Here is a 119,435-nt window from a genome sequence, read left to right as displayed (position 1 = left end):
TTTTCTTTCTAATCGAGGTGTGAAAAAGTTCTAGGTTCAGTTGAAGTTCCTGATGAAGAAACACAATTGAGATTTTTTCAGTGATAAAATCTGCATATTTGTATTTCAAACAATGTAGCTAAAACTTGATGTAAATTCCTCCTTTTTTCCTTTTTTGGCTTAATGAATATCATTTATTCAGTATGAAATCTTTATACTATATGTTCCACGTGTTAAGAATAAATGTACATTAAATCTTGGTAAGACGTTTGTAAGGCTCTTTATTGTTTTCAAACTATTTAAAAGCTTGACCTTTTGGGGATGTTGGGGAACTGGTCCTGTTCTTGCAAATCTCCCTTGACATGCTCTCTCCCTAAATGGTAGCTTCCTGGATCCTGTCATTTCTGCAGTGTATTCCACTTGACTTTCCACAGTATAAGTCTAAATTTAAGAAAACCTCTGAGATGATTTCACCTGCAAGAGGAAGTTCTAGGCATAAAAAGCTTGTTAGGCTCTTGAAATAAAGTGGGTTTAAATAGCCAAAGAAATTGGTGATACTCTAGAAATTGTTGGCAAAGGGAGGGTCTTTTTCTTAGAAATGTTTAAGAGTAAGACAACCATTTATCTGGAGGCAGCCTCCAACTAAACTGTCTATTTCTCCAGACTGGCTCTCTCCCCTGATTCCAGATTAGAGCATCAGCTGCTTCCTTGACATCTTTGCTTGGAAGTTTAGTTTGAACATTCCCAGGCTAAAATGCCCTGTCCTCCTCTAGAAACCCCCTTCTCTGTAGATTTCTCAGTATGGGGCAACTTACTTGTTGCTTTGGCTTGGCCAAAAACATCCTGGACTCCTTTCATTTCTGCATCTAGAAGTGTTATCACTCTTCAAAACATAATCTTCAGTTCAACTACTGCCACTGTAGTTCAAGATGCTTACTTTATCCTATCTTTCTTGAACTCTTGAAATACTCTCCAAATTGGCCTCCCTGCTGCTGCTTTGCCTGGTTGAACCTGTTCTCAACATAGCAACAAGAATGCTCCCTTTAAAACCTAAAATCAAAATCCTTCAGTGCTTTTCACTCGAAGTAAATGTCCAGATCCTTCTAATGAACTGTGAGGCCCTCAGTTATCTTGCTGTTCTCCCCTTTTCTCTCTTCCCCATTGCTCATTCCACCATACAGGACCGTTTCCACCTTGGGACCTTTGCACTTACTGTCCCTTCTGTTCAGAATACTCTTTCACCAGATAATTGCATGGCTCAAGTCCTCATCTCTTTCAGGTTTTTGTTCAAATATCATCTCTGTAAATCTTTCCCTGGCTATCTTATTTAAAATAGCAATCTGCCTTAGATCCCTTATTTCCCCTGCCTTATTTTCCTTTATAGCACTTGTTACCATCTGACTTACTGTATATTGTACTTACCTATTGTCTTCCACTGTAATTAATGTAAGTTCTCTGAGGTCGGGTGTTTATTTTGTTCATTGCTATATCCCTGGCCTACAGCACAGCCAGGCACATAGTAGCCACTGACTAAGCAGTTGTTGGATGAAATGGTAGTTGTTAGCCAGATGCAGTTACTTTTATAAGGCTAATGTTGCAAAATAACTTCTGTTCATCTCCTTCCTTAGTAAACAATGGGAAAACCAGAAGCAGTAACAGAAAATACTATTATTGTGGACACTTAAAAGTGAAACTTGAAATAGCAGCTTTCTATTGAGTACCTACTTGTGTACCTGACACGGTACATCAAACAATCCCACAATAGTCCTGTGCCTGTGAGGTCAGTATTCTGGCTCCCATTTTATAGTTGAGGGAAGCATCTTGTTTGAGGTCACACACAAAGCAAGGCCCCCCTGGCTCCAAAGTCCATGCTCTTCCTAATGCCACACTGCACTTCCTTCCAGGATTGGAGGACAATCAGGAATAATGATCTAGCTGTGGAGCACAGCAGACAAGATTTGTTTCTGTCGTATTTAGCATGAGGTAAAATTGTCCCAAGAACTTCAAGTATTCATCAAACTAATTGTGCTTGTTAATATTTGGGTGAAGGACAGGAATTAATAATTTGTATTTCTCCATTGAGAGAGGGAGAAATAGAAACAACTGTCTAACCTTTGTCAACTAAGATGCATAGCTAGGACTCTTGTGGAAAAAATTACATGGCAAGCTCTTCATATCTATATTTTGGTAATTTTACTAATGGCTATTTTTGCTCTGGGCCTCTTAAGTCTAGAAAGTGCATTTCTGGGCTGTGTGTGGAGCATTACCTAGGAGTTTGGTTTCCTGGGTTCCTTTCATCTGCTCTCCTGCAATGCAGGGGGAGCTTAGCCTGGTCTCCAGTTTATGACTGGAGTTACCACAGGCAGAAAGAACTGCTAGCCACTGAGCTGTGAGTAATTTGCTTTTGAGAAGTAAATAGAACATAGCCAGTAGAGAACCCAGGGGTGTGGCCAGTAGTTCTTTTCCCAGGCTCCTCCCTCCCCACCCCTCAAATGACCTTAACCTTCTTTCATAGCTGGAGAGCCGCCAAGTCCAGCCTAAACAATACTCTCAACCTCATTGGTTCTTTTGCCTTCCAGCCACTACCACCCCCAAGTGGCTAAGACCCTCCCCACTAGGCCTCTCAGTGGGGTCAAGGTTTTCTAACTACTGAAAGGCAAACACCAGAGAAAAGGTGAGAAATATCTAGTATCAATGGCTTTTAAAGGATCAACATTTGGCTCCTGCAACTGCGAGGCTAGGTGGGGTCTTTGTCCTAGAATGGATGGGCATCCTCAAGATATACGTATGGTGGAGGCCAAAAAGGATGCTTCTGGTAAATGTCCAAGATCTGACTGGTGCCACCCCTAGTTTCAAGATGGATGTAAATGTCATTCAGCATCCTCAGAAACTGCCAACAAATACCCTTTTATCTTCAGGAAAGGAAGTGCAAAGTTTTGGTAAGGCAGAGCTGCCTGGCCTTAGCATCACAGGGATTAGCCCTGCCTGCTAAAAGCTGGCAGTGTGACAGAACCAGAGGTTAGTGTGGTCACTTTTGTCCCATAATAGCATGGCCTCAAAGCCAAGATCAGGATCAGCTACACCATCATTCCCATAGGATTAGGGCCATGAAAAGTTTAGCATCTGGAAACTGAGTTACTCAGAGGAAATATCCTGGGCCGCTCCTCTGCCAGTAAAGGGCCAAGATCATCTCCAGAGAGGTGAGTTGTCAGATTGCTCCAGGGGAGTGAGAGCTCCATGAGAACTACCAAACTTCCTTCACATCTTCAGTGGGAAATTGCTCGCTTCCCTTTTTGTTCAGGGAGTTATAACAGCCCATCTTTATTAAGCACTTTGTGCTGAGCACTATAGAATCCATGAGGTAGATATTATCATCTCCATGAGGACAAGGACTGTCTATCTTGCTCAGTGTTGCATCCTCATCTCTGTCACATAGTAGGCACTCCTATTTTGTTGAATAAATCAAAAATATTAGATCAGAATTTAGTAGAGGAAAGAGTAGGTAGGAGCTCTTAAGACTTGGTGTGCCCTATGTAGAATTCTTGGCATAGCCCATAAAGACTCTTAGTTGTGTGGGAAAAAAGGAAGAGAAAGAGGTAAACCTGAGGAAGATTAATAGTGTGGACTGGTAGGGGAAAAAATCATCCAGCGAGGCTGGGGACCTGAATTCAAGTCCCACCTCTGCCTCTAGCTGTGTAACAACAGGCCAGTCACCTCCCCTTTCTGAACCTTAGTTCCCTCATCTATAAAATACAGGTATCAGGTTAAACAAATGAATTTATTCACTAGATCCTACTGAGTACACACAATGTGCAAGGCACTATTCTAAGTGTTGGTAATACTTTGGTGAACAAGGCCCCCACTCTCACAGAGCTTACGTTCCATAAGAGAAAAACAGACAATGAAATGAGTAAAATTCATGGACAGGACAACCAGGTGATACTAAGTGCTATGAAGAAAACATAATAGGACGATGGGATAGTACAGGATGGTGGTTGTGACTGGGTAGACAGAGAAAGCTTCTCTGAGGAGGTGGCATTTCAGCTGAGACCTGAATGTAGTGGATAGGCAACAAAGCATTTCAAGTAGGGGAAACAGAGGAGAGCCAGGCAAGTTCAAGAAACAGAAATGCTTTAACTCTCTTACATTCCAGGATTCTAGAAACAGTGATGCAGTGCTTCATTGTTTAGTCAGGGATTTGTATTATGAAGTTGTTTCTTGGTGGTGTGAGATATTTGCTCCCCAACAGAAGCGGCTGGGTGGTACAGAATCTTTCGGAAGCCCTGGGATACCTCTCTGTCTCCCTGGCTCTCCCACTGTGCTGGCCGCTCAGCTGGCTCCCTGTGTAGATGCAGGCTCCATTTTAGCTGCAGACTCTAAAAGCAGACCGGAGAGAGCTGCCTCCTCCACTACTTACTCACAGCCTTGGAGGCCCAGAACCCCCTCCCATCCCACCTAGTCTCCTTCCATTCTGACAAGCCAGAGCTTTGAGAGCACAAGATTCCGCTTCCTTGTTTTCCAGTCAAAGCAGGAGCCAGAAAATGAAACAGGAAACAGAGCGGAAGAGGAGGGGGGTGGGTAGTAGAGAAGGAAAGGAAGGAGAAATAGCAAGAAAGTAGAGCTGAAGATCTGGACAAAGTTCTACCTCTAAAGGGTGACAGTTGAGCTTTGAGCTTTTAAAAAAAAATTCTGACTTGTTACAGGAGACCCCTGTCCTTTTTACAAATAGATTTTTGAGGGAATTTGTTGTGGACAGAGGGAAACTTTAGAATGCATGTCTTCTTCTCTCGTGAATTCACAAAGGAAGAATAGTTCGTTTCTCAGTTTTGTCTTTGCAAACAGAGTGCTACTTGGAGTCTCACAGACTTCTAGAGATTCAAGGCACAACCTCAGGCCCCAGTCACGAGTGTGCCCCACAGCTCTGCCGATTCACTCACTTGCCTCTGGAGCTGAGAACAAGTGTGTGTTACTGAAAAACCTGGGGGAAGACCTTCCAAGCTCCATTTTCCCCCTTCTCCTCCAACAAACCACGACTAAAATGTGATTTATCCGCCTTACACACAACAAATATCCGAGGGCAGTTTAGGTATCAGTGCCTGAAATGAGCTGGAAAGAATCAAAAGATACAGTCCCTGGCCCCCATAGAACTGATGTGGGCTAGTTGTCTTTGCCCGAAGAGATAGCAACCATCCCTTTTGTTCCCACCCACATTAGTAGCTGTTGCGGAAGATAAACCCCTCCCTCAGGCAGGGCTGTGGCCAGAGGCTAACCCAGACCCTAGCTTCGTTTGGAGGGCGGATAACTGAAACCACAGAGGGCTTTGGAATCCTGAGAAACGAGAAATGCACCAACGGAGAAGGATTTATTATCTATTTCCTTTAGGGAGGGTGCAAAGTTGTTACAAGTTTCCGTTACAGAGGTACCAACTGGCCGCTCCTCCCTTAACAGTTTTGTCGAGTTAGCTTCTTTTTTTCCTTCTTTTTTGGCCCCACTTCCTCCGAGAGAAACTGCTTGAATGAGGAAGGAGAAAGGAGTCCCGGGGGGCGTTCTCTGAAGTTTCCCTTACCACCCTCATTAGCCACCTGAGGTGCAGCTGAGGACTGAAGCAGGGTAGAAGGTCCCCAGCAGCTGGAGGAGGGGAAAGTCAGGGGGAACCCCCCACTTTCTTCACACCCAGGACGCAGTGTGCCGCTACTGGCCACAGAAACCCCAAGAAGGCTTTTCTTTCTATTTAGAGAATAGCTATTGTGTGCCAGGCCCTGTGCCGAGCTGTTGCTGTCCGACAGCAGGGCAAGCGGGGCTCTGGCTTCTGGGACGAGGCCGCGGGGCAGCCCCCAGAACTCCGAAAGCCTCGGCCCACTGGGGAACTCAGTGGATGGTTGCGGGATGGAACTGGGGCAAGAGCACCGACTCTGAAACAGCGGCCTCGGCTACTGAAGGAGGCGGGAGGGGCTTGAGAAGCAGGTACTCTTCAGGTGTCACCAAGGCGGGAAGGTGCCAAGACGGTGGGGCGCCAAGGCCCAGGACTACACGACCCCCAACCCCCGCTCGCCCGGAGTCAACATGGCCGCCGCGGAGGGGGGCGGGGCAGCTCCGACTCCAGAGCAGGAGCGGGGCGGGGCCGCCATAGGCAGAGCCAGTGCGCAGGCGCGGCTGTACGGGGCCCCGGATGGAGGAGCTAAGGTTTGGGCCCCGCCTGGGAGGTTGAGACCCGCAGGCCCTGGAGACCCAGCGCCAGTTGGGGAGCGTGGAGTTTTGAGGGAAGGGGAGTTGTCAAACGGAGGCCGAGGGTAATAAGGCGGACGCCGCGGAGAAGCGAGGGGCCCCGCCCCTCCGCCATAGCGGCCTCCCGGCTCCGCCTCTTCCTTTACAGCCTCCCGCCCTCCCCTGTCTTCCGGCCCTGGATCGGGCCGGGCCGTACGGGCCCCTTCGGGAGTAACTCTGAGCCGTGGCCTCAGGGGAGAGGAGATGCCCAATCCCCTCTTGGCACTGTGTCCGAAAGAAAAGGGCTAGAACCGGCTTCGGAGCCGGCTGGACTGGGCAGAAGGCGGCCCCTGCTTCGCGGCAGCCAGCAAAACCTCTCATCTGAGGACCGTGGATCAGAGCGACTTTCCCGCACCACAGGGAATGTTATTCTTAGCCAGAAAGTCCAGGGCTTCTGTTCAAAAGGTTTTCCTATGTACTCAGATAGGGTCCTCGCTGCTTTAAGCATATCAAGCAAGAGCAAGTCCTGGGCTCGGAGTTGGGAGACCCGGGTTTTTAATCCTGGCTCTGAAAGACCACATCCTCTTTTTTTTTTTTTTTTTTAAGGTGGGGAAGGTAATTAGATTTATTTATTTATTGAGGAAGTACTGGGGATTGAGCCCAGGACCTTGTGCATGCTCGCATCCCCTTTGGCAGGAGTGAGAGCTGGTGGAAAGACTGTGAGGTTACCGACGCGGGGTGGGTGCGGTGGGGGGACGACATTCTCCTTAAATACAGCTTTGGGTGTGCCACTCAACCCCAGTGAGCCTCAGTTTCCACATCCATAAAATGGCGATGGTAATTACACAGGCCTCCCAGGGTCTAATGAGATCTCTGGTGTAAAAACTCTGGAAATTTTTATTACTCACCTCTCTAGGGCGTATTTATCTCATGGGAAACTAGAGTAAGACTAGTATCCTGCCAGTTCAGAGTCCGTGATTTCTCGTAAAGGGGTTGTTGAAAAGTGAGGCCCGCAATTAGCTGAGAGGGAGAGCTCACTGGTTTTATTTTGTTTTCACTTGGTTTACCTGTAAACTAAGTGTAGGCTACACGTCTGTGGTCGCTGGGGCTAGAGCTTGACTCTGGAGAGAGGAAAGGAAGAATGGAAGCCTGGTGAAGAGGCAGAGGTGGGTTACGAGCTTTTCTGTTCCCAACTCTCTTCTGCATGTGGGTGGGAAGTGAAGGAAGGGGGAAAGTGAATTCACCGTAGAATAGAGAACCAGCGGCCATGTGAGGTTGGTTGTGCCTGTTTCTACTATGCCTCTCGATTCAGCGAGTCAGATATTGGGAATTGGGTAGATTAACAAACTATCGCTGTTCTCTGGGGATTTCAAAAGCGTGCCTTTGAACTGAATTTTGATGAGCAAACCGGTGTGGCGTTGGCGGCCTCTCCCTTACTTCAGGCCACCTGGTGTTGGAGTAAGCAACAGGCGCCCCCTTGTGCTGAGGAAAGAGAACTGTTGCTTAAGGCCAGTTTTCTGGAGAAATATTTTTTTGTGGCTTCTATGACTTTGTTGTTTTTGCTCTCAAAGATATGGTGGGAGGTATACTTGGAGCAGTGATTTCATATCTAGAGCCCATGAACTGGTGAAGCCATATCCATCCAGTTCCTGCTGCTTCCACTCAATCAGAACACAGGCTTAAAATCCCTATAATACTAGGCCCTGAGGGTATAGTTGGGAGCAAGCTAAACAAAGTCTGTGCCCTCACAAACAACTTTTCAAATAAGGCAGAGTGTAATGAGAGCATATCACATAGTCTAGTGAGGGTCAGAGAAGTATTCCAGAAACAAGTGATACCTAAAGGCTAGATAGGTGTTAGTCAGATAAGAAAGAAAAGTCTTCCAGCCCTGCCTATTAATTTCTCAGTTTAAATATTTTTTCTTTTAGGGATAGCTCTTCACCCCAAATTGATAAGCTGCCTCTGATGCTCTTGCACTCCCTTCTGATTTTCGATTGGTTAGGAGCCATTGCTACTTCTTTGAGCCCAAGGGATTATTTTCAAAAAAAAAAAAAAAAAAAAAAAGCCTTAAAGTACATTCTTTTCCTCCAGAAGGCTTTGCAATTGTTTATACATTGCTGCCATTCCAACAAAGAGATGGGAAATAACAATTTTCTCCATCCCTAGTAGTCGATTCTATCTTCCCCTTAAGTTTGTTTTAGCAATGTGAGTGGTGAAGAAGTCCTGCTGAGTGGTGGTTTTCTTTTTCTTCTCCACTTAATTTAACAGACCAGCTGAACACACATCAGAGAGCTTAACTAGAGTGTGTAGTCATTATGGTCTTCCAGTTCAGTTCTATGCCCCACTTTTGGGACTCTGGTTTGGGACCTAGTTTATTATTCTGGGCAAAAGGAAAAGGGTGCACATCAAATAATAGCAAGCACAGTATGGATTTGGTAGCACTTCTTCACACTTTAGTCCATCTCACCATCATGACAGTTTTGAGACAGGCAAAATAGTCTGATCCCATTGTATATATAAAGAACTGAGGCTCAGAAGGACCAAATGACAACTTGCAGGACTTGAACCCAGGTCTTTAGTTCCTGCACAGGGGCACTAAACAAGCTTTAAAAGGTTTTCTGTGAGGTTAGCTTTCCAGCTTCATCCCTATCTGTGTGAGACTTTCCCCATAAGAATCTAGTGCTTTAGAATGACACCAAGTGGTCCCATCTATCTTCAAGATACTTTTCTCTCATCTGGGCAGTTAGGTGTTTAAGTTTGCTGTAATAATGCTGAAGAGGGTGTGGGATTCTATGAAGAATGCTTTCAGGAGTTTACTTTCTGCCTGTGTATGACATTTCCTCCTTGGGTTTTGGAATTTAGAAGCCTGAGGGAGCTCAGTCCTGGTAGCGGCACCCCTGAATTCCTGGTGGTGAGAGTATGTGGCCCTTGGACCCATCCCGGAAAGAGGTGCTGGGGTTTGCAGTCAGCTGCCGTGTCCTGACTCTGGTACTGCAGGTCAGTCTCTGATCTTTTATCCTGAACACGCCATTGCCACCTGACTGCTCAGAATAGGCCTCACTTCTTCCCACTTCCCAGATGTGCCCCTCCATGTGGTTGGAGCCATAGAGTTCTAGGCCTGAAAAGTGGATAGGACTCATAGAAGTGATCTGTTAGTCCCTTATTTTGCACATGAAGCAGCTGAGGCCCCAAAACATTAAATGGTTTCCTTAAAGTCACGAGGCAAGTTAGAGAAGAGCCAGGATCAGACCCCAGGTTTCCTTACTCCTGGTCTAGAGGTCTTTCCAACAGACCATGATGTTCTGTAACCAGAGATGCCTTTAGGGTATGACAGCTCAAAGCATTGCCCTGGTCCCTTGACCAAGAGACAGAGCACTGTTGTCGGTGACTTGAGTGGGAGAAAGGTGGCCTGTCCTGAGACCGTCTGTGTGTATTCACTTAGTCAGCAGTGTCTCCTACGTTTCCCTCAGCTGTCTCCCTTTCTGTCTTACCCTACACAAGCCCCAGAATGCATTTGCCCTTTGCAACTCCCTTTACCCTGCAAGGCTGCCCTTGATACATATTTTAATCAAATTTCACATATATATGAATTATATACAATGCCAACACAGGGCCCAGTTCTTAGTAGGTCCTCAATGTGTGTTATTGTTGACTGTATGTCAACACTCTAGGCATGTTCTATTAGTGTATTATGTGTGCCTTTTATCACAGGCACGTTCTCTCTCAGGCTCGTAGCTAGTTCCTTTGTGGAAAACTCTTTTCCTCTCTCCTCTCCAGCTACATGAGGCATAACAGGCTCTGCTAGGTCCCAGGTTTAGTTCAAAGTGTCTTCAGCTTGGAGACCAGGGCTGTTATCTGTCTGTCCCACTTGTTTTCACTGTTCAAAGTGGCCTGATAAAGAAACTGACCAAAAAGAGAAACAGCCTTAAAAATGAGGTTATATTCCTGTTGCCAGGCTATGAAAACTGACTTGATGATGGCTTTGAACCAGTATCAGCTGAGTGATTGGCAGAACTAACAGAACAGTATTCTGATTTGGCATCTGGGATAGGGTACCAGGACAGCTGGGTTCTAATTCAGATGGTGATTTGGAAACAGGTATGTTTCCTCTATATTTCACTCAGCCACCAAATTTATTAAGTTCTCTGTCTACTCTACTAAGTCTACTCTGTTCAAAGAACTAAGCTAGGTGGGAGTATAAAAAGTCACGATCTCTTTTCCCTTAAGGAGTTGACAATCTAATGGGACAAAAAGACATTTAATAATAATGCTGTTTTGTTACCCTTCCCTCCCCTTCTTGCAGCTTTAAAGCTCGTGCCATCAGGTTATATCCCCAGTTACCCTTCACTGTTGCTGTCATCTCTGTTAGTGACAGCTCATTCCTTCAAGTTTTAGCTCCTGATTCACTGTTGCTTTTTCCAGCACTACTGTTTATTTCTTGGTGGTTTCAATATTAATAAAGCTGATACATCTGACACTGTCTCCTGTCTTTCCAGCTCACTCCCTCTAGCACCCCAGTTCTGACGATTCTTCCCCTCCCTCAGGACTTATAATCCATTGACTCTACCATCATTTCACTGTCCCTCACCCACTCATGGCTTCAGCTCCCCTTCTTACCCAGCTTAGATTCCATGGTCAAGTACAGCTCACTTGCTCCCTTCTCCCTATGTCTCATTCACAAGATAAAAGCCCAACCTTGGTCAAATTCAATTCTTTGTCTACTCCACACCTGCATCTGCCCAGAGAAAAGCACACAACTGTGCTAACTAGTCTCTTTCTATTCAATATCATTAACCCAAGTGAGTCCTTAGTGCTACCTGGCTATCTTAGTGTTTTTCCCTGGTCCAGGTACCCTCCCATTCTCTCAAATTTTTCTGCGCATCAGAATCACCTGGGAGAGCTTAAAAACAATCTAAATGCCCAGGCTGTACCCCAAAGTGGTTAAATCATTAATGCCTGAGGGTGGAGGGGACCCAGGCATCAGTATTTTTGAAAGTCCTTGGGTGATTCCAGTGCACAGCCTATTTTGAGAACTAGACTCATAGATGACTTATTTGACACGTTTTCCTTTTTGCTCAAGTCTCTAACACCTTTTCCCCAACTTGTTTTCCTGAGTGAAAATTCAGAAAAATAGAAGTAATCAGAAGCAACCTTCCTCATACTCCCGCCACATCTATCAGCATACCTACATCTGCATCTCTGTGCCTTCACTGCTGAAGGTTAGATGCATTGTCTGTCTCCTCTAAGGACAGCTCCTCCTTTGCAGCAGATTCCTCCCCTTTTGCCTGCTCCAGAAATTCTCCCCCTTTTCTCCCACATTCTCAGTGGTTTCCTTTCCACTGTATTATTTTCACTGGCAAGCAAATACTTACCTTTCACTTAAAAAAAAAAACAAAAGATTTCTCTTGGTCCCACAATGTCATTCACCTGCTACCCCATTTCTCTGTTCCCCCTTACAGCAAAACTCCAAATAGTTGTTTGTATGTACTGTTTCTCTTCTCTGTTGAACCCAGTCCAGGCAGTCGTCTCTCTCCTCCACTCCACTGAAATAGCTCTTGTCAAAGCCACCACTGACCTTCACATTGAAATAGCTCTTGTCAAAGCCACCACTGACCTTCACATTGCTAAATCCAGTGGTCAGTTTTCAGTCACCATCTGACTTGACCTATCAGCAGCATTTAACAAAGCCAATCACTCCCTTGCTTCACTTGGTTCTGACACACCATGCTTTCCTGGTTTTCTTCCTACCTCACCAGCTCTTCCTTCTTTACCTTTATTGCTAGATCCTCACTCTCTTTTGAGCCTCTAAATGTTGGCACATCCAGGGCCCAGTCCTCAGATCTCTTCTCTATCTGTATTTCCTCCCTAGGTGATCTCATTCAGTCTCACAGCTTTTAATATCACCCATGCACTTATGACTCCCAAACTTTTATCTCCAGCCCTGATTGCTCTTCTGACCCTCAGACTCCTATGTCTCACTGCTTCAGTGACCTCTGCACTGGAACATCCAACTCAACTGAACTCATGATTCTTCCCCAAAAAGTCTGTTCTTCCTCACTTTATTAAATGGTAATTCTTCCACTTGCTCAACAAAAATCCTAGTTCTCCTTCATCCCACAGGCTCTCTTCAATGCTGTCATCCCAGACCATCGTGCAGAAGCCTTTTCTCCTCCTCGCCTTGCCCCCTCGGGCTCTGTGGACCAACTTGTGGAAGGTCTCCTGGGTGGCCTATCTCACTGGGATGCTGAACACTTCCTGTTCATTGCCGAGCATGGCTACCTGTATGAACACAACTTTGCCTTCTTCCCTGGTTTCCCCCTGGCCCTGTTGGTGGGGACTGAATTACTGAGACCCCTCTGGGGGTTACTGAACCTACGGAGTTGCCTGCTAATCTCAGTAGCATTGCTTAATTCCTTGTTCTCCGTGCTGGCCACACTTGCACTTCACGACCTGGGCTGTCTGGTTTTGCACTGTCCCCGCCAGGCTTTTTACGGAGCAGTGCTCTTCTGCCTCAGCCCCGCCAATGTCTTCCTGGCAGCTGGTTACTCAGAAGCTTTGTTTGCCCTCCTGACATTCAGCGCCATGGGGCAGCTGGAAAGGGGCCGAAGCTGGACTAGTGGACTCCTCTTTGCCCTTGCCACTGGTGTACGCTCCAACGGGCTGGTCAGCATTGGCTTCCTTGTGCATTCTCAGTGCCGAGACTTTTTCTCTTCTCTCATGATGCGGAATCCTCTAAGACAGCTCTTGAAGCTAATGGGCTCTGTGTTCCTGTCAGTGCTCACACTTGGCCTTCCCTTTGCCCTTTTTCAATATTACGCCTATACCCAGTTCTGTCTCCCGGGCTCAGCCCACCGCATCCCTAAGCCCTTGCTGCAATTAGCTGTGGACAAGGGCTACCGGATCGCAGAGGGAAATGAGCCACCTTGGTGCTCCTGGAAGCTTCCCCTAATATACAGCTACATCCAGGATACCTACTGGAATGTTGGCTTTTTGAGATACTATGAACTCAAGCAAGTGCCCAATTTTCTACTGGCTGCACCAATGGCTATACTGGTTGCCTGGGCAACTTGGACATATGTGACCACCCACCCTTGGCTCTGCCTTACTCTTGGGATGCGAAGGAGCAAAAATAATAAGAACCTAGAGAAGCCTGATCCTGGATTCCTCAGTCCTCGGGTGTTTGTGTACCTGGTCCACGCCGCAGCACTGCTGCTGTTTGGCAGTGTGTGCATGCATGTTCAGGTGAGGTGGACTCCTCGCTGGGAAAAGGTGTACGTATAGGTAAATCCTTTGGTCAGGGACAGAGAAGACAGCCAGTTTCTCCTGTTTGAGTGACCTGTACCTAATTTATTCATTCAACAACTATTTGGGGGATTTTTTGGTGTCAGACACTGGGTTAGATCACTGAGGATAGAACATGAGTAAGATAAGATTGCTGCCCTCATGGTTCTAGTGGTCAGAATGGATAGACAGAGATTTAACGGCTAAAATTATAGTATAGTGGGGTGGGAGAGGGGTTGCTGTTTTGAAATAAGTATTGGGAAAGCATAGAGGAAAAAGTAGCTAACTGGCTGAAGGAGGCGAGGAGGGCATCATATTTAGGCTGGATCTTGAAGAGTAAGAAGGAATTCCATTTAAGAAGCAGAGGAAGAACATTCTGGGCAAATGGAGGGGCTTGTGCGAAGACATGAGAGTTGTGAAAAGACCTGATTTGACTGAATTATAGGAATAAATACAGAAGATAACTCAGACCTTTCCCTCGTGTACAACTATACCCGGAATGTCTGCTTGACTGTTGACTTTCTGAGGTACTCTGAGCTCTGGTAGGTGCTCCATTTTCAGATGAGGTATCTTGTGCAAGTTCGGTTGGTGTGGGGATAGAGACCCCATCTAGGAAGGGTTTGATCAGACATTCCTGGCTGTGGCCCCATTTTCAACATAACCCAGAGGAAGTCCTTTTGTCTCCATGCTGGCCACTCCTCAGCACTTTCTGCCTCTTGGAGGCGCACTTTGACTGTAAAGATCCCTGAGCTATGTGGTAAGAGGCACAGGGGAAATAGAACGTAGCATTCCATGTTCATAGCTGGATTAGCTAGCAGAGTAAGTGCCAGCAAAGCTTAGAGTTTCCAGGATGGATGAGGGAGGCCACTTGGAGACTTGGCTATGAACCCCTAGAGGAGGGACAGTGTTGAGCCACAGGACCCCTGCCCCTTTGCCCTCTGCTTTGCCATCCTCATGGAATGAGGGAACCACTTCAAGTTCCCAAAGTCCCATGTTGCAGCATAAAGTTAGAGTCCAGGCCCTGGGCTAAAAGTATACCCTACAGAATTTTTAGTATTGATTGGTCTATCATGGTAATCAGTCTGTAGCTATGTTTCTTTCTAACATTGCAGCCACCTGGCTGGTGTCACACACAGCTTTAGAAGGCGGATCCTAAGCTCTGCTCAGTTTCTTTTCCAGTGTAATACATTTCTAGTCATGGAGGCATAGTTCACTGAGCAGCAGGGAAGCCCCAGGCTTGTCCAATTTGAGGCAGTGACATTCTAATAAATGTGTAAATTTCCCCCTCTTACGATCTCCAGGTTCTCACCAGGTTTTTATGCTCCTCTACTCCTATCGTGTACTGGTTTTCAGCTCACTTGCTTCAGGATCAAGAACCGCTGCTGAGATCACTAGAGACTGTGCCTTGGAAGCCTCTTGCAGGGGACTCCCCACCAGGATGCCAGGTCCCCAGAAATTCTATCCTGGGACTCTTGTACAACTGGAAAACTTGTTCTCTGGTCACGCGATGCATTCTAGGCTACTTCCTGACTTACTGGCTCCTGGGACTGCTCCTGCACTGCAACTTCCTGCCTTGGACATGACCTGGAGTCTTAGGGGACAGGCTTGAAGCAGGTTTAACCAGGTGCTGAAAGTACAGATACACACTGGGACTGCCTGTGCTGCCCTGGAATCCTTACTGTGGCAGTTAGAACCTCTCTCTCAGAAGGTTGGTTAGGCATGGGAGAAGTGTGAGCTTCTAGAGAGCCCTTCTGGTCCTGGCTATGGCAAATTAATTTAGAGTAGTAATTATTTTCTCTGTAAATGAAGAAATCTTATTCCAAGTCTAAAGTACACCTGAATCTGCCTTGTCAGTCAATCATAGAAGAGATATTCTTAAACTTACCACTGACCCACACATAAATCTAAATGTAGATTATTTAAGTGTAAATTTCATCAAAGGCTCTAGCTGACAAACTGGTGATAGTCCACACATGATGGTGGAGGCCTGAACAGTGCAGCAGCAGTAGTAGGTCAAATGGGACCATCTTTTCTAAATGGGATGTTGTTTCTGATGATTTTTTTTTTTTGGTGACTGTTACTTATTTGAAAAATCTTACAAAGATATGCAAATTAAACAACTTCTGGTTGTATGTGCAATGAATTACCTTTTTAAAAATAATACAAATTAAGGGCTGAGACCCCACCGCATCCACATTTCATTTGGACATTAAAGGCCAATTGATGCAAATAATAATAATACAAATCACCTGGAGAAAAGAGTCATGGTAAAAACAAATTTGCATGAGGAGGCAGGAGACCTGGATTCTGGTCCTCTCAGTAAAACCTCACCTACAGCCACGTAACTTTGGGAGTTTTCAGAGTCTTAGTTACCTCATCTGAAATTAGGGGGAAATTATATTATCCTAGTGGAGAAAATATCCAGCTCTCCTGTTTTCAGCACTTAGAAGAAAGTCTCCCCATCCTCAGGTGCAACTCTGGAATAACTTAAAGTGACCTTTCCTTTGAATGAGGGGAAGCAGTGGCACGTGGCAAATAAGTCTTCTTGTCTTATGTAAGCAACCCTACACTGGCAACTAATGGTCAGTTCAGTGACTGGTTTTCCTGCTCTGCCAAGTGCCTGTGCTTACTTGATTGGTAGGCAAGGGTCAGAAAGCCAACACAGCAGCATGAATTGATAAATTGTAGGTAAGTCGAATGAATGAATGAAATGATATCTGCCTGGCCCCCATTTGGTTATAGGCCCATCTCTATAATAGTAGTAAGATCTTGACCCCAGCTGAGCTATTTTTTCTCATTCTTTGAGCCAGGTAAGAAGCTCTGCATCATCACCACTCATTCCTTATTTGAGCCAAAAATTCCAAAAAGCAGAAACTTCAAAATAGATGAGTAATCATAAGCAGCTTCTGGAGAGCCCTGAGAATTGGAATTTTGACATGCTCCCTCTGACCGTGACAGAAAGCTAAACTTGCCAGCTGAAGGGAAGCTCCTGGCTGAGCCCCAGCACCCTCCGTTGGAGCTCCTAGTCAGCCTGGCCAATAAGCATTTCCCATCCATCGCCCCAGCTTAAGCACAGCTGAGAGAATTTGGTCCGGAGTCAAATGCTTCTGAAAATGTACACACAGATCGGGACAGCCCTCTGCCTTCTGCCAAGACACCAAGTGCCCTTCTTGGCAAAAGATGATCACCCCTGCCCTAGTGTCCCTCCAGTTGGCAGAAACTGTTCCCTCCCTCCTCACCAACAGCTGCAAATCCTGGGACTTCCACCCTGTGTGCAGAAAGAGCTGAGTTCCTGATTCAGCTCTTTATTGCAGAGGTAAGAGTGCTAGATTGTTTGCTTTCATGGATTCTCCTCTTTGCCTCTTTTTGGGGGATAATCAGGACTGATTGTTTCCCTACTGGAAGAGGTGACTCAAACGCCACAGGGTAGGGGGTGATTTCGCTGCTCCAGCAGTCTCAGCTTAACCTTCACACTGGATCACATCATGCCAGAAACAAGTGATTTCAAGGACCAGAAACCCTATAAATGGGAATCCCTCCTTCTCCACTAATACCAAGGAACTAAATCACTCTGGTATTCTGCAAAGTCCATTATGGTCACAGCTGATAACAGAGCAGATAACTGAGGACCCCAGCCAGGTGGACACACCTGGTGTGACCTGCAGAGAGACAGTTTTCTCTCTGACCTTGGAGGAATCTAGTTGCTGTTCTCTAAGGATCTAAGGAACGGGATGACTTTATGGCCAGCAGCTGTCCTTTTACTATCCTATTAACAGTCTTTAATAGTCTGGGAGAGGGACACGAAGGGCCCAAGGCAGGAAGCTTCCTGTTTACCCTGAGGTCTAACAATGCTGCAGCTGGGTTGGGCGCCTACAATTTCAGAGAAAAGTCATTTCCTTCTGAGACCCAGCTAAAGCAGAAACCAGACGCTACATGTACCTAGAAGTAGATTCTTTTTGTTCTTTAATGGAGGTGGGAGGAGAGGGAGTGTTTGACATGTCTTTACCAGGCCCCCTGGAAAAAAAAAATCACTTATTTTCTTGAACAGACCCTCTCACCTTCATCTAAAAATGTATTGTGTGCAGGCTCAAGGGATTTGAAATTGGTTTTTTCAGCAATTGTTTATTAATGCCTAGTTTAGGGGAATAAAGATGACTCGCCATGACTCCTGTCGTCAAATAGCTGTCTAATAAGAGTTTTTATAAGAAACAAAGGAACATTAATCAAGAAAAAAACCTTGATAAATTCTGGGGAATGAAGAGATACTTGAACTTCTTGCTCTATATCTCTACTTGGACTTTTTGTGATGAGGATGAATGAAAGTTTTACTTGTATGCTTAGGAAAAGTGTGGTACAGAATGAGTACTTTGTAAATTCACATAAGGTGGAGATCCCTTCTCCAGCTTGGAATATTTGAAAAAAAGTTCGTACCTTGAAGGACAGGTAGGATTTGAAAGTTAAGGGCGGGGAATGAGTATAGGAGGCAGGAAACGGAACAGGACAGGGAGAGCTCAGTTTGAGTGGAAGTGAGGTATTATCATTATTGAGACCTAAGCAAGCCTTGAAATCAGCCCCAGGCCCAGCTCCCCTTGTACTAACTGTGTAAAGGTGAGCTAGATACTGAATCTCTAAGCCTCCCATTTACTCATCTGTAAAATGTGGATAATGCTGTCTACCTCACAGATACGAATAATAACATTATCTATCTCATAGGGTTGTGCAAATTAAACGAAAAGTGTTTAGAGTAGTACTGACAAAGGCACAACGGGATTTTGGACATGTTGAGTTTACAGTGCCATCAGCACGTTCACATGCCAGGATATGTGGCGCTGGAGATAAGGAGAGCGGCCAGGGAGCCATCCACACAGACATGATCATTACAGCAGCCATGATATTGGGTGTGATTATCAAAAGGAAAAGTGCAGAGAGACAAGGAAGGCCTGTAAGACCTTGGGCAAGTGAGTCAACTTCTCTAAACCTGTTTTCTCATCTCTAAAATGGGGGTGATAGCACCTACTACACAGAGTAGTTATGGGGATTAAATGAGACACTAGATAAACCACTAGCATAGTACCTGGCACATAGTAAAAACTTCATAAATGATAGCTATTTACCATCATCATCATCATCATCATCATCACCATCATCATCATCATCATCATTGTCATTAAGGGACCATAAACAGTATTGGGGGAAAAGAGAGTTTCAAGAAGAAGAAATGGTTACCAGGGTCATATGCTGTTAAGGTTAAGGAAAGGATGATAAAAGCTATTGAATTTAGGGAGTATGGGTATCATTTAGGGGAGATTAACTGCTATAACGGACAACTCTCAAAACTCTGTGGCTTAATAATAAATGTTTCTTTCTTGCTTACATCATACTGTAGTGCAGGACTGGGGAGGGATGCCTGTTCCACCCAGTCATTTGGGACCCTGGCTTCTTCCATTTTGTGACTCTGCCCTCCTCTGGATACTCAGAGTCCTCTGCTTTCAGAGAGGTTTTAAGGGGCCAGACCTGGAAGAATTGTACATTACTTTCACTTTCATACCATTGGCTAGAACTCAGTCATATGGTCACATCTAACTGCAAGAGAGGTTGAGAACCAGAGTTGTCAGATAAAACACAGGATGCTCAGTTAAGTTAGAATTTTAGGTAAATGACAGATATTTTTCAGTATAGTTATGTTACAAATATTGCATGGAACATGACTTATACTAAGAAATTCTTCATTGTTTATCTGAAATTCAAATTTAATTGGGCACCTGTATTTTTATTTGCTAAATTGGCAACCCTAGTGAGAAGGGAAGTCTGGCTATAGGTTTAGGAATAGGAGAGCACAAATATTTGTGTGTCACAGTCTGCCTCAATCTCTGTCTGAGTCAAATATCTGTTCCTGTCCTTCTCACAGAGAGAACACACTCACTCCATCCCAAGGGAGATAACCCCAAATCCCATGTAGTCATTATATTCAGCTCCAAGGATCTCAAGTCAGTTTCAAATTTGGTTCCTCATGGTGATTATGAAATAAAAAGCCAAGCTATCCATACCCCACAAACAAAATATATAATGATAACAGCAAGAATAGGGTAACCTCGATACAAACTCCCATTTAGAAAAGGAAAACATGGAAGATGTATAAAAGTAACTTGTTCCAAAGCCTTTCTGAATCCCTAATGGTCAGACATGTCAAAGCCCTCTTCCTGGCAGGAGAAATTTCCTTGATTTACTTTGATTTATTCTAGGAGGGACTCCTTTGTTCATTGTTCTCCATTGTTCTCACAGCTCCTGGTTATGCTCCCTGGCTTGTTTATCCTTCACAGGCACATATTAGATGGGCTTTGGGGAGTATGACCTCTTTGGAGAATGCTTAGCTCTCATAGCCCACTCACTGCTGGTGCAGTAAAAGTTATTTTAAATCTTGGCCAGCCAAAGGTCTGTGTATGTGTGTAGTGGGTGAGGGGGTAAGACATACATAACATTAAATGTATCATTGTCACCATTTTTAAGTGTAAAGTTTTGTGGTATTAACTATGTCCACATTGTTGTGCAACAGTCATCACTTCAGGGTTCATCTATATTGTAGCATGTGTCAGAATTTCCTTTCCTTTTTAATGTTGAATAATACTCCGTTGTATGTATACACCACATTTTGTTTATCCATTTATCAGTTGATTGGATATACTTGGATAACTTATACCTTTTCACTATTATGAATAATACTGCTATGAATATTGGTATACAAATATCTGTTAAGTCCATGTTTTCAGTTCTTTTGGGTATATGCCCAGAATTATATATTGCTAGATCATATGTTAATTCTATGTTTTTTTTTTAAGAAACTGCCATACTATTTTCCACAGCAGTTGCACCACTTTATATTCCCACTAGCAAAGCACAAGGGTCCAGATTTTTCCACATCTTCACCAACACTTGTTATTTTCCTTTTCTCTCTCTCTCTTTTTTTTTTTAATACAAGCCATCCTAGTGGGTGTGAAGTGGTATCTCACTGCGGTTTTGATTTGCATTTCCCTAATGATTAGTGATGTTGAGGATTTTTTTCATGTGCTTATTGGTCATTGCCCTTTTTTTTTTTTTCCAGAGGGGGGAGGTAATTAGGTTTTACTTATTTATTTAATTTTTAGAGGAGGTACTGGGGATTGAACCCAGGACCTCGTGCATGCTAGGCATACACTCTACCACTTGAACTATAACCTTCCCCTCACCCCTGCATTGCCCATTTTCAAATTGGGCTGTTTGTTTGTTGTTGCGTTGTTGGAGTTCTTTGTATATTTTGGATATTAATCAGATATATGATTTACAAATATTTTCTCACATTCCATGTATTGCTTTTTCACACTGTTGATAGTACCCTTTGATGCACAGAAGTTTTTAATTTTGATGAAGTCCAAGTTATCTTTTTTTCTCTTGTTGCCTATGCTTTTGGTGTCATATGCAAGAAATCATCACCAAATCCAATATTGTGCAAATTTTGCCTTATGTTTTCTTCTAAGAATTTTATAGTTTTAGCTGTTATGTTTAGATCTTTTATCCATTTGGGGTTAATTTTTGTATGTGGTTTAAGGTAAAGGTCTAACTTCATTCTTATACATGTGAATATCCAGTTTTTCCAGCACCATTTATTGAAAAGACTGTCCTTTCCCCATTGAAAGGTCTTGGAGTCCTCGTCAAAATCATTTGACTATATATGCAAGGGTTTATTTCTATTCTATTCCATTGGTCTATATATCTGTCTTTATGCCAGTACCACACTGCTTTGATTACTGTAGCTTTTTAGTAAGTTTTGAAATCAGGAAATATGAGACCTTTCCAACTTTCTTCTTCTTCTTCTTCTTCTTTTTCTTTTTGCAGGAGGGGGAGGTAATTAGGTTGATTGATTGATTGATTGATTTTAATGGAGGTATAGGGGATTGAACCCAGGACCTCCTGCATGCTAAGTATATACTGTACCACTGAGCTATACCCTCCCCCCTTGCTTTATTGTTCTTATTCAAAAGTATTTTGGCTATTCAGGGTTCCTTGACATTTCATATGAGATTTAGGTAATCAAAGGCTTTTTTCGTTTGGGCTCAGTTTCTTTGGCAGTACAATTACCCTCAAAATATTTTTGGTGTATAAGTCAGAATTCTCCAGAGAAATACAACCAGTAGGCTATGTGTGTCTGTGTGTTTAGAGAAAGAAAGAAAAAGATTTTAATGAACTGGCTCATATGATTGTGGAGGCTGGCAAGTCCAAATCTACCAGGTAGGCCAGCAGCTGGAGACCCATGGAAGAGCTGATGTTGTGATTTGAGTCTGAAGCAGTCTACTGGTGGCAGAATTCTCTCTTTCTTGAAGAAAATCAATCCTTTTTCTATTAAGGCCTTCAACTGGTTGGATGAGGCCCACTCAATTTATGGAGGATAATCTGCTTTACTCAGAAGTCTACTGATTTAAATGTTATATCTCATCTAAAATATACCTTCACAGAAATATGTAGAATATTTGACCAAATGTCTGTGTACTATGGCCTAGCCAAGTTGACACACAAAATTAACACAACAGGTTTCTATTCTGTTTGCTCCTAGATAGTTCCATGTGACACCTAATCACACTCAAGTTCTTTCCTAGATAGAATTCTTAAGCTGATATATTTACTTCCTCATCACCCCCTTGCCTCACTCTCAACATAATAGTGGCTACATTGAAGCCCTGTGAAATAGTAAATGAGAAGGCCACAGTCTTTACCTCATATTTGCCTCAGAGGTCATCACATCTTTCAACTCTTGTTGTTCAAGACCTTTTTCAATCTTATACAATTTATAGTCCAGAAGCAGTAACTTTTTCTGACCCTGAAAGGCCCATCACTTCTGGACTTTATCTATTTACCTTCCATCTCTTCTTGAAAACCAGCTAATTCTCACCCAACTTCACCTCTTGCTTCTAATACTTCATAAAGGCATCTGTGCTAGTTAGAAGTTATTGTCTCTCAGCTCCAAACCCACCCTTCTACCCTCTACTATGAGATTCTGGAGCTGGGACTGCATATCACATTTCTGCTGGCTCTATGTTGGTTCTGCCAACATGGGCCACTAGAGGGAGATAGTGAGGCCAGAGAGAATGAAAGGACTCCTTTCTTCCATTTGCTTCCTGTTCCTGTGAAGTCATCCTAGCATTGCTCCTTCAGCCCGGCAGCAGCAGTGCTTTCCTATAGCGGCAGCTGAATCCACTTTGCAGTTTTCTCCAAAAACTGCGAAACCAGCTTCATGGTGTCCCAGTCAGAGACACCAACACCATCTGGGTAGCACCTCTTTTCCAGAAGTGTTGGTTCCTCCTCCAAGTTCAGAGACACCAGACACCAGCACCAGACTTAGGGGTCTGAGTTTCAGCTCTGTAGGGCCCTTCTTCTAAGTTTTGAAATTTTAGTAATTTCAAACTCTTCCCTTTGTTTTCTTAGCCCTAGGAGCTATAGATGCTTCCTGCTGTTGCTACCTCCATGGTATCTCACAGTTTTCTTTTTACCCTTCCAATTATCTAATTAACAACTTTATAGCCAGTTAACCATTCTAACCATTGTTTATATTAAATTTTCTCTGTCCAGTGACTGGTGTGGTTTCTGTCTCATTGGCTGGATTCTGCCTGATACAGTAATTGGTGCTAGGAGGGGTCCAAGGAAATAGACCTCAAAAGATGGGAATAGGGAACTCGTTTGGTTGCATCATTGGGTTTGAATGTGCTAAGCTCTTTGCCAATGAAAAACCTAATGCTACTGAACCGTGGCATGCTGTGGCGACATGATTAATCAGATTATCACCTGTGGTTATTTATGATGAAGTGCCAACTAAAGCAAGTGCCTTGGGGGCCCAAGTGGTTGTTGCATTTGACTTATGGCTGTGCATAAGCAACAATATGTTGCATGTTGTAGAATTTCATCAATTCAGTCTTGAATTTAATGGTGGGATCCTGAAACTTGGAATGGACACACCTGGTTTGACTCTTTTTTAGGTTCTCAGAGTCTCTTCCATTCTGCTAGCAGATGGGAAGGAGAGCAGAGATTAGCACTTGAGAGTTTTATGGGACAGACTGTAATTTCCATTCACATTCTATTAGCCAGGATTCAGTCACCTCTCTATAAGAGAGGCTGGAAACTGTGGGTACTGGTGAGAATCAATAGTTTATGCCACACTAAATGGGTCATTAGTGACATTTAAGGTAGAATTTTTAGGGGAGTGATGTAGATAGAGGCCAAATTGTAAAAAGTTAATAAATGAATAAGTGACAAGGGAATAGTAGCTACTCTTTAATACGAGTAGTTAATAACAGAAAAAAAGATAAACCTGAAGCTAGAGGGAAGTAGCCAAACACAGAAAGTTGTTTCTGTTGTTGGTTTTTTAGTTTAGTTTTGCTTTTTAATTGATAGAGGAGAATTGAGCATGTATTTGTGGTCTCAATGAACAGGAAGAGAGAGAGGACGTGAGTGGAGGGCTGGCCACGGACAGAAGGAGGCCCACATCTTTAAAATGAGGGGAAATGATAGATACAAATAGAGAGAAATTAGGAGGTAAACAGGAGGGAAACTGACAGTCAAGCTGGATAGTTTGGGTTTCTATAAAGTGACAAGCAGCAAGGAAAGGTTTAGGGGTTGCAAGACACCCAGTTGAGGTGGGACAAGAATCTTACTGGAAACAGTATGTCCAGTTTTGTGATTTTGTTCCACAGCCAAGGGGCAAGAGGGGAGGAAACCCACAATGTGGTTCATTCCAAGGTAGGGCTTATCAAATCCAGAACTTTGGCACCAAGGGCATGGTTGGATGGCCTCTGGCATGTGTAACAATTAGTGATCCCTGGGGTGACCCCACTGCCTTTCTACTCCATAGTGTGTGTTCCAACTTCCTTTCTTACTCTATCCTATCCTAGTCTGTAGCTCTCTCTTTTCCTATACTTCTCTTCAGGTTTCCAGTAACCCCAGTGTGGTGGACAGACCCTAAGGTGAGCCTCAGTGATTCCTGCCTCCTAGTATTCACACCTTTGTGTGATCCTCTACTCTTGTGTTCAAATGGGACCTGTGACTTGCTTCTAAACTACAGAATATGGTGATGGTGTCACACATATAACAAGTTACCGTATATAGAACGCTGGAGCTAGAGACTCTCCCTGTGGGCTCGATGAAGTAAGCAGCCATGTTGGAAAAGCCCACATGGCAAGGAACTGTGGTGACCTCAAGGAGCCGCAGGTGGCCTCTGGAACCTCAGGGAGGCCTCCAGCTAACAGCCAGCAAAAATCCCAGGCCCTCAGTCAGATAGTCACAAGGAAGTAAGTTCTGCCAATAAAACCTGAGTGGGCTTGCAGGTGAATTCTTCCCCGGTTGGGTCTTAAGACAAGCACGCAGCCTTGCTAAAACCTTGATTGCAGCCTTCTGAAACTAAGCAAAGAACTCAGCTAAGCTGTGCAGCAGCTCCTGACCTGGAACCTGTGTGATACAATGTGTGTTGTTTTAAGCCACTAAATTTGTGATAATTTGTTATACAGCAATAAAAAACTAATACACCCAGAATCCCTGAAAAACACTGGGGCCCTGTGGCTTCAGCCCTGAACTAGGTGATAGGAAACCTGGGTCTGGGGCCAGATCACAGAGCTGGGTGAGGGAGGACAGAGGATGTGCCACACATACCCCTTGGGCACTTAGAGCTTCAAGACAATAGTTAACAGGCCCTTGGCTGTCAAAGCAGATTGTGTTCCCATCCCTACCCCTGCCTGCCCCCCACCCCCCCAGATGCCTGTCCATTAAGTCATCAGAGATGGGTGAAGACTGGAAATACAGATTGCCAGAAGTAGATCCCGGAGTCCGCCTCTCAAATCTCGGCGCTTGGCACGGTGCCCCGCATACAGGGGACGGCCAGCAAACGGTTTGATTGCAAAAGAGTCGTGGAGCGCGCATCTGCTGCCGCGTCATTGTGCAGAAGCGACCGGGGCTGCAGGGGACTGGTCAAGGCCCTTCAGCAGGTCAGGACCCTGCAGCTGGTCAGGACCGGGCCGTGGGGCCGGAGCGCCATCCCGGGCCCAGGCGGAGGGGGCGCTGCGGCGGGAGGCCGCGCGGAGCGGGGCGGGGCGGCGGTGGGGCCGCCCCTGCGAGCGAGCGCCGCGCGCGCGTCGCCGCCGCCGCCGCCGCCGCCGCCGCCGCCGCCGCCGCCGCCGCCGCCGCCGCCGCCGCCGCCGCCGCCGCCGCCGCCACCGCCACCGCCGCCACCACCGCCACCACCGCCACCACCTCCTCCGCTCGGCCCTGGTCCCGGTGCGGCCCGGCCCGCCCGCGGGGCGCGGAGCCGAGGTCCGCGGCCGGCCGTATGAAGGACTGCGAGTACCAGCAGATCAGCCCCGGGGCCGCCCCGCCGCCCTCCTCCCCCGGGGCACGCCGCCCCGGCCCCGACGCGCACCCCGGCCCGGGCCCCGGGCCGCCGCAGCCCGCCGCCGCGTCGCGCTGGAGCAGCAGCGGCAGTGGCAGCGGGAGCATCCGCCGCCGCCCACGGCGCAAGTGGGAAGTGTTCCCTGGCCGCAACCGCTTCTACTGCGGCGGCCGCCTCATGCTGGCCGGCCACGGCGGCGTCTTCGCGCTCACGCTGCTGCTCATCCTCACCACCACCGTCCTCTTCTTCGTCTTCGAGTGAGTTTGGCGACGCCTCCCTTCCCTGCCCACTGAGGCGCCCTATTCCCTCCGATCCCCTTTGCCCCCTGCCGCGCACCACCCCCACCTCCTTCCTCAGCCCTTGATGGGCAGGCACTCCAGCCCCCTTTGATCCCCTACTGGGCTCCCCGTCCTCTCCCATCACCCTGGACACTCCACCCTTCCTAGCACCTGCCAAGCACCCTCCCCTCCCTGCTCCTCCTTGGCGGGCATCCTCCCTGTGCCTCTCAGAATCTGCCCTCAGGCCTCTCCAGTCTCCTTGCTTGTCTCCTATCTGTCCTTCCTGGTCCCCTCCAACTCTCCCAGACTCTACATCCTCCCTTGCCAATTTGGATCACCATCTAAGCTTGTGCCCTCCACCTCTGTCAGCCACCCCATCCCTTCTGGCCCCTCCCTAGCACCCCCGTCCTCCCCTGTCACCCTGCCTTTGCCAGCCTCTGCCAGGAACACCACCCTCCCATGTCCCTCCAGGACCCTCATCCTCTCTGCCCTCTCAATCTGTTACAGGTCTCCTCAGCTCCTTGGATAGATTCCCTCCCCTCACTATCCCCTGGACCATCTCTTGCCTAACCTCCAGGTTCTTTCTGACCCCTTGAGACATCTTTTCTTTAAATCCCTTCCAGAAACCTGAATTTCTTCCTTGTCCTTTGGCTACATGCTCCCACCTCAGATTCCCTGTACATCTTCTGGATTCCCTTCAGGGTCCCTCTAGGGTCTGGACTAGGTCCCCTAGTCATCTCTCTACTCTCAGACCCTCCCCGGGCTTTCCCCTCAGTCGTTCTCACCCTAGGTCCTCTCATGCCTTCCTTTTCCTCTCCAGCACCTTCCTTAGTTTTTCCAGAGCTTCCTGTCCTTCCCTCCATCTCCTCCTGTCCCCCCAGACATCTCCCAGGCCCCTGTCCCCATCCTCCTGACCTCCTGGCTTTCTTTCCCTTCCCAGCATTCCAGAACACCCTCTGACCTGTTCCACGGCAGGAACAGCTGCAATGCCTTGTTATTTTTCAAGAGTCCAGCGTATTTTCATGTGACAAGTCATATTTGCCCCCATGGGTTTTTGACCTCTTCATATCCCCAGTGACCCAGGATTGACCCACACAGTAGTCTCCATTTCATGGATGGAGGAGGGGATGCCTGTCACTTTACCAGGGTCACATATTTGTATCAGAAGTTTTCCACTCTACCCTTGGTCTCCAGCCTGAGCCACCTGCTTTGTGATTCCTTGCACACACACACTCACAGGTGCACACAAATGCACACCCACCCCATGCTGCATGAGCCCCACCTACCCACCCTTTGTGATCTTACTGAATTATACAGATGGTTAAGAACTCCATCTCTGTAGCCAGCAGAGCTTGTTCAGATCGCAGCTCCACCAAGCAGTAAGTGTGTGACTTCAGGACAGTCACTCTATTTCTGAGAACCCCTGTCTCCTTATCTATAAAATGGAGTTTATAATACTACCTGCCCCCTCAGGTTGTCGTGAGGATGACGTGAAGTCATTCATGGAAGCTATTAGCTGGTAATAAGCACTTAATGCTGGATGTTGCTGTTACTTGTTGTCCATCACCAAAAAATCCTTCCCAAGGGTCATGGTAAAGCTGCCACAAAGACACTGGCCCCTGGGTACCCTTTCTAGCTGCCAGACTATATATCTGCAACCTTGGGTTTCCCCTTGAAGCAAGGTGAGGACTTCCTACGAATTAGCCTCTCCCTTTCACCCTTTCTTTCTGACTCAGGGTGGATAAAAAGTTCTGGGGTAATTTAACAAGCAGAGCCCCCAGCCTCCAGCATGACTGTTGGGCTGAGTTTCAGATCCACCTCTCTGGGCTGACCCACGTGGATTTTTTAAAAATGCCTTTTCCAGCATCCCTGAGCTCCCTCAGTCCTCCCAGACAGGGCTGCAGCCATGGCAGGAGGAAGTGGTGCTTGCCACAGTTGGCCCCTGTGACCTCACAGTGTGGGATTCAGTCAGTTCGGAAGCAAAACCTTCTCTGGCTGAGGGGATATCTTCACTGGTGACAGATTTGTCCCCAGAGAGGGAGGAAGTGGGGACTTCTGGGTTCTGGGAGAGCTTGTGAATCATCTCATATTTTTCTCTGCTCCTCCTCACTTGGGTTGGTAGCATTGGCAAGAGAGTTTGGGTTTGGGCTAAAAGCCCACCTGGGTCTGGACTAGGGTGAAACCTCAGTAGGAACCTGGCAGATGGGCGCTCTGGTGATGAGGGCCTGGAGGGTGAGAGGCACTCGCACTCTCCCACGGCTCTGGGGAAAGGTAAACGCAGCCCTAGGCCTTTTCTGCTATGAAGGGTCTTCTCCACTGTTTGATTAGGTACATTATTGCACAGGCCGCCCAGCAGGGCTCCCAGCTTCTGCCCTGCTTCCCATCCCCACACAGCAGCCAGAGTGCCCCTTTAATTCCAAGTCAGATCTGAATATTCCCTGGCTCTCTGGTTAAGAGCCAGACCCCTGGTGTTGGCTCCCTCTCTGTCCCCATCTCCCACTCTCTCCTGTGCATTCCCTCCCAGGCACACTGGCCTTTGTGCACACTCCTACCTCAGGGCCTTTGCACCGTTTGGAATACTCTTCACATAGCTTCATGGCTCACTCCCTCACTTTCTCCTGTCCTTCCCTGACCATCCCTATACGTAGCAAACCACCTCCTTTCCTCCTATCCCCTCTGTCCTGACTTGTTCTCCAAAGCACTTGGCACCATCTGACATACTATACTTACGCTTTTTGTTAGTTTCTTGCCCATCTCTCCGTGAGAACAGGCACTTATTCTCACTGTTGTATCCACAGTACCTAGAACAGGGCCTGGAATGTAGTAGGCACTCAAGACAGTATATACAATTAAGTGTCATATAGCAGATACATTTATTTGTTGAATGAATGAACAGCATTTGCTGGAAGCCTGCAGACCCCACTTCTATCATTGCCTGTCTAAGTGACCTTGGATCTGGCTGTGGGCTTTGGAGTTCCCCTTTGTAAAACCAGAGGGCTAGGACTTGGTGTTTCTGGGGGCTCTACATGTCTCAGACTTCAAGTCTCCTCCATCTCCCAAGAAGTCTGGTTGTACATGAACTGGTTGAGTTGCTAGATGGGTGACACGGAGGGCCCAGCTCTGTTTGAGGCTCAGATCTGGGGACCACTGAGATGTTTGGAGCACAGCGTAGCCCACTCGGAGCCCTTGGTTTTGGCAGTCTCTGCTCCTCGAGGGAAGGGCCTCTCTGGTAGCCAGTATCTCCAACAATGGAGACTCTGGAAACAGCCTGTATTTACCCACAGGTTTGCTCCTGCTACTGCGCCAGCTCCTGGAACCTTGGCTGATTCAGGCTTCCCGGCGTCTGTCATCCCCAAATAGTAGTTCCTGACCCCATCAAGTGCCACTCTGGCTCTGGGAGGGAAGGCTGCATAGGACGGCGGTTAATTATATGGGTGGGCCTCAAAGTCAGACCCATGCATAGGCTGTTGGAACTCACTAGGGTCAGGGGGGCAAGGCCAGCCCTGGGGTGACAGTGGCAGTGGCTGGATCATTCTCTCCCCCAAATCCCCTTCACCTGGCTAACCCTACACATGCTTCAGATTTTAGCTTAGGCATTATCTCCTTCAGCCAGTCTTTCCTAACTCTTCTACTGCTTTTCCCTTCCCCGTTATAACATGCAAAGCCCTGTGTGGCAATTCTCTGTTTACATGTCTGTTTCCCCCGCTAGGCCATAAGCCTCATTGAGGGAAGGAGCGAGGGGACTCTTGTATAATTCACTGCCGTTATCCCTGCTGCATGTATTGCCCTTAACATGGAGAAGACCTCAGTAAATGTTTGTGGAGTGACCAAAGGAATGAATGAACAGCTGTCATGGATGGTTCATCTCAAGTGACAGTCCAGTTCATTGGTAGTGGCCACCTGAAACTGTGTTTAGAAGGATTCTGAGACTGCGGCCACGTGCAGAAGTTGGGTGCTGGGATCTGTTGATCACATCTGCCAAGGGCTTAGGGAGAAAGCACAAGGATCAATTACTGGTGTCTGCTCTAGACACTGAAGGGTGGCAAGTGGCTGTACCTCACCTAGGGGCCGTACCTCTGCCTCTGGGAAAGGCTCTATTCAGGACTGTGGTGATATTTGCCTGGTGCTGCAGCCCTGTGTCCCAGGTAGCCCTTGGGTGTCTGCTCATTCCTCTCTTTCTATCTTTTTCTAGCTGTCCCTTCCTGGCCCGCCAGCTGACCCTCGCCATCCCCATCATCGCTGCCATCCTCTTCTTCTTCGTCATGAGCTGCCTGCTGCAGACAAGTTTCACCGACCCCGGGATCCTACCCCGGGCCACCGTCTGTGAGGCAGCCGCCCTGGAGAAACAGATCGGTGAGGCTCCTACTCCAGCCACAGCCATGTCTCCCAGCTCTGCATTCCTTGATTCCAGAGGAGGCCTAATTTTCTCTTCCCACACTGTGCTGGGAACTGGGGGTACAGGAGTGAGCAGGGCAGGCTGGAGGTGACACTGGAGTGGAGAAAACAGAGGGTAAACAAGTGAGCAAATAAGCGAGAAATGCTAGCACATGAGGGCTGGTGCTGACAGCAGGCAGTACTGAGTGTGCACTGCAGGCCAGCACTGTGCTCGCCTCTCTGTGCTTGATCTTGTGTGATCCCCCAGTGATCCTGTGAGATAGGTGCTGATGTTATTCTCCTTTACTGAGTAAGTTGAGTCTCACAGAGGTTAAGTAAATGGTCGAAGATCACATAGGAAGTGGAAAAGCTGAGATGAGATCCCGGGTACTCTGACCAGCACCCCTGCTTTTAAACATTCACATACACTTATTCATTCATTCATCAAACACTTACTCAGCCCCTACTGTGCACCAGGCACTTTTCTAGATGCTAGCGTGACAGCAGCAAACAAATCCGATGGTAATCCCCATCCTCTTGGAGCTGACATTCCAGTGGGAGGAGAAAGACAGTCAACAATTAAATGTCTAGGATGGCACACAGAGAAAAGCAGGGAGGCAGGATGAGGGCTGGTGGAGGGTGTGTGATTGTAAATGGGGCGGGGCAGGGAAGGCCTGTGAAGGAGATGACCTCTGAGCAAAGAAGCAAAAACCTGCTGAGATGAGAAGTTAAGCCGCTTGGGTTATCTGGAGGAGAGCACGGTGGTGTGGAGAGTGGGCTAGATTAGGTGGTCAGGCAGGGCCCTTGGGAGGAGGTAGCATTTGAAATGAGCCCTGAATGGCCCAATGGAGCCAGTAACAGGCAACCCAGACACAGTAAAAGCCAAAGCCTGGAGTGGCAAGCAGATGGATGTGTTTGAGGAATGGCAGGAAGGCCAGTGTGGCCATTAAGGACCTGTGCTCCCAGCAACCCGGCTGGCCCTTTGTGCCTCCCAGAACACTGCATGGGTGCCCCGGATGACTGGGCACCAAGGCCAGGCCCTTAATCTCAGCTTGCTCCACCCCAGCTCCTTCCTGCTGAGAAGTGACGTGGTTATTTGCACACCTTGGGGGTTTCCGGTCCTTGGTTGGCTACTTCCCCTAACAGGGTGGCTTTCAGTCAGGCTTTTAAATCCCCAGCTGCCTCTGAAGAGACCTGGCAGCCTGTGCATGTCAGAGCCCTGCTGCGTCCATCCTGGAAGTCATCCTGCTAATTCTCTGGAGCAGCTCAGGACGACAGGCGGGAGGGGAGACGATGTTCTCTGACTCCTGTCTGTTCTTTGTCTTGTTCCTCTGCCCCGGCCTATTCTCAGCCACGCCCTCGGTTGCTGTCTTCCTCTGCCCGCATCCAGCTTCCTTCCCCCTCGCAGCCCCGGGCCTGGCTGCTCAGCCTCCGGGGTTTCTGCTCCTTCAGAATCCTTCAGTCTGACCTGGCAGCTGGGGAGGCTCTGTGGCAGCCCCGCTTCTCCCTCCAGGTGGGGGCAGAATTATTGTCCAGCTCAGCCCCGTCTCAGGTCTGGCTGCCTGGAATCCTCTGGCCTCCTGTGAACTGTTTGGGTCATATTGACAACAGTAATCCCCCATGTTTGGGGAGACCTTGACTATGGGCTGAGTGCCTTCCCTCCGTTATCCCTGCAAATCCTCACCACAGCCTGGCTGTGCCGATGTGGAAGCTGAGGCAGGGGATCCCACGGCCGGGAGCAGAGGTGCAGAGCCTTGACTCCCAGTCCCCTTGCTTTTTCTTCAGAGATGGCAGCAGGGACATGTCCCCAGTCTCCCATGGCCACAGTCCTGTCATCCTTAGGTCCCAATTCAAGCGTCCCCAACCCTGGGAAGCTTTGTAACCCCAGTTGGGCCACACCTTCGTGACACAGTCCCAGAGCACCTTGTCCTTCTGCCTTGGCTTGTGCTGCGTGCTGGCCATGACGCAATTGTCAATTGTCAGGGAGGCCCGGGAGCCTTTCCTGGATGGTGTCTTGTTCACCTTGTCTGCTGTGTGAAGGACTTAGCGATGTCGGCCGAATGAACAAGCCTCTGTGGAGGCCCTCCTTGCTGTCCATGGGTGGCTGGTGGAGAGAGTTGAAATTTCTCCCAGTTAGGCATTATGGGTTTGATCATTTATGTGTTAATTCTATATGCTACTCCTGACTGCAGGAGGAGGGGGTATCTGATGTGAACCTTGCCCTCTGGTGGTTTCCAGGCCAGCTCAGTCCAAGGTGGAAGGCCTGACTGGCTGCCACAGGTAAGACTAGGCTTTGGAAGAAGATCAAAGAAACCAGGAGTATCTTCTGCCTGGAAGATACGGAGAGGCTTCATGGAGAGGTGCCTTGAGCCATACCTGTAAAGTTTGAGTGGAGTTCAAGCACAGGAAGATTTGTGAAGGGAGCCCCCACAGTGTGCAAATGGAACAGGGGGAGGGAAGGAGAGGGGACAAGTGTGGTACCCGAGCAGGCCATGTTGGCTGGACACAAGGAGTGCTTCAGAGAATTTGGGGGATTACGTTTGGAAGATGGGATGGAGTCAGTCTTGTGGGCCCCTGAATGTTGGGGTCAGAAACATTCCTTTGAGAACAGTTCCTAAGCCTGGAAAGTGGCATTTTGGGGCCTTTGAATTCTAAACTTGAACTGGAGACTTCTAGTTAGGGTGAAACATATTTTCTTGAAAAGGACTAAGGTCACAACCTTTTTGAGAGGTTGGGGGCCGGCTCTGAGGTGGGTGGTGCCGGTCATATAAATGTGAGCTGATTACCAGGGCCTGGGCCCATGCAGACAGTGTGAGCTTCTCACTTTGCCCCCAGAGGCCAGCAACTCCAGCCCCACAGGATCTGGCCCAGGACTCCCATACTGCAAGGACCTTCAGAAGTGGGGTGACCAGCTCTTCCCAGTTTGCAGTTTGTCCCTGTTTTAGTGCTGAAAGTCTCCTGACTTGGGAAACCCCAAAGTTGCAGGCAAACCAGGCTGGTTGGTCACCCTGGTCTGAGATCTTGACTTGTTGGTTGGCGAGCTATGCAGCTAGATCCCCCTGAGGGGCCACGTGCTCTGGGCAGTTGAAAAAGACTCAGGAGGTGGGAACATTGTCCCCAAGAAGCACTTGGTCTGATGAGAGATGATATGAATCCGAGTGACAGACACTTGGCCACAGGTACATCTCGCGCAACAGAAGCAGAGGTGGCCTCCCCCTCTGCCACCACACAGCAGGTCACAGACCGCATCTTGTCTGCCTCCAGGTTGTCTCCTTAAGTCCTGAAGCCCACTGCCCCTGTGCAGACACACCTCACTTTCCACCTGGATTGCCTCAGGGCTTTACTGACCAGACTGCCCTCTCCCCTCTATCACAGTTGTCTCTCCAAGACCCAGACTTGACCCTGGCCCTGCCTGGCCTAGAATTTGGGTGATTTCCTAGTACTCTCAGCAGCATTTCCTGAAGATTGGTCATGGGAGTACATACAACCTTTGTGATTTTTACCCTTTCTGCACCTCACCTTGTGCTTTCCTTTCTTTAGTATTTTCCTGTAAATGGCTCACTTTTAAATGTGTTTTATAAGGAAAATTTATATCACCCCTGTTAGCAGAAGCCACTTGCTCTAAATAGAAGATAATCATAAAAATAAAAACATAACAATGTTACAGAATTCCTTTTTTGTTTTGTTCTATGAGGGGGAGGTAATTGGATTTATTTATTTTTATATTTGGAGGAGGTACTGGGGATTGAACTCAGAACCTCGTGCATGCTAAGCATGTGCTCTGCCATTTGAGCTATACTCCCCCTGTTACAGAATTCTTAGTGGTTACAGTTGCCTGAGGAAATCAATCACTTTGAGGCCTGTGAAGATCACAAGTATTAAGTATTAAAAACTGAGACTTTCCCCTGGAATGAGTCAAAGCTTGAAAGAGAATTGAAGGAGAATGACTTTCTCATCATGTGACTCAGTGTTGCTTAGTGTCATGTCCAGGAAACAAACCATCTCCCACTTTCCTGGAAACAGCAGATCACTTCCCACCTTCCTGAAAGCTCGCCCTATGTGGCGCACTTGCCTACAGGATCAAGGCAGGCTCAGCCCACCCTCCCTCCTCATCTCCTTCTACTCCCAGGGCCCCAGCCATGCTGCACATTAATGCCTGTGTGCCTTGGCCCTGGCCAACGGGGTCCCCTCTACTGCCATGCGCTCCTCCCCCATGGGCCTGAGGTCTCACTGTTTCTGATCCAGCTGCATTGCTGCTTCATCTCCTGTTGCTTTCCTGAACACTGCCTCCTGCCCCGACCCCACATAGTCTGCCCTGTGTTCTCGCGGTATTAAGTATAGACACCCGTAACACCATTGATTGATCAGCTGTGGGTTAGACCTTTCCATCTCTATCTTTTAAATGTATTTTATAAGGAAAATTTGTATCACCCCTGTTAGCAGAAGCCACTTGCTCTAAATAGAAAATCTCTATCATCATCTTACAGGGTTGATATTATTAACCCAGCAAGAACACTGAGGCTCAAGAGACCTTGAGCAACTTCCTCAAACACAAGCTGACAAAGGGCCAGGCCAGGTTTCACAATGAGATCACGCTGGCCCCAGAGTCATCACGCTTGACTCACAGTGCCTCTTTATTTATTTTTTTTCAATTGGAGTGTAGTTGATTTACAATGTTGTGTTAGTTTCTGGTGTACAACATAGTGATTCAGTTATACATGTATGTATGGTCTTTTTCATTATAGGTTATTTCAAGATATTGAATGTAGTTCCCTGTGCTATACATTAGGACCTTGTTGTTTATCTATTTTATATATAATAGTTTGTGTCTGCAAATCCCAGACTTCTAATTTATTCCCTACCCCTCTCCTTTCCCCTTTGGTAACTATAAATTTGTTTTCCATATCTGTGAGTCTCTTTCTGTGGTTTATAAGTGAGTTCATTTGTATCATTTTTTTAAGATTCCCCATATAAATGATATGTGGTATTTGTCTCTCTGTCTGACTTTCTTCACTTAGTATGATGATCTCTAAGTCCATCCATGTTGCTGCAAATGGCATTATTTTATTCTTTTTTATGATTGAGTAGTATTCCATTGTATATGCATCATGTCTTTATCCAATCATTTATCAATGGACTTTAGGTTGGTTCCATGTCTTGGCTGTTGTATATAGTGCTGCTGTGAACATTGGGGTGCATGTATCCTTTCGAATTAGAGTTTTCTCTGGATATATGCCCAGGAGTGGGATTGCGGGATCAAATGGTAACTCTATTTTTAGTTTTTTAAGGAACTTCCATACTGTTTTCCATGGTGGCTGCACCAAATTACATTCCCACCAACAGTGTAGGAGGGTTCCCTTTTCTCCACACCCTCTCCAGCATTTATCATTTGTGGACTTTTTAATGATGGCTATTGTACAATGAGTTGATACCTCATTTTAGTTTTGATTTGCGTTTCTCTGATAATTAGTGATATTGAGCATGTTTTCATGTGCTTATTGGCCATCTGTATGTCTTCTTTGGAGAAATGTCTATTTAGGTCTTCTGCCGATTTTTTGATTAAGTTGTTGGGTTTTTGTTATTGAGTTGTATGAACTATTTGTATATTCTGGAAATTAAGCCCTTGTCAGTCGCTTTGTTTACAAGTATTTTCTCCCATTCCATAGCTTGTCTTTTTGTTTTGTTAATGGTTTCCTTTGCTGTGCAAAAGCTTATAAGTTTAATTGGGTCCCATTTGTTTATTTTTGCTTTTATTTCTATTGCCTTGGGAGACTGACTAGGAGAACAGTGCTACAATTTATGTCAGAGAAGGTTTTTGCCTATGTTCTCTTAGGAGGTTTATGGTGTTCTGTCTTGTGTTTAAGTCTTTAAGCCATTTTGAGTTTATTTTTGTGTATGGAGTGAGGCAGTGTTCTAACTTCATTGATGTACATGCTGCTGTCCAGCTTTCCCAACACCACTTGCCGAAGAGACTGTCTTTTCTCTATTATATATTCTTGCCTTCTTTGTCGAAGATTAATGGACTGTAGGTGTGTGGTTTTATTTCTGGGCTCTCTAGTCTGTTGCATTAATACATATGTCTGTTTTTGTGCCAACACCATGCTGTTTTGATTACTGTAGCTTTGTAGCATTGTCTGAAGTCTGGGAGGATTTTGCTTCCAGCTTTGTTCTTTTTCCTAAGTATTGCTTTGGCAGTTCTAGGTCTTTTGTGATTCCATGTAAATTTTAGGATTATTTGTTCTAGTTCTCACACTGCCTCTTGCACTGACTCTGTTCTCTCTCCTGCTCACTCTGCCCTCAGGGTGAACTCTTCCCGTATCCCAGGCCTGCTAGTAAGCCTGTATGTGGTAGGGGCTTCATAAAACCCTGGAATGAGTTGAAATGATTGGGTGGGGATTACAGTGACCCAGTGCTCACAGCCTGGGCACTGTGGCTGACCTCCCGCTGGCCTGGAAGCTGGGGGACTGCAGCCCTGCAGCTGTTTCCTCCGTGGGTAGGAACAGCAGAAAGTTATCAGTCAGGGCCCCGCAGGGCAGGTAGAAATCCCCTGCCTTCCCTCACTAAAGCCTTCTCAGTGGCTCATGGCCAGCCCACGGGGGCTTCCCTCCAGCCACTGGACTTCAGTCACAGCCCCAGCCGGTCAAGCTCAGACTGCAGAATGCCTGCCTGCTCCTTTCCGGGGCTGTGGTTGGGTGAAGAGACCCATAGCAGGCCCCTTGGTCAGGAGGAAGGCGTGAGAGAGTCATTGTTTCTCCCAGCCCTTCAGTGAGAAGGAGCCTCTCCTTCCTCATTACCACGTCCAGTCCCGGGGTCTTTACTCTCCCACGTGGAGGGCAGCAGGCAGGCCTCACTAGCAAGAGGGGAAGAGCCTGAAGCAGAAAGAGCCCTGGAGTGGATCTTAGTTTTCCTTAGGGCAGGGATAGCATCTCTTATCATTCCTTCCTTCGTTTCTTCAACAAGTATTTTCTGAACTGGGTGAACAAAGCAACCATATTCGACTCATCTCTGTGTACTTGCCCCCTACTTCTCTCACCTGCCACCTCGGGTCTTGTACAATTTCTTGACGTAGTAGGTGCTAGTGTTAGAAAGAATGGACAAACGAATGGATGACAAGGGTTCTGATTTCAGCCCCACCTTATACTATTGGAGTGAAGTTGGTAAAATGTGGGCACACGTCCCCTTGCCTAGCCCAGTGCATTTTTTGTGCAAGTGAGACAGCGAATGTCAGGGCACTTTGAAGATGGTTTTTCTCTGTTGAGACTTAAGAGGCTTGAGCCTTGTGGTCAGGAATGGCAAGTGGGCTTGCTCTGGGTGCTAACAAGCTACCACTGGTAATGGCTGCTGGGAGGAGTGTATTGAGGAGGATTCTGAGGCCAAGTCCAGGGCAGTGATTGGTCAGCGTCGTCTGGCCTGAGAAAAAGCAGCGGGAGAGCTGCTTATCTTCCCCACCCCGCGGCTCGGGGTTCAGCCCCCATAGCAGCATCCCCGCAAAGCTTCCGACCTGCTCCATTTAGGGCCCTGCAGTTGGTGAGTTTACTCAGCATCTTGGTAGCACCTTCTCCTCTCTTCCCCCTCCAGCTCGTGGCAGCCCGAGGAAGCTGGGTGTGCAGAGCTTCACTTCCTCTTTCTCAGAGTTCTGGAGAGGAGGAAGCCCGACCCTGGAGGCCAGAACATACTGGTTGGAGTTCCCTTCTTGCCTTGGGGAAGGGCCTGTGGGAATCCAGTGAGGATTCCAGTAACTGTTCTCTTAGTCCTGAAACGTGTGTGGCTGTCCTTCACTCACAGATGGGTTGTGTTCTGAAGTTTCTTCATGAATCAGTTGTTTGGAATATAGTGTTTCATAAAAACAACAACAATAATAATGCCTAGTATTTATTAAGCTCTTGCCAGATGCTAGATACTTTGCTAAACCCAGTTGATGAATTTTCACCTGATCCTCCTCACAGCACTAGGAAGTAGGTTTAGTTCTCATTTTCTTTTTTAGCAGATGAGGGCACAGAGAAGTTAAGCGACTTGACACACATCACACAGCTAGTAAATGATTAAGCTGAGAGTTATACCCACATGTCTGTCTTGCTCCAAAGCCTGTGTTCAAGCCTAGGAGGCAGCAGTGGGCAGGGGCAGGCGCAGGGACCCGGGCCCATGGGGCAGGATTAGGGGTTGCGTTTGGAGTAGTCTCGACAGCTTTGGAAAGAGGGATTTCTACACCTGGGGGTTTCACAGCCCGAGTGTTTGTTGGGACTGAGGCGCCCATGAATCCAGCACTGTGCTCAGGGCTGTCCATGCAGCATCTCATTCGGCCCTCACTACAGCCCTGTGAGATTGAGACCCTCTTGTCTCCATTTTATGGTTGAGGAAACTGAGGCTCAGAGAAGTGAAGGGACTTCCTAAAGTAGCAAGTGGGTAGCAAAACTAGGATTCCAACCCAATGTTTCAGACTCCAGAGCCTGTGCCTTGCTGCCTCTCATAAAAACATCTACTAGTAGGTACTCACCGAATTCCACTTCCTTTGTGGATACTGTTCCTGATTCATCCAATCCTTCAAGGTAGTTGTTATTTGTCTACTTTTTTTTAATTTTTAAAACATTTTTGGGGGCAGGGTAGGTAATTAGATTTGTTTGTTTGTTTATTTTAATGGAGACACTGGGGATTGAACCCAGGACCTCATGCATGCTAAGCACACACTCTACCACTGAGCTGTTCCCTCCCCACCATTTGTCTGCTTTTACAGATGCAACAGCAGGTTCACAGAGGTTAAGCAACTTCCTCAAGGGTACCAGCTCATAAACGGAAGGGTCAGGATTTGTACTCCAGGCCTGCCTGCATCCAGAAGATGTTTTTTCTCCTCTTTGCCTGCTGCCTCATAGTTTATAGGCCCAGGACTGCCTGTTTATTCCACTGTCCCTGCTCTCAAGGGACTTAGGGCCCAGCTGGGGAGACAGTTTACACACACAGTTGTCCTGTCACAACTCAGCATGGAGCAGTGAGTGTGTTCAGGCGCCGTGTACGAGGCCTCACAGCCCCCGAGGCTGCCTTGGTCAAAGAGGCTGCTGACAGGGCCCGGGCGAGTCCTGGTGAGCAGAGAGAAGGGAGGGCCGGGGCTCGGGAACAGGGGCAGAAAGCTGGGGAAGGGTAGTGGGAGGAAGGCTGGGAATGATGCTTGGGCCTTAATGTGGAGGGCCCTAACATCAGGACAAGAAGTCTGTCCTTTATCTTGTTTTTTAGAGGAGGTCAGTGAAGTTTTTGAGCTGGGAAGTGACTTGAAAGGGCTTATTTAGAGGAATATGACAGTGTGTGCAAGAGGGGCTGAAAGGCAGAGGGTCTGGGAGCAGGGAGTCTTCTGGGGAAGCTGTTCGGTGACACAGACCTGGTCTGGGTTGGGTGTTGGGACTGGAAGAGTGACAGGTTATGAGGGAAGAACCTGACCAAACCCAGCGACTGGCCAGGCAGGGATGAGGGAGAAGGGTTAGTCTGCAAAGAGACTCCAAACTGGATTCCCCTGCCTCTGCCACTCACTGGCTGTGTGACCTTGGGCAAATCTCCTGTCCTCTCTGGGCCTTTTTTCATTTGAAACTGAAGGAGTTACAACAGAGGCAGTCAGCGAAGGGACATTTACCATGTATCTGCTACTTGCCAGGGGCTGTGTTACATGCTCTTTGAGGTTCTTTCCAGCCCTTAGGATTATGCCATCAGCAGAAAGAAGGAACCAAGTGGGGAAAAATAACACTCATTATGACACTGTAAAATTTACAGAAAGACCTCACACTCAGGCTTTGGGAACTTGGCTTCACATCCTGATTCTGCCAGTTATTAGCTGTGTGGCCTTGGGTAAGTCACTTAACCTCCCTGAAAAGTCTCCTTAACTGTAACCTGGAGATGATGGTGATAATCTTACCTCCAGGGATGTGATCAGGGTTCAAGGGGAGAATGTATGCAGAGTGCTCAGCATATAGTAGCACTCAGTGACTGTTCTCTTTCCCTCCTTTTGCTCAGTAATTCTATGAGCTGATCATAACAGTGCACACTTCTTAAACACTTACTTTGTGCTGCTTCACATGTGTTAATTCATTTAATATTCACAACAGCCCTATGAGGTGGATTCTCCTCTTATCACCATTTCAGTGGTTGAGGAAACAGAAGCACAGAAGGTTTAAATAATTTGCCTTGCCGCACATCTAGCAAGTGATATCATCAGGAGAAACCCAACTAGTAAGAGGTGGAGCCAGAATTCATGTTCCACTCTACCTGTTATTCCCATTTTACAGATGAGAAAACTGAAGATCAGAAAAGTTTATTTGACTGCAGTCTCACACACAACCAGTTAGTGGCAAAACCAGGTTTCAGAGTGTGTCCATTGGCCTCAAACCCCCTGCCTTGACCATGCTGCCATTGCCAAGGAAGAGATGCTCAGATGCTTAGTTCCAGTTTAAGCACGCCCCGGTTGAGGTGGCGGTGAAACAGTCTAGCACAAGTCTCTTTGGTAGCTAGGAATGTGAGACGTGAGTCAGCCTCACTGGTATATGCCAAGTGCCCAGAAGAGGGCCTGGCACATTGTGGGCACTCAGTAAGTAATCGTTGAGGGCAAGAGGCCAAACTGGAGATACTATCTGGGGAGTTGATCCAGTGGAAGTGAAGACTGGGAACATAGCTAAGGGCTGGGGATCACAGGCAGCCCCATGCGACTCTCGGGATTCTGTCTAGGAAGGAGCCACTGCTCTCGGGAACGTTGGTCCTCTGTGGCCTGGGATACCAAGAGGCTCAGTGGGTAGAATTGTGGGCTTTGCATATGGCAGACTTGGGTTCAGATTCCTGCTCTGACAGCATACCTACCTTGTGACTTCAGATTAGTTACTTCTGTTTTGTTCTTTTTCCTTTTTTTTTTTTTTAGGTTTTTACTGAAATGCAACAAGCTTACCAGAAGTGTACAAATCATAAATGTTCTGTTTGTTGAGGGTTCACAGTTGGAACACACACATAATCAGTACCCAGATCAAGAAACAGGGGTGTCCCAAGAATACCCCCTTTCTCATCTCTGTCACCCCTCCAAGGATAACCACAGTTCTGACTTTTAACACCATAGATTACTTCTGCCTGATTGTGAACATTTTGTGCTCTTACATCTGCAGTGTTTTTTTTTCCCCACTTCACATAACGTCTGTAAGATTCATTCATGTTGCTGTGTGTAGTCGAGGGTCACTAGTTCTCATTGCTATATAAAGTGCCATTGTGTGACTATACTGTAATTTTTTATCTACTCTGCTGTTGATGGGCGTTTGGGTAGTTCCAGATTTTGGGTGTTTTGAGAATTGTTGCTATGAACATTCTTGTGCATGGCTTTTGGTGCATGTCAATCCATGCACTTTCCTCCTGAGAAGATACCTAGGAGTGCGGTTGCTGGGATCTGTGTGCTGAGCTTTGGTAGTTAGTGCCAAGCAGTTGTCCATAGTGGTCATATGAGGGTTCTAGTTGCTTTACATTTTTGCCAACACTTGAGATTATATCTATCTCTATCTCTATGTATCTATAGATATATAGATATATATTTCTTTTTTCCATTCTAGCCATTCTGGTGCATATGTGTTGGTAGCATATTGTGGTTTTAATTTGCATTTCCTTGATGACTAATGAGTATGAGCACCTTTTCATGTGTCTGTTAGCCATTTGAACAGCTTCTTTTATGAAATACCTGTTTGAGTCTTTTGTCCAGATACAGACACATATGTATATAGTTCTTATTAAACCTTTTTATAGTAAATTATACACATCATAGACACTTTACCCATAAATACTTTAGCATGTTTCTTCAAAATTTAAGACTAGCCGCCTACATAATGACAATTCCATTATCACATCAAGGAAAATTAGTATCTCCCAAATTTCTAATCTGTAGTCATTTTTATCCCCATTGCCCTCCAAATCTTTTTTGTTGCTGTGTTTTGTTTTTTTAATTTTTTTTTAAGGGAAGTACTGGGGATTGAACCCAGGATCTCATACTTGCTAAGCACACACTCTACCACTGAGCTGTACCTTCCCCCTTAAATCTCTTTTAATTTAGAACCATCTCCTCTCTCCTTTTGTAAGTGACATTGACTTAAAAAAATTTTTTTTAATTGAAGTATAGTTGATGTACAATATTGACACTGACTTTTGTTAGAGAGCAGGCCAGTGATCTTGCAGACTTTCCACATTCTGGATCTGATTGTCTCCTCATAGCTTTACTCTCACTGTTTACTTTGTCCCTCTGTCTCCTCAACCTTCTGGAGACTGGAACTTAAATCTAGGCTTGTTTAGATGCAGATAAACTTCACTAAGCCTTCTGGATCTCCTTCTCCAATTTAGAGCGATGTGTGAGCAGGTGTTAAGCTTTAGCACAGTGCTTGACACATAGCAGGTCTCAGTAGGTGGTGGTAGCAGCTCTTGAGATTTGTCCCCACCTTCAGCAGGCATTTTGCTGCAATGTTGCCCAGAAACAGCTTCCCTGAGGCTTCTCTTGTCCCAGCCAGGCAGCACTGGCTTCTCTTGCCTGGGGCTCCTGGCTCTGGGCTTGGCCATCCCCCATCTATCTCTCCTCCCACTCTCAGACAACACAGGCAGTTCCACGTACCGGCCACCCCCTCGGACCCGGGAGGTGATGATCAATGGGCAGGTGGTGAAATTGAAGTACTGCTTCACCTGCAAGATGTTTCGGCCGCCCCGGACCTCACACTGCAGTGTCTGTGACAACTGTGTGGGTAAGTAGGAGGCAGCAGGGAGGGATGGGGGGAATCCTGAGAGAGACAGAGCCCTGGAGACAGGGGAGTCACTCATGGGGGGCAGGAAGGTGTCTGAAATATCCAGGACTGACTAAGAAGTCTGGTTCACCGATTTGCTCTGACTATGGAGGGACTGTGGGGAGGGGCTCTCAGTGTGACCAGTGGTGTCTTGGCTTCAGCCCAGGGTTGGTGTATTTCCACCCCATAGCTCTAGTAGAGGGTGGACACAGAGACACCCAGAACCTTTCTCCCAGGCCTCAGCTGGTCCTCAGTAGGGCCACATTCCCAGGAACCAGAGACTGGAACAGTGACATTCCAGATATGTTTGATTTATGATCCAGTGGCCCAAGGCCAGCTATACTGAAAGACTTTGATCTATTTCCCAGGATTTGGAGGGATGAGAATTTGGGAACAGAGGAGTTTAAGCTGGTGAGGTGGAGAGGATGTAGCCAGGATTGGAAGCTAAGCTCCTGACCCACAACTGCAGTGGTTGCTGGGGAACCAGAGGCTGTTTTGTCCCCTCTCCCTGCTCTCCAGAGACCAGGCAGCTCTGATGGGGACCGAGGGTGTGTCCCCGGGAGGGTGTCGTAAGGGAAGGGCTATGGGAGAGGACTCAGGTGAGCTGAGCCACAGTGACTGTGCACAGTCCCCAGGGCGGTGAGCTCATCATGCTAGCTCAGCGCTCCCTGAGCAAGAGAACAGTGGGGAACACCCTGGGATGGCAGGCAGTGAAGTGGGTGACTCAGTGGGCGTCATTCATCCCTGAGAATCTGCCCCACCCACCCCCTGTGAAGGGCGCTGGCCTGCAGCGGGCTTATAACCCACATTCCCACAGGGGACTTTCCTCACCTGTCTGGGTGTGGCTCCACCCTCTGGGGACACAGTGCTGGTGTGAGCTCAGCCCTCTGCCCGGGCCTCTGATGCCGGTTCTCCAGAAGTTACATAGTGGCCCAGCCCCTCTCTGACCCTCTAGTTCTAGAGCAAGAGGCAGGGGTCATTGGTTGTTGGCATGTGGCCAGGATGGTGGGCCAGGCAGCAGCAACTTTTTATGGATCTTCTTTATACCAGGCACTGCCAAACTCTGGGATTCAGCTCAGGCCTTCTCATGGAGCTTACAATTGACTAGGGGTAACTGGCCAGCTCACTAATTGTAAAGAAGTATGTAACTTATGTGAATATGTGGGCAAAGTGCTGCAAAGGATAAGTGCCAGGGCAGCAGGGCCGATAAGAGGGGCCTCGCCTTGTCTGGAGTTGGCCTTGCAGCCGAGACATGAAGGAAGAATAACCCTGAACCAGGTCGAGAGACGGGGAAGAATGTGTGAGGCAGTGGGAACCCATGCGCAAAGGACCAGAGGCTGGGAGTGTCGAGGAACTGAGAGTTGCTGGGTGTGGAGAGGGTTGTGGGGGGCGCCCCAGCTGTGGCAAGAGGCCTCTAAACACCTGTGCTAGTTGCAGGCCAGGCCGGCCTTAACGCAACTCCCCTGACTCTTCTAGAGAGATTTGACCATCACTGCCCCTGGGTAGGAAATTGTGTGGGGAGACGGAACTACCGCTTCTTCTATGCGTTTATCCTCTCCCTCTCCTTCCTGACGGCCTTCATCTTCGCCTGTGTGGTCACCCACCTGACGCTGCGTGAGTTGGGGGTGGAGTGGGGGTGGGGTCGGGGCAAGCGGGAGGAGAAGCGGGCAAGCTCAGCTGTGGGTCACAGGGGCTGTGGTCACTCTTGTTTCTTCCTCCCTAGGCTCTCAGGGAAGCAACTTCCTCTCCACTCTGAAGGAGACACCAGCGAGATATCCTTTGTCAGCTAGGGGGAGCCCTGGTGGGACCTGGTGGGACCCCCTTAGCTGAGGCGAGTCCCCACACCTGTAAACAGAAGGGATGATGTAGAGCCAATTCTGAATGGGCTGTGGTGGGGCTGGGATGGCCGAGAACCCTCAGGAGCCACAGCCCCTGTCCTCCCTTAAGGCCAGGCTCCCTGGACCACGCCATGTCCACAGCTCTTGGTACTTGGAATCCTCAGTTCCCTCTACCGTCTGTCACCCTGGGCTCATCCTGCTCTTGGGGGCCTCCCCAACCCTCCTTGGGGCCCAGGAAGTGATCTCCTGAGAAGTGGTGACTGGGCCACAGGAAGTAACTCCACAGAAGGACAGGTGGGAAAGTCTGGGCAAGGCAAGCTCCCAGGCGCAGGGGAGGCTCCGAGCCCTGGTCTCTGAGTCCTTGACTGTCCTGCTCACTGTGCTGGAGTTGGTGATCTGCTTTTTCTCCATCTGGTCCATCCTGGGCCTCTCAGGGTTTCACACTTACCTCGTTGCCTCCAACCTGACGACTAATGAAGATGTGAGTAAGGCTGGAACTGGGCTGGATCGTGGGAAGGAGGCAGGGCTGAGGGAGCTTGGAGGGGCTGCAGTGGGCCCTGACTCTCACACTGCCAGGAAGACATGGGCAGAGATGTGAGGCAGCCAGACACCTCCTTCCAGTGCTCACAGCTGGGCCCTGGGAGACCCAGTGCAGGTTCCCAAGGCCCCCACATGCCTCAGCTCTCATGCAGGCTCCCAGGGTCCTGAGGTTCCTTTCTCCCTGTCCCTGTAAGAACAGCACTCACACCATAACCAGCTTACATTTGGCTGGCTTATTACCATTTTTAGAGTCCTTTGAGTTTCCATCATCTCTTTGGGTCCTTTTGCCAACTCTGAAGCAGAAGGAACAGGGATGCTTTTTCTCCATTTGATGGCTGAGTGACTTGCCCCGAGGTTACACAGCTGGAAATAGACAGAGCAGAAATGGTCCAGAAGCCATGGTCATGCTCTCAGGGCCCCACCGCACTGCACAAGTTCTCAGGGTGTATCACAGCAGAGATGTGATGGTTTCAGGGTGTCCTGGGGCTCTCTGAGGCATCCTTAGTGAGGGGGGCGGCCTGGATAGAAGCGTGGGGCTCTATCAACCCTCTTGACCTGCCTTGTAGTTCACTACCAGCAAGCGTTTGAGCACCCACTGTGTGTTCAACCCTGGGCCAGATGTACCTCCCCTTCCTGTCCTGCCAAACAGTAAAAAAAAGGAAACAAGAGCATCTGTTCCAGGGCCACCATAGGATACTGCTCCGAGGCCCATTGTCCAACAAAAAATACATTTCTTGACCTCAGCCTGCCATTCAGGGGAGCAAAACTTAACATGCATGATAGGGTATCATGTGCTAGGTAATTGGCACAGAGCAGAAATGATATCAGCCAGCATGTCCCAAGGTGGTTTCCTGGGGCTGGTTCTGCAGGATATTGCTAGGAGTTAAGCAAAAAAGGGTGTCATGGCCAAGTAAGTTTGGAAAACTCTGGGTTAAAGTCATACAGGTATCCTTTTCTGCTCATCTCCTCAGTGCCTTTGATAGCTGGCTTCACTGAGCTAGAGGTGGGCAAGATTTCATCTAATTCTCCCAGAGTGTTGTCAGAGATTCCCCTATTTTTCAAATGAGGATTGAGACTCAGAGAAGTGGTGATCTGTCCAGGGTCATGCAATGAGTCTGTGGCAGAGCCAGAGTTCACGGTCAGGTCAGCCTGAGCCCTGTACTATCCTCCTTCTTAGGTGGCATGCCATAGAAGGAAGGATGCACCCAAAAAACTTCTTTTGGAAGCTTCTGTTTGGCTCTGCTCTGTCTTCTGTTTCAGTTAGGGCCTCTTCTGGGTGCCCCCCAACACCCAACAATCCTCCACATTCACTAAATGGCCTGGGTTAAAGGCATGTTCCCTCCAGTAGTCTAGCCAGAATTGGTTTCAGAATTCACCAATTTTCCCCACCATCCAGAAAAAATGAAATGAAGGGAGATACCTGACCCAGAGACTTCCTTCCTGCTTGTAGATCAAAGGCTCGTGGTCCAACAAGAGAGGCGGTGAGGCCTCTGTCAACCCCTACAGCCATAAAAGTGTTATCACCAACTGCTGTGCTGTGCTCTGCGGCCCCCTACCTCCCAGGTAAGCCAGGAGCTGCAGGCGAGAGGTCACGGGTCCTGGCCTGGCCAGTGGGGGGTGGCCCTGTGAGTCCACTCCTCTCAAAGAGGTGCTTAAATCAACAGATCTCTCCCCCCACCACAGACACCCTCTGTCTACCATCCCCTGTTGAATGCACTCGGGGTGCTTGTCACATAAAGGAATTCTGTAGAGAGCCGTAATTTGTAATCACTTGCTCATTGTAGAAGAAAATGAAGTACAAAATGTTAAAAAGAGGAGTATTAGATATCACATGTAATCTTACTCCCCAGGGATATCCACAATTAATGTTTTCGCCATGCTTGAGCGACACTGCCCTTCTGGTGGTGGTGGCTGGGCTGGGTGCAGCCTCCGTCTCCCTTCTGGCAGAAGAGAGCCCTGGTGGCTCAGCCCTGCTGGGAAGTGCCCGATCTTTCCTGACACCAGGGGGTGCCAGAGTGCCAGATCAGGAGTTAAAGTGCAGTGGACACTGTGGCTAAGACTTCCCCACACCATCCCACTTCCTCCCACCCAATATGCCTGTCACCCATTCTGCCCTGGGGGAAGGGACAGTAGGAATCTCATTATCTCCCATTGTCCTTTCATCCTTGCTTTTCCTCTTACCCACCGCCTGGGAGCCCGATAGAAAGCTGGACAATTTGAATTAACAGTGGATAAATTCTGTGACCAAAAGCCAGGTATTCAGAGTACAGAGAGGGCTTTTCCAGAAAGGAAGGGTCTTGAGCTCCCAACTGGAGAGCAGCTCTCCTTTCCTTAGCCTTTCTAGGGCTGGGTCTTTCCTGGACTCTGCCTTCCAGCACCCAGCCTGGAGCCCTGGCGTCAGGCAGGGCCCTCATGTGTCCCCTCTTGTATTTTGGAAGCCTGATTGACCGGAGGGGATTTGTGCAGTCTGACACCGTGTTGCCATCACCCATCAGAAGCGATGAGCCAGCCTGCGGAGCCAAGCCCAACGCCAGCATGGTAGGAGGCCACCCCTGAACTGGGCTCAGTACTTGCCACCCGCTGGCCTGTCTGCCCCTCTGCACTCACCTGCCGCCCTCCACACCTGCCAGGACCCTCCCCATTCCACTCGAGGGAAGCAGAGCCGCCAAAGACTTTCTGAGTCTTTTCGTATTTATTTCCTACCCCGCGTGGCTTTCCCCACACTGTGCCGTGGCTGTACCCTCTGCTCCCCAAACGGGGTTCCCATGGCCTTCGGCCCTAGATTCCCCCACCTGATCAGCGGCAGGAGTGTCAGGAGGGAGGCCAGGGCCCCTGAGGTGCCCCGGGGGCCACGCCGAGTCTCTGCCGTGCCTGGGCGAGCCCTGTGTGAGTGAGGGTGTGGACTGTGTGTGACGCCTCCCAGGTGGGGAGCTGGCGGGCTCTGCTGAGCCGGGGTCCAGGGGGTGAAGCAGGACCAGGGAGCAGTGCACTCTGGACAGCAGGCCATGGGAGAGCACGTCTCCTTGGGCTGCTTTGGTTTGTGGGCTCCTTCATTCTTTTTGTGATGACCGTTGTTCTTTCTTCCGTTTTTCTTTTTATTTTTGTATGGAGTTGGCCAATAGGCTAGAGCTGGGGCTCCAGATAGAGAGGGCAGAGTTCGGGTGGGTAGGGGGGAGCCTGTGTCAGAGGAAGCCAGACCAGCCAGCCAGGCACCCAAGACCTCAGCTCCTGCATAATTCCTGGGCAGCACACTAGGAAGTGGGGGTCTTGCCCCCTCTCTGCCCATGGAGGGTTTTCCAAGCGCCCAGCCTGGCCCCCCCACCTCTCCCAAGTCAGGTCTGGGGATGGTCAGGTTATATTCATGCTGGCAATACTTGAAACGGGTTTATTAATGCTGGGTATTTTGCACAATTTTATAGACCTCTTTTCTATATAGCATTTTTTAAATGGAAGAAGAAACAAGTCAGCCACATTGCTATCTGTGTAGTACCAGATTAAGGATTATCAGAAGGCAACTTGCTTTTAATAGGTTTATTACAAGAGACCTTCTGGCTGTGAGTGAGTGAGTGTGTGTGTGTGATCACGCGTGCCCTCGTATGAATGTGGTTGGCTCCCACTCCCCCACATCCCCTGGGTTGCCCTACTCCTTGCCATCCCCCTCGGGTGTAAGCCTGCGGTGGCAGCAGCAAAAGCAGCCTGAGCCATAGGGACAGGGAATGTGTGCATTGGTAACAAGCGACCCCTGGGCTCCCTCTGCAGTTCAGCCCCATCCTCCTATTTTTCCCTCCTCCAAAGACTTCAGACAAACTGTGGCTGGGACTCAGCCACCCAGCCCCCAGGTCAGGCTTCCAGCTGGGACCTGCCCAGACAGGCTGAAGCCTGGTCAGGTGGATGGGGTAGTGGCTGTGGGGAGTGCCTGCCATCCTACACGCCACACCCCTTTCTCCAACGTCTGAGTATGAGGCCCAGCATTGGGGGGTGGCTAGAGCATGGGAGCATCAGAGGCCTCCCTCCGGAGAATAGGAAGGAAGGAAGGAACAGGGTGGGCCAAGAGACAAGTGCAGGTTGGCTTAAATCTAGGCCAGAAACTTAGAGGATGTCCCTCTTCTGCTGGGAGCCATAGTTTCTTGTCAAAATAGATAGGAAATTGTCCCTCTGTCCCCTTTCTTGGCCCTTCAGGTGGGCTGAAGCCCTTGGAAAGTGACATAGGAAGTCCCCACATCTTGTCTTTCCTCGCTCCAGAGGCTAGTGGGTCACAGGCAGAAGTGGCAGCCACAGAGGGTCCCCTCCGGGAGAATGAGCTTCATCCCAGCCTCAGGGCCCTGGGCCACACTGCAGTGGCCTTAGGAGGTGGGGAGGAAGCTGGCTAGAGGAGGGGACTCCTACCTGCCTTTTATTTAAGCCAGTATCCTTTGTTCCTGTTTGTAATAAAATTTTTGTTTTTAAGAATTAATTTGCTTTGGTTTGGTTTTTGTTTGCTCTTCCTTTGCTGAGGCCCCAACTGGCAGCCCTCTATTCTTTCAGCCAAACTTGGTCTTTCCTGGGGAGATGGAGAGAAGGCCGGCAGCCCAGTGATCTGGCTACCATTCTCCTCTCCTGGCTGGAGTGTGTCTGCTGGAGGCAAAGCAGAGGGGGCTGCCGCTTGGCCCCCACAGGCGTGTAAGAAAAGGCCATCCTGTCCCCTCTTCCTCCTGTCTACCTCCCCTTGCCTCGGGGGCTTGAAAACCCCTAAGTTCTTCCTTGTTGCCTTTTCACTCTGATTCCCGGTGACTACTCAGCTAAGAAAATGTTTATAAGACAGTAGATTCTAGATTGAGAGCCAGAGCCTCCTTTGCCCCCACCCCTACCAGGGCAGCAGAGCCCAGCCAGACAACTCATAACACTGGCCCACCTCTCTGGTATCTCCCCCAGGAGGACACCTGTCAGGATTTTGCCATCTCCTGCACAGCCTGAGGGGAGCTAACAGGCCTCTTTGCAGAGGGTTAGCTGGTAAGACCGTATCTCCCCCGTCAGCCAGCATTGCCCGCTCCCCTCACACACCATCTCATCCTCATCGCATGCCTCACCAACCCCATGGAGCCCATTCATCTGTCTGGTGTGTGGTGTGGTGTGTGTGCTGGCGCCGGTAGGGCCCCCAGGGTTCCCCCTAAGCAGAAGGAGCGGGGCATGGGGGCAGGGCTAAGAGCCCAGCCCCAATCTGGACTGAGGAAGCAGCTTCGTGCAAAGCAGCTGTCCAGCTGGAGCAGGAGGTGAAGGGTGAGGTCGGGGAGAGGATGGTGCACCTGCTCGGAGGTGCTGGGGCCTGTTCTGGTGGTGTCCTGGTGTGTAGGGGCCCTCGATCACTAACACTTGTGTCCTGGCTTTCTGTCCCTGCTGAGCTTTCTCTCACCTGCCCGTTTTCTCTCCTGCTTCGTTGCCTGCTGCCCAAGCCTTGGCCCTTCTGTGGGGAAGAGGCAACACCTCTCCCCACCGGCACCCCTACAGGCTTCCTCCCTCCTCCCAGTCTTGCTAACCCTCTCTCTTCTCCTTCTTTGCTGTCCTGCCCGGGATCTCCAGTATGTGCGGGGGCTTAAGGACCTCCTGAGGACCGCTGCTCTCTGCCTCTCCAGGAGTGGCCTGGGGGGAGCCAGGCACCCAGCACCTCCACCTGCCTAACCTGTGGCCCATCTGCCACCGTCTGTGCCTACAGGGTCTGCCCCACTGTGTGCTCTCTAGGGCCCCCCATAGGAGGCAGGGGCTGGCCTCTTTGCCCTGACCCCTACTCCATGCCAGCCAGAGTGTAGAAAGCCATAAAGCAGCTGTCAGCACAATGATGTAATACTATGCTGAAACTCGCCCTCCCCTCCTCCACTTTCCTTCCCCTTCCCCAGATTTGTAAGTTGTCAAGACTCTAGGAATCCTGCCTTACAGCCTGCCCACCCCCAGAATCAAGCATAGCCTTAGTCAAGCCGAGCAGGTTTCTTCAGGAGCCGTCTGGGGTGTTGATGACGCTGCTGAACAAGTTTGGTGACTGTTCTAAGCACAGCTGGTTTGACACTGTTCCCACGGCACCCTCACCCCCACCCCCCAAAGCAGGTAGGATGTAAGGAGGGTGCTTGTACCCTTTGCTCCAGGCACCAAGGGACTGACCTAGCCCTGAAAGTCCCATGTTCTTCAGAGGAACAAAAGGAAATGGGGCCAGGCCTAGGAAATCTGCTGAGCCCATGGCTGGGGGCTGCTTGTCTGCTGTCCTGTACCTTTTTTAACCAAAATAAAGATTTCCCTCTTCTTGCCATAACCTTGGCTGTCTGGTGCCACCTTTACTTTGGGGTCCAAGGGGTGGGGCCTGTGCTGAGTGTGCAGGATAACACCTGGCTTACCCTCACCGCTAGCTTTGTCAGCTGGTCATTGCTGTTCTGGAGGTTTTTAAAAAGTAGAGCAGTGAAACCAGAATGACACAGGCAGAGTGGCTAGTATCATCTTTACTCTGTTCTTCCAGAACTTCTGGACTCAGTTCTACAGACGTTCAAGCCTTGGCTGACTTCTGAACTCAGAATGGTCCCAGCCCAGGCTGGGACAGAGGGTTTAACTCCACACCCCTGAACTAAGCCCAGCCCAGAGTAACAGTCTCATGGACCCTTCCCTCTCTGCAGCTGTTCCCACATCGGGATACGTGCTGTGTGCTAAGAGCTAAAAAATAATTACAGCGGCCACTTAGCACAGGTTTGCCAAATGCCAGCCTCGTTCTTTTCCCTAAACCGATGAGGAAGGCGATGTCAGCCTTTTTACAGATGAGGGCGCTGAGGCTCAAGAAAGGCACGAGTTGCCCAGGGTCTCCCAGCTGATAAATCCAGAATTTGAGCCTGATCTCTGCCCCGACCTCTGTCCCTTCTGCACCACACAGGAATGAATGGGGGGGAGGAGCTCTCAGAGGGAGGAACCCTGAAATTAGAGAACGTTGTTCAGAGCTAGCAGGGGGCTTAGAGGTGATCTGTGCTGGCCTCTTCTTACTAATGAGGAAACTGAGGCCAAAAGGCAGGAAGGGACCTGCTCAAGGCCTTATAACGGAGCTGGGATGCAGTCCCACACGCAGACCTTATTCCATTCTCCTTCCAATAATACCATACTTTGTCCTAGACTGGACAGGTCTAGGACATACAGGATACTTCAAACAGCGGTGCCTTGGAGAAAAAAACTCAGGATAGCTGAGTCACTTAAAAGTAATCTAGTATCTCTCCCAGAGGCAACCAACTAGTAGAGTGAGTTCTTGGCTGAATAACTGAGCTCTTGTTCACAACTAACCAGGGGGAGAAGGTGCCGTAGTTTCCTCTAGTCACCTGTTTAATTTGATCATTCTCAGACTGAAAAAATTCCTAGGAAGTTCTTTCTGGAATCTAACCAGAGTGCCTCCTGCTGCAATCAGAGCCCTGTCCTGTTATCAATGAAGGTAGGTAGCAACTGGTTGCTGCCATCTCTATGCCACAACCCTTCAAAGCCTGTTATTATCAGCTAAGAAAGATTGGTTTCCTATAGGACCAGAGGCCTTGATCCTGCTGGTAGCATGGATGCTGTATAGAAGCGGGGGAGGTAGCAGGCAGGATGAGAAAAGCCCCTTTGGGCTGCAGCCCCAGCTCCTGTCCTGCTGACTCAGGTGGCTGATGGTGGAACTCGATGCCCTGCCAGGGCCTGCTGCCTCCTGTCTGCCTGGGCTCCCGGACTTGGGAAATGGAGGCCTGGAGGCAAAGGGAGGTACCTGAGACAGGAACTGAGTCAGGATCGACAGGCCAGAGCGGGCAGGAGGTGTTAAGCAGCCTGGCTCCCACATTCATCCCTGAGCTTCCGCAAGGGAGGGGAAAGAGTGAAGAGGCTTCCTTTCCCTTGCTCAGTGCTGTGCTGAGGGCATGGAGCTTGTGGTGTGAACCACCACCAGGTCTCCTGGCTTCAGTGGTAGGAAGGGAATGCTTCCTCTGGGACAGAGCAGCTCCAAAATTCCTAGGCCTACCAGGCCCTGCCTTCCAGGTTTGTAGTGTTCTGGGATCTCCAGCTTTCCCCCAGGACTTGGGAAAGCCTGGGCTGGATGACTAGTACAAAGGAAGGTCCTTGAGGGCCCAGGGCCTGCATAGGTCAGAGGAATGTCTGAGCTGGAGAGGGAGGAGGCAGCACTGGGTGAGTGCTTCTGACCATTAATAGTCATCTTTCCAGCTGGGCAGGGTCTGGCTTTCAGCTTGAGGCCTGGTTTGGGGCCCTTCCTTATTTCATAGAAACCAGCTCCATGTTAGTGCTTGGAGTGTATATGTTTATAATTCTAAGATTGGATGGATTTTTTCACATGATAGTAATAGTTACCATCGACTCTACTAAGTGTTTTCCATCAACTCATTGAATCCTCATGAGCCCCATTTGATACTTAGGAAAACTGAGGCTTATGGAGGTTAAGTCACTTAGCCAAAACCACAACAGCTTGTAAGAACTGAACCCAGGCCGTCTGATTCCAAAGATACTACGCCATTCTGTCTCTCATAGAAAAATAATACACATTCCCCATTGATAACCTGAAAATAACAGGAAAATCAGAAGGAAAAAAAACACTTGAAATCCCACTACCTAAAGGTATGCTCTGTAAATTTATATTTTAGTGTATTTCCTTTCCATCCTTTTCTGTGTCAGTAATCTGTTTTAAGCAAAGCTTTCAGGACGTCAAGTCGAAAATCCCTTCTGCTTCCTTGGAAAACCTGTAACATCAGCCCAGACATGTCCCTACTTTTCCTTCAAAGAAGCAGATCTCATTTTTGAGCCTCAGAGTTCTGGCCTAAGCCTCCTTCCAGGAGGGGATGGTGGGTGTTCAGACACCAAGAAGAACCAGGGAGGGACAAGCCTGTGAAATGGTCCTGGTTCAAGGATTAAATTGGCTGGATCCCAGTGAGGGGAGCCCCACCTGTGAGCCCCGTCTGAGCTTTGGCTAGGCGTGGAGCAGAAAAGCAGGAACCCACCCTCATAGGTGCAGTGCCAACAGCTTTAGGTGAAATTCTTGGCTGACACGAAGACAGCACCCCAGCAAACAGGGACAGAAGATTGGCAACAGAGAAGTCTCCATCTCTGAGGCCTCTGCCAGGGGTCAGAGGTGAGGCCATGGTCAAAGGGAAGGGGCAGGGAAACTTCTGAGAGGCAGACTTGGGGAGGCAGCACTCAGCTGGGACTGCTGCCCTATAAAACGAAATGGTTTGTCATGGCCACCTCCTTTTTCTCGGTCCCGTCTCTCTCCCCAGTTGCTAGTGTCCTCCCCTGGGGAATCAAACTGGGCTGAGCACCCAGGTGGCCTGCTTCCCAGACTCTGACAGAGGGCGGGCTGAGTCAGGCAGGAAAGTGGGACAGCCAGTGAGCTGGGTCCCCACCCTCTGTGAGCCCTACTGATACATGACGGCAGGCGGCTTGGAGGGAGGAGGCAGGTGACCAGGCGCGGAGAGGCTGAGGGTAAGTCCTCAGACAAGTGGCAACAGGCCACCAACTTGAAAGGGAAAATTGTGCTGCAATGGGGAAGGTATCCAAAAAACCTACTGAGTGACTAATTACAAAGGCTGGGCTGGAGCGTCAGAGGCCGCTCGTTAAACACCTCATTAAGTGGCACCCTGAAAGCAGCCACCTGTGCATTCTGGGAGCTCAGAGGGGACAGGACCCTGAGGGGGCGTGAGGGGCGGAGGATGGAACCATTTCAGTTAGACTCAGGAGAACTCCTGCCTCTCACTTCTAAATACAGCCTAGAGCTCACAAGTCAAAGCCTTGATGGAAGAGAAGCCAAACTTAGTAGCTGTGGAAACTTGAGCAAATCTCATCCCTCTCTGAGCCTTAGTATTCCCATCCCTACAGTGGGAGTAATATTCACAGTCCTGCCCATCTCACAGAGACACAGCCGGGATTAAGTTAGATCATGAGTATGAAGGTGCTTGGGAAACTACAGCCCCACCTAAACAATGAGTTATCTCACCAGAACCAATGGAGGAAACGTACCTGGCAGGATTCGGAAGGAACCCCATCCTCCTGCACCTGGCTTTATGAGCTCTGCCTAGATCCACAGTGGCCAGGTAAGCTGACGCCATTCTCAGCCCCTGGAAGGACACTGTGAAGGAGGATCTGATTTGAGAAACTGGGGCAGCTACCTAATGTGGGCACCCATTAGGTAATGGAAGCCCTGAACAAGGGGGCAGCCTGAAGCCTGGAAAGGTGTCGGTGCAGGTGGGGCCAACGCCCAAATTTCTCCTGCTGACTGTCCGGATGACTCACCCCCACATCCCAGCCCTTTTACCTTTAAGGAAGAGCCGGAAAGGGTGGCGGGTGGGGCGGAGAGGGAGGCAGGTCCTGGGCTCTAGTCCCGCCCTCTGCCCCTCCCCACCCTCCTCTGGGCCTGGCCTTCCAGCCAAAAGGCAGGCAGAGAGCAGGAGAGGCACAGAATCCTGCATTGGTTCCGAGGCAGCCAGTTACCCTGCAGCCTGTCGTCTGTCCCCAGAGCCATGGAGAGAGCCAGTCTGATCCAGAAGGCCAAGTTGGCAGAGCAGGCTGAACGCTATGAGGACATGGCAGCCTTCATGAAGAGCGCCGTGGAAAAGGGTGAGGAGCTATCCTGTGAAGAGCGCAACCTGCTCTCAGTGGCCTACAAGAATGTGGTGGGTGGCCAGCGGGCTGCGTGGAGGGTTCTGTCCAGCATTGAGCAGAAGGGCAATGAGGAGGGCTCGGAAGAGAAGGGCCCGGAGGTGCGAGAGTACCGGGAGAAGGTGGAGACTGAGCTTCGGGGCGTGTGCGACACGGTGCTGGGCTTGCTGGACTCCCACCTCATCAAGGAGGCCGGTGACGCTGAAAGTCGTGTCTTCTACCTGAAAATGAAGGGCGATTACTACCGCTACCTGGCAGAGGTGGCCACCGGTGACGACAAGAAGCGCATCATCGACTCGGCCCGGTCGGCCTACCAGGAGGCCATGGACATCAGCAAGAAGGAGATGCCGCCCACCAACCCCATCCGCCTGGGCCTGGCCCTGAACTTTTCTGTCTTCCACTATGAGATCGCCAACAGCCCAGAGGAGGCCATCTCGCTGGCTAAGACCACCTTCGACGAGGCCATGGCTGACCTGCACACCCTAAGCGAGGACTCCTACAAAGACAGCACCCTCATCATGCAGCTGCTGCGGGACAACCTGACGCTGTGGACGGCCGACAACGCCGGGGAAGAGGGGGGCGAGGCTCCTGAGGAGCCCCAGAGCTGAGCCGCGCCTGCTACCCTCCCTACCCTGCCCTACCCACTCCAGTCCCTGGCTCCTGGCAGAGAGGACTTGTATGGGGTGGGAGGCCCGACCCTTCTCTCCAAACACTCTGCCCCAGCCCAGAAAGGCTTCACAGAGAGGAACCAGCAGAGCTGAGGCCACCAGGAGCCAGAGGATTCCACTATTCATGCAGCTGTCAGGTGCTCCTGACCACTGGTCATCCCACCCAAGCCTGCTCTCTGCTCCCCCACAGGTCCCACCCCTGAACCTGGCCACTTCCTCCCTGCCCCAGCCCCCTCCTGCCCCTGCTGCCTCTGGATCTTAGGAAGTGAGGAGTGTCCCACCCTTGTGGCTGAGAACTGAACTGTGTGGCAGAGGCTGGAGAAGAGGGGAAAGAGAGAGAGTGTGCGTGTGTGCCTGCGCAACGCAGCGAATGACAGGGAAAGCATGTCTGCTGGGTGTGACCCTGTTTCCTCTCAATAAAGTTCCCCTGTGACACTCCTGTCTTTTTTCTAGTTATTGCGGAGGGACGGGACAGGGATTGGTGTATGATTTACAGAGACCTTGACCTCCCACCTCCCATGGGGCTGGATATCTGGTCCGCAGGCAAGAGTCTGGAGCCAGTGACTCCAGGAAAGAGGTCAGGGGTCCAGCTCTCTCAAGCAGGGTGGCCCCAAACTGGTCTGGTCCCGGGAAAGTCAAATGAGCACAAAGGCGGCTGGGAGGTTCCTCTGCCGGGGCACTGGGGCCGGACGGAGGCTGAAGAATTGAGACCTGAGGGGACGGGAAACTAATGAAGTTTCTGGTGTGAGGTCTGAGGACAGCGACGCAGGAATACGCTGTAGTGAGCTGCACTGAGCACCCTAGATTTTAAATTGGGGAAGAGTCCCGTTAGGTGCTCGGATCCAAGCGGAGGGGAGTACGACCTGGACCAGGGGTATGACGTCGCCATTAAAATCGGCATTAAATACCCCGCAGCGTTCGTGGATGGGGACAAAATGAAATGCGTTAGCGAGCAGGAGGCGCAACCTGAGCAGGAAGAGCCGCGGGAAGCGGGTCCGGTCTTGGCCGGCCATGCCCGCCACCTCCGCTGCTCGGCTCCCAGCATCAACTCGCCTTGGCCTCCGGCCACTTCCCAAGACCCCGCCTTCAAGCCCGCGGCTGGAGGCGGGCCCGAGGCTGATATTATCCAATCACAGGAGGGATCTGCTCAGGAGCCTGCCCCCGGAGCCTGGCTGGCCAATAGGGAGTGAGCGGCGGAACGCGTGCGGGGCGACTTCCCGCCGCTCGCCAGGCCCCGCCGGCTCCCTGACGCGCTGCCTGACTGAGGGGCCTCTGCCGCCCGCCGAGCGCTAGGGGCGGCGCTCTCCCGGTTTCACTCGGACAAGTTGCCACCCGCCCGGCCCAAGAGCTCGGCATCCTCAGAGCAGCGGGACGGGGCGGGACCGTGCGCAAAAAGCAGTCCCCGCCCTTTGAGTCATCTGCTGAACCGGCGGTGCCCGGGCCGGCCGGATGGGAAGAGTCGGCTGGGAAAAGACCACTACGGCGTCCCCACCACAGTCCCGGCGAGCCCAGGCAGCGCTGAACTGGTGGCCAGGAGGCTTGGCTGTGTCCCTGAGTGGCTTTGCGACCTTGGAAAAGCCATCATACCTCCCTAGGACTCAGTTTCCCCTTCTGTATCATAAGGGGCTTAGACTAAAGACTTTCTAACGAAAAATGGGGAGTTAAAACTGCCTGGGTTTGACTTCCAGCCTGCCTTGGTCAAAGCTCTTAACCATGCTTACCTTCTGTCCTCATTTGTAAAGTGGGGATTAAAAAATAGTACCTTCCTCTTAAGAGCTGCTATGAAGTTTGAGAAAATAAATGCATGTAAAGTAGACCATGGTACATATTCAGTACGTTAGCTATTATTAATCCTTCCGGCATCAATAGTCTAAGATTTATCCAGCATATCTGTGCAAAAGCAGAATAATCAGGCCCAGTCCTGAGGAACAGCTTTACTGCCAAAGCTGACCAGTATGCCCACTGGGTCACCTGAGAATGTGGCCCAAATCAGGTGGTCACGCCTTTACCTGGCAAAACTGGGAAAACAGTCCAGCCTCACCAAGTTCTCCAGAGTCCAGTTTGGTCACACCCATGGGACCCAAAATTGAAGGGCTCTTATCAGAGCTACTAATTCTACAGGGGAAGCTGGCAGGACCACTCTGATGCTTTCTGGGTTCCCTGTTTTCTCCTCTCCTTTCCCAGAAGGGTGTTGAGTTTCAAAGTTCCAAACCAGGCAGAGACTCAGTGAGAGGGCAAGTGACACCCCCTCAGCTCTGGAAGTGACCTGGTTTCTCTTACCAGACAGGTCTGGTGACTTTCTCTTAATGGGGTAGGTCCTGGGAAAGGAAATTCTTCTTTTCTCTCAGCATTTGACTTTTGCCTCCTCCCTCTGTACCACTCTTGGTTGCCCTCTATGGGGAAAGAAATGAACTACCCTAAGGTAGCGTGTTGGTGTCGACAGATTTCAAAAGCAGATGCTATGGATTGGAATATTACCAAATCAGACAGCTAGCTGTGAGCTGGCTTAGGGACCAGCTTCTGAACTGGGTCCCAGACCTTTTTATCTAAAGCTTTCTTTCTTACTGTTACCCCAGGGTGGGGTCTCAGTGAGCATTTCTTGCCATCTTTTCCTGGCCTAAATTTGACATTTAAAATTTTTTAGCCTTACTGTTAATGGATGTGGAATTTCTTTTGGGGTGATGAAGTGTTTTGGATTTAAATAGTGGTGATAGTCACACAACTTTGTGAATCTATGAAAACACACTGAACCGTACACTTTAGAAAAATGTATTTTATGATAGGTGAATTATATCTCAGTAAAAAAAAATCAGTCCTTTCTTCCTATAGTGTCTCTAGCAAGGTTTTCCTTCTAAATGCCTAGAGCCAGGTTTAGTGCCAGGTCCTCTTGAAAGTCTCTTAAGAGTTGTATGGGGAATATTTGCAACCTAAAATTTTCTAGGGAAAGTATGTACTCTTCTTTCTCTTATATGTAGTTACTTCAGAGAGCAAAGTCCAAGTTGGCTGTGTAGATCCACAGGAGCAGGTGTTGGAAGGCAAGGCATTGAGGGGACACACACACACACACACACACACACACACACACACACACACACACCCTCCAACTGCCTTTTTAGGAAAACCTGATTTCAAATGCTTCCTCCAAGATTGCTCTTCTAAAAGTGCCTCACTCACGCTTCTTCCTAGAGAACAGAGTACAGTAATAAGGGCACCTGGCCTCACCGCTATGTGCCAGGCAGTTTCATACTTTTATCCTCACAGCAATACTATTATCATCTTTGTTTTGCACATGAAGAGACTGAGGCTCAGAGCAGCTAAATAACCTAATAACCAAGGTTATACAATGACTTGTGTGCCTGGGGAGTGGAAGGAGTCTGACCCCAAGGCCCACGATTTTTAAACTACAACAGCTGTTTTCAGAGGGTTCCCCCAGAAGCTGCCATAGGGCAGGAGACCAGTGGTCAGGGTTTCCCCGGTTTCCACACGCATTGGCTAAAAGAGCCACACATATGTCTGTTTTGTATATTGGAGTTTCACGAGATAAAAATAAATTTGAAAAGAACCACCTTATACTATGCTGCCCTGCTCCTTTCTCAGACTTTCTAAGAACCAGGAAAGACTTCTTACTCTACTTTATCTAAAGCCACTCCAGGGCCTGGCAGAAAGGGATTGTCTTAAATGAGAAAAACCTGTATGGTTGACCAATTTCCTGGCTCATTCACCAAGATTTCCTTAACCTGGTTACATCCTTTGTTCCTTTTCAATTCTTCACCCTGTTAACAGGGTCTCAGCTGTTCCCCACATCCCTGCTGTGCGTGGGAGGGGGGATGGGGAAGGCAGGTTTCTGCAGGGATGGTCTGCCTCCTCTCACAACCCCCCAGCCCTACCTACCCACTGAGTCAGGAATCAGGAATGTCTGTGGGGGCAGCAGACAGGTATGTCACCCTGGGGGTGTCAGAGGGCTGACTCATCTCTCATCTCCACCCAATCTTCTCCTTACTGCTCTCTGAGAAATTTAACTCTGTCTAGAGATAAAGGGGAGAAATCCAAGACTCTGAAAAGCAAAATGTCTTTAATCTATGGCTATGTACAGTATTTAATACACCAGATTATTGAATTCAATAAATATTTGTTAAAAGAGAAGGAAAGACTTTCCTTCTCTTTAGTCTTTCTTCCTCCAGACCAAAGTTAACCTGAAGTTTCCTTGTCTGACTGTGGAGAGGATTGGTTTTTAGCTCAGAGTAGATTACGTGACCACTGGTATGACTTATGAGTTTGCCCAATATCCCTTCTTTGCTGTTTCTATGACTCCACAAAGCGATGTGGAGACTCCAGGATTAATATACAGGAAGAGGCAACAATCCAGTGTGAAGGGGAGCACCAGGCAACATTTCTTGAAGCTGTTTTTCACAGTAAGCTCACTGCTTTAAATTTTGTTTATTTGAGATGACTTTGAAGGGGCCTCTCATCTCTCTCCTCCATGACTGCTTCTGGGTTTTGGGTGGGGAGGAAAAAAAGGTAAACTTCACTATGTATGTATTCTAATCCAGAGCATTTTACCAGTACTCACATTTTTCACCTCAGCTGAGCTCAGAATCCGCAGCCCATCTCATAGTCCCTCAGTCGTAGGCCACCTGGACACCTGGGTTTCTGGGGCTGCCTGGAGTTGGCTCCCTGGCTGGAAATGGAGGACACAATGGGTTGGAAATGAGGCATCTGGCTTTCCCCTATTCTCAGCAAGCCTGATGCCATTGAGGTATGTGCTAATCTGGGACTCTACCTTCTAAAGGGGAGATGGGGAGATGAGCAGCCTGGACCAGGCTGGGTAAAGGCTCAACAGCCAGGGACAAGAGAGAAGAGGGAGAGGAGGGGAGCTACTCAGCTTGATAGAGAATTTCCCTCCAGGATTCTGAGATAGTTTGGCCTCCCGGCTGCTTTCAAAAACAGGTTGGGCCTTAGTAATGCTGGGAAGTCACAGCCTCGTCCCTCTCAGGAGCCTTGAGAAATGACAAAGAATCTCTCAGATCGACCTTCCCACAGACCCTAATGGGATCAGGCTTCCTATTCTCAGCCACTGTGTCTGAGCATTTTGCTAATTCAGAAACAGCTGAGAGCAGACTGGCTGTGCTACAGCTCTGCGGGCTTTAGGGTGTCACCCTCACTCCTAAGCCTCTTTGCCTGGACTGGAGGCCTTTCCAATTAGATGTGGTCTCTAAGTTCCAAATGCTATCTCTCAGTTGTTGGGGGTCCCCAGTTCAGAGCCGTGTGTGTGTGTGTGTGTGTGTGTGTGTGTGTGTGTGTGTGTGTGTGTGTGTGTGTGTGTGTGTGTGTGTGTGTGTGTGTGTGTGTGTGTGTGTGTGTGTGTGTGTGTGTGTGTCACTTCCAGACTGTGTCTGTGAGATGTAAACAGCACTTTTCTGGAAGGCATCTTGGCAATATGAATCCAGAATCTATCGGGTACAAAGATGTTAATAACACCACTATTTACAACAGCAAAAAAGATTGGTAACGACTTATAGGCTAACTATGGGAATCTGGATAAGCAATGTTATGGCTGTACTACAGAATATTATCATGTAGACATTTAAAAGGTCTTTATATTTTTAATTACATGAAATAATGTTAACTGAAAAAAGCAGGCTACAAAGCAGTAACATACCCCATGTATATAAATGCTATAGCTATCCCTCCAAATGTGTAGAAAAATAAGACTAAAAGATAAAACACAAACTGTATTTATACATTTGAATAGGAAATTTATTATAAATTATAAATATTATTTGTGTGGTGGGATTATGGGTGACATTTTCATTTTCCAAGTTTTTTACTTCTCTATTTTTATCAGGAAAAAAAGAAATCTTAAGGAGGGAAGGGTATAGCTCAGTGGTGGAGTGCATGCTCAGCATGCACGAGGTCCTGGGTTCAATCCCTAGTACTTCCATTAACAAATAAAACCTAACTACCTCACCCCAGAAAAAAAAATTCAAAAATAAATAAAAGTCTTAAGGATGGTTGTCATATGCCAGCCAAATTGAGGATGGTTTTTCTCTTACCCTACAAACTTCACACTGAACAGACCTCACTTGAAACCCAGATGCCTCTGCTTTTCTGCATTAGCTGTCCCCTCCCCATGACAGAGGGAAGAGAAAATCATGTTGCTATCAGTGGGAGGTAAACAGAACTCCATTTACCAGAAGAGAAGACAGCCTTGCTGTCACACCAAGGCTGGAAAATAAAGTCCTGAATATTTCCATCCTCCACTCCATAACTGCAGAGAATAAATGCCGAGGGCGCTTGGATGTGAGGCCATAAAGTTCTAAATGACGCCTTCCTTCCAACTGGTGTGCTTTGGTGAGAGCTGGGGCCTCCGTGATGGGGTAAGCATCAAAACCCATGACCACAACTATCGGTACTAGTTTCAAAAAGGGCAGCATCCACCCTCATGCTCTAACTGGTGAAGGATTTGTCCAGCTGCCTGGGCGTCAGGATTCCTGGGCTCCAGTCCCCATAGGTGACTCATAGGGAGCCCCAGGCAGTACCTCCTGGCCTCAGTTTCCCTGGCTTGCACTGGTGATCGTCCCCACCAGTATTAACAACTGTGTGTGGTGTTAATAGGGTTAAGGTGCTTTGAACTCCTCAGATGAAAGGCAGGGGAAACAGCACCCAGTTATTATCCCCCATGCGGCCAGGCGTGGGAGCGGAGGTTGGCTGCTTTCATACTGTTCCAGCCCGGGGAGCCTCCTCATAGCCCCCCACTCTTCTGCTTCCTGCTCTGGAGGCCAAAACTGGGAAGCAAAGCTGAGTCACTCAATCTCAATGCCACTTCAGAACAGTTTTCCAAGTTGAATTCTCCAACTGCCCAAACCACCAGTCATCTGTCTCCCCCTTGATTTATGATAAAATAATACTCTACACGTGTTTAAATTCTTTGCCCTGATTGGCTACAAATCCTGTGGGAGAAGGGCCATGACTTTTCACCATTAAGTGTTCACCAGTTAAGAAGTCAGCAAAGTGAACTGAGAGGCTAACCGGAGTTCAAACTCCTCATCTTTCTGTTTCCTTACTGTAAAAGTGCAGCTTAGTTAATACTCCCCTCTTGTCTACATCTCTGGGAGTTGCTATAAAAGCCACATGAGGACTGTGTGTGGAAGCCCTTTGTAAAAAGCTAAGCCTTTCCCATGTGTTAACTGGATGGAATGTCTGCAAATAAGACTTCTGGCACAACTGCCATCTGTTTCCTTCTGTTTCTAGACTACAACTGAAAAAACAAAATTAAAATTAAAAAAGTAAGCCTGGAATGCCACCTGCTGGTTGAAAATAGGAATTGCACCCAACCAGTTGCAAGAAGAGCAAAGGAAGCAAACACCAGCATTTCCAACTTAAAGCCGTCTTAATTTTTGCTACAACCCTCATGGTATGATATTAGACACTAATATTTTTCTTTAAACAACTCATTTTGTATAAGTGATTTCATTTTAAAGTAAACTTTTAATCACAACTATAAATGGAAAACTAATTAACACTTGCCCTGCAAAAAATAAAACTGAAATAAATACAATGAAAATAAAACATTGTAAGATCTGCTAGGAAGTCTTGCCTGTGAAAGCTCAGGCATGAGGCTCACTGTTCAAACTGAAGATTAAGAAAAGTGCACAACTGGAGACTCTGAATCAATCCTCTGATATAACCCTGTGCTTTGGGGGAAGCAATGTCCTGTGAAGAAACGGCTCTTCTGAGGAAAGGTGACATTCCCAAGTTCCCAACCCCCCATTCCCAACTCTCTTGGCCTGGGTGGTTGAAGAAAGTTTGGAAGCCACAAAAAGTAGAAAATAAACTTGTAGCACACTCCATCATAGCCCGAGCGGGGCCAGCGCTGAATTCCCGGTGGCAGCGTCCAGAGCTCGTGAACACTGAGAGTGTAATGGGTGTTCTGCTTGGTGACATGTCTGGCTTTTGGCCAGAAGTCCTCTGCAGGGCTGAGTGTCCCCTGGCCAGTCTCCCATCTCTGGGTGGGAGGACTGCTCTTAGATCTGCAGAGCTGCTGAGCTGTCCGCTGCTCTCTGGGAGCCATCACTTTCCCCACTGCTGGGTCGTGCGTCTTGCTCTCCAGAGCCCAGCTTGTTGCTATAGCTGCATGGCCTCCTGCTCCACTGACTGCTCAGAGGGTGCCAGGTACTTCTCCTGGAGGCCCAGGGTGCTGATGGAGGGTTCGTCAAGGCTGACAGCACAAGCAAGGATGGGGAACTGGTCTGGGCGGGACCTGATCTCTCCTGATGCCCACCTTCCAATCACATCTGGCAGGTTCCTCCCATCCTGCTCTCTTCCTCATAATTATAGCTTCAGGCAACCCGGACCAACTGGGTTTGAGAAGCTCCTCAAAGCCTCCAGACCCCAGTGCTCCTCTGTTTGCCTCTCCCCACACTGCTGAGAAGCAAAGGACCAGAGAGGCTAACCCTCCAGCTCCGTGTCATGGCACATGCTCTGGAGCCAGGCCACTGGGGTCAAATCCTGATTTTGCCACTTCCTCTCATCTGTAAAACAGGGTGAAGATCAAATGAAACAACAAATACAATGTGCCTGCATGGCAACCAGCACACAGTAGGTGCTCAATAAATGTCTGTGACTTCTCTTGTTCTGTTAAAGGAGGGAACTCAAGGGAGCTCCAAGAAAACAACAGATTTCTGCTTGGGCTGTAGGTTGCCTTCTAGCTCCCTCTGGGATTGCAGGAAAGTGGGGCAGGAAGGACACCAGTCAGGTTCACACAGGAAAAGACCATGACATTGCTGATGGAGCCCTGTGAGGCTGGCCAGCCTAAGTTCTGGGTCTGGGGTCTGACTAGGAGACGGGTAGACTACGGCTAGACCATGGCTGCTCGACTAGATGACTCAGTGTCAGAACCTGAGATTCTACAATCAGACAGACCGAGGTTCCAACACATCCAATGGTCCCCTCAAACACAGCACAGCTGCCAGCCCCCACCTCTCTCACCCACATGACAAACCTGCTGTCTCCTCTGCCTTTTCTGATCTCAGGGACAACCACCCCTACCACTGTTTAAACCAGAAAACTGGGAGTCTAAATTCTGTGCTACCTCCTTCTATCCCATAACCTCCTGGTCACCAGCTCTGGCTGTCTATCTCTTGAATATTTTTCCAGTCCACACTCTTCTTTCTAGTCTCACTGTTTCATCTGTTCTCACCTGGAGACTGTAAAGATTTTCCTAGCCCCAATCACGTTCCTTAAAGGCATTTTCTACACTTGGAGGTGCTTTTCAAACATGTATATCTGATCACGCCACACTCTGCCCCTCGATAGTATGCTGGTTCCAACTGCCCACCCACAGGCTGAGGTCCACACAACTTAAGCAGGGCACTCAGGTCCTCCATCACCAGTCCCACCTGCCTCCCTCCCCTGTACCACTGCATCTCCCTTTCCCCTTCACACTCAAGACACCAGGCAAACCAAACCCCTTGGATCTCTCCCAAATGACCAATGCCGTTTCATTTCTGGGCCTCTGTATTTGTTGCTCCTTCTGATCAATATCCTCCCTTGTCCTCAGGTACAGCCAACCCCGAAGTTTTCTAAGGGACCAGTCACCAGGGAGCCCAACTGGTGAACATGAGATCAATCATCTGCAAAGACAGACATGGCCATTCCTGAGCCCAACGTCTCCCCCTCTTGGCTGTGGTGGAGGCTATAGAGTAAGGATACGAGGAGAAATGGAAGTCAGCTCCCATTGCAGCAGACATCATGGCCTCCAGGCTCCGTTGCTCCTGGACCCCAAAGCAGTAGCCATTGGCTTTATCCACAGCCTGCAGGACCCGCTGGATACTCTCCTTGTCCTGGGTAGGGAAGAGAGAAACAGCTCTGAGTGGAACAGAGGTATGTGCAATTGAGGTTGTTCCAAACTACCTGCTGTCTCCAAACACCCGCCTCGATCTTGCCTCAGAAAGCCTCTGTACATGCATTCCTTGGCCTGGAGTAATTCCACCTGTCCCCAGAGGCCTGGCTACACCCCAGCTTTCCTGATTACCCACCCAGCCAAATTAGAACAGATAAGCTCCTCTATGCACACCTATAGTCCCCCAGGTGTAGCCCTACAGCAGCTGTGATCTGACCATCTTATTAAGTTATTAACAAGTTATTAACTCCCCTGCCTCTCCTACTTGACTGTGCACCCCTTGAGATCAGGGACTCATCCCCAGTGCTGGGCACAGTACTTAGCTAACAGGAGGCATCCAATAAATATGTATATAAACTATTTGTTTATCCACATAAAAGTGATAAAATGGTCGCTGTATCACAGGCTGGGAAAGAGATCAAAATAATGCATGTACAGCCCTTAGTATAATGCCTAGCATGGAAAGCCTTCAATGAATGGTAATTGTTACAATTAATATTATATGGTTCACTTCCTCATTTTAGAGGAGAAAAGTGTGGCATTAAACAGGAAAGAGACAAGTTTGCTTAAGTCTACCCACTGCAGAAAGGAATCTAACGTGCACCGCTGACGCCCAGGCACCTTTGTAGGGTGCAAGGTGAGAGGCACAGGGTTGGGTACTACTCTGCAAAGACAACAGGCAGTTGCCCATCTTGAAGAAGCCTCAAAGACCTGTCCCTGGCCTTGGCCAAGTCCCTTGCTGGTGATTTTCTGAACTTAGCCATTTTCACACTAAGGAGGGAACATGTGTAGAGAGAACCCAGCAATACAGAACAGACAGGACCAAAGCTTGGCCCACCCTCTTTACTGAAATCCTGCCCACCGTGGTCTGGAAACCAAGGGGACCGAATGAGAGTCGGACCCTGGACAAAGACCATTGCTTAAGTCATCAAAGCCTCCTATACCCTTGGCATGGTGAGGTCCCAGGCACTTCAGAGTCGATATCCAAGGGGTAAGGCCTCTTAGTGCCCAGTAGAGGCACACAGGCACACCTCAGAGATGTTGTGGATTGGATTCCAGACAATCAGAATAAAGCAACTATCGCAATAAAGTGAATCACACAAATTTTTTGGTTTCCCAGTGCATATTTCATGTTTATATTTTACTATAGTCTATTAAGTGTATAATAGCACTGTGTTCAAAAAATATAAATGTACTTATCTTAATTAAAAAATACTTTATTGCTAAAAAAAATGCTAACCATCATCTGAGCCTTCAGCAAGTTGTAGTCTTTTTGCTAGTAGAAGTTCTTGCCTTGGTGTTGATGACTGATGACTGATCAGGGTGGTAGCTGCTGAAGGCTGGGGTGGCTGTGGCAATTTCTTAAAGTAAGACAGCAGTGAAATTTGCCACATCGATTGATTCTTCCTTTCATGAATGATTTCTCTGTAGCATGCAATGCTGTTTGATAGCATTTTACCCACAGTAGAACTTCTTTAAAAACTGGAGTCAATCTTCTGAAACACTGCTGCTACTTTAGCAACTAAGCGTATGTAATATTCTAACTCCTTTATTGTCATTTCAACAAGGTTTCTTTTTTTGTTTGTTTGTTTGGGGGTTTTTTTTTGGGGGGGTAATTAGGTTTCATATTTTTATTTATTTATTTTTTAACAGAGGTACTGGGGATTGAACCCAGGATGCTAAGCATGCACTCTACCACTCAGCTATACCCTCCTCCTCATTTCAACAATCTTCACAGCATCTTCACCAGGAGTAGATTCCATCTCAAGAAACCAATTTCTTTGCTTATCCATAAGAAGCAACTCCTCATCCATTCACATTTTATGAGATTGCAGCAATTGAGGTACATCTTCAGGCTCCATTTCTAATTCTAGTTCTCCTGCTGTTTCTACCACCTCTGCAGTGACTCCTCCACTGAGGTCCTGAACCCCTCAAAGTCATCCATGAGGGAATTAACTTCTTTCAAACTCCTGTTAATGCTGATACTTTGACCTCTTCCCACGAGTCATGAATGTTCTTAATGGCATCAAGAATGCCAACCCCTTTCCAGCTTTTCAGTTCACTTTGCCCAAATCCGTGAGAGGAATCACTACATACAGCAGCTAGAGCCTTATGAACTGTATTTATTAAATACTAAGACTTGAAACTTAAAATTACTCCTTGATCCATGGGCTGCAGAATGGATGTTGTGTTAGCAGGCATGAAAACTATCTCCATCAGAACTCTTGAATGACCAGGTGCATTGTCAATGAACAGTAATATTTTAGAAAGAATCCTTTTTTCTGGTAGTAGGTCTCAATACTGGGCTTAAAATATTTAGTAAACCATGTTTAAATAGATGTGCTGTCATCCAGGCTCTGTCGTTCCACTTAAAGAGCACAGGCAGAGTAGATTTAGCATAATTCTCAAGGGCCCTAGGATTTTTGGAATGGTAAATAAGCATTGGCTTCAACTTAAAGTCACCAGCCGCCATTAGTGCCTCATAAAAGACTCATCTTGTCCCTGGAAGCTTTGAAGCCAGGCACTGACTTCTCCCTAGCTATGAAAGTCCTAGATGGCATCTTCTCCCAACAGAAGGCTGTCCTGTCTACACTGAAAATCTGTTTAGTGTAGCCACCTTCATGAATGATCCCAGCTAGATGCTCTGGGTAACCTGCTGTAGCTTCTACATCAGCACTTGCTGTTTCACCTTACGCTTTGATGTCATGGAGATGTTTCTTTCCTTAAGCCTCTGCTAGCTTCAAACTTTTCTTTGGCAGCTTCCTCACCTCTCTCAGCCTTCAGAGAACTGAAAAAAATTAGGGTCTTGCTTTGGCTTAAGGAAATGTTGTGGCTGGTTTGATCTATCCAGACCACTAAAACTTTCTCCTTATCAGCATCAAGGCTGTTTTGCTTTCTTATCATTCCTGTGTCCACTTGGAGTAGCACTTTTCACTTCCTTCAGGAACTTTTCCTTTGCATTTACAACTTGGCTAACTGTTTGGTGCAAGAGGCCTTGCTTTCAGCCTGTCTTGGCTTTCAACATGCCTTCCTCACTAAGCTTTATCATGTCTAGCTGTTAGAGTGAGAGATGTGATGCTCTTCCTTTCACTTGAACACTTAGGGGCCATTGTAGGGTTATTAACTGACCTAATCCTCACACTGGCGTGTCTCAGGGAATAAGGAGGCCGGAGGAGAGGGAGAGAGATGGGGGAACAGCCAGTCAGTAGAGCAGTCAAAACACACATAACATTTATAGGTTAAGTTCACCATCTTATATGGGTGCAGTTGGTGGTGCCCCAAAACAATTACAACAGTAACATCACTTACGGTGAAAAAGAATATGAAAACGAATATATGCATATTCATGTATGACTGAAGCATTGTGCTGTACACTGGAAGTTGACACATTGTAAACTGACTATACTTCAAAAAAAAAAAAAAAAGAAAAAAAACCCCAGAAACATCAAAGATCACTGATCACAGATCACTATAACAGATGTAATAATAATGAAAAAGTTTGAAATATTGTGAGAATTACCAAAACGTTACACAGACATATAAAGTGGGCAAATACTGCAGGAAAAATGGTGCCCACAGACTTGTTCAATGCAGGATTGCAATAAACCTTCAATTTGTGTTACAAAAAAGAAAGAAAGAAAGAAAGAAAGAAAGAAAGAAAGAAAGAAAAAGACAGAAAGGAAGAAAGAATTAGTATCTGAGAAGCACAATAAAGTGAAGTGTGCTTGTACCTGGATGTTGAGAGGGATGAAGGAGACCAGGCTGTAGTCTTCGATGAGCTGCACCAGTTTCTCATTGAGCTGACGGTAGTGGCGGAAAAAAGGATCAGAAGCCAGGTGGTCAAGCAGGTAGGAGAGGTCCAGGACCTCTGTATAGTAGTCCAGGTTGAAGGCTAAGAAGAGAAACTGGTGTTCAGGAGCAGCTGGCATCAGGCTAATGACTTGAGGACAGGGAAGATGTACCAAGAACAGTGCCTGGGCCCTCCTCACGAGGCTCACAGTCAGGCAGCACCCTTGGGACCCGGCACACACACACACACACACTGCAAGGACTCTATCTAGCAGGGTTGTCTCTTGGGAAAATCACTTTCCCTTTCTGGACCAGTTCCTTCCTAATGTAAAACGAGAAGACCAGACTAGAGGACTCAGAGGTCCCTGACTCAGTATTGTGAATACAAACTTCCCACTAAGAGGAGGAAAGTGGGCCTCCTTGCACTATTTTTGCCTGGAAAACTCAAGCAGTTAGGCTACTCAGCAGGTCCATCCCAGAGTGAGCTGAGGGGACTGACCAACTCCCTGTGCTCTACTTCCTGTGTTCTAATCAGCTCTAATTAGAAACAGACATCCCTATGTCTGTGCAGAAAAAAGTCCTGGGCATCCCAGCAAACTTCTTAGATTGCCTGACAGGTATGCTTCTCACTGAGAATTAAGAAACTGGAGCCAGGTACACCCGGGTTTAGATTTCATCTCAGCTAATATACTAGCTGAGTGATTGGCTTTGGGCTATTCATATAATGTCTCTGGGTCTCAGTTGCCTGATCTGGTTTGCACTTGTTTCTTGTGAGGATGACTGGCAGGAGTTAGAGCTAGAAATGTAGAGGACCAGCATGAAGCCATCTGGGCTGGAGGCTGTGAAGTGGGAGGGGGCCTGGGAAGACTGCAAACCTGGGCGGAGAGAAAATGGGGCTTCTGGGCTTGCCATGAGATAGACCAGGACTCGGGCTGAGGTGGCCCCTCCAAGGTGCCTCCATGTCCTGACTAGCCAGTCACTCTCCCTGGACAAGGCCCTGACACTTTATTCTCCCAACAACCTCCCTTCCTGCTCACTGCTGGTCATTTCAGCTGGTTCTCTAGGTTCCTTTGTGGTAGGAGATGCTATTTAAGGAACTGATGCCCCCAGCTCAGCAGAGCACTAATTCTGCAGGGAAAAAAATGCCGGCCATTAGACCCCCAGGCAACACCCTGGCCGAGTACCAGCCTGCTTCTCCCTCAGGCTTTCCCACCTTGACAAATGGCACCTTTATTCATCCACTGGCTCAGTCAGACACCAGAGAGTCATCTTAATTCCTCTGTCTCCACATCCAATCTACCAGCAAATCCAATTTCTTGGGTAAGTTTTGAATCTATCTACTTCTCTCCATTCCCACTACCATGGCCTGGGCTGCTGCAGAAACCTCCTGCAGGATCTGTTTTCATTCTTGTCCCTTTCCATTCATTCTCCACAGAACAGCCAGAAGGACCTTTTCAGTTCATGCTGTTCTCTTGTTTCTTATTCATCAATGGCTGTTCTGTGTTTCAACAATACAGGTTCCAGCCCCTGCCTAGCTCTCTGATCTCACTTCCTACCACCCTTCCCCCAGCCACTATCTCAGCTACCCTGGGCTCCCCCCACTCCCCACCCCCTTTTCCTTGAGCACAAAAAGCTCTTTCCCTAAGGGCCTTTGCTCCTACTGGTCTCTGCCTCCTTGTCACCATTTGGGTCTCAGTTCACGTGATACTGTTCACTCCCTTACTCCCACTCACTGTCCCATCACCTTCTAATTCCTTCATAATACATATCACCATCTGTAGCTCTCTTGTCCCCAAAACCCAGAACAGTATCTGACACAGAGTGGCACAAAATAAATGGGCAGGGGTCAGGGCCTGCCTGTGGCTACTATTATCAGACCATGCATGGTCCCTGGAGGCAGCTTCCTTCAGTTGAGATCTCTGCTTCACTCCAGTCCAGATGCTGCCCTACTTTTTGCCTGCCAGAACAGGAGCTCTTACCCAGCTTCCCATAATGCTCAATGAGGTCCATCTTGGAGAGGAGGTTGACATGGGGCAGCTCCACATGCAGCATAGTGGCCAGGGAGGTACACAGTACAGAAATGAACTTGGCAGGGTCTGTGCAGTAGTGAGAGTCCACCAGATGGACAGCAGTCAGCTGGGAGGGAAGGAAGAAATAGGATGAGGGGTCTGGGGAGGCAGAGAACATTAGGGCCTATGTCTCCCCTATCAGATTGGGACTTCTGAGGACAAAGAGCAAGCCTTCCCACTAGTCTCCTCCTCCTCGTTTTTCATTCTAATAGCCAATCACTTTCTTATCCCAAAAGATACGGGGCACTTTTTCCTACAAGATGCCTTGCACTGAGCCTCCCAGTGGGCAACTGGTTCAATTCCCACTTTATCTGACTCTGTTCTTTCACTTTCTTTTGCCTACTAAGTCACAACAATCACCATGCCACTTTCCACATAACCCCTTCCATATTTCCAATAATCCCAAGTTGGGTATAACACATCCACTTTACAGATGAGAAAACTGAGGTTCAGAGAGATAAACTGATTTGTCCAGGATTACACACCGAGTCAGTGGCGGAGCCAGAATTCGAACTCACACCTGTTTTATTCCAAAGCGACTCTGCCCTACCTTGCTGTGGGACATGGGCGCATGGCATCTGCCCCCCCGTCTCAGTTCCTCCATCTGCAAAATTAGCCTGCCGAACCCCAGACGCACCCTAAGGTCCCACTGCGCCATTTGGGAGAAGATGCTGCGCAGGGCTCCGTGGTGCGTGCAGAGCTCCACTTGGCCAGGGCAGTCGAAGAGGAAGTAGTGACCGCGGAGGGGGTCGAGCTTGGCACGCAGCCAGTCCAGGTTGGCCTCCAGGTATTCCATGCAGTAGAGCAGGCCGCCGTTGGGCCCCAGCTGCAGCGCGTCCATCACGTCGCCCAGCCCCACCAGCTCGCCCACGTCCACGGCGCACTCGTACGGCAGCCCCTCGTTGGCCGGGTCCAGGTTCACCACCGCCACGCGCCGGCCTAGCGCGCGCAGGAACTCACTCATGCCCAGGCAGTACGTGGTCTTCCCCGAGCCCGGAGGGCCAATCACCGCCTGCCCAAAGGCTGTGGCCGGAGCGGCCCCCGCCATGGGCGGCACACAGCCCCCTACAGGGCAGATAAACTCCGCGGGGAAGCAGGGTGGGAGTCACGCCGGAGACGAGCCGAGGGCGACGGAATCCCCGATGTGCACTATGTCAGGGGCCGGCGGCGATGCCCGAGGGTCACCTAAGGAGGAAGAGCAGGAACCCGCACGCGGCAAGACCAGACGTCCAGGTACTGATGGGACCAGTACCCGACTTCCGGACGACGTCGGAAACAGCACGGCCCAGAGAGGAAGTTCCGCCCTCGCGGTGACGTAGCAACTAGGCGCCGAGGGGCGTGGTGACAGCGGGGCGTCGGACGGACGTGCGGTCCTGGGACAACCTTTCAGGGCATTTTCCCACCTTCCTCCTCCCCCAATTAGAAGAGAAAGAGAAATTCGGTAGTAAACTTTATTCTCCCGTTAAGTCGCAGACCCGGGACACCTGCTGCAGACTCTCCGCTGTCCGGTCCCAGCCAGTTAAGGGTAGAGGCATTGGAGGGCCCGCCCCAAGACCATCTCTTCGGAGCACAAATCCTCTCCTTTTCCATATCCCTTTCCCCCTCTTTCTGGGCTTCATGATGACCCCCATCCTCCTACCCCCCGGGAGGGTTGTGCTGATAACCTCAGTCAGTCCAGCTTTTCGAGGTACTGGAGGAGGCAACAGGAGCAAGCCCAAACAGAGACTAGGGTTAGGAGACACCGTGGAGAGGTCATTAAGCCCTATCATCAAATAGAAGAATAGGGGACTGTCTCTAAAAACACCCCTGAGGTAGAGAACCAGAAGGCAAGTTCTGAACAAAGCATCTTGAACAAGCCGCACAGACTGTTGCTCCCAGAATTCTTTCTCCTTTGGTGGGAGATAAGGCTGGGCACAGGGTGGCCACTTTGCAGTTGTAAGTAATCCTGACTAAGGAAGCCCTTGACCCTGTCACTCAGGTTCTGAGGGGCTGTCCAAGGCACAGCTGGAACCCCTCACAAAGGCCATGTCTGCTCGAAACTTCATGCTGGTCGGTGGCTGGCGGCGGAGCAGTGACTCCCCCTGGTCCTGGGGTAGGGGTTCATCGTAGATAGTGGAGATGAGCCCCAGGCCAGTTCCACGGGGCCTCTTCAGTTGCCCAAATGGCTGTAGCTTCTCTCCATGGTATCTGGATGAAAAAGTGCTCTCAGTGAGAGGGCTGCTCTCTCACCCCAGTAAGGGGTTGGGAAAGGGCAGGGAAATAGCTACTACATATCTGGTTTGTCCCAAAGACAGCATTTAAATCTGGATCTTTGCTCTCCAGCTCCCTTATCCATCCATTAATAGTGCCAGAAACCAGAGGCCTCACATACTGCTTTCATTTCAAACAGTATTAGCAATTTAGAACAACTGTCACCACTTTATGACTTACAGTCACTCCCTAACAACAATCATCAAGTCCAAACTCTTCAGATCCGGGGGAATAACTCCCCCAGGAGATCAATGATCCTGTCAAGCCTGAGGGCTCAGTCTTGGAAAAAATAGGGCCAGACCTACTTTTTCCTTCTAATTCTGCTTTGAAGTTCATTCCCTAGGGGTCTCTAGCACCCAACCCAAAACCAGAGGGAAAGGGGAACTGGGGTACAGCTGAAAGGCTTGCTTGGGCTCCCAGGGAAGTCCCTCAGCCATACTCACCCCAATCCACGCTTGCATCTGGGGTGTTGGCCGTCACTATCCAGGGCCTCAGGTACCCCTGAGCACTGGCTGCCCAGGCCCTGGCCCTCAGCCCAGCCCTGTCGTTCCATCACCTTTCGTCCAATGCCCTGTAGAGGGAAGGTAGAAGACTCAAGAAATGGCTCCTGCTGGGGTCAGAGAGGAAATGGGGGTAGAGAAGGAAATGAGAGGGGTCAGGGGGCTGGGCACAGTGCTCACCTTGGTATGGCGCTCAAAGGTGCCCACCTGGCATCCAGTCACAGAGCCAGCCTCCTGGCCATCACGGAGTCTCCGTTCCAGACGCATCTGGACAGAGTCTCGGGCATCCTTGTCTCCACCATCTGAGGAAGCAGCCCAGTTTGAGGAAGGGTCTCTCTCAGCAGAAAAGGGGAATATCAGGTTTCTAGACCCTCCTCACAAGATTTATGTATTCATCTTTATGGTGTTTTATTACTTTATTATTATTTCTCTCATTAGGCTGGAAGCTCACCAAGAGGTAAGAACCATGGCTGTCTCATCTTACAGTTGAGGAAAATGCGGTGGAGAAAAGTCACAGAGCCATAAACTGAGAGATGGAACTAGAACCCTTCCCATCCCGCAACCACCCTAGGTCATTTTTGACTCCAAAGTCTAAATTCTTAACCAGAGCCTGAACTCCTGCCCCTCCCACTGTACTAGGGCCTGCCCATCAGAACCAGAGCTCCCTGAAGGCTGTTCCTACATGTCCTTCCTCCACAAAGAAAGGAAAAATGCTCTGCCCACAATCAGCACTTAATGCACTCAACCAGAGACGTTTTAAGAGAGGAACACTCTCAGTGGGCTACCCCAAGGGAACCGGTGCCCCGTCTCAGCCACTGCTAAGCAGGACTGGGAAAGTGTCCCTGCAAGGCCAGGGCACCATTCCACCTCGCAGTATTGCAAGCCCTGGTTCAGTACCTGTATCGTAGTACACAGTCATGTCCACATCCCAGTCATCAGCTGTCTGTTCATCAAAGTCTGCAGATATAAAAACATTAAGCAGAGTAAGCTAGGGACTTTCAGTTCTGTTGAGAGTTAAATCTAGATGTAAGACACACGTTTTAGAACTTGGGGCTTTTGATTGTACTTTCAAATCTTTCCTCTGGGAGGGTCATTCAGAATTTGCAGGAGGGCATCTTCACTCCACTCCACTGATCCCTCACCCCTATAAAGGATGACTGGTCTCTCATATACAACCAAGGAAAGCCTCTTCCCTAGCCCCTTCTTTGGGCTCACTGCCAGGGAACCCACCGTGTGGAGCAGAGCACCCTGAGTGAATGCAGCAGGGGTCATCCCTGCCCCTGCCCAGGTGCCAGCATTACCTCCTTCTTCCTCCTGCCAGAACTGGGCGTCAGTGTAGAACACCAGGCCAGAGCCGCCCTTCTCCCACTTGAGCTCAATCTCCTCCTCAAAGAGCCGCTCAGTGGTCCGCTCCTGCCCAGTCACGTCCTCGTGCAGTGCTTCATGCCGCTCCCACTCCTCACCCCGGTCATCATCCTGGAAGAAGGTGGGGAGAAGTGACCTGCCTGTCCAGCTTCCTGATCTCATGCACGCAAGGAGGGCAGCTCAGGGCACAGTTCCGTTCCTCCAAATCTCTCTGAGAAACAGCACATTTTTAACCCTCAAGGTCTGACCAACACACCTCTCCATGCCCTGACTCTTTCTCAACATACTTGGCCCTTTCCCCCACAAGCCTGACTCATTCGTATCCTTGTGCTTTTGGCCATCTTGTTCTCCCTTAAGTATCTGCCCTCCTCTTCCACCACCACCTCTTCTTCACTTGGTTAAATCCTCCTCATCCCTCAAGTTCTGCAGCCTATGTGAAGCCCCCACACCGAGACCCACAGCACTCTCACTGGTCTCTGAACTTCTGAGTGCCAATCCATACACACTGTTACACCTTTATACATTATGTCACAAAGAAAGAAGGGCAAGAACTAATATCTATTATCTACTATGTATCAGGCCCTTCACATATCTTAGCTTCTTTAAGCACCCCAACAACCCTGTGAGGTAAGTACTATTATTCCCATTCTACAGACGAGGAAACCTCAATCCAGAGGAGTAAAGTGATTTGCCCGAGAGTACACCAAGAGGGAGGCAGAGACAGCATTCAAACCAATACCATATCATAGCCTTTCCAGATGCTGCTTCTCTCTCTTCAAGGAGATGTAAGGCTCTTTGAGAGAAGGAAATGGGTCTTAGAATGTCTTTGGAGTCCCGCACTAGCCCCTGTGTTTACAACTGCTCAACTGGACTTGTGGAATGACAAGATGACTCCTGGCTTGAAATTTTGGGGGCCCCTGTCCCAGTGAAACTCCAGGAGGCTTCAGCAATCACTGCTGCAGATCAAGTGCTGGAGAAAAGTCAGGACAGTACCACACTAAAGGATGTGGTCCAGATGTGTTAGCAACACTGAGATGGCAGCTTTGAAGACATCAATTACTTCTTACACAGAGTATGCAGTAAAAAAAAAAAGTTCCCCAACAAATCACACCTCTCCTGATTTTATGGATGAACAATCAAGTTTGGAGAAAGAGACAGAAGAAATGACTATTTCACTGATAATGTTAGAGTGGAGGCTGATGTTTAATCCACTGACTCAAGGTCAGAAAATAGATGCGACTTCTCAGCCACAAAATGAAAGCACGCAGAGGTTAGACAAGCAGCAAAGAGGACTGAGTTCACATCTTAGCTCTGCCTCTACCTCCTTAGATGATCTGTCTCTCAGTCAGTAGATTTCATCAATGAAAAGGGCTCTCCTTACATTTCTTCTGAAGAAATGAAAAGAAGATCCTTTTGTGAATCTTTTGATAAAAGCTCTGGCCCCTCTCCCCAAAGAAACACATACTTGCAAATGCAGTTTTGCATTCAATGTCAGGGAGTTCAAAGTCTTTGGAACCCTCCTGAGGATCCCAGGCCTAGAACTCTTGTAATATACAATTGAAGAGTGGTAGTATTAATGTCTTGGCCTCTCTAAGCTGCCAACAAGGACAGGATGGCTCACTGTACTCACGTCATCTGAGTGTGACTCTTCTTCCTCTTCCCCTTCTTCTTCTGGCTCTCCACAGGGGTTGGCTGGTATGTCTGCCAGGCAGGTTCCCTGGGGTATTTCCTCACCCTCTGCCGTGTACACAAACTCTTCCTGCTCCACAGTCTCTGAGTCCTCATACTTGAAGGGCACATTGCCATAGCGCCGGGAGGAACCTGTCTTGGGGAACTGGAGCTGCAGCTGGGTGATGATCCGAGGGGGTAGGCGGCAGGCCCGGATCAACTCCAAAAAGACCTGCAAGGGAGTCCCCACGTTCCCACTGGGCATCAGCACTGGTGGGTTCAGCTCTGGCAGTTGCCTCAGATCGGCCAGTGTGAAAGCTTCACTCTTAGCCTTCCGACTCTGCAGTTCCTTCCGGGTCTTGAAGGGAAAGGATCCCAAACCTTGGGAAGCAGGGAGAAGAAGGCTCTTGAAACCTGGAAGTCTTCAGCAATACTTGAGCCAGAAATTGATCAAGGTTTAAACACCTTAGCCTAATGCTATTTCTCCCTTTCAGACTTTCCCAGAGTTCCTTCCTCTGTTTCCTGACCAGAACCACCTAGTAATTTCATGCCATTTCTCATCACCTTGGCTGAGCTCACAGGTTTCTTCCAGCTCTGGTTCCTATTGACCTTTTGATTCTCAACTGCCACCGATCCCCACCCCTGCACACCTTCATACCATTTGTTCCAATCAGAGCGAACAATTTAACATGCCGGGAAAGTTTCATGGGCTTTCACCTCTCTGTCCATGTCATTGCAAATGCCATTTATTTTGAACACCATTCTCTCCCAAAAACCCGTTTATCTTTCAAGATCTAGATGAAAAGCCACATTTCCTGATCCCTGTAGGCAATCAGTTCCTCCCTCCTCTGACATCTCATGGCAGTTGGTGTTAAGGAGCACAGGCTCTGAGCAAAATACCTGGTTAGTACTGTGACTGTAACCTTGAGCAAGTACCAACTTCTGTATCCTTTAGTTTCCTCACTACCCCTCAAATGGGTAACAACAGCTCTTACCTTATAGAATTATGAGGAGTCAATAAGAAAATGAAAGGCTTAAAAGCGCAGAGAAGTGCTCAGTAAACGTTAACAATTATAATGGCATCTCTGTGACAATTACCTTTTTACAAATCTGTCTTCCTCTCTGGATTCTAAGCACAGGCTGTATCCAACTGTTCTCTGCATACCAGCTAGAGTCACACTAGGTCTAGCAATATAGGCTACAGTTGTTGAATGAATGAATTAGAGGACTCTGCACTGTGTTTCTTGTTTCCCTATCAAAGTGATTTCCCATGAAAATAGCTGTCCAGAGAAAAGTTTGTCTCTCCATTTGCATCTTGCCAAGAGAGGACTGGATGGGGGGCAACAAAGAGAGTGTAAGAAAGACAATACCTGATTTCCTTTTTCCTCTTATGCGTCAGTACAAAATTAAAAGGGTCTCAGAACAGAATAAATTGGAAAGGTCATCCGAATAGGCCTTTTCCTCCGCGCCCCGAGTTTTACTACCGTCCAAGTTGAGCCTTAAGTTTTGTCCATAAATGATCTAAACTTCTAAAGAGCCCTAACGAGATACCTGAGTTAGCCTCATCACTCCTCAGGCAAGGTGCCTCTGTTCCAGTGCCTGTAGGCCCAGTCTATCATCTTTCCCGTCTGTACCTGATGCCTCAGTAGGTAGCCGAAGTCTGCGGATGAAACAACGACCAGGTAACCAAGTCCCTTGAGAATCCAGCCACCGGCGGCCCGAGTACATGCGGAGAAACCTCTGGGCTTGAGCTGCCCCCCGTACCGAGATGACGCAGCAGCAGGTGCGAGTCTGGGCGGAAGCAGAATCCTGAGTGGAGAGAGCGCGGGCATCGTTTTGATTGAGACCCTGGCTAATAGGAGTTAGGGTAGAGTCGGGAGTAACCTGGGAGGGGGCCCGCTCAGGCCGATGCCGGTAGTGGAAACAGAGGAAGCCACAGCCGCGCTGTTCCCGGAACTGGCTAAAGTAGCTCCGTAACTGGGCTGAGCGCAACTCCGAGGGTATACCGCACACTATTAAGTAAACTGCCGCCTCCTCCTCCGCCTCGCTGGACACCGCCATTTTAGATGTCACATGATCGGCTGCAACCAACTCTCGCGATAACAGCGCGAGCGGCGCTAGGGTGTTGCAATCCTGTGAAACCCGTGATCTACAGTTCGCACGGGTTGTGGATGTGGCACCGAGAGCTGCGAAAAAACGGAAGGAAGTCGTTTGGTCCCTTTCCCACAGACAGAAGCTGGTAATGTTGGATAAAGCTCACCTGAGAAATGGGGCTTTAGCACTTTTTCGTAAAGCTCTAACGAGGATTAAATTAGAAGCCTGAGGGGGCAGTTTTTTAATATTTTTAGCTGTTGGGTAATCTCCCAAACTTAATCTCAATTCTTTATCAGTTCAGAGGTTTTTCAGTCGTTCATCCTTTTATTCTTCCAAAACATATTGGTGAACTCCCACAAATCACTAATAAAATGATAATCCAATTGAAAAGTGGGCCGGAGGACCCTTCACAGAAGAGAAACACATCCAATTAACAATGAAAGATGTTAAGTCTCAGTCATTAAGGACATGTAATGAGTTCCACCTTCATAGCCATCAGATTGGCAAACATTTTTAAATCCTCAAATCCTCTTTTAGATTCTGACGATGTAGAGCAACTGGATTTCCTACACGCTGTTCAAGTGTAACCTGTTACCACCGCTTTGGAAAACAATTTGGCATTACCCTGTAAAAGTGAAATTGTGTACACATACCTTTTGATCCAGCAATTCCACTTTCAGTTATATACTTTAAAGAGATTCTTGTTTATGTTTATCAGGAGATACCGAACCTTGCTCAGCCCTGTGATCCTGGAAAACAACGAAAATTTAACAAACTCCTCCCACAATTTTGTGTTCTGGAACACAACTTAACTGCAAAGAAACACCCTTCCTTATATGACTTAGGTAAAGTCATGAGTGCTCCCTTTTTAACCTACGGCAAGGCACAGACTGCAAATTTCAGTTCTTTTGCCTCATAAATGCTTAGATGAACTGCTGTCCCCACTGATCAATGAGGACAAAATGCTTGTTAACTAAACTTTGGTTAAGCTCTCTTTCCTCTAGGTCCATGAACTTTGCACCATCTCCCCTAGCAAACCCCTAGCTTGAGCTGTACACAGCCTCTCCTTAACAGCCCCTCCTGAGAATAGGCTGGCTTCAGGGTAAAACATTCTTTGATATACCGTCCCATCGTGCCACTCCTGGTCATCTCACTTCCTCACACCCAGTTCTTTCTGGCTTTGTTTACTCCTCCCTATGAAAGAAAAATTCTGCTTAACCCTTGAGACATGTGTAGATCTTATGGTCAGAGCTTCACTCTTTGCAATAGCTTCCCTCTCCCCATTGCAATAATTCCTTTTCTCCCTTGCAGTAATCATTTCAAATAATGTCTCTCCTCCTTAAGTCCAGATTTTTAAAAAATTTGACAGTGTATATGAATATTCATAGTTACAGTGTTTGTAAGGGCAAAAAGTGGCATTTAGTGCTAATAATCTCTGGTATATGATGTTGAGTGAAAATAAGTCAGGAAACAGAATATTCAGCTTATATAAAGTTCAAAAAATACAAATAAAAAACATTTTTAAGGATACATAAATATGTATGCTTTAAAGTCATAAAGGAAAGTAAAGAAATGGTTAACCCCAAATTCAGGGTAGGCATTACCTTTGGGTGGAGGTAACAGATTTTAGGAAAGATACTTCAGAAGTTGATGGTAATAAGATCTGTGGAATAATGATGAGGATTCATTGTACTGTTACTCTTTATATTTTACATATATTTTATAAATATTTTGTTTTACTCAATATTTAATTTAAAAAACTTAGAAGGGAAAATAACGTTTCAAAAAGCAGGAAAGTAAGTAATTACATTGAGGTGATCACAAATATACACCTATTCTAGAAATAAAAATAAAAACAGTCCTAATGAGCATCTGGGTAATTGTAAATAGTGACAGTGTTATATCTGGATTTTGAAATCTGCTGATGGGCATATGGATTGGTATACCACTTTGGAAAACGAGCAAGATCCACTCTAGTTGAGCATAACTTGAATCCATAATTCTGATTCTTGTTATACAGCAACAGTTCTGCAAATACCTGTGCACCAAACAGAAAAGTGTGTAAGAATCATCCTAGCAATATTATTTGATGAACCAAATGTTCTTCAGCAGTATAATGGATAAATAAATTGTGGTGTACTTTACCACAATGAAAATGAATGGGTTACTGCTACACAGAGCATAGTATGAATCTCATATAATATTGAATAAAAGAAGACAAACACAAAAGTACATGCTATATGGCTCCATTTATATAAAGTTTAAGACAAGCAGTCTCATTTATGATTTTGGAAATCAGGGGTAGTGATACTCTTTGGGGAGGAGGCAGAGGTGGTGATGGGGAGGGTTTCCGGGGTCTTGCTAATGCTCTCTTTCTTGAGCTGGCTGGTGGTTACAGGGTTGTATTCATTTTGTGATAATTCATGAAGCTGTTCATATATGATTCATGTACTTTTATGTTATACAGAAAAGGTTTAGTTAAAATTGTATTTTTTAAAAATCTGAAAATCAAAAAATAAGTTTTTTGCAGCAAACAGCATGCACCAAAATAAAGACAGTGTACTCTAGATAAGCTGTTAGCTGACCCAAGAAGTTACACACTTATGATTACACACAATGGCCATTTGTGGGACTAAATTTCCAGAACCTTGCATGATGCTCCGCATATAGCAGATTGTCAGTAAATCATCATTGATGGAATGAATATTCATAGCATTAACGTGGAGATATGTTGCTGGGTGTGGCTGAGGACTCTTCAGGGAAAGTGGGCCACTTCCCTGGGGGAGCAAAGAGTCCAGATTTCTCATCAAAAACAACCCTGAAGGTAACCAAGACTACATTTTCACTCTCATTCTGCCTTTTAGTGAGATGGGGAGAGGAGGGAGTCTAGGTGCTATTTATTCAACACTTGATCGTCTCTGACTTTTAAAGACTCAAGATAGCACTGTATTTAATAGGGCCCTAAATCCAGACCACCTGAATTCAAATTCTGACTCTACTATTATTAACTGTGTAACCTTGAGCAACTTACCTAACTTCTCGGTGGCGCCATTTATTCATCTATGAAATGGAGGTAATAATAGTACTCCTAGCATAGAGTTGTTGTGAGAATCCATGTAACAGAATCCATGTAACATGTTTAGAACATAGCTCTCAATGACTGTTAGCTGGTTATTGTTTCTTAGTTACCCAGAATGACCTGCCAGGAATGGGTGGTCCCCTTTGTTAACACTGATTCCCCGAGACTTTAGCCTTGTTGCCTCTATCCGTTTCACCGGGATTGCCTCTCTCTGCTGCTTTGTTCTGTGACATAGTCTCTGTTCACCTCTCCAGGCTTCTCTCTTGCTTCCCCTGACCCCAGATGCCCCAGACCACTTGCACTCTCACACGTCTGTGCCTTTGTGCCTGTCATTCCCTCTGTCTGGAATGCCCACCCCCTTGGTTTGCCTGGCAACCCCCTATTCAATCTCTTTAGATCAAAGCAGTCACCACTTGGCTGAAGCATTTTCCCCACTTCCAGGCAGATTTAATCACTACCTCTTCTGAGCTCCTACTGCCTGTTGGCTGTCCTTCTATCACAGTTCAGATCACTGTGTGCTGTAATTTCTTATGTGTGTCTCTCTGCCATAGACAGGATGTTCAGTGAAGGCAGGGACTGATTTATTCTGTGCTCCTCAGCATCTAGCACAGGGCCTGGTACAAGTAGATGTCAAGAAAGATATTGAAAATAGCATGAACGGATGGCTGGATAGTGGGTGTTGGCTTTTTGCCGGCATCATAAGTTCTGGGATACGTGACTGCACCAAGGGCAGGGTGTGTCAGCATAGGGCACTGTACACGTCATCAGCCTGACTGCTTAATAAGCAGTCAATGATTTGGCTAATGAAGGTAGAAGTAATGATGATAATAAAATGGTACCTGAGGTGACCCAGAGTCACAGTTGCTCTTGTGCTTCCTAGTGAGTCATCTTCGGCTGGGCCTGAGGACAGTGATCATGGCTGAGAGTTAGACAGTCAGTAAACAGTGGCTGAGCTGGCTCCAGACAACCTGATCTTGACCATGACTCACTCCTGCCTGTGCTGGTGGCCAGAGCCTGGCCTCCATAGTCACACAGGCCTGGGTTCAAATCCCAGCACAGACAGTGATCAGTCCAGGCCTTGAGTAAGTTGCATACACTGTCTGAGCCTGTTTCCTCCTCTACCCTTTCTGGTTGGTGAGACACAGTTCCCACTCCTAAGATACTGATAGTGGAGACATAGTACCCCATCTTTGGAAACCCTGCAGTCTAATGGAAAAAAAGCACTATTGCCCTTATTAATGTGTATTACAACTTTCTCTTTAATTTTGTTATATTTGTCTTTATTTTCCTCTAGAAGGCTTGGGTAGGGCACAGAGAGTGACTCAAGAAATATCTCAGAAGAGAGATGAGAAATAGAAGTATATCTCCCCAATCATGTGGAGGGGTAGGGAAGATATTTGCAAAGGAACAAGGTAGGGCTAAGAAACGAAGCTATTTGGATGATGGAAACATTAGCTAAGTTGAGGGGAAAGGCTGGGGTGGATGGTGGAGAGGAGTGCTTTCTAACGGCTGCTCAGGTTTTGAGGAAGGGAGAGGTGAGAGGCAGGAAGACTCAGCCTGAGGATTCAGAGAGGTGCAATAATAAGTGAATGGGGGCAGTTAGTGAAGGGACATAAAAGATAGAATGACATCAAATCCCCAAATCTGCTGGATTTGGCTTCTATGGGGAGATGAAGCGTCTACTCTTGAAAGAGTTGCCTCATCTGTCTGCAGGGTGAGATGGGCCAAATTGGTGGGAGGGGCAGGACGGAGTGGTGCTGGGGCTGATATCTGGGTCTGGGGTTCTGGTGTGGGGGTGAAGGGGTGGAGCGATGCCGGGCTCTAGAGGACGCCTCTATTTGGGGATTTGATTAGGTCCTGGCTACAGGGGTTGTTGTTGAGCAGGATGTGGCCTGTCTGAGAGGATGCTGGGTGTTGGGGTCACCATGGGAAAAGGGGGTGACTGAGGCTTCAAAAGCCAGGCAGAGCTGTTTGGCCTGGATTTACAGGGTCCGGGTAGACTCTAAAGATGTGGAGACACAGGTCTGCCTATGTTGGGGGCCACTTTTTCTTTTACTGTGACATACAGAAGATGGAGAGCAGACCCTGCTGTGCCCCAGCCTCAGGCACAGGGGTGTGTGGGTGCGAATGCCTGGCTTGGGGGCACATCTCCCCTGTGTGAATGTGTTTGCGTTGGCTGAATGTCACCGGGTGAGTGTGTGGGGCTGTGCAGTTCTGTGCTGGGTGTGGGCGGATGGAGGGTCTGTTTTGTGAGTCTGTGCAGGCGTGTCTGAGTTGTATGACTTAGTGTGCGTGTTTGAGAGAATTGTAGGTCTGGGTCGCATGTGTGTGTTCATTGTGGGGTCTGAACTGTGTGCTTCTGTCTCATTCTGGGTGTCTGAGTGGTGAGCGGGTGACTGGGTAAGGGACGGGGAGCCCTTGCTGCTGGCACTGGGTGCCCTTAATGGGTCCATGGCCAAATCAGCTGTGGTTCCTTTCCTAGGGGCCATAGGGAGAGGTCTGAATGACGACTCCTAGACTGTTGTCCCTGAGTGAATGACCTCTTGTTGAGTAATCATTAACTTGGCCCCCCCCGTGAGAAGAATCCAGACTGTGGTGGTGGTGGTGGTGGGGTCGGGCCTGCTTGGGGCAGGCCTCATTGCTAGAGAAAGGAGGAGGCCTGAAAGGGGGTCCTATAGGCATGTGTGTTGTTATCGTTCCCTTCTGCCCACCCTGCAGGTTAGTGACCCTGACCCGGATGATATTCAAAATGTTTAACAAACAGTGAGGCACAGACATTGACCAATCAGAGCAGACACAAGCCACACACTGAATGGAGCAGCCCTGGAGGCCATGGCTGTGCCAAGCATTGCCTCTCTAGTTGCTGGACGCAGGGATGGATTCCAGGAGAAGGGCCGGCACAGAGCGGCAGTAGAAGGAAATACACGGGGCTCCAGAGTGGCTGTGATCCAACTGCCATGGAAGTGTCTCAGACCTTAACAGCTGGGGTGGCAGCTGAGCCATGGCCGGCCTTGGCCTTGGCCTCCAAGCAGTTGCGAGGCCAGCCCTGAGTGCCCTTGCCCCCTCCCATTGGGAGAACAATGGACCACCGTCTTCTGTCTGCTGAAAAGACTGGGGAAAGTGAATGATCCCAAACCGCAGAAATTCCAGTGACCTGTCTGTTTCAGTTTGGGAATGGGCTGCTTCATTTTCCTTGTTGGCTGTGCTATGATTCTCACTGAGGTGAGAGGGAGCCTGGGGCAGGAGCTGAGAGAGGGGTCAGTAGAGGATTTGGGGACAGGAAGAGATAACCCCTTCCCTCTAAGATAAAGGCAGGGACTTGAGGGGGTCCTGACCTGATGCTGTCCCCTGGATTCAGACCCATGCAAAATAAATCTCATCCCCAGAAATGAAATCATCATCCCACTGTGAAAAATTAAAGTTCTAGTTTCCTGAGGTCTGGCTTCTGTACCCCTTATGGTTCCTTCCTCCTGGGCTCCCTCTGATAGGGGCAGGGTGGCCCTGGAGGTGAGACGGTCCCTTCCACATGCACAGACTACAGTGTCAGGCTCCAAGGGAGTCACACCTTTTATTACAAAAGTCAATAACTTAAGTCAGTTCTGTGCAAAGTCAGTAGGACTCCTGGTCCAATGAGCAGTTGAAACTTCCAACTCTGTCCCAGGAGGGGACAGGAGCCTTGGCCCAGAGGCTCTGGGATCGCCAAGGGCTGGGCAGACAGCTAAAGTACTGGTCCAAACCAAGGAAGGCCAAGATGGGGCATGGCTGAATGAGAGCCCCATAGCTCATCTGGCTGGGCCAGGACCAGCTGCTCCTGGGGCGCCGAGTGCTGTCTGCCCAGGCTTGCCCCTTTGGGAGCAGTGGCTCACCCCGGGGGACAGCCAGGCCATGAATCAGTGCCGCCAGCCTCTGCCCAGCCTACACCTGATCTCTGCTTGGGCTGGAGCAGGTCAGCCCAGCAAAAGCATGTCCTCGAGGAGGCCAGCGATGTCAACATCTCCAATGACAGGGCGAAAGAAGAGATCCCCAAGCAGGCTGGGTGGAATGGACTTGAGGGTGGAGGCCGTGAGAAGGACACGAGCCAAGCGGCTTTGGCCTGCTGGGCACCATGGCTCCAGGACCTCCCACAGCGCCTGGTGAGCCTCCTGCTGCAGGTGTCCAATGTGGGAGGAGGCGTGGAGGCCTGGCACGTCTGTGGGCAGAGAAGGCAAAGAGGGCTGGTGAGCACTCTGCTCTGAGACACCCCAGGGTGAGACTGGTTCAAGACCTGAGGCCACCAGCTCAGCCCTGCGGCCCCATTACCACCTCCTCTATTTATTTATTTACCACTTTACTTATCCATCCATTTATGGAGAGGCAGTACAGAGCAATGGTTATGGATGGGTTGTCTGCGTTTGAATCCCACACTGTCGCTTATTAGCAGTGTGACCTTGGGCAAGTTAGTTAATCTCTATACCTCAGCTTACTCATTTGTAAAATGGGGATAAGTTACAGTTCCTATCTCCTAGGCTTGTTACAAGGTTTAAATGAGCTAGTATATGTAAAACCCTTAGAATTGGACCTAACATATGGTAAATGTAATATGAGTATTCAGTACTATTATTATAATTAATTACTGTAATAATGCATTCCATGAGGGCCTTTTGGTGAGGAATTCTCACCTAGATGTTCTCTAGATTATCTGTGGCTCTTCTGGCTGAAGTTTACGGAGACTCCTCCCTCTCCTTCCCCACACTCCACATTTTCACTCCTCTTCTCTATGTGGTCTTTCTGAACCCATGGAGTTTCACCTTCAGAACTTCACCATGCGAGGGGAGGGTATAGCTCAAGTGGTAGAGCATGTGCTTAGCATGAACGAGGTCCTGGGTTCAAATCCCTACTCTAAAAATTAATAAACCTAATTACCTCCCCTGATCTGCCAAAATAGAGTAACTAAATAATACAATAATAAATAAAAAACTAAAAAAAAAAAAAAAAGAACTTCACCATGTGGTCCACTGATGAAGACATGACTGAGACACAGCTGTGTCTGCCCACCCTCTCCTCCCCCACTCCCAGCTTTCCTGAGTGTCAGGGCAAGTTTCTTGAGTAGAGTGACAAGGGCTAGTCTCTGACATCCTTGCTTTGCCCCTACCTGGCTGTGTGACTTTCAGCAAGTCACTTAGCCTCTCTGAGCCTCTTTTTGTGAGATGACTATGTGGTGATAATGAGGACCCAAAGAGCTAACGGATGCCAAGCCCTTAGAAAGTGCCTTCCCTGGCTGGACCCTGCCCCTCTCTAGCCTTGGCCCCCATCCAGGAGTGTCTAGGAGCTCACCAGGATTGAAGAGGATGGTTCCTTTCAGGTAGGCATATTCCTTGGGGCCCAGCTCCAGACTCCAGAAGGACTCCAGGCAGCACTGAAGCCACTGCACTGCAGCCAGCGAGGGCTGGGGCCGATCAGGCAGCTGGCCACTGCCTTCACCGCTGCTGGACTCCTCCAGCAGGATCTTCTTGAGTATGCTGGGAACTGGGACCTCGGCCACTTCGAAGGTCACAGTGTCTTGGGCCAACCCAAGAAGAAAGAGGGGGCCCCAACAGCCCTGCAGCAGCTGCCGCCGATCCTGGGGGAGCAGCTGGCAGAAGGATGGCAGGTTCCTGAGGAAGGCCAACGTCTTGGCCAGAACATCCAAGGCCTCCCGGCAGGTGCGATGGGGAGCACACAGCTGGACAGGCCGGTGCTGCCTGCACAGGCAGCGGCTACGGGCTGGGGGCATGGAGGGCTGGTCCCTGAGGCTGGGGCTCAGAAGTGCATACAGAATCGTTGGGCGGCCTGCAGCCCCTTGGCACGGGCAGGTCCCTGGCTGGCTGGAGCTCATGGTTGACGATCTGCTTCTCCTTTCTCCCAGCTCTCCCACCCTCTGCCCTGTGCTGTGGGTGCTATTTATATCCCCAAATGGGGGAGGAAGGAGGGAACGGCCCAACAACCTTGACTCCAGAAGTCATGTTCATTGAAAAAAAAGAAACACACACTGACCCTGGCAGGACTGGTGGGGAAGTGGCGAGGGAGGGGGCCTTGGGAGCTCCACGTGGCCCTGATATCACTTCAGTCAATGAAGCAGAGGGTGCAGGGCACAGGGCCGCCTGCCTGCTGGACTGGCTGCCCCTTATCGGATGACTCAAGTGGATAAACAGGGTCATTAACCCAGGCTGTACCAGGGCACCAAGGCCTCAGGTGCACAATCAGCAGGTGGTCATGGCAGGTATCCCTATTGGTGCCTGCAGGAGTCTCACTCAGCTGGGAGGCCAGCCCCAGAGCTGGACAAGCCTTGAACGCAAGGCCCAACCTGGAAGCGCCTTATCGCTCGCTTGTTTGCCTAACCTTGGGGCCCTGCTCCTGTTGTCGGCAAGGAACAGGCTGCAGGGAAGGAAGCCAAGACCCTGGGGAGCTGGGAGGACTTTGCCCATTGTATAGTCTCAGAGACCCCCTTCCCCTGACTCTGGTTCTGGGGGGCCCTGCACAAATAAGGTCCTTAAGAACTCTTTATCGGGTGGCAGAGGGGAGGGTATAGCTCAAGTGGTAGAGTGCATGCTTAGCATGCACAAGGTCCTGGGTTCAACTCCCAGTACCTCCTCCAAAAATAAATAAACAAATAAACCTAATTACTTCCCCCCTCCTAAATAAATAAGTAAAAAACAAACAAAACAAAAAAGAGAACTCTTTCTCCTCAGCCCAGGTTCCTGGGGCTCTTGAAAGGCCCTATCTGCTATTAAGCCCTCGCAGAATGATAATGAAATACGAGCACCTACTCTGTGCCAGGCACTGCCCAAGCTAATATTCGGAGTTTCCCTATAAGACAAGATTTGTATTTTTTGAGACTCAAAGAGGTGAAGTGACTTGCCCAAGCTCACACCACTAAGAAGAGACAGAACCCTTATCAGTCTGACTCCAAAGTTCTTCCTTCTTCCCCTGCATGCATTGGCCAAATTGTGCAACCAGAGCTGAGTGGTCTAGGTTTCCCAGAGCCGGTGACCACCCGGGCCCCGACTTCGCTGCTGCTTGGTTTGCAGATGTTGCCCACTTATGATCTGGGCAGAAATGTTGCTTTGCTGCCAGCCGCAAGGCTCCTCTGTCCTGGTCATCTGTGTCAGGTGCTGGGGCATGGGTTGTGAGAGTTGGTGGGAAGGTTCTTGGCTGTGTCGTGTCTGTGGACCTTGGCAAGCCCTGCCTGGCAAGCCTTTTGCTAACACACTGTTGGGTAGCTATCGCCATCCCTGGCCTTGGCTCCTGGCTCTATCACTTTCCAGTTGTGTGACTGTGGGCTGAACCCCAAATCTCTATAGGCCTCAGAAACTTCGTCTGGGACAATGCCTGCCTCCAGGGCTGCTGTGAGGACAAAGTGAGGTCCTAGATGTCAAATTCCAAGCAGTTTCTGGCATACAGTAAGAGGACTTTGCTCCCCCTTCCCTCTATCTGAGAACCTAAGACAAACAGGACCCAGCAGACAGGCATGCATCTTTCATATGATTACAATCACATACTAATCTTAATCTTAACATACATATAGTTCCTTTAATATTCTTTTCTCTTACTGTAGCCACAGTATCCCTGGAAGGAAACTCTAGAGTCAGAGTGGCTGGGTCCAAATCCTGCTTCATCACTTAGCCGAGCGACCTTGGGCAAGCGACTTTATATTTCTGTGCCTCAGTTTCCCCATCTTTAAAGGGGTAGTAAGAAAGGCCACTCGTGAATATTTGTTTTATGGGGCCTGAAGCTTATAGGGCCTTCTTTAAGAATAGAAAATCAGGTGTGACGTGAATATTCAATAAATCAGAAAACAAGTCACTACAAATTACAAACTAAAATAAGCTGACAGAAAACACAGACATCATGGACCCAGAAGAATAACAAAGTACTTTTACTGATCAATTGCTTGACAATATTTGCCTACATATTTTAACTGCGCACTCTTTGCTTGCCTCTTCATGTGTCAATGATATTTATTTTGAAACCATCACAAACACAGAAAGTCTGCAAGTACAGGACAGGGAACTTTTTTTTTTTAACCTTGAACCATTTGAAAGTAAATTGCCAACCCGAGTCCCATCACCCCCAAATACTTCAGTGTGTAATTTCTACAAACAAGAACATTCTACATAACCTACATCTACCTACGTCAGGAAATTACCATTCAACAAAACCAGGAAATTAACACTTAATCTCACTGAAGGACTTCAGGAAATTAACATCTAATCTCTTAGATTTCCCCCTTTAAGTTTCACCGATGCTCCTGTGAAATCATAGTGAAAGAGCTCAGTCCAAAATCGCACATTGCATTTCTTTGCCATGTCACTTTAGCCCTTACAGGACAGGAAAACTATCCTCAGTCTTTCCTTGCCTTTCACAACCTTCTTTTGAAGAGCTGTTATTTTGTCACATGGGCTCGTCTGAGGCTTCCGTGTGGTTAGACTCAGGTTATGTATTTTTAGCAGGACTATCAAGGAAGTGATGCTGTGTTCTTGATACACCCTGACATGTCAGGGAGCACACAATTCCGTTTGTCCCAAGGTTCACTTTGGTCATTTGACTAAGGGGATTTCTGCCAGACTTCTCTATGTATCAATTACTCTTTTTCCCTTTGTAATGAATCAGTATTTCTGAAGCTATATAGACATTCTTCCTCATACTTTGAATCTATTTGTGTGTGTACGTAGGTATGAATTCAAGGTCTTCTATTTTATTCAGTGGCTAGTAATCTTTTTCTATTATTATTATTATTTTATTATTATATACTCAGATTGTTATAGACTTGGCCAATGGGAGCCCCTTCAAGCTGGGGTCTCTGTCCTTTTGACATGCCCCATCACTCTTTGAACATCCTTTGTTTCCTGGTATATGAAGATACCACTTTTCCAGCCCCTGCAATCAACCAGTACTACTAGAAGCTCTGATTTAATCTTCAGTGGTGGGTAGTATTTAAAAACCATGATCTGGGCACCAGAATCATACTTAGAAACCATGATCTACTCATTGCTATAGGGTGTCACTGCACTTAGGCCCTCCCAGAGCTAAGGGATGTACACACACACACACACACACACACACATTTATTTCTGTATTTATTTATAGATACTGAAAAACATGAATTCATACTATTATACTATTACCTGCTATTATAATCCACTACAACAGGGTTCACTCTAGTTGTCACCCTTTCTATATTATGTCTCCCTTCTCTGACACTGAGAAATCTGGCTTTCATTATTCTTAATTTATTTACTTAGTGAATCAGGCCTCCATTTGTAACCAATCTGCCATCTCCACCACCAACCTCTCTGCTGTCAGATGCCCTCTTCTCCCTACTTGGGCTCTGATACCTGGTGTCAGGCTGCCCCCTCCCCCCTGCTGGGCCTGTCGCCCCATGCCAGGTCACTGCTCCACACGGACACCCTCCTCCCCCTGCTAAAGCCACAGTGGCGCCTTCCCTCCCCTGGTGCATGATTTTTAAAAATAAATATCTACAGTGAGAATGGGGAGATGATTCTGTCTTTCCTCTTGTGGGGTTGATTTTTTTTAAAGTTTTACTGTTGATAGTAAGGAGACATAAAACATGACTTTCACACATAGATGTATTTGCTACTTGTAGTATGGCTTGTAGGTTTGTAATAGGAGTTCTGATAAATTCTACTTTGTAATTCCTATTGAAAAAGAAAAATATGCATGGAATATTTATAATTGCTTGTGCTGCCTATTATAGGAGAGAACTTCCTTTTTTGAGTTGGTGTCAATATGAAATGAGTTTAGTGAGGAGTGACTGAAAGAATTCTTCACAGACTTGCTTCTTGCCCCACACAGATCCTTGTTTCTCCTCCGCCACCCAAATCCTTCCTGGTATCCTGGGAAAAATTCATATTGGGAAGGATAGAGTAGGAAGAAACAGTCATCTTCACCAGCTGTAGTTTTAAATTTTTATTTTTGCAAGTTTAAAATTTCTTTAAGAAGACATTGCTGGGGGTGGGTGGTGGGTATAGCTCAGTGGTAGAGTGTATGCTCAGCATGCACGAGGTCCTGGGTTCAATCCCCAGTAGCTCCATTAAAAAAAAAAAACCCTAATTAACAACCCCCTCCCCCCACAAAAGACATTGCTGGGGCTCTGAAATTCAAGCTTCATTTGCTTTACAGCAAATCTGCTACTGTCTTTCCTAGAAATTTGTGAGGCTCAAATGAGGTGTTTGTGAGGGCACAGCAAGTGCTCCATAAAGGAGGGCAGTTGTCATGGTTATTGTTGTTGCTTTCACCCGCTTTTTCTAAGGGAGGGAGAGGAGGTTGAGGAGGGAGGAGACCCCTCAGCAGGGATCACGGTAAAGTGTGGCTGGAAGCTGGGCCCCTAGGTTTTCAGTCTTGCATTTGTTTGCACTGTGGGAGCGATGTTTTCTGAGCCCCATGTGTGGCCTTAAGGCCAGGGTGCCAGTGGTGGAGGCCCTGGAGGGTTAGGAATGGCCTCAGCTGGAATCTCCAGGCCCAGAGTCTGACTGTGGCCATTTGCTCAGAGGCTTCTGTGGGGGAAGATGGTCCATTAGCTGCTCTCTGCCCAGGCCCTGCCCTCAATCTGAAGTGGGAGACACAGGTCAACCCTCAAGAGTCCCCAGTCTCAAGGGGGAGACACAGGTGTGCCCTTGGGAACTCGAGATCTAACTGGGGTGACACAGGTCATCCATCAGGGACCGTAGTCTGATAGAGGAGATAATCTAGCTCTTGGGAGACTTCAGTGTGTTGGGGAGACCCAGACCAGCCCTGAGGAGCCCGCATTCTGAGGAGGCAGAGATAGCACCGCTCTCAGTGGCTCTTACAGGGGAGCCAGGATGCCACATCACTGTGGCAGGAATGCTCAAGTGCAGCAGTGGGGCTGAGCAGCTGGGATTTTGAAGGCTTCTGGGAGGAAAAGTTTGTGACTATACTCTCCTATCTGTACTGCCCTCATGGTTTACAAAGCACCTTCACAACAGTTATCTCAGTTAATCCTCATGTGACAATGGGACGAAGGTGTTATTATCCAAGCAGGGACAACAACCATCATCATACTAAGAATTATAACACTGAGCACCTACTACCTCGGGTCAGGCACTGGGCTGGGCTGGGCATTATCTGTAAATTAAAGAGCACCTTGTAAGGCAACATATGTGAAAATGCCTTGCAATCTACAGCCAGGTGCACATATATCTCTTGTTCTGTACAGAGACTTCTGGCTACTTGAGGAGACAGCTGGAAGGTCCTGGGGGGCAGAGGGCTTGGTTTTAGGATTGGAACTGGGAGACAGAGAGCCAGCATTAGGCGCCTGAACATGTCATGCAACTTTGTGCCTCCAAGCTTTTTCCCATGATATTCCCCGTGCCTGGAATGTCTCTCTCTCACCCTGTCTGCTTGGTAAGCTCCTGGCCACTCTTAATGGACTAGCACAGACTTCATGGTTTTTCCTTCTGCACCTCTTTGTAAGAATAAATTGTTCCCTCCCTGAGTTCCCAGGTCTTCTTGTCCACACCCTTAACAGAGTGCTTAGCATATGGTAGTGTAATCATCCACCTACCTGCTGTTGGTGGTGTTCAAATGTAGTTGAGGTCAGAGGTCACTAGGGGGTGCTGACTGATTACCAAGAGGGCTTCCTGGGCAACATTAATTATTTCAGTGAATTTACCAGTGTTCAAGATCAGGCCTTGCTCTCTCAGTGGGAAATCACATCAAATAAGCACCTGGATCTGATTTATAAAATCAGAATGCCAATTCAGGGAGGCAGAGCTCTAACATGAAGTGGGTAAGTGTGTGGGCTCTGGAGTCAGGCTGCGTGGGTTTGAATCCTGGCTCTGCACCTTTCAGCTGTGCGGCTTTGGGCACATGAATTCATTTCTCTGCCCCTGTTTTTTCATCCCCTAAATGAAGATAATAACACAGGAGCATTATGTTAAGTCAAATGATGTTTGGTACAGTACTGGGCACTTAATAAGAAATCAATAAATTTTACCAATATTTATTGATAAGTTATATAATGAGAATCAATTGTATCAGGCAAAGAGCATTTATTCAGTCCCCAAGTATTTATCGAGTTTCTACAACATTTGAGGCTCTGAATCAAATGCTCGAATGAATCAGCCAAGTGAGGAGATGGCTATAAAACCAAGATTTCTTAATTGTATATTTCAGCTGTTATAAATAATTAGGATGAGCACAAGTTACTGTGAAAGCAAGAATCATGGCGCTGAAGACTTAATCTGTATAGCAGCATTAGTAAAGGCCTCGCAGAGGAAGTGGCATTTGAGTGGAGACCTGATAAGTGAAAAGAAGTTGCTGGAGAAGGCCCAGGAACTAGGAGAGGGCATTTGAGGAAGTGAAAGCAGCCAGTGAGGAGGGAGCTTGGTGAGGGAAGGGGACTGTAGGACAAGGTGAGGCTGGAGAGGTGGGCAGGTCCCTGATGGTGTTGCACCCTTGAGGCCATGTTTGGGAGTTTGGAATTTATCCTGAATGCAATGGCCATCCTCCAGGGGCTAATTTTAAGCAAGAGAGTAACAAGACTGGCTTATCCTTAAGAACAATTGCTCTGGATGCTGAGTGGATGAGGGACCCCAAAGCAACAAAAAAGGAGGTAAGGAGACCAGTGAGGAAGCCCTAGGAGTAGCTGTCCAAGCAAGAGATAATGTTCCAGTTTAGACTGGAGTACTAACAGCACCATACTTCACCCAGCAAGGTGGGATAGAGACAGAATCAGGATATATTTTTGAGGGAGGGCTGACTGGACTTACTAATGGATTAGCTGAGGCCAGATTTCAGCTTGTCCAAGTGAGTTGATGAGTGGAAATTTGAGCTTTTGTATATCAGTGTTTGAAGAGGCCATTTAACTCAATTGGAAGACTGGGAAGAATTAATTTATGTGTGTGTGTGTGTGTGTGTGTGTGTGTGTGTGTGTGTGTGTGTGTGTGTGTGACTATCAATGTTGGCCATGTTGTTTTTAAAAAATAATGATAATTCTTGATGTGGTATATTTATACAATGGAATACTATTCAGCTATAAAAAACGACAACATAACGCCATTTGTAGCAACATGGATGTTCCTGGAGAATGTTATTTTAAGTGAAGTAAGCCGGAAAGAGAAAGAAAAATACCATATGAGATCGCTCATATGTGGAATCTAAAAAAATTTTTTAAATGAACATAAATACAAAACAGAAACAGACTCATAGACATAGAATACAAACTTGTGGTTGCCAAGGGGGCTGGGGGTGGGAAGGGACAGACTGGGATTTAAAAATTTGTAGATACTGACAGGCATATGCAGAACAGATAAACATGATTATACTGTATAGCACAGGGAAATATATACAAGATCTTGTGGTAGCTCACAGTGAAAAAAAGATGTGACAATGAATATATGTATGTTCATGTATAATTGAAAAATTGTGCTTTACACTGGAATTTGACACAACATTGTAAAATGACTATAACTCAATAAAAATGTTTAAAAATAATGATAATTCTTGAATATAATAGACTTAAGAGTTCAAATTGTCTCATAAAGTTACAAAATTTTTAAATTGTGTTAAAATATACGTAACATTACAGTTATCATTTTAAACATTTTTAAGTGGACAGTTCAGTGGCATTAAGACGGTGCAACCGTCACCACCATCCACCACCAGCCATGTGAGTTGGTCTGAATCTTAAGAAGACTAATTAGAGTAAATCGAGAAATGGAAGGGGTGGAAGTGGAAAACAAGTATGGCAATCTTAAGAGAACTGAAAATTGGAGTGGTAGGAGAAAGTGGGATTATAGAAGAGTAAAAAAGAAAGTGACACTAAAGTATGTAAATTGAAGGGGATGATCCAGAAGAAAGAAAACTGTGGTGCAGGAGATTTAGGAAATGATAATAACAAAAGTAGAATCCTTGAAAAGACGACGATGATGAAATTCAGTACAAAAGTGGAGGGGTTGGCCTTAGTTAGCTGGTACTTATTCCCGCACATTTAGCAGAAGTGAAGGTCAAATACAGCACTTACTGCATAATTTGCTGGGACCAGTGCAAAATGACAATGTGGGGGTCTTTTGTTTTGAAATTGTTAAGAATTTCAGGACTGCAGCAGAAGGACATTAAACCAAGTACAGAGCCCGTGTGACTGCACAATTTGTACGGAGGATGTGACGATGACGGAGGTAGGCTGTTCTTTGGGCAAGTCCCTTCTCCTTTCCGGGCCTCAATCGATTCACGATTCACGTAAGAATTGGAAGAGATGACTAAGGACACTTTCAGTTTCACCGTTCTACAAGCTGGGAGGTCACTCCCAAGGCGTAAAAGCAAAGTTTAAATTAAAAAACAAAAAAACAAAAAAACAAAAAACTTGTGCCTTTTAACTTCCAACACCGCCGGATTTAAGCCCAGGGCTTTCTGGAAGTCTCCAAAAAGCATCTGGTGACCATAGCAACTCACGCCAAACTCTTAGTCCCTCGGTTCCGTCCACCGCTTTACGAACGCGCTCTTTGATTGGCTCAGCAGATTGACCAATAGTCGGAGAAGCAGGCTGCTTGCCGCGTGGTGAATGGCCGCAGGCCGGGAGGGAGGCGGGAGGAGAGAGCGAGTAGGCGGGCCTGGGCGGTGGGGCGCTTGCGTGTTTCCGGCTCCGCTGCGGAAGGCGGAGGACAGGAGCCGTTGGACCGGACGCTACCCGCAGGAACAGAGAGCGCGAGACGCGAGTGCGGAGGTCAGACTTAAGAGCGTGGCTAGCAGCCGGCACGATGGGCGGAGAGCAGGAGGAGGAGCGGTTCGATGGCATGTTGCTGGCCATGGCGCAGCAGCACGAGGGCGGCGTGCAGGAGGTAACGGCCCGCGCGGCGTTGGCTCGGCCTGGTCCACCTAGGCGGCCCCGGCCACGCTCTCCGCCCTTCTCTGCCTTCGAAGGCCGAAATCCACCCCTAGGCCTCGTGGGCTTTGGAATCCCCCCGCATTCTCACTGCACCCCATCTTCCGGTCTGGCCTCTCCGCAAGTCTTGTCCTCGTATCAGTCCTGGGCCCCCGGGACCTCTCCGTAGTTCCTATCTTAGCAACCCCGGCGACACTGCTCCCGCCCCTGGAAAACGTAGGTAGGAGAGAGCCTTGGGATCTCTCACCCACCTTAGTCTCCCACGAGCTTCCGGCCCCGTTTCCCCTCGGGTGGCCGCCCCCAAGAGCATCCCTTAGCACGAACAATTCCAGACATTGAGATTTGCATCTACCAAGATTTGGAGCGAATGGAAGGATATGAGCGAGGGTGAGGGGTAATATTAACACGTGGTCTTTTTAGGCCTTGAATGGGGAATAGGAGGCCTGTGTTCACAATTGTTTTCCACCACCTACTGACTTGGAACCATTCCACATCTCCAAGCCTTTGAAACAGAGCTACAAATCCTTATCTCCTGAATTTGAAGGAGAGTAATGTCTTGAAGTGAAGGACAGTGAGGAACTCTTAGGAATCAGGCTTGAACATTTAATAGGTATTTCTTGAGTAATTGATGTGTGTCAGACACTCTCTAGACCTGGTCTTGGGGGATACATATGTGAGCAGAAACCTGTTCTTGCCCTGATGGAACTTGCAAAGAGCTTTTCAAGAACATAATTTATGCATAGTGACCAGACACAATAACACATAGTGTATGAAGGATAAGGAGCAACTAATAGAGATTCTGGAGTTGGTTTTTTGGACCATGGAAAGAGAAAAGCCTATTAAAACCAGTCCAGAACTTTTTCTATAAAGAAACTTAAGAAACTCGCCCAGAATCATCCAACAGGCTCCTGACCTGGTGGGGACCAGAATCCTTGGGCCAGTGTGTGCTTTGCACAGTCCATTGCTGATTTTGTGTCTCACTGGGGACAAGTTTTCAAGGAGCTTTCCATTCCCATTCTCTCATTCAGGTGCCTGTGGTGACCAGGGACTTCTAAGCTCCTAGATATGGGAAAAGTGCTACTAATTTGCAAGTGTGAAGGGCTCTTGTCCTCCATCCCTCTAAATTGTTGACGCAGAACTGGATTTGGGAGACAGTATATTTTTGAGTGAATTGAAAGGATGTCGAGAAGCAGGAATTGAAACCATTGAGATAAGTTATAGCATCAGATTAGAAATACTTGGGCAAATAACAGGCCTTTTATATATACATATATATTATATGTATATATTTTATACACACATACACGCACACACTAACCCTAGGACACCACTATATCTCTTCATTCAGCAGAAACTTTACTGAACATATACTCTGAGCCAGGTCTGGTGCCAGGCACTGGGGATGTAGACAGACTCATGGTTCATTGTGCCTGCTCCTGAGGAGCTCCCTCTCTGGCAGAAGGTCTCTTGCTTTGGACCAGACACCGTTAAGGGCCTCACATCCATTACTTCCTTTGGTTCTCACAAAACATCCTCCTTACCTTTATCCCTAGAAATAGGTCCTGCTGCTATTTCTGTTTTATGGAGTTAAGGAACTTCCCCAGAGTCACAGAGCTAATGTATATCAGTCTGATACTCAAACCTGTGTTCTTAACCACTTGTCTACACTGGTACCCCAGCCAGAGTTAGTTGGTCTTAACCATCTTTGAAGTGGCTTCATTTGCTCCCCTCCTTCCAGTTCTGCCCTTGTAACTCAGCCAGTGCCACTTTGGATGAGGTTTTTACTATCTGGAGAGGAAAGCTGGGCCCCAGGCATTTCAAGCCCTGGATGCAGAGGAGTGTCCCATATCCTTAGGCTGCTCTGTTTCTGGCACCACAAAAAATGTGAAACACACACACATATGCACACAGGAAGTGAGAAATCTGCCTTTCAGGTGATCTGGATAAGGTTAAGTTAGGCTTCCTGGCAGAAGTGACTAAGACGGGGCTTGTGGGGAGGAGGTTTCCTTCCAGTTGGGAGGCTCAGGGATGAAACAGTCCAGGTCCAGTTGCCCTCCTAGACTAAGGAATTTAGCTTCTGTGTGGTTGAGGTGTCCAGTATGGCACCTCTACAGCTTCAACTTTTGCTTCTGTCTTTCAGCTTGTGAACACTTTCTTCAGCTTCCTTCGACGCAAAACAGACTTTTTCATTGGGGGAGAAGAGGGGATGGCAGAGAAGGTGAGTGTTGGGGCCTGCTGTCCCTTGGGCAGCTGTTTCTCCAGAAGAAGAGCTTCCTGACATTTCTTTGGCATAATAATCCTCAGCAGAAGTGAAATGCCAGGGGCAAAGAGTCGGGGAAGGGAAGCTTTATTGAAGCCCCTCTTCTTGCCAGGTGCTTTATCTACCCCTTTTCCCATGATCCTTTAGCAGTTTAAGAGCGGCAGGTGTTACTATCCCCATTTACAAATGAAGAAATTGATCTGGGGCCCTTTGCCCAGAGTCTTGAGCTGAGTTGTGGGAGAACCAGGGTTGGAAACAGGGCTGGAACCAGGGCTATTGTAAAACTGCCTTCTGCCCCTGACACCATGCTTCTTGGTTCCTTTTCCATTGAGAGGATTTTATCTAGTTACATAGCCAGGAGATGGGAGCAGGCAAGTGTTAGAAACTTTGAGCTTAGAAGACAGAGATGTAGGAAAACTCAAAGCCAGCCAATCCCAGTCTTCCTGGATGCTGTGACTCAAAGTTCAAGGATTTCAGAATTGCATTTTGTGGTACAAGTTCTGAGATCTTGGATTTACTTCTGATTCCTTAGATTGTAATTATATATTTGAAGATTGGTAAATCATGAAGATGTCACCTCACTGAACTGTGATTTTTAAAACCTTGGCATTTGTTTTCACTTAAGAGACATAGTAATGAGAAGGAGACATTTTGCAAACCGCTTTCTGTGGCTTCAGGGTTCTAAGAAGCTGAAGTGCTCGATACTGTGTCTTAACAATCTGAGGCTAGTCTGTCATAGACTCATCCACCTGGAGGAGGAGTCCTGGGTTCTTGGCCAGCTGTGTGGCCTGATTGATTTCCCACCAATCCTCTGGTCCTTTCAATCTTCACATCTGTAAAATGGAAGAAGGGGGACTCACTGACCTGTAGGACCCCTTCTGATATTCTTTCTGTATTAGCAGTAGCACCTCTGGTTTTTCTGTGGGCCAGACTACCTTGTCAGTCATTCATTCGTTCAACTAATGTTTATTGAACAGTTAACACTTTGCCTATGTTAGCTACTATGATAGACACTTTGGGATTACAGAGGTGAATACAGACATGGTCTTTGTTCTCATGGATCTCACAGTGTAGCCCCCTTACCAGTGACCCCCTCACCCCCCCCCTAAAAAAAAAAGGACAGTTAAAGAAGTGGTGGGTGTTTGGGCGAAAGTCCTAGGAGCATAAAATGGAAACTAACCTAGGTTGGGGGCTCAAGGAAGACTTCGTGAGGAAGTGGTGCCTGAGGTGCGAGTAAGAGGTAGCAGGCAGGAGAGAGGTGGTGTCTCAGGAGTATCATAGGTAGCTGATGCTTGTAGTGATGGTAGCTGCCATGTATTGGTTGTCTCCTGGTCCCTCTTAGACTTTGTTATGCTCCCTGGCTCTTTGTTCCCTTAGAGTTGGCTCTTTCCCAGGAGGTTGGTCAGACTCTTAGGCAGGCAGAAACCTGTCCAGCCTTCCCTCCTGGTCTTTAGTTATAACACAGTAACTCCTTTGTATTGAGGACCTACTGTGTGCAGGGCCACCAGATGTATCATTTCCAAATGCATTGGTTAAGAGCATGGGCTCTGGGTAGACGTGAGTGAATCCTGGTCTCCCCTACTCCCTGCTTCACAACTGTGTGGCGTAGGGTGAATCACTTTCTGAGCCTCATTTTTCTTCCCTGTAAGAGGAGCTAATCCTTCCTTCCCAGGGCTGTTGTGAGGATAAAAAGAGGTAATATAGATGAAGTGGCTGGCATAGTTCACAGTCCCTTTTTTGGACCTCTTGGGGCCAGATATGTTTCGGGATTTAGAATCCTTTGGATTTTAGGAGGCAGTGTAGTGCATGTACAGTAGATTATGTGTAATACCCCTATCCAGGGGTCAGGAGCGCATCCTCTAATGAAACTAATATTTCTGCAGAGAAATGTTTATCAATATTTCTACCAAGTGGGAGATACGAGGACTGTAAATATTTTCATGCTACAAACTTGTAGAAATGCAGGAACACTTTTAGTTTTTATAGCTTTGGGGCTAAGAATTATAGAGAAGAGACAGTGGGTTTGAATGAAGCCATAATGATCAAATCAGCATATTACTGTCACAGGAAGAGATCAATGGGCTAGTGAAGCAGAATAGAGAACCCAGAAAAAGTCTAGCTTGTGTGAGGATTTAAGACGTGTCTAATGAGGTAACGCAGGTCAGTCGGCAGAGGATGATTCAGTAAGTTGTGATGTTACAACTGGCCGTTCTGTAAAAAACCAAAAGTGTACCATCTGTTTTACTCATATCTAAAAATAAATTGATCAAGAAGAGCTTCATGAGGAAAGCTAGGAAACTATGTATAATCTTGTGTGGAGGAGGCCTTGCAAAGGTAGGCACCTGGGAGCTGTAGAAGAGAAGGTAGCTGTTTGCCTCTCCAAACGTAGAAAACATGTATGCCAGAAGAGCTGCAATGACATATAAAGTCAATTGAAAAACAATAGGTTTGCAATACAGAGGACAGACAAAATTTAATAGCTAACTTAATATGCAGGGAGTCATAAATTGACAAAAGGATAAACAAAAATGGGCAGTTTCAAGAACATATGAAAAAAATGCTTAAATTCATTAATAGTCAAGGAAATGTAGGGGAAAGAAACAGTGAGATGCCCTTTTTTCCTTATCAAACTGACAATGTTTTCCAAAAAATTGCTTACAGGGATATGGAAAAAAGGGTACTCTTCAGACATTGCGGGTAAAAGTGGGCAACATCACTAATCATTAGCGAAATGCAAATCAAAACCACATTGAGATGTCGTCACCTCACACTCATTAGGATGGCTTCTATCAAAAGCCCCAGAAAACACCCAGGTGTTGGCAAGGATGTGGAGAAATTGGAACTCCTGGGCACTGTTGGTGGGAATGTAAAATGGAGCAGCTGCTGTGGAAAACTGTGGTGGTTCCTCAAAAAGTTAAAAATAGAACTATCGTAAGATTTGGCAATCCCACTGTTGGTATATATGCCCCCAAAATTGAAAACAGTATCTTTTAATTTTTTTTTTCTTTTTCATTAAAGGGTATTACAAGATATTGAACATACTTCCCTGTGTTATATAGAAGAAACTTTTTAAAAATGTATTTTTTTATATAGTGGCTAACATTTGCAAATCTCAAACCCCAAATTTATCCCTTCCCACTCCCTTTCCCTGGTAACCATAAGATTGTTTGCTATGTCTGCGAGTCTGTTTCTGTTTTGTAGATGAGTTCATAGTGTCCTTTTTTTTTTTTAGATTCCACATATGAGTGATACCATATGGTATTTTTCTTTCTCTTTCTGGCTTACTTCACTTAGAATGATGATCTCTAGGTCCATCCATGTTGCTGCAAATGACATTATTTTATTCTTTTTTATGGCTGGGTATTCCATTGTATAAATATACTGCAACTTCTTTATCTGGTCATCTGTCGATGGACATTTAGGTTGCTTCCATGTCTTGGCTATTGTATATAGTGCTGCTATGAAAATTGGGGTGCAAGACATGAAAACGGTGTCTTGAAGAGAGATTTGTACACCCATAGCAGCACTGTTCATAATAGCCAAAAGGTGGAAGCAACCCAAGTGTTCACTGACGGGTGAATAAATAAAATGTCATATATACATATAATAGTCAGCCTTTAAAGGAAGACAGACGAGCACATATTGAATGATTCCATTTATATAAAGTTCTAGAACAGGAGTGTGTCTTCTCCCTCAGATGTGGCCCCTCTACCCTCCATAGTCAGGTTCAGGACCTCATGCCTTCTGGTTTATCATAAATCTCTCGGGGCCTTCCCTGACCAGACTGGAGGAAACCACTCTATTCTCCTGTCACCCAGCCTAGGTCAGGGAGAGCTGTGTTCAGGTATGCCCAGTGACCAGTCTGGAGCCTGTCCTCTGGAACTGACCCAGCCCTCCTTAGCCTTCCCCACTCTGCTGGGCTGTGGTTCCCAAAGATGTGTCCAGTGAAAGAAGCTGGACTCTGACAGTCTGCTGGTTGGCACCACTGAGTAGGCTCCATACTCCCAGGGGTCTCTCCCTGGGGCTGGTCCTGGGTAAAGCTCATGGGAGGAGATGGGGAGGAGGGGTCAGAGGCTGCTGGGTTGGCCTTGACTCTGCCTGTTGGTTCAGCTCTGCCCTTACCTAACCTCCAGGAGCTAGGAAGGAACAGGATGAATGGGCTGTAACATGATTCACTGGAGCTGGGAGAGGGGAGGGTCCTGCTCCCACCTTCCCTTGGCCACTGGTTGGCAAATAGCTTGAGTTCAAGGTCTCCCTGATTAGGGACTTGGGACCAAGGCCCTGTGATGGAACAGTCTCTGTTGGTGTAATTGTCCCGTGACTGATCTCTTCTACTGACAGCAGAATGGCCTTCAGGTGGCTCATTTCTTTTTACATCTCATTTTGTTAACCCGTTTGGTTTGGGGGGTGCTTTTGGTGCCCTTTAACCTTGAAGAGTATGGAGCTACTGTAGTGTGGCATGAAGTTGGGGGTTTGGTCTGTGCAACATCCCTGTGAGCTAAGGCTTCGTCCTCATCGATGAGGAATCTGAAGCTCTTACAGGTTAAATAATTTGCCAAAAATACAGTAGCTAGGGTGTTAACAAAGCCTGGATTACAACTCTGGTTGTCCAACTTAAGTGTTGGGTCCTAGTCCCTGGACAGCACTTTTTTTTTTAAGTAGTTACTGTTTATTGAACTAAATACTTTGCAGGTATTCTCATTACAACTCAATGAGATAGGTGTGTAGTAAATCCCATTTTATAAACATGGAAACTGAGGCTCTGAGGGCAACACCTTGCCCAGGCATTCAGCAGATAGAGATGGGACTGGCTTCACGTCTGGATACATGACCCCTTCCCTGATGCCTCACTGCCTTCCCTTCCTTCCCCAGCTCATCACACAGACCTTCAATCACCACAACCAGCTGGCACAGAAGGCTCGGCGGGAGAAGAGAGCTCGGCAGGAGACTGAGCGGCGGGAGAAGGCAGAGCGGGCAGCCAGTCTGGCCAAGGAGGCCAAGTCAGAGACCTCTGGGCCCCAGATCAAGGAACTGACTGATGAGGAGGCCGAGAGACTGCAGCTGGAAATTGACCAGGTGAGAGTGGGCTTCCCTGCCCGCCCCCTCTGGCTCCCACTGGCACTGGAATTGGGGACCCTCTTGCCAACTGTTTTGCCCTTTACCATAGAAAAAAGATGCAGAGAACCATGAGGCCCAGCTCAAGAATGGCAGTCTTGGCTCTCCAGGGAAGCAGGTGAGATGGACGGGGGTGCTTGGGATTAGCAAGGGGCTTGGGAGCTTCAAGGGACTCTGTAGCCTTTCCCTTTCTCTGGAATGCCCTCCCCTCCCCCACCCTTCCCATAGCTTTGGGGATCCTCCTCATACTTCAGGATCCCACATTGGACCAAAGTGGGTTAAACAAAACCAAAATCCACTGGCTTTAAACCTTGGCAGGAAAGCCCAAGAGAGGGCAGTGCCTGTACAGGTACCATTCAGATGGGCTGGGGTCTGTGGGCCCAGCCTGGCCTTTTGTGGTGGGTTACTCTCACATATCCGGGGGATGTGCCCTTCAGGGCTTCTTCCATTGATCTGAGTCCAACTTCCCAAATAATCCTTGGGGCATTCATTTGGTTTTCCAGAAGTTCTGGTCTGAGACTGGGGTCTCAACTCTACAGATGCAGAAAAAGGAAATTGATCATTTGGTAGCCTAGTTTTATTTTAGAACATCCCTGCTCACAGCCACCTCATGACCTTCCATTCTGTGCTGGGCTTTCTTCCCGAGTCTCTTGGCTTGGACCCCCAGCTGGGTCCCATGGGTCCATCTCTTGACTGTCACTATCCCTCAGCTGTGTCCTTTGCCACATGGTATAACAGTCTGAGTTCCTTTCAGGCAGAAATGAGAAGAGGTTTTACCTCTGGCTCCCAGTGGGCCATGGACTGGGCAGGGACCAGGTCTGTTCTGTTTTGTGGCCATATGCCCAGTGCCAGCCCTGGGCCTGGCCTAGTGGGGTTCAGTCTGGGTCTGTGAAGTCAGTAGCTGAATATGCCGACTGTGAGCAGGAGGCTGAGGAGGACGAGGAGGAGGAGGACGAGAAGGACAAAGGGAAACTGAAGCCTAACCTTGGCAACGGGGCGGACCTGCCCAATTACCGCTGGACCCAGACCCTGTCGGAGCTGGACGTGAGTGCCAGGGGCTTGGGTGGAGGTTAGGGAGCCAGCCTGGGGCCCCTCCTGACTGTTCCTGCCCCATACAGGTGGCAGTGCCCTTCTGTGTGACCTTCCGGCTGAAGGGGAAGGATGTGGTTGTGGACATCCAGCGGCGGCACCTCCGGGTGGGGCTCAAAGGGGAGCCAGCGATCATTGATGGTGAGCTCTACAATGAGGTGAAGGTGGAGGAGAGCTCATGGCTCATTGAGGACGGCAAGGTGGTGACGGTGCATCTGGAGAAGGTGCGAGAATCCCCGCCTCTGGCCTGTGTGATGATAGAGGAGGTGGGCGGGGTCGGGGGGGGGTCCTGTTCATTAATGCAAGGACAATGCTGGGGGCCTGATAGATGTATCTTATTTAATGCCCACAACAAGACTTTTAAAGTAGGTCTGTCTCGTTTTAGAGTCAGAAAAAGGGCAGCTCAGAGATGCGCCTAGGTTCTTACCTCAGGTTCAGAACAGTCTTTCATACCAAAGCCTCTTCTTTCTCATTAGATTTGTACATACATTTAATTCAGTAAATACTTGAACTCCTACCATGTGCCAGAAACTGTTCTAAGTGCTGGAGAGAGAACAATGAACAAAATGTAGAAAACCGTGCCCTCAGGAAGCCTGTGTTTTCTCCCTCAGAGAGCTGAGACACAGGCACCAGTAAATGAGTGTGGTCTCTGTGAAGTGCCAAGGGTCCAGAGAAAGTGTCCCATGGCACGTACGGTCCGGCCCAGCCCAGCCTTTCTGGCCTTAGCTGCCTCTCACTCTTCCCTCTGTGTCCTTGCACTTGCTCTCCCTCTTGTCTTGCTTTTGAATGTGGCTTACTGCATGTCCTTTAAGTCTGAGCCCATGTGTTGCTCTAACCTCTCTCTCTCTGCCTGGATGATATCTCCCTCTGTACTTTATTCTTTCTCTTATCATGCTGATTTGTGACTGTCTCTGTGTCTGTCTCTTCCAGCCACTGGGGAGGGCAGAGGTCTTGCCTTTCTGTACCCTAGGTCCGAGCACAGTCCTTTGTGTGTCCCGGGTGCAGAATGTGGGAAGGAGAGAGTTTGGTTCTGGAAGGGTTGGGGGTGATTCCCAGGGCCCAAGGTGAGCCACCTCCCTTCCCCTGGTGCTCCTCTCAGATCAACAAGATGGAGTGGTGGAACCGCTTGGTGTCCAGTGACCCTGAGATCAATACCAAGAAGATCAACCCCGAGAACTCCAAGGTGAGCCCTGGCTGGTTGGAGGAGCCTTGGGTGGGAGGTGAGGGGCCTAGGTGGCCTCAGCTTCACCTATCCCTGTCACTGCCTGCTCCTAGCTGTCAGACCTGGACAGTGAGACCCGTAGCATGGTGGAAAAGATGATGTACGACCAGAGACAGAAGTCCATGGGGCTGCCCACCTCGGACGAGCAGAAGAAACAGGAGATTCTGAAGAAGTGAGCAACTCAGACAGATATGGAGGTTTGGGGGAGGTGTTTTGGGGGGCTTGGGCCTGGATGACAACAGTGAATGTGTCACTGAGCAGAACACAGGAGCGGCCCTGCCCTTTCCAGGATAAGCCAGCCAAGTTTATGGCTTTATAGCCTTGGCTTGCCTCCCCTAATCACTTGCTGAGGTCATCTTGAGGGCAAGGCCACCTCAGAGTAACAGGTGGTCATTGCCACCTACAGAAGAACAGTGCCAGTGTTGGCACGTCAGCTTCCAGCTTCAGGGGCTCAAGTGGACCTCAGAGAGAGACCTTGGGGTCCCGCTCCTGCCTGGCCTGACTCCAAGTTGCTCAGAGTTCTAAAGAGATTAGACTTCTTGTTGGGGGCTAGGAAAAAGGGAGTAACTTTAGGGGAGAGGGATGGCCTGTTTCACCTTCCTCCTATTTTCCCTCCCCAGGTTCATGGATCAGCATCCAGAGATGGATTTTTCCAAGGCCAAATTCAACTAATCCCTATGTGTGCCTCCCTGAACTCTTGGGGCTGAGTCCCCAGCTACCCACCTTTCCTTCCCATCCTTCCCTAGGACTTGTGGCTTTAGGGCTGGGACAGGCATGGGTCTGGCCAACGCACACAGGTCCCAGGGTATCATGGGAGAAGGGCTGGGGCCTTGGGGGGTCCTTGTCCTCCCTAGTTGGCCTGCTGTTACACATTAAAGCTATTTACTGAATTCCACCTGTGTCTTCTCTTCCCCCTGGCCTTTCCTTGGGTCATAGGCCTCTTATGGCTGCTGCTGGGACTAGGGCTTGGCTTCTAGCCCAGGTTCTGTCATGTGACCTAGGGCAAGTCCTTGTCCCTCTTTGCAGCTCAGTTTTTCATTACTTAAATGGAGGGTTCAAACAAGGCTTTTAGTCTGTGTATGATTCTGAGCAAAAGTGAGTTTTTCTGGCTATAGGGACCAGAACATTATGTCAGATTCTCAAAGGGGCCCATGGTTCAGCAAAGTTTAAGATCAGCTGGACTTGATTTTATTTACATCTCTAAGACAGTTTCCCATTGTAGTGGGTCTGTCCTCTAACCCTGGGTCACATGTTTCTAAAACTATATACGTATTTCCCAGGGGCAGAGAGTAGCAAAGGTGGGGAAGACTGCCCAAGCCTCAGACTGGCTTTGTGTGTTGGAGGGGATCTGGCCAGGAAGGCAAGGTGAAGCCCTGTGGAGCCCTATTGTGTGTCTCTGACCTGGACCTCTGCAGATTTTAGGGCTTCTCAGAGTCAGCCACTGAGGCAGTGCCTGGGCCAGAGAGGAACTCTCTTCTGCCCAAATCCACCCATGGGATCTGACCCCTGTCCCACTTTGGCGAGAGTGCAGGTCACGGTGCAGGGTGCCACAGGGTTTCTGGTTACAGCAAGACTGTCTAGGTTGGCTTGCCCAGGGTGCTATGCTCTGTGGAAACAGCATGGCCATTCTCTTGGTGTTTCAGAATATTTCATTAAAGACTTAAGCTATGTAGTATCTGGCTTTGTCTGTTTACCAAATTCAATAAACTGTTTCTGGGAATGCCAGTAGCAGTTCCCAAGGATGAGTTTGGGAAATGGTGCTCTTGGGCAAAGGCTATGGTGGAGGGACTACAGCATCACTGTCCTACTCTGTCCAGTGGTGTCCCTGGGCTCCAGTGCCCTGTGGTCATTTTCAGTCAGAGGCCTTGACCTGGATGAGACAGCAGAGCCTAAGGAAACAGGCCAGTTTTATCACTGGTACTGGGCCCTGTGGTCATGGCCACAGTCAGGGACCATCCTGTGTGTCCAATAGGAAACTTGATAAACAAGTATAGTTTGTCTAGTCACTTTCCAAAGGGTACTTATGGGGACACTAAAAACGGCTGTGGGGGCTGCAGGGGAGATGGGGGCAGAAGAGCTCCTGGACACCTGGCTTATTCACCAGTGAATACTGGACTGGTGGGCCTGCTCTGGCCTCACTGAGGTAAACACACTATGTGTGAGGAAGAGCTAAGTAGGATCCTTCTGATCCCAGCTGGGCTCCGATGTCCAAACATGGGGGCCCTTCTACCCCTAACAGGTCAGTTCTCCAGTTTGGGGGCAAAACTGGGTGCAGAGCCACAGTTACCTAGCTGCATAATGCATGGAGTCTCCTGAGCCCTAGCCCCTGTGAAAGAAGAATGACCCCACTGCAGGGTTGCTGGGAGTGTAAAGAAGACACCAGTGAACCAGTGCTGTCTGCAGCAAGGGGAAGGTGGAGGGAGCTGCAGGTCTGAGGCAGGGGTTTGGGGAACTGTAGGGATGGCCAGAAGCAGGCCAGCCTGCAGGTAGTGAACTGGGGATAGCAGAGGGAGTCCAGGCAGACCTGCCTAGAAGGACCTCTCAACAATGAGAAACTGCTTGTTAAACCCTTCTTAGATACAGACACTGCGCTTGGCTCCATCTCCTGGAATGCACAGTGAGCCTAAGAGGTGGGCATTACTGCTCTCAGTTTAGCCTTCTGACCTCAACCTCCAACACTAAGCCAGGCTGGATGCCCTATCCTGTCTCCTGCTTCAGGCTGCAGTCAGGCATATGGGACAGAAAGGACAGTATCACCGCCGAGATGAGCAGACAGACGTCTATTGTACTATGGTCATGTTAGCATGTAGAACTTCAGCCGAGAACCTAACTGCTCAACAGAACATAACGTGGAGTGGGCGCTGCCCACAGAATTCCAGACAGAGACCCTGCCCAATCCATTTAAGACAAGCTTCTTTTAGCTGTTACACACCACCCCCAACCCCCAGCCTGTCCTGGGGAGGGGGAAGTTTGTATGATTGGTTATGGGGTATATGTTACAGGGGGAGCATGTTATGGGGATAGAGTCGGAATTCAATCCCAGAAGTTAACTCCTTAGTCTTTGCTTCCCATGACCCAGGCCTCCTGAAGACGGTGGGCAGGAAGGAACAGGCCCATGCAGGGGGTCCAGGGGGACGTGGGCACCATGGCCCAGTGAAATGCACGTGGTCCAGGAACCAGTCAGCCAAGGCGGGAGGAGCCAGAGTAGGCACTGCTTCTGGGCTCATGGCCTTGCCTCCCACAAGGGGGTTCTGGCCCCCCTCTTGCTGTAGACTGTCCTCTCCTCAGAAGGGGTTGCGGCCACTGGGCCCGGTGGGGTTAGCAGTACACGTGGAGCAGGGGTGCTCCTGAAGAGTCTGTGTCAGTGCCCTGGAAAGATGAGTCGTGGCTGGCAGGGTATCCTGAGGGGGAAGGGAGGAGAGAGAGGCTCAGAGTGGGGAGGGGCTCATGCAGGTCCTGCGGGCAGGGAGAAGCCTGCTGAGAAGGAGCAGAGCAGGACTTGAGCCTGGGCCAGTCTGATCCTGGTTGGGTGACCTACTCAGTTTCTTGACCTCTTTGAGCCCCAGGCTTGTTCTCTGCAAAAGGTAATGACCCGGTTCCCAGGGGCTTGTCATGAAGGCCAAGAAGACAGCAGTAGAAACCACACAGGATGCCTTTTCAGCACCAGTGGATGCCCCAGCCCCCGCTCCATCCTCCACTTTCCTCTCCAGTGACCTGGGTTTAGCTGCAGGTTCTGGGCCCTTATCCCTACACTGGTTCAGGGGCAGCCCCCTGAATCTCCCAACTGAACCCTTTGAGCCAGCTTGCAGGATTGGGATGGGGTATGAGGCTGCTCAGGCTTCTCATCCCATCCCTTTTAATCCCATCCTCACCCACCCCAGGAGGAAGCTGGGAGAGGGGCACGTGGGGGGCCCCTAGGGCAGTCCCCTCTCCTCTCCGCACTCATCAGGTCAGGACCAAACCTGGGGCTCCATAAGGCCTCAGCTTCCTGGCGATGGCATCTGCGGTCGTCTCCTGGGAGATCTGCACTGTGAGTTCTAGGGAGGGAACACGAGGGGGGCACTGGTCATTATCACATCCTTTCAACCCTACTCCCCACTTCTGCCCCATTTCCCTTCTGAGGGAGGGGAGGGGCTACATACCCCTTGGCTGGGATAGAGAAACAATGCTTAAAACAAGAGACACTGATAGACAGCGTGTGTGTGTGTGTGTGTGTGTGCGTGCGTGCGTGCGTGCGTGTGTGCGTGTGTGTGTGTGTTAGTCTGTGCAGTGGTGGTGGTGGTGGTGGCGGGGAGACTTTGGTTAGGCGGAGACAAGCCCGAGGTGCAAATTTATATGGGTTTTGGGGTCCTGTTAACCAGGCTAAGCCTAAAAGCTACTCTGGCAGGTAGTAGCAAGGGACAGAAAGAGACTGTTAAGGGATGTAGAGGAGTGGAGAAAAAGGAGGAAGAGCTGGGGCCAGCTAAGGGGTGGACCCATAGTGGCCAAAGACCTCAGTGCAACCCTCCCTAGCCAGAGCCTCTGCAGCCCTGTGGGGCCCCACCTACCATCCTGGCTGAGCCCTGAGCCCACCATGGTCTCATGGCCGCTGTCAGGGGCAGCGGCGGCAGGGGCAGCGGCCCGGGTTGAGCGCCCCTCTGTGGTTTGCGGGCGGGTACGGCTCTTTCGGGTGCTGATGCGAATGATGCCGCGTACCAGGCGGCCCTCAGCATCTTGCTCATCCAGGTGGTAGTCCTGGGTGATGCTGCTGATAAGGTCCGAGATCTTACTGGTCTTCTCCAGGAACACAGTGTCTGAGGTGCACTTGGCCAGCTCGTCGATCTGATGTACGCTGAACAGCTCTGTGAGCTTCTTGAAGATGAGCACATCGATCTCTCGGCTGGACATGGAGCCACTGCCTATCTCAGGCAGGTCCAGGTCTGACTCGTGGAAGGAGTAGTATTCCTCAGAGCCACGGGGGCTGCTGGCAAGGGTGCTGGGCAGGCTGTGCCTCATGGGTGGGGGTTCGGCCAGTGGCTCCTTGCAGCAGGAGTCCGCATCGGGGGCTGGGGAGGTGGCGCTGCGGTAGGGATACACAGGGATGCCTTTGAGCTTGACATCAGGGTAGCTGAAGCTGCTACCCATGTTTGACTTGAGCCGCTGGCCATCCCGCTGTCTGGGAGGGGCGCAGTCAGGGCTGGGGGGCACTCCATTGTGCTCCTTGGCCCAATTGGCTTCAGCAGCCCCCTCAGGGGAGTCCCCAGCAGACAAGCAGGGGCTGCAGCCCCGCACACAGGCTCCACAGCGCTGGAGGCAATTCCGGCAGCGGCGGAAGCAGAAGGCAGCCCGGCACCAGTCCCACACCCAGGGTTGCCAGAGCAGGCAGCAGGTTGGGGGTTCAGCAGCTGGCTCAGTAGAGCTAGAGATGAAGGTAAGGCTCTCGGGCCCATAGTGGCCAGGGTCTTTGGGGTCTGGCCTGCGGGTGCGGCGGCTTGGTGGGGCCCTGGATGGCTCATCGTATGTCTCCAAGCATAGCTCTGTTGGCCGCTCCCAGGGTCCCAAGCGTGGGGGCCCAGATGATGGGCGAGGGTGTCCCGGTCGAGGCATGGCTCACTGCATGGTTTGCTGTAGCCAGGCACCTGTAGGAGAGAGGCCAGAAAGGAGTCAGTATCAGAACTCAGGGACAAGCTCCTGCACTATGACCTGAGGAGCTTCCGATTTCTGGTTTCTGAGAGGTCTGTGATGTGGACAAGCACAAGTCTGCCCACAAACCCTCATCTAGTGTTCCCTCCCTCCCCAAAAAGGAAGCTCTTTCTGTGGTCTAACCTACATGTCAAAATCTCCTGGGACTTCACACACATTGGGATGGTCACTATCGAAAAAATAGAAAACGACAAGCATTAGAGAGGATATGGGTAAGTTGGAACACTTGGCGTTGCTGGTGAGGATGTAGAATGGGACAACTTCTGTGGAGTGGAAATTCATCAAAAAAATTAAACATGATTTACATGTGATCCAGCAATATCACTTCTTGGTATATACCCAAAAGGATTGAAAACAGGCACTCAAAACATATTTGTAAACCAATGTTCACAGCAGCATTAGTCACAGTAGGCAGAGGAGGAAACAACCCAAATGTCCACTGATGGATGAATGAATAAACAAAACGTGGTGTATACATACAATAGACTATTATTCAGTCCTAAAAAGGAATGAAATTCTGACACACATTATAACATAGATGGGCCTTGAGACTCTATGCTAAGTGACATAAGCCTGACACAAAAAAGACAAATATTGTATGGTCCCACTTACACAAAATAGCTAGAATAGTCAAATTCATAGAGACTGAAAGTAGAATGGTTGTTGCTGGGGGCAGTGGGGAGGAGAAAATTAAGTGTTTAATGGGTAGAGTTCTAGTTTGAGAAGATGAGAAAGTTTTGGAGATGGATGGTAGTGCTGGTTACACAACAATGTGGTTGTGTTTAATGCCACAAGACCATAAGGCTAAAGTGACTTAAAAAAATTAAAATGGTAAATGTTATGTTATGTATATTTTACCACATAAAAATAAAAATCTCTTGGGACCTCACTTTCTGGGGAATGGTTTCCCCTAGTTTCTTCCCACTGCTGGTAAGCCTCAGAGGCTGCTCAACAAATACCTTTCCCTGTGACTTGCTACAGAACCTGATTATTACCATCTTCCCTTTCTTCCTCTATTCCTTCAAATCAGACGTGGAAATGCAACAGGTCCCCTGTCAATATTTCAGTCTGCCTCAGATTTGCTCTCCAGTCAACACTTAACACCAAGCACTGTTTTGCTTCCTTTGATTAGATAAGAAAGCTGAACCACAAAAATCACCTTCATTCCCTCTGCGACTTGGTTGCTAGCAAGTTCAGAGCTAAGATTTCATTCATTCCATAAACACTGAGCCTGGCTCTGTGTTAGGCATGTAGAACCAAAGATGAATGAACTATTGACCCCCTGTTCTTGTGATTCTCACATGGTTTTGTAGAGAAAACAGATACCTAAAACCTCATAAGCTGGAACATGTAGGATATATGAGGCATTATGGGAGTAAATAATTCTGCCTGCAAGAACATTACATAGTGATGTATTTGGGAGGGTACTTGTTCACATGTGTGGGTTTGCTGGGCAGTAACTATCCTTAGCCTGGATTTTCTGAGACATTAATCCCTTAACTTTTTATTTATCCCTGATTTAATGGCACTAGGGTCCTAGAACTGGTGATGTGTACAGAACCTGGAACTGGGCATCAGGATATCCATATTCTAGTCCCAATTCTGGCTCTAATAGGCAACATGGTTTGGGCAAATCAATGCCACCTCCCTAAATAGGGCCACCATCATCCCTCACCCAGATACTGTTGAGGCCCCCATTCTGGCCATCTCTATTCCCCTCTACTTGCTGCAGCCAGGGAAGACCTTAAAAAAAAGAAAAGAAACCCACAAACTTGAAGAAACTTGGCAGACACCACTTTAATAAAATGATAGAAGTTAACATTATTAATAATGGGACAAACTGCCATGATGTGTCTCCTGATACTATACACTAAGAAGGGTACAGCATCACTTATGAAGTATTCCTGCCAAAAATGTATAACCTGAATGTAATCATGAGGAAACATCAGACAAGCTCAAGTTAAGGGACATGCCCACTAAATGTAATGTGTGATCCTGGATTTGATCCTGGATCAAGAGAAAAAATTGGAAATCAGGTAACTGGTAGTATTTAAAAATAGTGTATTATGTAATAGTATTATGTCAATGTTAACTTCCTGAAGTTGATTGCTGAGGTTAGTAAGACAATGCTCTTATTCTTAGGAAATATACACTGAAGCATTTAGGGCTAAAGAAGCATAATGTCTGCAACCTAATCTCAAAGGGTTCCCCACAAACAGAAGGTATATGTGCGTAGAGAGAGAAAGGCACAGAATGTTACCCATGGGGAATGGGGATGAGGAGGATACAGGAATACTCTAACTATTCCTGCAACTCTTCAATACACTCCCCAGCCCCACTTGGCACTCCTTCTCCAAAGACTCTCCAGAACCTTAAGTCAGATGGGGGACCCTCTCCCCACAGCCTTCTGCTGGGCTCTCAGTTCAGCTGAGTTGGCATTGAAGCCATATTTGAAGATAAGCCTATATATGACCCCAAGGGGCAGGGACTGTGTCTTATTCTTTTCTGTTTCAGTATCTGGAACAGGGTTGGTACAGTAAGTGCTTCAGGGGATTGACACATTCTGTGCGACCTCTGGGTAGAAACAGGACCACTGGGTAGAAAGTAAAAGGACTTAGGTTCTAGACCAGAGCTGGAGGAGCAGCAGTCTAGAAGGAGGGGGGTGAAATTTCCTCTCCAAAGGTGTACAGACTGAAATTGAAACAGGTGACTTGAAAATCCCTTACAACCCAGAGAACAAACAGTTAAAAACGTTTGCCTTGGGTGCTCGCTTTGGCAGCAAATATACTAAAAAATTTGCCTTGGTTTGAGCAATGTGGGGGTGGGTATGGATTCACTCATTCACTCAATGAATATTTACTGAGAGCCTACTGTGTGCCAGATGCTGTTCTAAATTTGGTGGATACAGAAAAAATTCCCTAACCTCAGGAGTTTGCATTCTAGTGAAAGAGTTAATTATTGATACTGTACATTGTTCTCAGTGCTTTAAATATCTTAAACCAATTAATTTTCACAACCCTATTTGTAGGTTTTATTATTATTACTATTATACTGAGGAACAGAGAGGTTAATAAGTTATCCAAAGCCACACATCTATTTGAACCCAAATGGCCTGGCCTAGACTCTTATCCACTACCCCCATCCCATCTATTACTTGGGAGGAAAGGGTCAGTCAAAGTGGCCAGCTGCCAGCTCCATGGACAAGCCTGTGCCCAAGAAGGGCCCACATAGGGAGCCCTGAGTTTTCCAGGCTCAGCCCTTGGATGAGGAGGGTGGGCACATCTACACTGTTTCAACTACACTGAGCTCTGGGGTACCTGGGGTTTGTAAGAACATCACGAGGTTGCTGATTGTGGTGTAGGTTGTTGTCTCCTCCTCCACCTCCAAGGTTTTAGGAGCGGCTACTATTCATTAAATCCATCCAATAAATATTTACTGAGCACCTATCATGTGCCCAGTACTGTGCTAAATGCTGAGGAATCAGCAGTGACTGGGCCAGAACCAGGCTCCAGCCCAAGAGGACTTTTGCTTTATTTAACACTCACAATTGCCCTGTAAGTATTACATCTCCACTTTACAGATCAGGAATCTGAAGCTCAAAGAGGTGAAATGACTTGCCCAGAGACATCTAGCTGGAAAGGGATGGAGCAGGATTTGTACTGTGGTCCGCCAAACTCCAGAGCCCCTGTACTTTGCTCTGTGCCGCACATCAGGAAGAGGGGGTGGGATGGAGGAAAGGGGCAAGACCTGGGGTAAGGGACAGTGCCTGGCCTCATTTCCCCCCTTCCCATTATTCTCTGAACCCTCCAGAAGTCAATTTCAGCCCATTTTGTCCTGGCTATATGCTGTCACCTCCCAAATCCTAGGAACACCGGTCACTTGGTTTAATGAGGGGAGAGCTCCTGTTCCTGTTGTGGCCCCAGGCAAGACTCCTGGCCTCAGTTCTCTCATCTTTAACAAAGGGAGAGAGGAGTATCTTTATGGGCGACCATAAGGTTTAAATGAGATATTGCGTGCAGGGGCCTTAGCATGTTGCCTGGCACCTGGGAGGGGCTGGGTCACTGGGCGCCTCAAGGCACTGCAGAGTGAGTAGCTCCCAGGTGTCAGGCGCGCCCTCCCTAAATTTCTTGTTGAAGCTCTTTTCTCCCTCCCACTTGGTCCCTGAGAACACACACACTCAGGGGTCTGTCTGCGTACCATCCCCCTCCTCCCAAGGTACCCAAGACAGGCTCGGCCGCACCAGCCTCTGCCCCACCCCAGAGCTCAGCCAAATTTTGCACACCCAGCAGAGAGGTTCACCCCAGCCCTGCTCACTAAACAGCCGTCGGCTCTGGCACCCGGCATCCACGCACCCTAGATCTCCTGCCCCAAAGGCTCAGCCCGCGACTCCGTCTGCGGGCACCTAGTCCCGAGGGCAAGGGAGAACCAGACCTCGGCATTGCCCGTCGGAGTAACACAGCCCCTACACCAGCAATGCCCTCGAGGCAAGCACCACCCTCTCCAGTCCCAGGGCCCTCCGCCTGCGGGCGGACACAGCCTCTCTAACACTGTTCAAGGTGTGCACGGTTCCCTTCCCCCATTCCTCCCCCGTCCCTCGAGAGAGCAAGGCTCCCACCCCAAGCCAGAGCAGCCCTAAGAGCCAAGACAGCCCCCCTCACCCCATTCTGCCCGCCCAGCCCAGGCGCCCGCTCAGGCCGCTCCCTGGCCGGGCCGGCCATCGCACCCCGGAAGTGGGAGGCTAGCCTGAGGAACCGGCCCCGGGACCCTCGCCCGCCCGGGCGTAGCCTTGGGGGGTCTCTCCACACTGGTGCCGCTCTTGTTCGCGCGCCCTCGGGCCCGTGCGGGGCTTACCTGTTCCACCAGGTGAGCCGCCTCCGGCTCGGCCCCTTCCCCCGCCCCCCTCGCCGCTCACCTGGGGCGCAGGTGAGCGTCTCGCGGGAGCGCTGCACGGGCCGCCGTTGGGGACACACTTCCTGCCTCCGCGAAGCTCCGCCGCCGCGCACCTGGGCCGAGGCCCCGCCCCGGGAGCTGGGCGGGCACCGTGGCGGAGCTCCCGCGTTCAGCCTGCGGATTCCGAGAGCAGCTCTCGGCCTCATCCGGGTAAGGACGATAGGGCGCGGTGGACAGACGGCGGGGCTCAATCTTCTCTTGCATTAAATGGGCAGGTTATCCCAGCAGTGTCTGAGCGCCCGGGGAGCACTTGCCAGGCCTTAAAGGCTCAGCTCAAAGGGCATGTCTCCTGAGACACCTCTCCTGACCACTAACGCCTGTCTGGTTTTCTGTTACATAGAACAGTTCCCTGTACTCTTTGTCATAATACTCAGCATACTGTTTTCTCATCTTCTATCTCCTCCTTTAGCCTCTGACTATGGTATGGTCTTGTTCCCAAATGCTTTGGGTGCTCAGCAGATATTCTCTATTGAGTGAACCGCTGGACTGATTTCCCCCTTCGTCCTGAGGCAGTACTGGGGGCCTAGTTCCTCTGCTCTGGTCTGCTCACCTTCTCTGTTCCAGGAGAT

At 48.5% G+C, this 119,435-nt stretch overlaps 8 protein-coding genes across 18 annotated transcripts; 4 read left to right on the top strand and 4 right to left on the bottom strand.

Annotated features, from left to right (window-relative positions):
• The first annotated feature begins 5,690 nt into the window (after positions 1–5,690).
• Positions 5,691–15,603, top strand: PIGV (phosphatidylinositol glycan anchor biosynthesis class V). 7 transcript variants are annotated; one of them, XM_010993744.3, is made up of 5 exons: positions 5,691–5,943; positions 7,268–7,349; positions 9,046–9,180; positions 12,304–13,425; positions 14,766–15,603. In XM_010993744.3, the coding sequence occupies exons 3-5, from the start codon at positions 9,103–9,105 to the stop codon at positions 15,045–15,047; spliced, it is 1,482 nt and encodes a 493-aa protein (XP_010992046.1). In that variant the 5' UTR covers positions 5,691–5,943; positions 7,268–7,349; positions 9,046–9,102; the 3' UTR covers positions 15,048–15,603. The 7 variants fall into 7 exon arrangements, with proteins under 7 accessions (XP_010992046.1, XP_010992045.1, XP_010992044.1 ...); XM_010993743.3 differs by having other exon boundaries at positions 7,263–7,349; XM_010993742.3 differs by lacking the exon at positions 5,691–5,943 and adding an exon at positions 6,109–6,162 and having other exon boundaries at positions 7,263–7,349.
• Positions 15,604–25,707: 10,104 nt separating this feature from the next.
• Positions 25,708–50,117, top strand: ZDHHC18 (zinc finger DHHC-type palmitoyltransferase 18). Its single transcript, XM_031464454.2, has 8 exons — positions 25,708–26,121; positions 30,335–30,495; positions 43,098–43,247; positions 44,763–44,900; positions 45,010–45,058; positions 45,503–45,605; positions 47,115–47,227; positions 48,103–50,117. Exons 1-8 carry the CDS (start codon positions 25,805–25,807, stop codon positions 48,218–48,220), a joined length of 1,149 nt encoding a protein of 382 aa, XP_031320314.2. The 5' UTR covers positions 25,708–25,804; the 3' UTR covers positions 48,221–50,117.
• On the top strand, positions 48,112–57,390 carry SFN (stratifin). 3 transcript variants are annotated; one of them, XM_064493889.1, is made up of 3 exons: positions 48,174–48,202; positions 55,629–55,722; positions 56,145–57,390. In XM_064493889.1, exon 3 carries the CDS (start codon positions 56,149–56,151, stop codon positions 56,893–56,895), a length of 747 nt encoding a protein of 248 aa, XP_064349959.1. In that variant the 5' UTR covers positions 48,174–48,202; positions 55,629–55,722; positions 56,145–56,148; the 3' UTR covers positions 56,896–57,390. The 3 variants fall into 3 exon arrangements, with proteins under 3 accessions (XP_064349960.1, XP_064349959.1, XP_064349958.1); XM_064493888.1 differs by lacking the exon at positions 48,174–48,202 and adding an exon at positions 53,044–53,090; XM_064493890.1 differs by lacking the exon at positions 55,629–55,722 and having other exon boundaries at positions 48,112–48,202.
• A 5,300-nt stretch (positions 57,391–62,690) lies between these two features.
• GPN2 (GPN-loop GTPase 2) lies at positions 62,691–73,988 on the bottom strand. Of its 2 annotated transcripts, none has more exons than XM_031464455.2 (5): positions 73,265–73,988; positions 72,625–72,781; positions 70,588–70,748; positions 66,667–66,797; positions 62,691–65,152 (listed from the first exon to the last, which is right to left on the bottom strand). In XM_031464455.2, exons 1-5 carry the CDS (start codon positions 73,760–73,762, stop codon positions 65,080–65,082), a joined length of 1,020 nt encoding a protein of 339 aa, XP_031320315.1. In that variant the 5' UTR covers positions 73,763–73,988; the 3' UTR covers positions 62,691–65,079. The 2 variants fall into 2 exon arrangements, with proteins under 2 accessions (XP_031320315.1, XP_010992050.2); XM_010993748.3 differs by having other exon boundaries at positions 73,352–73,988.
• A 163-nt stretch (positions 73,989–74,151) lies between these two features.
• Positions 74,152–80,575, bottom strand: GPATCH3 (G-patch domain containing 3). Its single transcript, XM_010993750.3, has 7 exons — positions 80,132–80,575; positions 78,460–78,878; positions 76,766–76,940; positions 76,362–76,421; positions 75,645–75,766; positions 75,408–75,535; positions 74,152–74,901 (listed from the first exon to the last, which is right to left on the bottom strand). The coding sequence occupies exons 1-7, from the start codon at positions 80,556–80,558 to the stop codon at positions 74,685–74,687; spliced, it is 1,548 nt and encodes a 515-aa protein (XP_010992052.1). The 5' UTR covers positions 80,559–80,575; the 3' UTR covers positions 74,152–74,684.
• Positions 80,576–87,283: 6,708 nt separating this feature from the next.
• On the bottom strand, positions 87,284–89,559 carry NR0B2 (nuclear receptor subfamily 0 group B member 2). The gene is made up of 2 exons (XM_010993751.3): positions 88,984–89,559; positions 87,284–87,859 (listed from the first exon to the last, which is right to left on the bottom strand). The coding sequence occupies exons 1-2, from the start codon at positions 89,522–89,524 to the stop codon at positions 87,618–87,620; spliced, it is 783 nt and encodes a 260-aa protein (XP_010992053.1). The 5' UTR covers positions 89,525–89,559; the 3' UTR covers positions 87,284–87,617.
• Positions 89,560–98,307: 8,748 nt separating this feature from the next.
• On the top strand, positions 98,308–109,124 carry NUDC (nuclear distribution C, dynein complex regulator). The gene is made up of 9 exons (XM_010993752.3): positions 98,308–98,504; positions 100,689–100,766; positions 105,681–105,884; positions 105,976–106,041; positions 106,848–106,967; positions 107,042–107,236; positions 108,112–108,195; positions 108,288–108,406; positions 108,855–109,124. Exons 1-9 carry the CDS (start codon positions 98,424–98,426, stop codon positions 108,904–108,906), a joined length of 999 nt encoding a protein of 332 aa, XP_010992054.2. The 5' UTR covers positions 98,308–98,423; the 3' UTR covers positions 108,907–109,124.
• A 1,875-nt stretch (positions 109,125–110,999) lies between these two features.
• KDF1 (keratinocyte differentiation factor 1) lies at positions 111,000–118,849 on the bottom strand. Of its 2 annotated transcripts, none has more exons than XM_010993753.3 (4): positions 118,768–118,849; positions 112,782–113,852; positions 112,197–112,271; positions 111,000–111,635 (listed from the first exon to the last, which is right to left on the bottom strand). In XM_010993753.3, exons 2-4 carry the CDS (start codon positions 113,818–113,820, stop codon positions 111,553–111,555), a joined length of 1,197 nt encoding a protein of 398 aa, XP_010992055.1. In that variant the 5' UTR covers positions 113,821–113,852; positions 118,768–118,849; the 3' UTR covers positions 111,000–111,552. The 2 variants fall into 2 exon arrangements, 1 of the variants encoding a protein (XP_010992055.1); XR_004140656.2 differs by having other exon boundaries at positions 111,589–111,635; positions 112,111–112,271.
• Between the last annotated feature and the right edge of the window lie 586 nt (positions 118,850–119,435).

Source organism: Camelus dromedarius, chromosome 14 (genome assembly GCF_036321535.1).
Source record: "Camelus dromedarius isolate mCamDro1 chromosome 14, mCamDro1.pat, whole genome shotgun sequence".
In the NCBI taxonomy this organism is placed as follows: Eukaryota; Metazoa; Chordata; class Mammalia; order Artiodactyla; family Camelidae; genus Camelus; species Camelus dromedarius.
The sequence above is the reverse complement of the archived record's forward strand: the minus strand, read 5'-3'. Positions and strand labels throughout refer to the sequence as shown.

Coding starts and splice junctions, on each gene's coding strand:
- NR0B2 (XM_010993751.3), bottom strand. CDS start 89,524: ATGAGCTCCAGCCAGCCAGGGACCTGCCCGTGCCAAGGGGCTGCAGGC. Junction 87,860..88,983: donor AACCATCCTCTTCAATCCTG/GTGAGCTCCTAG, acceptor CTCTGCCCACAG/ACGTGCCAGGCCTCCACGCC.
- GPN2 (XM_031464455.2), bottom strand. CDS start 73,762: ATGGCGGGGGCCGCTCCGGCCACAGCCTTTGGGCAGGCGGTGATTGGC. Junction 72,782..73,264: donor CGCCCATGTCCCACAGCAAG/GTAGGGCAGAGT, acceptor CTTCCCTCCCAG/CTGACTGCTGTCCATCTGGT. Junction 66,798..70,587: donor TCATCCCTCTCAACATCCAG/GTACAAGCACAC, acceptor TTCCCTACCCAG/GACAAGGAGAGTATCCAGCG.
- KDF1 (XM_010993753.3), bottom strand. CDS start 113,820: ATGCCTCGACCGGGACACCCTCGCCCATCATCTGGGCCCCCACGCTTG. Junction 112,272..112,781: donor CTCAGGGCTCAGCCAGGATG/GTAGGTGGGGCC, acceptor TTCCCTCCCTAG/AACTCACAGTGCAGATCTCC. Junction 111,636..112,196: donor GAGGCCTTATGGAGCCCCAG/GTTTGGTCCTGA, acceptor CTTCCCCCTCAG/GATACCCTGCCAGCCACGAC.
- GPATCH3 (XM_010993750.3), bottom strand. CDS start 80,558: ATGGCGGTGTCCAGCGAGGCGGAGGAGGAGGCGGCAGTTTACTTAATA. Junction 75,767..76,361: donor GACTGTGTACTACGATACAG/GTACTGAACCAG, acceptor CTGCTTCCTCAG/ATGGTGGAGACAAGGATGCC. Junction 75,536..75,644: donor CCTTTGAGCGCCATACCAAG/GTGAGCACTGTG, acceptor TTCCCTCTACAG/GGCATTGGACGAAAGGTGAT.
- PIGV (XM_010993744.3), top strand. CDS start 9,103: ATGTGGCCCTTGGACCCATCCCGGAAAGAGGTGCTGGGGTTTGCAGTC. Junction 9,181..12,303: donor TCCTGACTCTGGTACTGCAG/GTCAGTCTCTGA, acceptor TTCATCCCACAG/GCTCTCTTCAATGCTGTCAT. Junction 13,426..14,765: donor GTGTGTGCATGCATGTTCAG/GTGAGGTGGACT, acceptor TACGATCTCCAG/GTTCTCACCAGGTTTTTATG.
- SFN (XM_064493890.1), top strand. CDS start 56,149: ATGGAGAGAGCCAGTCTGATCCAGAAGGCCAAGTTGGCAGAGCAGGCT.
- ZDHHC18 (XM_031464454.2), top strand. CDS start 25,805: ATGAAGGACTGCGAGTACCAGCAGATCAGCCCCGGGGCCGCCCCGCCG. Junction 43,248..44,762: donor TGTCTGTGACAACTGTGTGG/GTAAGTAGGAGG, acceptor TGACTCTTCTAG/AGAGATTTGACCATCACTGC. Junction 47,228..48,102: donor TGCGGCCCCCTACCTCCCAG/GTAAGCCAGGAG, acceptor GTATTTTGGAAG/CCTGATTGACCGGAGGGGAT.
- NUDC (XM_010993752.3), top strand. CDS start 98,424: ATGGGCGGAGAGCAGGAGGAGGAGCGGTTCGATGGCATGTTGCTGGCC. Junction 98,505..100,688: donor ACGAGGGCGGCGTGCAGGAG/GTAACGGCCCGC, acceptor TCTGTCTTTCAG/CTTGTGAACACTTTCTTCAG. Junction 106,042..106,847: donor TTGGCTCTCCAGGGAAGCAG/GTGAGATGGACG, acceptor GACTGTGAGCAG/GAGGCTGAGGAGGACGAGGA.